This window comes from Canis lupus, chromosome 28, assembly GCF_048164855.1.
Source record: "Canis lupus baileyi chromosome 28, mCanLup2.hap1, whole genome shotgun sequence".
Taxonomy (NCBI): domain Eukaryota; kingdom Metazoa; phylum Chordata; class Mammalia; order Carnivora; family Canidae; genus Canis; species Canis lupus.
Genome location: NC_132865.1, coordinates 40,188,893 through 40,333,071, shown reverse-complemented (window position 1 = coordinate 40,333,071; position 144,179 = coordinate 40,188,893). Strand labels below are relative to the sequence as shown.

Below are 144,179 nucleotides of genomic sequence, written 5' to 3'. Positions count from 1 at the left end.
GCAGCTAAATCCTTATCCTATACTATACACAGAAATCAACTCAAAGTGGATTAATGTCTTGAACATAAGACTTAAAACCATAAAACTCTTAGAATAATACAGGTTTTGACAATGATTGCTTGGGTTTGACACCAAAAGCAAATTAAAATAAAATAAAATAAAATAAAATAAAATAAACATTTTGGACTACATTAAACTAAAAAAAACCTCTGCACAGCAAAGGTAATCATTCACAAAATGAAAAGGCAACCTACTAAAATAGGAGAAAATATTTTCACATCTTATATCTGATAAGGACTTAATATCCAAAATATATAAATGACTCATATAACTCAATAGAAAAATAAACAATCCAATTAAAAACTGAGTAAAAGAACAGAATAGACATTTTTCCTAAGGAGACATAAAATGGACCAAGATATATGAAAGGGTATTTATTATTATTAAGCATCAAGGAAATACAAATCAAAATCACAAGAGGATATCACCTTACACCCGGTAAAATGACTATCATTAAAAAGACAAGTAATAGGTGTTGACAAGGATATAATGAAAAGGGAACACTTGTGCACTGTTTTGGGGATTGTGAATGGCTACTATGAAACTAGTACGGAGTTTTCTTAAGAAATTAAAAGTAGAACTACCATATGATCCAGTAACCACTGCTGGGTATTTATCCAAGGAAAATGGAAACAGTCTTGAAGAGTTATCTGCACTGCCTTGTTTGTCATAGCATTCTTTGTAGTAGCTAGATATGCAGATGAATGCATAAAGAAGTGGTAGACATATATACGTGGAATATTAGCCATTAAAATCAGGTAATTATGCATTTGCGACAACATGGACAGACTGCAAGGACATTATGCTAAGTGTAATATGGTCAGATAAAGAAAGACAAATACAATATAATATCACTACTATGTGGAATGGAATCTAAAAAAAAAAAAAAAAAAAAAAACAAACTGCTAGAAACACGAGGTAGAATGGAAGTTACCAAGGTTTCGGGGGTGAAGGGAAATGGGAAGATGCTGGTTCAGAGTACAAATTTCCAATTATAAAATGAGTATGTGCTGGTATCTAAATGTATAACATTGTGATTATGGTTAATAATACTATAATATATACTTGAAAATTGCTAAGAGATTAGATCTTAAATACTTTCACCACAAAAAATGCTAATTGTGTCATAATGAAAGTTTTAGCTCATATATGGTGATAATATTTGCAGTATATAATTTTGTCAATACTTTGTACACCTTAAGCTTACACAATATTACATGTCAATTACATCTCACTAAAGCTGGAAAATAACTCTTTTAATTTTAAATGAAAGAAAAAATGTTTGTATAATGAAAATTTCGTAACCAGAAAAAATGTCTTAAAAGCAAATGTTAAAAATAAAACAATAAAATAAGTAAAAAGACAGACAAGCTTTGAGCTGGATTGCCTGGGTACAATTGTGTAATATTGTTCCAGTTACTGAATTTCTCTCTATCTCCACCGACTCACCAATTGAGATTATTAATAGTTCTCAACTCAGTGTTAATTAAATTAATGAATGTAAACTGTTTAGCATAATGCTTGGTAAGTAGTAGGTGTACAACAAAGTCTGACAAGTTATTATTGTCAGCCAAGGCTTCCCTGTGATCTGTGAAGCCAAGGATAGATCTTGATCATTGGAAGCAGAAACCTAGACATAGGGTAGAGCAGGGATGTGAGAATTTCTCAAGGAATCAGATCAAACTGCAAGCTGTCCCGCCTTGCTGCTCACTTTCCCACACCTTCCCAACACTATTCTTCCACAAACAGTGTCTCCAAGGAGGTAGATTTTTATCTTTCATGGAAAAAAGACAGTCATTTTTTTTTTTAAATCACATTTTGGAGGCAATTATACAAAACATTATATTGGGCTTTTTGTGTGCAAGCCTCATTTAAAACTCCTCGGAGCCACTTGGGTGGCTCAGTCTGTTAAGCATCCCACTCTTGATCGGGGCTCAGGTCATAATCTCAGGGTGGTGAGATTGAGCCCCATTTCAGGCTCCCGACTTGGTGTGAAGCCTGCTTAAAATTCTCTCTTTCTCTTCCTCTTGCCCCTTCTCCACCCATCACCTCTCTCATTTGTATGCACGCTCTCTCTAAAACAAACAAACAAACAAACAAACAAACAAAAACCAAAAAGAAAAACAAGGAAACTTCATCAGAGCACTGTGAGATAGGCATTAGTCTCATTTTATAAATGAAAAAAGATGGCCGAGGAAGTTTAAGCACCCAGTCCCCCTTCCTCAGGTCAAGCAGCTAGCAAATGTCAACCCAGTTCTGTCTGGTTCCAAAGTCTTCTCTCCTTTCACTATGCCATGATATCTCCATATAAAATATGCAGAGAAATATTATCTTTTTATATCCCGCAAGGGGTAATGCCTGTTTTTGAGTGTACGTTTAACTTTATTATTTTTAAATTTTTATTATTGAAGTATAGTTGACTACAATGTTGTTAGGAAAATGCCTTTTTTGATCATTGTATGTGCTCAATAAATGTTTGTTAAACAAAATGATAACTTCCAGTAAAACATAAGAGTAGTGAAATAGAGAAATTTTCTCTTGCCTGCTGTACTTTTAAAAAATAGGAAAAACTGGTCTACATTTTTCAAAATGCTTTCATATAAGTTATTTAAATTGACCTGTCAAAATGGGAAAGGCCTGACAGACATGGTTATAGAGTTTCAATGTTCTAGATCCTATATATTTTAAAAGAATCATAGTAAACTATTCAAGTTGCTAGTAATAATTTAATACAAATAAATATAAATATATGCACATTTAGAGTGCAATTGTTTTCAATAAAGGTATTTATTTGCATAAAAACTTACTTATATTTGTATTATATTTCTTATACTTTCCAGAATTTCCTTAGATTTCCAGAATATGTTATGACTTTCCAAAACATGTATATATAATTTTATGGGCTTAATATAGTATCCCCAAATATTCTACTATATAAAAGTTGGATAAATTGGCATCATCAAACCAAAACTCCTATGTTGATTTCAGAAAGGATGAGATTAAAATAAACAGTGGAAATATGATTCATAATGTTATGCATCACATAAAAATACTAGGCAGAAGACAAGCCCTTAGAAGAAATATACATTGAATGCCTCCTTTCTGTTTATTATGAAAAAAAAGGACTATTTTGAATCACAAATGCATGCATCAAAATAACTCCTAAAGTAAATCTTGAGGTATCAAGTGCATCTATATTATTGATTTTTTACTTTAGGAAGATTACAAATTGCTAAAACATTATATTCTGTATTTATGTATTTTCTGATTTAGCCTGATATTTTAAATGGTGCCCCTCATCAAGATGAAACATGTTGGGGGAACTAATTATTCATTGGGAGGGGTGGAATGCAACCGGAGATAATAAACTTAAATGATTTTCCAGAGAATAGGAGATATACCATAGGGATGGAAAAAAAGACCAAAATTATATCTAGGTTTTAATTTTCAACTTTCCAATTTTCAATATCTAAAAATCAGGTGCAGGAAGAATAATATACTTGCATATATTCTTTAAATGTCTATTTGCTTGTAAATAATAATAATGTGTTTTGTCAGAATAAGAAAAAAATTTAAATGAGGGGACAGATGAATTATAGTTTCTTTTATTGAAATAAAAAGACACGTGGTCACAAGACCATTAATTACTTAATAGCAAGATGTTAAATAAAAGTCATGGCTTCATTAAGTGGCTTGAGTAGGTTCAAAGACATTCAGGTTCTCTGTTCTACTATTCCACTATCCTGGGAAGGTTGCCTTTCATTCTCTAGTTTGTTGCTTTCTTGCATCACGTTAGCTGTTAAAGTTGCAGGCCTCATTTCTCTGTAACTGTTATCAAAAGCAGGAGACAGATAAATTCAAAAGAGACTGGTACTTTTTACACTTCTCCCTCCTTTAGCCCAGGGGAAAAGAAAAAGGCTACCTAGGAAGCTCTAGACATGCTTAATGTCTACAGTTAGTTGTTTATAGCTGCTTTGGAAACAGAATTCAGCTTATTTGTCTTGATGGAAGGCAGTTAAGAAATCAGAACTATGTGATGGGTTTCTGATTTCCATCATATAGTGAATGGCTGTTGAGTAAACCATTCAATGCATTCAGTTCTATGACAAAAACTGAGCTCCACATCAGGCTCCCTGCTGAGCGAGGAATCTGTTTCTCCCTCTTACTCTGCTCCTCCTCCCATTTGTGCTCTGTCTTGCTCACTCTCTCAAATAAATAGTCTTAAAAAATATTTTAAAAAGGAAGAGAAAGAAGATTTAATTATCTGGAAGGGAGATATATTTTATAATATAGAAGAGAGATATTTTATAATTCAGAAGTTACAAATATTTCTTATGCAATTTCCACAACAAACAATTGTGTTTGATGCATTTTATACTTAAGACCTGAGAAATATAGAAAAAAATATTTGAGAGCTCAAAAATTCCATATTCATAGTTGTATGTTCTATTAAAAATTGCTATTAAAAAGTGTAGCCATTGATCCAAACCCTAAGGGTTTTAGTCTTTTAAAATTATGCCTTGTTGTACTGCTCCTGTAGGCACATTAATCTCCTTTGCTTTCATTTTAATAATCCCTCTTCTGTTTCACAGATTATTGAGGGTAATTCATTCGTCCTTTCCAAGGCTAGAATTAGCTCGGATCTAAAATCAATCTAGGATATAAATCTAGAATTGAAATCCAAATCTATAGTCTGGAATCTAAATATAAAATTGAAATTTCAATCTAGGATTAAAATTGTCGGCTAGATTTGCACATTATCTCAGTCATAAGAGCTACTAGACAACAGTTTTACCAGTTGCTTTGCCATCACTTAAAATTATGTCCAACTCATAGCCAGGGGGAGGGAATTCTTACTGCCATCCATGACATTTCAGCTCAATTGAATCTCAATTTTAGTGTCAAGCTTGTAACCACAATTACAACTATCAATTCTATTAGAAAATTCTATTTCAGATGCAAGTGAAAGAAATTCATCTTCAAACTAGCTCTCACACACAAAAGGGCATTTATTAAATCATTAAATCAGGAGATTCAAGTTGTGAATTTTCATGAAGAGACAGATTTAGGGTTTCAAATGATAAAACCAGAAATCTGTGTCTCCATTGTATCTTCTCTCTTCACTACTTAGTCCTGGATTTATTATCAAAAAATCTATCATATGAGACAAAAAGAAGGCAATCACTCCTATAGGTTTATATTGCCTTCCAAACCCACAGAAGTCTTAGACATTCCCCTCAATTTCTTTCTTTTTTCTTTTTTTAAATTTTTTTAAATTATTTTTTCCCCTCAATTTCTAATTAGGTTTTCTAATGATTGTCAAAACAATTTTGGAATCTAGCACTATGGGATCATTTGGTTGGCAAGGGTTGGATCATACATATATACCTGAGATAATGTGGAAATTGGGTTCTTTTCATGTAAACCCAATGGAAGCAGTTTTCAACAGTAAATATGTATTCTCCTATCAAAAGAATGGAGGACTAAAACGGGATGAATTGATGATGATAACTGTTCTATTCATCTCACTTAAAAAGTGTTATGATAGATATATAGATTCTCAAGCAGTAATATATAAAAGTGTTGCAAAGATATTGATACGGTGTTGGGAATTCCTTGATTATTTGTTATTTTGCTATTTTGAGACACAAGGGCAAAGACACAAAGCAATAGTGTTTTTGAAAAATAGCTCCTGTCAGTTAGTGGCAGTTGTTTAAATTAATAAACAAACAAAATATTTCATAGAAATAGACTGGTCCATGCCACATAGAGTTATAGGCTTCACTTAAAGATACTGAATTCTAAAGACAGTAAAAGTGAAAGATTATCCATGAACTTTATATAAATGATAGAGCTTTCTGAAGGATGTCTGTGTGGGTATGCATGTGAAATGCTGATGCATCAGAGACTACAACAATATATCCCTGAATAATGCTTTTTCTATGTTAATTTCAAAATCAGATACAGCAAATGTTATATGGAAATCCATAGCATTCATTTAAAGTCATCTTAAGTTATAAGAACAAAAGTTGTACATATTATCTAGCAGGAGATTGATTTTCAGAAATACTTATAATCAAAGGTAAATCCATTTAAAGTTCTGAAATAACACCTTTACCTAATCTCTCTGAAATCTTTTCCGTATCATATTCAAGATAATTGAGAAGTTTTTTCAATAAAGCTCTTTTTTTACCATGTCAAATGTACTATCTTCCTACTCAAGATGGTTTATGATATACACATTTTTAGCACCTTTCTCTTTCAAAGTTCTATTGGAATAAATGACTACATATAAAAATAAAAAGTTAATTTATTTCACCATTTTAAAACTAGAAAGATCTGAGCAGTGAAGAATTAATGGACCCAATAAAGCAGGTGGAAAAAAAAGGACATAAAAATAAGTTCACATTAAGTAAAGTCTGGAAATAATACATGAAGTAGCAGAGAGCATGAGAATGAGTTAGCTAGGCACAGTTGGTCAGCTAATAAATGAAGGAACAAATTGGAAAGTTTGTCAAGTCTTGTGGTAGGCATAAGGATAAAGAGTTTATCCTGGATTTTCCATATGGCCCAGTATAATTATGGGTTCTTCTAGTGATTGAGAAAGGCAGGAGAGTCAGAAGAGAGGTGATGACAAAACCATAGGTTGTATCAATATGATCATAAATTCAAGTAGCCTCTGGAAACTGGAAAGGGCAAAGAATATATTTTCCCTCAGTCTGCAAAAAGAATTTAGTTGTGCCTACACCTTGAGTAGTTTTACTTTCATAAAATCTATTTCAGACTTCTGACCTCCAAAAATGTAAAATAGCAATATATATATATATGTATATAGTATATATATATATATATACTATATATATATAGTAGTGCTTTAGGCCACTTAATTTGCAGTATTTTTTACAGCAGCAATAAGAAACTAATACACATCTCAAAAAAAAAGGAATTTTTAATCTTTGAGTTTGAGTAACAAAAAACATTCTTGAAATTGAAGTTCTAATCACAAAGAGTTCTACATGTTTTAGTGTTGTTTGTTTTATTTTGGTTAAATAAGAGAAGCAGGATAGTGCCCTACTTATTTGAGGAGCATATCTGAGACATTCCTCTCTTGACACCCTGAGCCAGCTGCAAATCCAATCCTCTTACTCCACCACCAGAGTTTAACAAAAATACTAAGGCCCTGCATGTACCACAAGAAAAGAAGAATTTCTCCTTTGGATGCAGCAAATCAATCTTTTAAAAAAAGAGAAGCACCAAATCCAAAGAAGATTTCATCTCAAAGAAAATGAATTAGCAAAGGAGATAAATGAAAAAAGATTAAATAAAATTTTCTCAATACCCAATTAAATTCATTACATGTGAGGATTTTTATATGTTCAGTTCCTTTTCTTTGGAATAATCTACCATATCTTGATGTAGCATTTTCACTCCTTTCATCTGAGTTTCAAATTTTACTTCTCAGAGAAGATTTCCTAAAGACACTAGTTTTGTTTTTTGTTCGTTTTAATTTTTGTTAAAGTTTTCCCTCTTGCTTTACTTTTCTCCCTAAAATTTATCACTCAGGGCAGCCTGGGTGGCTCAGCGGTTTAGTGCCACCTTGGGCCCAGGGTGTGATCCTAGAGGCCCGGGATCGAGTCCCACGACGGGCTCCCTGCATGGAGCCTGCTTCTCCCTCTGCACCCCACCCCCCCTCATAAATAAAAAAAAAACAAAAACAAAAACAAAAAAACTTATCACTCAGCTCAACAGCTTTCCAACTAGGAAAGAGAGGAATCTAATTTCTCTATTTGACAGAAGAACCTCTATAAACAGCATACCTAATGGTTTTTAAAAAGTACATCATAAAAAAAAAAAGTACATCATGAGGGCGGGGCAAGATGGCAGAGGAGTAGGGGCCTCAGCTCACCTGGCCCCACCAACTTACCTAGATAACTTTCAAATCATCCTGAAAACCTACAAATTCAACCTGAGATTTAAAGAGAGAACAGCTGGGAAGCTACAGAGAGAAGAGTTTTCACTTCTAACAAGGTAGGAAGGCGGAAAAAAAAAATTAAAAAAGAATCAAGTAGGGGGAGGGGCCCCACAAGGAACCAGGCTAAGGCCGGGTGGCCTTGGGGACAGGACAGCCCAGCCCCAGAGAAGCGGGAACCATAGAAATCCACACCGGATTGTTCCCGGAGGGAAAGGTGCTCAGCAGGGCACTCAGGCAGAACGGCAGGAGGGGCGGTGGAGCCTCCAGTTTCCTGGAGTCACTAACAGAGGAGGTGCGGGGGGTGGGGGTGTGGGGGGGTGAGGGGGTGGGGATGTGGAGCACACCGCAGACAGTGGGCCCGTCTCCGCAAAGGGCTAGAGCAGCGCCCGGCAGTGCCTCTGGAGCAGCCCAGGGCCCCGGGGGACACAGCCCAGGATCCTGCGGTCCCCCCGGGACGGGCGAGGCAGGGAGGGCACAGGACAGGGAGGATGCTCCTGCCACCCGGCGCCCCCTACCGGGAGCATCCAGGCCAGTGCAGCCTGGGAGACTGCGGTAGTTACTGTAGGAGCTGACTCCAGGGCTGGGGACCTGGCCTCTGCCAGTGTTGTTTTTCCTCCGGGGGAAAATCTAATACTTTCTGTGCCTGAGACAGAGTGGGGCCACCAGGGAACAGGGGCCTCACAGGATAAACAGCTCCCACTAAGCCTAGTACCCGAGGGCGGGGGCAGCTCCCCCAGGTGCACACACCTGAGAATCAGCACAGCAGGCCCCTTCCCCAGGAGACCAGCTGGAAGGACAGGGAAGAGCAAGTTCTCCACCGAACAGCGACAGAAAGCTCCTTGGGAAGTCAAGGGATTTATAGTATATAGAATCAGAGGGTACCCCTCGTTTTTTTTTTTTTTCAGTACAATGCAGTTATATATCAGACTGTAAATTTCCTATTTTTTTCTCTTTTCCCACAGTAACTACAATATTATACCACCTCTTCACTTTTAAGATTCTTCCTTTTTGACTTTCATATTTCTACAATAACAGGTTCTAGATATATTTTCCACTTCTAGATTCCCTTCAACATACTCAACTTAATTTTGGGAGATATACAAGATATATTTGTTTTGTATTTTTTGTTTTCTCTGCCTCATTTTGTTCTACAATGGTGGAAGTTGATATCGCCTAAAACATGACCAGCATGCACACAGAACCAAGTGATATACCATGCTGGTTCATTCTGTGAGGTTCCTCATTCCCATTCTGTCCCCCTCTTTTATCTATGTTTTGGTGGTCAATGTTGGGGCCCTCTACAAGTATTTCTGGTTTATATAAATTTGAGACTGAGCATCTTTTAACATACAGAACTTAATATACTCAGAAACAAGAGGCTCACCCTCTACAACCCCTCAGGTAGACTACAACTTCACCAGCACTATCTCCCAGTCCCCCCACTTTTTTTCTTCTCCTTTTTCTTTTTCTTTTTTCTTTTTTTCTCTTCTTTAGGATTCCTGGCCTTTTATTTTTTACTACTTGGATTTAAAATTGTTTTTTTCAATTTAGTGGTCCTTTTGTTTTATTTTGTTCTGATCTTTGTTTTCAATTTCTGGTCTCTGACATTGGCAAAATCATCTAAAGTGAAATGTTCTTAGGTCGTGGTTGATATTCTTGACGCAGCCCACTCATACGGCCACTCTGCACTGAGCAAAATGACTAGAAGGAAGAACTCTTCACAAAAGAAAGAATAAGAAACAACACTCTCTCCCACAGAGTTACAGAATTTGGATTGCAATTTGATGTCAGAAAGCCAATTCAGAAGCACAGTTATAAAGCACAGTTTGTCTCTGGAAAAAAGCAAAAGGAATTGAGAGACTTCATGACTGCAGAATTTAGATCGAATCAGGCCAAAATTAAAAATCAATTAAATCAGATGCAATTCAAACTGAAGATCCTAATGACAAAGGTTAATTAGGTAGAAGAAAGAGTAAGTGACATAGAAGACAAGTTGATGGCAAGGAAGGAAGCTGAGGAAAAAAATAGAAAAAACAATTAAAAGACCATGAGGAAAGGTTAAGGGAAATAAATGACAGCCTCAGAAGGAAAAATCTACCTTTAATTGGGGTTCCAGAGGGTGACAAGAGGCACAGGGCCAGAAAACATATTTGAACAAAGCATAGCTGAGAACTTCCCTAATTTGGTGAGGCAAACAGGCATTCAGATCCAGGAGACAGAGAGGTATCCCCTAACATCAATGAAAAACATTCAGCACCTCAACATTTAATAGTGAAACTTGCACATTCCATATATAAAAAGAAAATCCTTAAAGCAGCACGAGACAAGAGACCCCTAACTTATATGGGGAAAAGTATTAGATTAACAGCAAACCTCTCCACAGAGACCTGGCAGGCCAGAAAGGGCTGGCAGGATATATTCAGGGTCCTAAATGAGAAGACCATGCAGCCAAGAATACTTTGTCCAGCAAGGCTCTCATTCAGAATAGGAAAGATAAAGAGCTTCCAAGATAGGCCACCAAACAAGCTCTGCAAGAAATATTAAGGAAGACTCTGTAAAAGAAAGAGGATGCCCAAAGAAACAATACACCAAAACAGGGACTGAGTAGATATTATGATGACACTACATTCATATCTTTCAATAGTAACTCTGAACATGAATGGGCTAAATGATCCCATCAAAAGACAGGGTTTCAGACTGGATAAAAAAGCAACACCCATCTATTTACTGTCTACAAGAGACTCATTTTATTTTATTTTTTTACAAATATTTTATTTATTTATTCATGAAAGACACACACACACACAGAGAAAGAGAGAGAGAGGCAGAGGGAGAAGCAGGCTCCATGCCAGGAGCCCCATGCGGGACTCGATCCTGGGTCTCCAGGATCGCACCCTGGGCCAAAGGCAGGCACTAAACCGCTGAGCCAACCAGGGATTCCTGAGACTCATTTTAGACCTAAGGACACCAACAGCCTGAAAATGAAAGGTTGGAGAACCATTTACCATTCAAATGGTCCTCAAAAGAAAGCAGGGGTAGCCATCCTCATATCAGATAAATTAAGGTGTATCCCAAAGAGATAAAGAAGGAAACTACATCATACTTAAAGGATCTATTATCCAACAAGAAGACCTAACAATCATGACTATTTATGCCCCTAATGTGGGAGCTGCCAAGTATATCAATCAATTAATAACCAAAGTTAAGACATACTTAGATGATAATACACTACTACTGGGAGACTTGACATGGCACTTTCGGCAAATGACAGGGCTTCTAAGCACAACATCTCCAAAGAAACAAGAGCTTTAAGTGATACACTGACCAGATGGAGTTCACAGATATTTACAGAACTTTACATCCAAACGCAATGAATACACATTCTTCTCAGGGGCACATGGAACTTTCTCCAGAATAGACTACATACTGGGTCACAAATCAGGTCTTAACTGTTACCAAAAGATTGGAATTTTCCCTGCATATTTTCAGACCATAATGCTTTGAAACTTGAACTCAATCACAAGAAGAAATTTGGAAGAAATTCGAACACGTGGAGGGTAAAGACCATCCTGCTAAAAGATGAAAGGGTCAACCAGGAAATTAGAGAAGAATTAAAAAAGATTCATGGAAACTATAAGAATGAAGATACAACCATTCAAAAGATTTGGGATACAGCAAAAGCAGTCCTGAGAGGGAAATACATCGCAATACAAGCATCCCTCAAAAAACTGGGAAAAACTCAAACTTACAAGCTAACCTTGCACCTAAAGGAACTTGAGAAAGAACAGCAAATAAAACCTACACCCAGCAGAAGAGAGTTAATAAAAATTCGAGCGGACTCAATGAAATCGAGACCAGAAGAACTGTAGAACAGAACAACAAAACCAGGAGTTGCTTCTTTGAAAATTAATAAGATAGATAAGCCATTAGCCAGCCTTATTAAAAACAAAAGAGAAAATACTCAAATTAATAAAATCATGAATGAAAAAGGAAAGATCACAACCAATACCAAGGAAATACAAATGATTTTAAAAACATATTAATAGCAGCTATATGCCAATAAATTAGACAATCTAGAATAAATGGACACATTTCTGGAAAACCACAAACTACCAAAACTGGAACAGGAAGAAATAAAAAACCTGAACAGGCCAATAACCAGGGAGGAAATTGAAGCATTCATTAAAATCTCCCAAGACACAAAACTCCAGGGCCAGATGGCTTCCCAGGGGAATTCTATCAAACGTTTAAAGAAGAAACAATACCTATTCTACTAAAGCTATCCTGAAATATAGAAAAGGACGGACTACGTCCAAACTTCTTTTATGAGGCCAGCATCACCTTAATTCCAAAACCAGACAAAGACCCCACCAAAAAGGAGAATTATAGGCCAATATCCCTGATGAACACAGATGCAAAAATTCTCAAGAAGTTACTAGCCAATAAGATCCAACACCATGATCAAGTGGGATTTATTCCCAGGATGCAAGGCTGGTTCAACACTCATAAAACAATCAACGTGATAGAGCATATCAACAAGAGAAAACACAAGAACCATATGATCCTCTCAATAGATGCAGAGAAAGCATTTGACAAAATACAGCATCCATTCCTGATCAAAACTCTTCAGAGTGTAGGGTTAGAGGGAACATTCCTCAGCATCTTAAAAGCCATCTATGAAAAGCCCACAGCAAATATCATTCCCAGTGGAGAAACACTGGGAGCCTTTCCCCTAAGCTCAGGAACATGACAGGGATGTCCACTCTCTCCGCTGCTATTCAACATAGTATTGGAAGTCCTAGCCTCAGCAATCAGGCAACAAAAAGAAATAAAAGGCATTATTCAAATTGGCAAAGAAGAAATCAAACTCTCCCTCTTCGTAGATGACATGATACTCTACATAGACAACGCAAAAGACTCCACCCCAATATTCCTAGAACTCATACAGCAATTTGGTAACATGGCAGGATACAAAATCAATGCCCAGAAATCAGTGGCATTTCTATACACTAACAAAGAGACTGAAGAAGGAGAAATTAGAAAGCCAATCTCATTTACAATTGCACCCCAAAGCATAAGATGCCTAGGGATAAACCTAACCAAAGAGGTAAAGGATCTATACCCTAAAAACTATAGAACACTTCTGAAAGAAATTGAGGAAGATACAAAGAGATGGAAAAATATTCCATGCTTATGGATTGGAAGAATTAATATTGTGAAAAAAACAAACTATATAAACTAGCCATGGCTACCCAGGGCAATTTACACTTTTAATGCAATCCCTATCAAAATACCATGGACTTTCTTCAGACAGAATAAGTCATCTTAAGATTTGTGTGGAATCAGAAAAGATCCCAGGGGAATATTGAAAAAGAAAACCAGAGCCGGGGGCATCACAATACCAGATTTCAAGGTGCACTACAAAGCTGTGGTCATCAAGACAGTGTGGTACTGGCACAGAAACGGACACATAGAACAATGGAACGAATAGAGAACCCAGAAATGGGCCTTCAGCTCTATGTTCAACTACTATTCAACAAAGCAGGAAAGACTATCCATTGGAAAAAGGACAGTCTTTTCAATAAATGGTGTGGGAAAATTGGACATCCACATGCAGAAGAATGAAACTACACCACTCTCTTTCACCATACACAAAGATAAACTCAAAATGGATGAAAGATCTAAATGTGAGACAAGATTCCATCCAAATCCTAGAGAAGAACACAGGCAACACCCTTTTTGAACTTGACCACAGCAACTTCTTGCAAGATACATCTATGAAGGCAAGAGAAACAAAAGCAAAAATGAACTATTGGGACTTCATCAAGATAAAAAGCTTCTGCACAGCAAAAGAAACAGTCAACAAAACTAAAAGACAACCTACAGAATGGGAAAAGATATTTGCAAATGACATATCAGATAAAGGGCTCTTATCCAAGATCTATAAAGAACTTATTAAACTTAACAGCAAAGAAACAAACAATCCAATCATGAAATGGGCAAAAGACATGAATAGAAATTTCACAAAGGAAGACATAGACATGGCCAACACGCACATGAGAAAATGCTCCACATCACTGGCCATCAGGGAAATACAAATCAAAACCACAATGAGATACCACCTCACACCAGTCAGAATGGTGAAAATTAACAAGACAAGAAGCAAATGTTGGAGAGGATGTGGAGAATGGGGGAACCTTCTTACACTGTTGGTGGGAATGTGAACTGGTACAGCCACTCTGGAAAACTGTGTGGAGGTTCCTCAAAGAGTCAAGAATAGATCTGCCCTATGACCCAGCAATTGCACTGCTGGGGATTTACTCCAAATATACAGATGCAGTGAAACAGCAGGACACCTGCATCCCAATGTTTATAGCAGCAATGTCCACAATAGCCAAACTGTGGAAGGAGCCTCAGTGTTCATCAGAAGATGGATGGATAAAGAAGATGTGGTCTATGTATACAATGGAATATTAGTCAGCCATTACAAACGACAAATACCCACCATTTGCTTCAATATGTATAGAACTGGAGGTTATTATGCCTGTGAAGTAAGCCAATCGGAGAAAGACAAACATTATATGGTCTCATTCATTTGGGGAATATAAAAAAATAGTGAAATAGAATAAAGGGGAAAGGAGAGAAAATGAGTGGGAAATATCAGTGTGTGTGACAGAACATGAGAGACTCCTAACTCTGGGAAACGAACAAGGGGTTGTGGAAAGGGAGGTGGGCTGTGGGGTGGTGTGACTGGGTGACGGGCACTGAGGGGCCACTTGATGGGATGAGCACTGGGTGTTATGCTATATGTTGGTAAATCATATAAAAATATACAAAAAATAAAATAAAAAATATAAAATATACAAATATACAAAAAATAATATATATATAAAATATACAAAATATACAATATATAATATACAATAAATAAAATATACAATAAAAATATACAAAAAATAAAATAAAAATATACAAAATATACAATAAAATAAAATATACAAGAAATAAAATAAAAAATAAAAAAGTACGGCTCACTGAACCAATGGTATAATAAAGCAAAATGTCAAGTGCCTGGAAGAAGCAGAGTTAGGGAACAAAAATATGAGTAGAAGATCATGATTAGCAATTATGTCATTATAATTGTACCTGATTATAAAATATAAAATATACAAAAAATAAAATATAAAATATACAAAATAAAATATACAAAATATACAAAAAATAAAAATATACAATAAATAATATACAATAATAAAAATAAAATAAAATATACAAAATCTATATATAAATATACAAAAAACAAAAATAAAAATAAAAATATACAAAAAATAAAATAAAAAATAAAAAAGTACGGCATACTTAATGGTGAAAATAAGATAATTCTGTGTGAGATAGGGAACCTGACAAGTATGTTCCCTCTTACCACTCCTATTCAACGTTGTACTGTAACTCCAAGATAATTCAATAAGACAAGAAAATGAAATAGGTTTGGAGATTGCGAAAAAAGATACACAATTTAGGGGATCCCTGGGTGGCGCAGTGGTTTGGCGCCTGCCTTTGGCCCAGGGCGCGATCCTGGAGACCCAGGATCGAATCCCACATCGGGCTCCCGGTGCATGGAGCCTGCTTCTCCCTCTACCTGTGTCTCTGCCTCCCTCTCTCTCTCTGTAACTATCATAAATAAATAAAAATTAAAAAAAAAAGATACACAATTTAATCTGTTCATATGATATCATGCCTATGTAGAAAATCCCAAAGATTTAAAAAACTCTTGAAATTACTAAGTGGGATTGCCAGATTCAAGGTTAATATACAAAGTTAATCAATCAATTTCATGTACACCAGCAAAGAGCAATTGGAATTTTAAAACTAAACCCATACACAATTTATATTAGTACCCCCCAAAAATGCTTATATGTAAATCTAACAAAATGTATTCAATATATATATGATAAAACTAAAAATTTGATGAAAGAAGTCCTGGATGATGTAATAAGAAAGATATTCTACTTTTTAAATCAGAAGTATCAATATTTTAAAGATACCAGTTATTCTCAACTTTAAAGATTCAATGCAATCCCAATTAAAATTTCACAAAATTACTCTGTGGATATCTACAAACTAATTCTAAAGTTTATATGGAAAGACAGAATGCCCAGACTAACCAATGTAATAATTTGAATAGAATTATAGCCACTACTTGGCAGGTGTTCAATATTTGTTAAAAAAAACATCTTTAGTGAAGAGAAATGAGTACAGCCATGTACAACTATTTTGTTTTGTAGTTTATATATTTTGGGTTGAAGTTGAAAAAATGAAATTAATATTTTAGGCCTACGTTGAGTGATAACATTCCTGTCATGCCCTGACCCCCTCTCTAACTGTGGTCTTAATAAGGGTTAAATGCATGAGCTTTGTTGCATGAAACAAAGAAATGCGAAGATGGAAAACAAAAGATGATATGAGAATTGAAGGTAAAAGACAAACTGTCAATTTATGATCTCAAATATGGAGAAGTTCTCCTTTTCTAGGGGAAACAACAAACTTTTCTGATTTTGCATTTTGTTGTAATTTATTAACTGCTTCTCTTACATGCTGCTCAAACCCTGTTAAATCTTCTCAATAATTTAATCATAGAAAAAACTACATAATTTTATAATTTGCTATACTATTTGGAAATACATATTTCTCTCAAAGACCAGTATTTCACATGAGCATTTTCATAAATCAGGTACAATTATAATGACATAATTGCTAATCATGATCTTGTACTCATATTTTTGTTCCCTAACTCTGCTTCTTCCGGGCACTTGACATTTTGCTTTATTATACCATTGGTTCAGTGAGAATTAACACAACAGCTTGGATAACATCAATTGACAGGCTATGTCTGTATTGAAAAAGATATATTGCCTACAGCATATACACAAGAGTATAATGTACAATAATGTATTTTTGTTTGAATTTAAGATTGTAGAAATCTGAAGAGACTTAGGAGTTCACAACAATATTTTAATCTATAGGTTTGAAGTTTTAGTGTACCATTTCTTAGTGATAATTTCACTAATCATACCAACTAAAGTTAAGACTATGTGACAGAAAAAGAACATATTTCAAGGAAAAGCAATGGAATAATGAGTGTAAGTAATATCTACAGAGAAATTATTTTGGACCAGGTACTATTCTACATGATTTGCAAACTAACATCCACAGCAAAACCATATTTTGCAAATTAGAAAACAAAACAAAATCACAAGGTCAAGAACATTTCAGAAAGTTCCTAAATGTTACAAAGCTAATAAACGGATAAACCAAGATTGAAATGAGGCAACCTGACTTTATGTTAATCACTCTTATTACACCATTCTTGTATGTTACTAAATACAATAAATGATGGCTGTGATGATTTGAAGTAAAAAAAAAAGAAGTAACATTAAAACCAAATATACAATAAGCATTGGAATATTATTATCTTTATATAAGAAAATATGGTCTAACATGCTAGTATTTGAATTTTGAGTTTATGCTGAAGTGGTTTCAAGCCCAGACAACAGAGAATACCTACAGGTTAACATTAACTGTGTCTTGATGGTAGTTTATTGTACTATATGGATGGAGCCCAAGGTATTTTAAGACTTGTAGTAAAATTCAATCTAACAAGACTTTGGCTAAGATGTCATCTACGATATCTTATAAATGTGAAAAATTATTTCCAGGGAAGGGTTATTTTAAAAGAAAATTAAAACAATAGAGCTCTTCAAGTAGATTATGTAGGCAATGCTAACCAAGAGTTGCATTTATGAAAATATTTTCCTGATTTCTGAAATGTGTAGAATGAAATGAAGTGAAGCAAAAAGATTAGCATCTTAATCAGGGCTTTCTGGAGAACAGACCATTATGAGACAGATGTACATATGTATGCAAGATTTATGGCAAGGAATTGGCTCACATGGGGCTTGCAAGTTGGAAATTCATAGGTCAGGTTGGAAACTCAGGCAGGATTAATAGTGCAGTCATGAAGTAGAATATCTTCTTCTCTGAGAAACTTCAGTGTTTGCTTTCAAGACCTTTCAACTGATTGGAGAAGGTGCACCACATTATGGAGGATGATCTCTTTTATTTAATGTCTATTGATTATGGATATTAGCAACATCTACAACATATCTCCAAGGCAGCAGCTGGATTAGTGTTTGATTAAACAACTGGATACCAGAGTCTAGCCAAGTTAACACATAAAACCAATCATAACAAGTTCTAAATTTACAACCACAGATTCTGGATTAGTGATTGATGTGTGGTAGAAATAAAATAATGAATGTCTATTATGATCTTAAAAGATGGTCTTAAAATGAATGTCTATGATGGTAGAGTAATAAAAAAAACAATTTACTAGAGAACAAAATGAGAATTAATCTGAGATTTGAGCAATGGATGGAGGGAGGAATAGAAAAGAATTAACTCCTGGGTGGTTCAGCCAGTTAAGTGTCTGACTCTTGATCTCAGCTCAGGTCTTGATGTCAAGGCCCTGAATTCAAGCACCATGTTGGGCTCCATGCTGGGCATGGAACCTATTAAAAAAAATTCCTGAAAAAAAAGACTGGAAACAGAAGACTTGAAACAGAAGACTGGAATAGAAATTATATGTAGTCATTTAGAAAGAAATTTTATGCTTAAGCATCTGAATAATGTGAGCTGCTCATAAGTAAAAGCATAGCTCGTCAAATATTTGGTGATGCAGATTTTTCTTACATCAGAAGTATTTTTTTGATATTTATTGCCTTTCTAATTTTGCATTCCCTCTGTTAGGATAACTACAATAAATTCATAACTATACACAAAATTATAAGTTTGATAGTTACGTATGAGATTGAAAAAATATAGATACTTTTGATGTAGAAAACAAAGAATTCAAGGATTTCATTTTTGTTAGGAAAAATCTACTCATTAATGATAGAATGTCTAGTGATTTTCATTTCCTTACGGATCTAGTGGAAAGAAGTTAGTATTAGCAGCATGTAAAAATTGTTTAGGATATAAGAATGAAATTAAACTCTCAAGAAATATATAAGGAAAGGATCCTAGAATGAAACTTCCTCATTATCAACCTCAATTTGTTATTTACTACCTTTGTGACCTTGGGAAACAGCCAACAATTTTGTACTCTTTCCTCATTTGCAGATTTGGGATAACAGTGTCTAATTCATACCGCAGTATGAAGATATAATGAATTCATGCTTAAAGTACTTTAAAAGTCTGTCATCATCTGTATTCTAATATTACTATTCCTATAAGAGGATCGGTAGTTATTACTCATAATTACTACGTAATTGATAGCTCACATGTTAAAACAAAGTAGAGAACAAGGAAACATGCCAACTAGGCAACAATTCATCTACTTTCAGTCTCTATTTTCTGGACTTTTCAAATATATGGACCACACCATCTTTGTGATTTGCTTTTTTTACTTATCATTATATCTTCAAGATGCATCCACTATATAGCATGTATCAGTATTTATCCTTTTTCAATGGCTGAAAAATATTTCAATATATGAATATATCATATTCTATTTACCTATTCATCTGCTTATGAACATTTGGGTTGTTTTTCCTTTTTGGCTATTATGAATGCTGCTGCTATAAATATTCATGTACAAGTTTTTAAATGAGCACGTGCATTCAATTCTCTTGGGTACATACATAGGAACAAAACTTCTAGGTCATAACTCTTATTTTTAACATTTTGAGGAAAAAAAATTGTTTTTCAAAGTAGCTGCATCATTTAAATAAATCTTACCATTAGGTAATTGCTTCCAATTATTCCACAGATTCATCAATATTTGTTACTGACCATATTTTGTATTTTATCTATTTTACTTGGTGCAAATTGTATCTCTTTTTGGTATGAAATACACTTCAGTTGCTCATCTGACATTTATATATCTTATTTCAAGAAGTGTCTATTCAAACCCATTGTTTTTATTTAGGATTGTTCTTTTTTAAAGATTTTTTAAATTTATTCATGAGAGACACATAGGGAGAGGCAGAAATATAGACAGAGAGAGAAGCAGGCTCCTTACAAGGAGCCCTATGTGGGACTCGATCCCAGGACCTGGGATCACACCCTGAGCCAAAAGCAGACAGACACTGAACCTCTGAGCCACTCAGATGCCCTAGGATTTTATTCTTTTATCATTAAGTTGTAAGAGATCTTTATACATCCTAGATCAAACTTGCTATTATATACGGTTTATAAATATTTTCTCCTATTCTTTAGCTTGTCTTTTCACTTTTTTGATGATGTACTTTAAAGTACAGACACACACAAATTTAATGCTGTCCAAATTATCTATTTGTTTTCTTTTTGCCTGTGCTTTTAGTATTATGCCTAAGATTCATCACCAAATTCAAGGTCAGAAAGATTTATCTGTACATTTTCTTCTAGGAGTTTAATAGTTTTAGCTCTTACATTTAGGTCCATGAAAAAATGGACCTAAATAAAGAATATAAAATCTGTAAATCAATTAAGTAAAACCTAAGTTAAGTTTTGTATTTGGTGAGAGAAAGGTATACAACTTCATTACTTGTGTGTCGATATCTAATTTTCTCAGTACATTTGTTGAGAAGACTCATATTTACCATTGACTTATTATGGCGTCTTTGTCAAGTCAATTGACCGTAAGTATAAGATTCATTTCTGGAATCTCAATTCTATTCCAATGAACTATTTGCCTATACTTACATTATTACAACACTGGCTCAATTACTGTATTATTGTAGTAATTTTTAAAATCATGAAGTATTAGTCCTCAAAATTTGTTCCTTTTCAAGACTGTATCGAGTATTCTGGTTCCCTTACATCTCCACACGAATGTCAGGATGAGCTTGTCAAATTTCTGAAAATGAAAAATTATCTGAGATTTCTATAGGGACTGAAATGAATCTCTAGATCAATGAGGGAATTACTGGAATTTTAAGTAATAAAGTTTTCTGATTCATGAACATGGAATTTCTTTTTATATACTTATCTCTTTGATTTCTTCCAGCAAAGTCCTATAGTTTTCAGTGTACAAGTATTGCAATTATCTGTTAAAAACATTTTAAGTGGGGATCCTCGGGTGGCTCAGTGGTTTGGCGCCTGCCTTTGGCCCAGGGCGCGATCCTGGAGTCCTGGGATCAAGTCCCACGTCAGGCTCCCGGCATGGAGCCTGCTTCTCCCTCTGCCTGTGTCTCTGCCTCTCTCTCTCTCTCTGTGACTATCATAAATAAATAAATAAATCTTAAAAAAAATTTTTTAAGTGCTTTTTTATTCTTCTTAATGCTCTTGTAAATAGTATGTTTTCATTTTTTCCATAATTGAGATACTTAATGCTAATGTGTAGAAATACAATTGATTTGTGTATATTAATCTTTTAGCTTGAAAAGTTAATGAACTCATTTCTTAATTGGTTCTCTGTGTGTGTGTGTGTGTGTGTGTGTGTGTGTGTGTGTGAATTCATTAGAATTTTCTTTATAGATGAGTGGTCACTGGCAAATAGAATTAATTCTTCCTCTAAAGTAGATATCTTTTACTACTTTTTCTTGAATAATTGCTACAAGGCATCTTTATCACCAGAGATAGAGTATTTAGGTCCAAGAAGGCAAATCTTATTTCTTCACTTTTTCAATACCCCAAGCTTAAACTTCTCTGCTTTGTCAATTTTTCATAAATATATTGTTTCCTTGTCTTAGAAGACATACAATCTTCCTACTTTGGTCACTTATTTATTTTTATGGGCCCCCTGCATGTACAAAATTAAAATTATTTCTTTCCTGTTTATCTGTCTCATGCCAGTTTAATTATTAGACTAGCTAAAGCACATAGAAGGCAAGAAGTGATCTATAGTGCTATGCCTTGGTTGCGGGAGACAGCTTTCCCCATGAGGCTTCCCACATACAGCCTTTGTAATTGCTTGTCATTAGGCCTGAGAGCTGCAGGATCATGTGTAGGTTTTTAACCAGGAGCCCAACTCTTCACCACTAATGTCCCCTCATTCTTTCCTGATTTTATTCATTTGGATTTTCTCTCTTCTCTTGTCCGGTCTATTGTCAATATTGCTGATTTTTCAACTAATCAACTTTTGATATTTTGAGTTTTTCATTGTTTTACTGTTCTCTGTTTCACTTATTTCAGATTTATTATTTACTATTTTCTTTCTTTAGCTAGCTTTGTGTTTAGCATACTCTTCTTTATGCACATTCCCAAGGTGGAAAGTAAGGTTATTGATTTGAAATTTCTCCTTTTTTATTACAGATATTTAAAGTTATAAAGGCAAACTTAATGTCACCCCACATTTCTGAAGCTTTGCTCATTTTTCTTCATTATTTTTCTTCTCTGTCCTTCAGGTTGCATAATCTCTATTGATCTCTTTAAACTTGCTGGTTCTTTCCAGCTCCAATCTATGAGCCCCTCTAGTGAACTTTTTATTTTATTTATTTTACTTCTCCAGAATTCTCTTTGGTTCCTCCCTACACACACGCACAATTTCTTTCTCTTTACCAATATTACCTTTTGATGAAATATTGTCACTATAACTCATCAAGAAGTTCTTTGAACATAATTATAGTAGCTACCTGATAAATCTGATATCTAGTCCCTCTAGAGCACAGGCAACTTCTGCTGTCTTTTTTTTTTTGTATAAGAATCACACTTTTCTTTTTTTTTCTTTTTGCATGACTAATAATTTTTATGTGTAACTGAGAATTTTAAATAATAATTCTCAGCTCTGAATGTTAACCCAGCCCCACAATAATAGCTACAACAATACCAACAATATGGCACTTGCCATTGTTGTTTTTGTCAGTGCTGGTTGTTTATTTAGTGACCTTATTGAAAAGTAAGTCTATATTCTATTGTGTGTGTCCACTGAGTCTTTGTTCAGTTATTTTCAAAGTCAGTGAATGATTGTTTAGGAATTTCTTGAATAGCTGAAATAAATCAGTCTCCAAGTACTTATGGAGGCAATCTGTATGCACAAGGGGTATGCCTCAATGCTCATGCAGGTGCTCTACAACACTAACATCACATCCTTCTTATACAGAGCCTCAAGCTCAGTTAGATGTGAGAGTTAAGAGCTTTCTTAGGTCTTTCTTGGATATATGCCCAATCCTGTACAGATATGTATCCTGTATGTGTGTAGTCTTCCTGATTCCAGGTAATACAGTTGATATTTTCAAAAGTCCTTATGAATATCTTATTTTCCATTTTTTCTTTTTAAGAATTTTGGTCAGCTTCCTGTTTGCCTAAACTGTAATTTCTGCTTCAAGCAATGCAATTAAATTTTTTTTTTTTTGACAAGTGTCCTCAGGAAAAAGACTGCACTGAGTGAGCTCTGAATCAGATCAAATAACACATGCCCTGCGAGCGGGGGCTTCCAGGAACTTGTGGGACAAGTTGAATAATAAAAAATCTCAAGAAGTGATACTTTGGGGAGTGCTATATTTATCTATCTGCTCAATTTACTCCTAGGCTATGGATTTTCACTATGATTGCAGGCCTGTTGGATTTCCAGACTACTGCGGAGCTGGGGAGAAAGGAACAACAATAAGGCAGGTTAAAATGCCACAAAGCTGGCTGTTCTTACTGAGTTACAATCATTTTTCTTGAATAAACACTCTTCAGATTGTTGTGACTTTTGTAAAATTTCTGAGTTCTAAAAAAGTTGACCTCAGCAGTTTTTACAGTATTATTTGCCTTCATGAAGGAGAGGATTGTTGGAGGTCCTTACTTTGCTCTTTCTGCTGAAGTTTCTTTGTACCTTATTTTTAAATTCTCTAAACAGTAGAAGAGATGTCTGAGTCAGCAATAAGTGCTAGTAATACACACCTACACTGGACTGAATATATGTCCATTACAAATACATTACAAATATTTTTGACTCAATGTGGATAAAGAATGAAGACAACAGTGTACATGCCCAGAGTCTTTATTGGTGGCACATGAAGACAACAGCAGCATCCATGGAAGCCACCTCAGGAAGTCTGTCATCTGTGATGCTACTGACAGCAGAGCTCTGGGGTGGGTTTGCTGCCTTTAGAAATAGCTGGAGATAAGTCCCTTTGAACTAATGTTTCAGTCAGATTATGAGTTTAAGATGAAAAAATGAAAAAAAAAGCTAAAACAGCAACCAATGGATGAGTTTGAAAATCATAGATTTATTTTCAAACATGCACAGTGCATAATGAAATGATCATCACACACTGGTCTTTCCACAAACACTCCACACATAAAATTATTGCAATCAACAATGTTATTGTTCAATTGGGAAGGATAACAATGTATTATTAGAACAAAGTCTCAAAGCAGAAAGAAAATGTCTATCATTATATTATCTGATTTCAACCTAAGTTATTTTGGTCCACTTGCCTTTTCAAAGAATTTTGCTTTACCAAAATACTTTTCAAATAAGGACAAATTCCTTTTCTTTGTAATAGTTTGTCAGTTCTCAGGGAATGGAGAGCATCTAGCTCAGGGTTGAAAAAAATTATCATGACATTCATTCTTAAAACTCCATTCATTTCAAACAGCAGAAAAAAAAATTGAACTCTCCTCAGGAAATAGTAGTTAAAGACTAGACCTATTTTCAAAATAATAAAGAAATTGATTATTCATAACATAGCAATTGTCTTGTCTATGCATATGGTTTCTAATACATTTTTCTTTTTAAAAATATTTTATTGAGGTCTAATTGATATATAACACTATATTGATTTCTTTTTTATAATAAATTTATTTTTTATTGGTGTTCAATTTACCAACATACAGAATAACACACAGTGCTCATCCCGTCAAGTGCCCCCCTCAGTGCCCGTCACCCATTCACCCCCACCCCCCAACCCTCCTCCCCTTCCACCACCCCTAGTTCATTTCCCAGAGTTAGGAGTCTTTATGTTCTGTCTCCCTTTCTGATATTTCCCACACATTTCTTCTCCCTTCCCTTATATTCCCTTTATTGGTTTCAAGTGTGCAACATAATGATTTGCTATTTGTATATATTGTGAGATAATCAACAAACTAAGTCTAGTTACATCCATCAGCATACAAAGTTAACTTTTAGGATTTACACTCTAGACAATTTCCAAATATGCTCTACAATATTATTGACAGTATTCACCATGTTATACATTATGTCTCTAGGATTTATTGTTTTCTGTAACTTTTTCCCATTCTCCAATCCTCCCCCCATTTAGCAACCACTATTTTGTTCTCTGTATGTATGATTGTGGTTTGGTTTACTCATTTGTTTTGTTTTTTAGATTTCACATTTAAATGAAATCATATTGTATTTGTCTTTGATTTATTTCACTTAACATAATAGCCTCCAGGTCCATCCATGTTGTTGCACATGGCAAGATTTTGTTCTTTTTTAGAGTGGGGCAAAAAACCATTTGCTTCGACGTGGATGGAACTGGAGGGTATTATGCTGAGTGAAATAAGTCAATCGGAGAAGGACAAACATTATATGGTCTCATTAATTTGGGGAATATAAAAAAATAGTGACAGGGAATAAAGGGGAAAGGAGAAAAAATGAGTGGGAAATATCAGAAAGGGAGACAGAACATGAGAGACTCCTAACTCTGGGAAATGAACTAGGGGTGGGGGAAGGGGAGGTGGGAAGGTGACTGGGTGACGGGCACTGAGGGGGACACTTGATGGAATGAGCACTGGGTGTTATTCTATATGTTGGCAAATTGAAAACCAATAAAAAATAAATTTACAAAAAACAAAAAAAAAAGAGTGGGGAAAAAAAAGTTCAGTCTGGGGTACTTACCTTTGGAGCGTAGCCAAAGGAACTCATGTTCTGAGAAAGCTCAGACTATAAGGAATAGCTAAATACAAGTGTCTGAGAATGCTCTAGAGAACAACTCAGCTGCCAATCAGAATAACCACCCAATATATAAGTGACTAAATATTCAACTGGTTCCAATCTCTTGACAGAGACTCTCAGCTGAGGACGCACATATTGGTGAAAGGAAACAAATAATCCCTGTTGTGCCAAATTCCTGACCCCAGAATCTGTAATAATAAGTGATTGTTTTACACCAATATTTTGGCAATTCATTTTGTAGCCATAGTATCTAGAACAATGATTAATGTAATTTACAAAGACTCACAAACACCAGAAAATGATGAATTTGAAAACCTAAATTATCTTTGTTAATATTAATATTGGTACACAGTCATAATAATACTATTATAAATATTTTGACATAAATATTTTGTGGAATTTTTAATTTTATTGATTGCTACAATCTATTTAGGTTTTAGTATTTTTATCTGTCATAATGTTTCACCTACATGTGTCTAGATGCTTATTTTTTTATTATTCTTATCTTTCTCAATTAAAAGCTCTCTGAGGGCTGGGAAGATATCCCTTATTTTGATCACCTTTGTATTTTCACAGTGCATGGAAAATCGTATAATTTCAGTAAATATTTATTGGGTGGAAAAAGGAATATCTTTTTAACATATCATTTCTATATGGCATTCAGTTATTTTTTTTCCTATCTAAAGCTGTAAACCTTAAATTCGGATAATTGTCTTCACCAAATTTTGTATTCCTTCATTCTACAACTAATATCAGTCATGAATCTTTCATTCTGAGAAAACTGGTTGGGTTTTTTTTTTTTTTTTGCAATATTTCTTATATTTCTGGTTTTGTTAGAATGAATTACTTGATTTGTTTAAGATTGAAGAAAACTATGCTCTACTCTTCAGTCAAGTATTCTCAGGTGAGAAACAACTTCTGCTTTATTCCTGGGCCTGATAGAGGCCAGATGCTTGAAGATGGGCACTTACAATGGTTGCATGCAACCTTAGCTGTCCATATAAATTGCATGTTTTCCAACTCACTAAGCAGTTCATCATTAAGTAAAGGTTATGACCAAGATTGAGCAGAAGTCATTTTCATAAATAAATGATTCATATTCCTCTGGACACCCATTCCAGGGACATGTTTCCTTCTTACAACCTGTATCAAATATTTTTGTGAGCCATGAACTAAGAAATACTACATTTTCTTGTGTTTTTTGGATTGTTTACCACAATATTCTGGCACCACTCAATAGCAGACAGCTGTAGGACTAGAGTCTCATTCAGGTATCATACTGAAGGACAGTGATGAGGAGAAATTGTACTCCCAACCTAATACAGTGTGTAGAATTTTGAACAGGGCAATGGATCATTCTTTTTACCTAAAGAGAGATAGCCATATGGATCCATACTAATTCACGAACAATGAATAAATGTCTGGCTCAGTGATCAGGGACTTTGAGGCCATATAATTAGAAAATTGGTGAAAAACAGATCTTGGGAAAAGGTACAAATGAACCTTTCCAAATGGGCACAGAGGGTGAAAATATTTGTGATTTATGTAAATGCTTATTAAAGAACACTGTCAGTATAAAATATCTTGATGGTCAGGTAGATAAGATGAAATGTTAACTGGATACCAGGCACCTACTTCTCTCCTCTCAGCTGCTCTTAAACTTGCCTAATGGTCTTATTAGAGAATATCGTACCCGGCAACAGAGATGGGAGTTACAAATAGGCACAGCAGTATAGACTTCCATTCACAAAGGCCAATCTGATCACCACTACTGATTATTGCTTAGCTTACCAAGAGCAAGACCGCAGCCCTTCAATGGCACTGTTATCTAAGGAGATAATCCAGTCATTTGGCAGGTTGATTACATTGGACACTTTTCATCATGAAAAGAACGGGGCTTTTGGCCGGGGGGCTAGATGGTGAATAGGCATTCACATACTAGATGTGACTGCTTTCTTTCCCTTATAAGTGTTTCTGCCAAAACCCTCTACTGTGAATTTACCTAATACCTTATTCAGTGTTATGATAATTCATACTAGATTTATTCTGAATATCGACTGATTTTATACCAAATGAAATGCAGCATGAACACATGCTGATGGAATTCACTGGTTTTACCATCTTCTTTATTACTGTGGCACAGCTAATCCAGTAGAATGGGGGGATGTCTTTTGTTTTATTCTTTAACATATATCGAGCTCTTTAATATATTTTTAGGTAAATTATTGTAAGTTTGCAGAAAAATTGAGAAGGTAGTACAGAGATTCCCATATATTCCACACTCAATTTCCCTCAGTATTAACATCTTCTATTAATATGGCACATTTGTTATAGTTAATAAACTGATATTAATATGTTATTATTAACTAAAATCCATACTTTATTAAGATTTCCTTATTTTTAATTCATTTAATTATTCATTAGACCTTTTGGAAAGGAAGTATTTTGAAGTATTAATGACACTTGTTGGGTGGTAACTCTGGGAGACTGAGTCAGTACTTCCCATAGCCAGGATTTACAGGGAGCTGACAACAGTACATTCATTTAATATGCAAAATTCAATTTGTGACCTTAGAAATTTCTATCCTGGTACTACAATAGCCACAAGAAATCAAGGATATGGTTCTTGACTTCAAGAAACTTGCCTTTTTATTTATACAGATGAAAAAAATATTGATGAAAATACTAGAAAAATTAATCAGTCATCTGTCAATGTGGTAAAATGTGGTAAAAAATCATAAACCAGTTAGGCTTACATTCAGTTACTTTTCTTTTATAAATAGATGTATATGCAATAAAATATAATGATTTTAATGAGCTCTGCTGCATACAACTGGGATATTAAGAATGGGAAAGAGACCAAGAAATGAAATGCAAGGCAGTAAGTGTTGTAATTCAATGACAAACTACATGACTTTAACTCCTTAATAACTGCTTTGAGGGTTTTGATATTAAAAACAGAAATGGTAATGCAAGGGTAGAAAAACTATGTGAAAATAAATGAAGACAGGCAATGAGTTCCCATGTAAATGGCATTATATAAATAAAAAGGTTCAGCTTGCCTAAGTTAACTTTTCTATGCTTGCTTCACTTCTGTCTTATTAAGGGACATAAAATATGTCATTATTTTCTCTCTACAATACAATTTCTCAGAATAGAGAACGTTAGTGGAAGTGACCTTCTTCCTCCAGCCTCCATTCTGCATCCTCTCAGCTGGCCTAACTCCCTCTGGAAACCAGAGACTGTAATTCCCAAGCTGTGTCCCAAGGGCATTCTCTTTTCATGGCTTGATTTACTGCATGAGATGGACAGATGAAACTTGTTACACTCTGACACTCTTGCTGTAGTAAAATGCGTAAGTTTTATACTCATGTTATTAAAGACAGAAGTGGTTTCACTGCAAATTTGATGATATTTTCCTTTGCTCTAAGAAATGTTTATCTCATATGTTTTGGGAGATAGTATATGTTTTAATTTAAAGGTACTTTTAAAAATGAAATAAAAATCACATGAGCAAATTCAATAATTTTTAACCAATTAAAATTACATTTTCCTTCATTAGACATAAATGTCATAAAACTTTTTACTTTGTATTATTAAAAAATACTAGAACAGAAATGTTATCTAAATGAAAGTAATGAACTATTATTTCAACAACTCTTCTGAAAATAGTGCTTTTAATATTTTAATGGATACCACCTTAATCTTTGTAGAGATGTAACACTATAATTTTATTCCATTACCTTTTATATTTGGGGCTGAGATCTTTTTAAAAGATTTATTTATTTATTCATGATAGACAGAGAGAGAGAGAGAGAGAGAGAGAGAGAGAGGCAGAGACACAGGCAGAGGGAGAAGCAGGCTCCCTGCCCGGAGCCCGATGCAGGACTCGATCCCGGGACTCCAGGATTGCACCCTGGGCCAAAGGCAGGCACCAAACCGCTGAGCCACCCAGGGATCCCCAAGGGCTGAGATTTTTAAGGAAAAAAAAAATTCATACGATTTCTCAATAGAAAATTTTAAGTGTGCTTGGAAAGATAACTAAAAGAAAATTTGCTCAGGTGTTTAATCTTAGAAATGATCTCTATGGCAAATAGATCATGGAGCAACTAACCTTAATGTTTTAACATTTATCTTGAGAAAAAGGAAAAAAAAATGAATTGAAAATAGTTTTAAAATCATTTTTTTAAAGATTTTATTTACTTATTCATGAGATACAGAGAAAGAAAGGCAGAGACACAGACAGAGGGTGAAGCAGGCTCCTCGCAGGGAGCCCAATGGGGGTGGGGCTCAACCACAGGACCCCGGGATCACACCCTGAGCAAAGGCAGGCTCTCAACCACTGAGTCGCTCAGGTGTCCCATTTTTAAATCATTTGAACTCAATGATAAGACCAAAGTGACTGAAAATAAAGATAGAACTACTAGGGTCAAAGGATAAGAAAAATCAATATCAATTTGGATATTTTGGAAATATGGGTTTATTTCCTGTGTGTAGTTATATCATTTATAATATGAACTTGATTGAAATAATCTCTATGTGTATACTTTTACCCCAAATGCTTTATAAATCAAATAAAATCTCACAAATTTGAGGGGTTTCAATACTTAAGCTCAAATATGCTGAGTGTAAATCACAGGATGGCTAAAATGTCTTCCTAAGAAGTTCCTAAGAGAATGAAATAAGCAAGCATGGTGAGATGTCATGGAATAAGTAAATTAATTTGATAAAACTAGAACTAGGATTTGAAGATCTGAGATATGTGCTCTGGATTAAAACAGAAGATCTTAAGGAAATGTTTAGGATGAATTCTCAGGTATAATTCAAATTCTAGACTAATGACTTTTTGAAATTAAATTGTATTTTTTTCAACTTTATTATGTTAGTTGTTTAAAATATAGCTTCTAGAATAATAATTCTACTATATAATTATGTAATTCTAAATAATTTTCTTTTTTCTTTTTATTTATGTATTTATTTATTTATTTTATAATAAATTTATTTTTTTATTGGTGTTCAATTTACCAACATACAGAATAACATCCAGTGCTCATCCCGTCAAGTGCCCCCCTCAGTGCCCGTCACCCATTCACCCCCACCCCCCCGCCCTCCTCCCCTTCCACCACCCCTAGTTCGTTTCCCAGAGTTAGGAGTCTTCATGTTCTGTCTCCCTTTCTGATATTTCCCACACATTTCTTCTCCCTTTCCTTATATTTCCCTTTCACTATTGTTTATATTCTCCAAATGAATGAGAACATACATTGTTTGTCCTTCTCCGATTGACTTACTTCACTCAGCATAATACCCTCCAGTTCAATCGACGTTGAAGTTAATGGTGGGTATTTGTCATTTCTAATGGCTGAGGAATATTCCATTGTATACATAGACCACATCTTCTTTATCCATTCATCTTCTGATGGACACCGAGGCTCCTTCCACAGTTTGGCAATTGGGGACATTGCTGCTATAAACATCGGGGTGCAGGTGTCCCGGCGTTTCATTGCATCTGTATCTTAGGGGTAAATCCCCTGCAGTACAATTGCTGGGTCATAGGGCAGGTCTATTTTTGACTCTTTGAGGAATCTCCACACAGTTTTCCAGAGTGGCTGTACCAATTCACATTCCCACCAACAGTGTAAGAGGGTTCCCTTTTCTCCGCATCCTCTCCAACATTTGTGGTTTCCTGCCTTGTTAATTTTCCCCATTCTCACTGGTATGAGGTGGTATCTCATTGTGGTTTTGATTTGTATTTCCCCGATGGCAAGTGATGTGGAGCATTTTCTCATGTGTATGTTGGCCATGTCTATGTCTTCCTCTGTGAGATTTCTCTTCATGTCTTTTGCCCATTTCATGATTGGATTGTTTGTTTCTTTGCTGTGGAGTTTAATAAGTTCTTTATAGATCTTGGAAACTAGCCCTTTATCTGATACGTCATTTGCAAATATCTTCTCCCATTCTGTAGGTTGTCTTTGAGTTTTGTTGACTGTATCCTTTGCTGTGCAAAAGCTTCTTATCTGGATGAAGTCCCAATAGTTCATTTTTGCTTTTGTTTCTTTTGCCTTCATGGATGTATCTTGCAAGAAGTTACTGTGGCCGAGTTCAAAAAGGGTGTTGTCTGTGTTCTCTTCTAGGATTTTGATGGAATCTTGTCTCACATTTAGATCTTTCATCCATTTTGAGTTTATCTTTGTGTATGGTGAAAGAGAGTGGTCTAGTTTCATTCTTCTGCATGTGGATGTCCAATTTTACCAGCACCATTTATTGAAGAGACTGTCTTTTTTCCAGTAGATAGTCTTTCCTGCTTTGTCGAATATTAGTTGACCATAAAGTTCAGGGTCCACTTCTGGGTTCTCTATTCTGTTCCACTGATCTATGTGTCTGTTTTTGTGCCAGTACCACACTGTCTTGATGACCACAGCTTTGTAGTACAACCTGAAATCTGGCATTGTGATGCCCCCAGTTATGGTTTTCTTTTTTAAAATTCCCCTGGCTATTTGGGGTCTTTTCTGATTCCACACAAATCTTAAAATAATTTGTTCTAACTCTCTGAAGAAAGTCCATGGTATCTTGATAGGAATTGCATTAAACATGTACATTGCCCTGGGTAACATTGACATTTTCACAATATTAATTCTGCCAATCCATGAGCATGGAATATTTTTCCATCTCTTTGTGTCTTCCTCAATTTCTTTCAGAAGTGTTCTATAGTTTTTAGGGTATAGATCCTTTACCTCTTTGGTGAGGTTTATTCCTAGGTATCTTATGCTTTTGGGTGCAATTGTAAATGGGATTGACTCCTTAATTTCTCTTTCTTCAGTCTCATTGTTAGTGTATAGAAATGCCATTGATTTCTGGGCATTGATTTTGTATCCTGCCACACTGCCAAATTGCTGTATGAGTTCTAGCAATCTTGGGGTGGAGTCTTTTGGGTTTCTATGTACAGTATCTTGTCATCTGCAAAGAGGGAGAGTTTGACTTCTTCTTTGCCAATTTGAATGCCTTTTATTTGTTTTTGTTGCCTGGTTGCTGAGGCTAGGACTTCCAGTACTATGTTGAATAGCAGTGGTGAGAGTGGACATCCCTGTCCTATTCCTGATCTTAGGGGAAAGGCTCCCAGTGTTTCCGCATTGAGAATGATATTTGCTGTGGGCTTTATGTAGATGGCTTTTAAGATGCTGAGGAATGTTCCCTCTATCCCTACACTCTGAAGAGTTTTCATCAGGAATGGATGCTGTATTTTGTCAAATGTTTTCTCTGCATCTAATGAGAGGATCATATGGTTCTTGGTTTTTCTCTTGCTGATATGATGAATCACATTGATTGTTTTACGAGTGTTGAACCAGCCTTGTGTCCCGGGGATAAATCCTACTTGGTCATGGTGAATAATTTTTTAATGTACTGTTGGATCCTATTGGCTAGTACCAAATAATTTTCTTATGGAGCACGAGTAAAACAAAAATGAAAAACATGAAAATCGAAAAATGACTGATTCTAGCATCAGGGCAGGAGATGTACAAGTAAGACTGGAGCAGTTTGTAGGGTCAGAAATTAGGGAAGTGATCAAAACCCAAAACTACAGGATATGCCAAAGGGACACAGGGGTCAACTGAAAGCACTTCCAATAGCCGAAGCTGGAATAATTAATTAAAGAATAAGAAAAGCAAATAATACAGTAATAGATTATAACCATACTGCTACAGACTGAACTGTGTTTCTGTAAAATGTATATATTGAAGTTCTAATGCCCAGTGTGATAGTTTTTGATGATGGGGCCCTTGGGAAATAATCAAGTTTAGATGGGGTCCCAAAGAAAGAATTAGTGCTCTCCTAGAAGAGTTTATTTTTCCTCCATCTCTCTCTGTCGGGTGAAGACACAGAGAGAAGTTGCACTGTATTAAGTCAGTAAGAGAGTCCTCACCAGGGAACTGAATCTTTCCAGACCATGATCTTGGACTTCCTAGTAGCTGTGACTGTAAGAAACATATTTTTGTTGTTAAACCACTCAGTGTATGGTATCTTGATAGAAATAACTGGTTAAATGAATGACAAAATAGGAGAGAAGGGACAAAACGCTCTGCAGAATTCCAAATAATTTATGTAGATTCTCCCCTCAAGAAGGGGCAGCGTAATTCCCATAAGCACAGGCTGCACTTGTGACTTCATCCAGAGTGTGAAAAGATAGTCTGAAAAGGAGATAAGAGTAACCAAGGCATGGAACCCTAGCAAATATCCATCAGCATATGGTCAAGAGTAACAACAACCATGATAAATCATTTTGAGAGATGTACTCTTGACATGATATGATGGAAATGACTGTTTACCTTTTAGTACTTAACATAAAAGGTATATCCCAGTTTGAATGTGAGAAAAACACCACAAACAGGAGTATTTCTACAAAATACATGACCAAGACTTCTCAAAATTCTTCGGTCATCAAAAACTAGGAAAGTCTGAGAAACTGTCACAGCCAAGAGGCACCTAAGGAGACATGATGACTATGAGTAGTGTAGGGCCCTGGATGCAATCCTGGAACAGAAACAGGATATTAGGTAGAAGCTAAGGAAGTGTGAAAAATTCTAGAGTTTAGGAAATGGTTGTGCACCCACATCAGTTTCTTAGTTTTGAAAAATTGGGGAAACTGAATAGGAGTAAAATGGAAATTCTACAGACTTTTTAACTTTTGCACAAATAGGAGCTAGTCTATATAATATAAATATAAAATATTCTAAGATAAAAATATTTTTTAACAAAAAGCAAGTTGGAGATAAAGCAAAATTCCTATTGTCAGCATTGCCAGTCCTCTTGTACATGAACATCGGGATTTAATAAACATGTATTAAATTTCAGTTATGAAAAAAATAAATTTCAGTTATGTAAGTATTTTATAATGATTTTGTTATTAGTTAAATATTTAGTGAGTATCCCAATTATTTTATAATAAAGATTTAGTCTTGATATTTTCATTTTCACCTTTTTTCTCTTCGTTATAATTTTTAGTGTTTTCCCCCTGAAACATTTTGTTCATAGAATGCTTTCCTGTTTATTCAGTAACTTAAAATATACTTCTGTGGTCATCACTCACTTGCTATCTCCCCAATAATAATAAGTTAATATCTGGACTTATTTTAGAAGTCCCTGTATTGCTATGGTTGGAATATGCAAAGGGGTGATAAATGGCAATTACCTATATCCTTCCTACCTGAATCTATTTCTTGTTTCATACCTATAATGGCATCTCTCTGTTTATATCTGTATTAACATTATTATTTTCAATCATTCTGTCTATATTTCACATCATAATGGGCAGTGTAAACTACAGAACATTAGTTAGCTACCAACACAATCTTTAATCACCTTTGTGTTGCTTCTACAATGTTTTCTTGTAGTCCTCTGTGGCATAGTGACAGAAAAACACACCTATTCCTCAGTTAGGTTCTTTCCCTCCACATGAATGAATCCTGTATTAGAAGAACACTCTGGCCTTTATCTAGTCTGTCAAGCATTCTTGTCCATAGAAATATTGGTGAATTATCTGACTGGTATGATAGAAGCATCAATATGCACAACACAATCCCTTTCTACTTTCTGTTTGAATACTTCTGTCTCTAGGAAGTAAATAAACAAAGGAAATAGGAAGGAGGAAAGGAAGGGGGATGGAAGAAAAGAGACAGAAAGAGAAAATATCTGTTCCTTCACATTATAGGCTTTCCTGGCAGACACTTCCTCTGAGGGACATGTATGCAACACTGTCTTTAATTAGGTAAGTAGATGTTTATCTATAGTTATTTCATTAATAAAGATGTTGCTTTAATTTCTGCTTGCTCAATTTCCTGTCTCACAATTGATTCTGTATCTGTCTATAGAATTATTTATTGGGTTTTCTGGAATCTACAATGTTCACTGTTATGGTCTTACTTGTCTTCTGTAATCTCCTTACCCTAATAGCAGCAAGTACTAAGAATCGGCATTTAAAAAATATATATTTTGGGGGATGCCTGGGTGGCTCAGTGGTTGATTGTCTGCCTTTGTTTCAGGGCATGATCCCGGGGTCCCAGGATCAAGTCCCACATCGGGCTTCCTGCATAGAGCCTACTTCTCTCTCTCTGCCTATGTCTCTGACTCTCTCTCTCTCTCTGTGTCTCTTATGAATAAATAAATAAAATCCTTAAAAAAATTTTATGGCAAGCCATTGAACATTAAACCACTAAGGACTCAGTAATTTAAATTAGCACATTGATCTAGTTCATCTTTATTATTCCCTTTTCACATATGAAAATTTAATGTGGAGGCCCAGGCTCCAGCAAGTCTAAGAAGCTTAGCCACTGAACAACATAGGCCTTAACACTAGCTCTTTCCTAATGATTTCCAAATCTGTTCTATCTCTGCTGCCCATGCTCCTGTCCTTATTTTTATTTTGTTTTAATCTCTTGTTTGGGCCATTAATTTCATTTGACCTCATTTTTTTTTTTTTTTATTCTATGGGCTTCTATAATTTTTTCTTTACAAACTTTCATTGTTTCACTCTGAAAACCAACACTAGTGTAATTTCCTGAACGAGGTACTCAGGTTGTTTATAATTGGACACCACCTATATGAATACCTTTCAATATTTATTAACTGAATGTCTGAAAATATATTAGCACATTGAGGTTTATAGCTTTTATTCAGTCATAATTCATGTTTTCTGGGACTACAATAGTATTGCCCAAAGTAAACGTTTGTTTTTTTGCAAGATTTTATTTATTTATGTTAAACAGCGAGAGCATGAGGGGAGGCAGGAGGAGGAGTAGAAGGAGAAGGACAAACCTGTTCTGCGCTGAGCATGGAGCCCAATCTGGGGCTTTATCTCATGATCCTGAGATCATGACCTGATCTAAAACCAAGAGTCAGGTGCTTAACTGAATGAACTACCCAGGCACCACTGCCCAAAGTAAATTTGAAAATAAAATTTACTTTTATGTTTTCTTTAAAAAAATAACTGTACCTTTAGTTGAAATAATTTTAAAATTGAATTAGATTAAAAATCAGTATTTTCTCAGCAATAGAAAAAGTTTATGGAAGGTGAACACTAAAAATAAATAAATACAAGTATAATATATTATCAGATACTTCAGGTGATTTGAAGACATGTAAACCAAGGAAAGGGGATGGGGACATGGGATGGTGCATTTTAGAGTAAGTGTCACAAAAAATGCTTCTGAGAAGGTGCAATGAGGGAGAGAAATGTGCAAATATCTGAGGAAACTGTTCAGTGCAGGTCAAATAGCAACGCAAAGGGCCTGAGATGGGATGATCCTGCTATTGGAAGAAGAGTAAAGAGGCCAGTATGCCTTGAGGGAGGAGTGAGGGGCAAAGGGGGATTTTTGAGGTCAGGGAAATGACTAAGGCTAAATCATTTAGAGTGATAACCTAAGCATGGAGTTTAACTTATACTCAAAATGAACTTACACTTGCAAAGGAAAGCAAGGAGAAACATATCACACATCTCTTCTCTTTACCTATTTTGTTCTTTGTCCATGTCTTCCTTCTTTTTGGATAAATCGCATAATCTTCAGGATTTCATTTTCATTATTTTTTTTTTTTAAGAAAGAGAGAGCATGTTGGAGGTGGGGGAAGGGCAGAGGCAGAGAAAGAGAGAGAATTGTAAACAGGCTCCATATCCAATGGCTCAATGTCAGCCTCAATCTCACAACCCTGACATCATGATCTGAGCCAAAATCAAGAGTCAGATGCTTAACTAAATGAGTTACACAGGTACTCCTCATTTTCAAGATTTTAATTTATTTCATTTCATTGACTTATTAGCTATAAATTTTTAATGGCTATAATTATTGCTTTAGGATTTATAATATATATCTAATTTATCACAGTCTGATTTTAAATGATATACCATTTGACATATAGTATAAGAACCTATAGCAGTATGCTACCACTTTTCTGGTTTTTTCTTTCCATTTTTTGCTCTGGTATTCATGTCTTTATGTTAATTATTTTACACCTAAGTATAGAATGAATTTCACAGGACATTGTTACGATTTGGCTTATTTTTAAAATAAATTTAAGGGACTCCTGGGTGGTGCCCTTAGTTGAGCATCCAATTCTTGGTTTCAGCTCAGGTCAAGATCTCAAGGTCTTGAGATCAAGCCCCACATCAGCTCTTCACTCAGCACAAAGTCTGCTTCAGATTCTCTCTCCCTCTCTCTCTACTCTTCCAGTTTATGCATGCATAGATGCTTGCTCTCTCTCTCAAATAATAGATGATAGATAGATAGATGATAGATAGATAGATAGATAGATAGATAGATAGATAGGTTAGATAGATAAAGTAAATCTCTTTTAAAAAGACATTTAAGTTTTAAGTGTCTATTATATTCTTTCCTTTCATGGCTGAATAATATTTCATTGTATGTGCTCACTACATTTTGTTTATCCGTCAGTTAATAGATATATGAGTTATTTCCACTTAACTATTATGAATAATTTTACTATAAACATTTGTGTGCAAGTTTTTGTGGACATATATTTTTATTTCTCCAGGGTATATTTATATGCCTGAGAATAGAATTGTTGAGTCATATGGGAGTCCTGTGTTTTGCTATTTGAGAAATTGGCAGATACAACATTTCACATTCCTACTCACAAAGTTTCTCCCTTGACCAGACTCTAGCCAGGCTCCTCTGAACCCTCTTCTGAACTAGACCTCAACCTTTGTCTATAGATATTTGAACAAACACTAATGTAGTTTCGAACCGCTCAAGATTGCCTTGCTTGTTGATCCCAGCCTCCATTAAAGTGCCTGAGAAAACTGTGGCTGCCAAAAGGATTTACTTTGCTCCAGGCAGCGCCTGAACTGTGGCTGCCAAAAGGATTTACTTTGCTCCAGCAGCTCCCTGCTTTCCACAGTGTGAGAGGGTAGGATCCTCAGTTTAAAAGAGCCGCTTAGCAAATCTGTATGGTTTTCGCATGAAACAACCTCCCCCACCTCTGTCATGCTTTTTGTAATTTTTTTACTTTCCCAAATTCTACTCAAACCATGCTATTCCCCCAACTTTCCTTCCATTCAGTCACTTCTATACAAATCAGTTGAATTGAGCTCATCCTGAATGAACCCTTTTCCCTATCACAATAGTATATTAATTAGTATTTAATTAATAATTAGTATTTAATATATTTTAACTAGTGTCTTAGACTATTTGGGTTGTCATACAAAATACCATGGAGTATGTGGCTTAAACAATAGACATTCACTTCTCATGGTTCTGGAAGCTAGAAAGTCCAAGATCCAGGTACCCACATATTCTGTGTCTGATAAAGACTTTAGTCTGCAGGTGGCCGTCTTCTTGTTGTATGCTCACATAGCAAATAGAGAGGGCTCTGATCTCTTCCTTTTATGGCAAGGGTATTAATTTTGTCATGGGGGCGCTATCCTATAAGGAGCTAAATCTGACTACCTCCGAAAGCCTCCATCTCCAAATACCATTACATTGGGTTAAGACTCACCAGAAGAGTCTGAGAACACTAGTGTCTCACTTTGCTCATCTTTAATACTCCCAGCAGTGCTAAAGTATATGAAGATTCTGATTTTTCTACCTTCTCACCAATACTTATTATTTGAATTCTTGACTCTAAATTTGTTTCTTTTTATTGCTGAGTGTAATATTGCAATGTAGGACATTATGGTTGTTTCTGGTTTGGGACTATTATAAATAAAGCTATGAAAATTCATAATAATATTTTTCTATGTACATGTATTTATTTTCCTGGGATAAATGCCCTAGAGTATAATTACTGGGTCATATAATAATTGCATGTGTAGTTTTTTAAAAGGCACTGCCCAACTATTTCTGAAGTGGCTGTACAATTTTATATTCCCATCACAAACATATAAGTGATTAATTTTGGCTACATGTTATACTTTTGTAAAAGATTGATTGATTGATTATTTATTTGAGAGAAAGAGAGATGGAGCAGGGGAAGGGCAGAGGGAGAGAGAGGGAGAGAAGCAGACTATCTGCTGATCACAGAGCCTGATGGGAGGCTTGATCTCACAACCCTCATCATGACCTGAGACTAAATCAAGAGTCAACTGACTGAGCCACCCAGATGCCCCTTCTCTGCATTTTAAAAAGCATTTTGTATTGTCACTATTTTTCATTTTATCTCTTCTAATAGTGTGAAAAGACATCTACTTTTTTCATAAATAGAACTGAAATTGAGAAAAGTTTATTGTATTTATCCATATATTCACTCTTTCCATTGTTCTTTCTTCCTTCTTAATATTTCAGGATTCTTTATTTTATAATTAATTTTCCCTTTGGAGAACTTCCTCTACGTCATTCTTACAACATAGTTTTTTTTTTTTAAGATTTTATTTATTTATTCATGAAAGACACACAGAGAGAGGCAGAGACATAGGCAGAGGGAGAAGCAGGCTCCCTGCAGAGAGCCCAACTTGGGACTCAATCCCAGAACTCCAGGATCATGACCTGAACCTAAGGCAGATGCTCAACCACTGAGCCACCCACCCAGCTGCCCCTACAGGATAGGTTTTATCATGACAAATTCTCTTAGTGTCAGTTCACCTCACACTATTATCTTGATTTCCCCATCATTCCTGGAGGGTATTCTCACGGGGTACAAATTCTGTGTTGACAGGTCTTTTCCTTTAGTACATGGATCATGTCAGACTCATTTTTGGCCTTTGTAATTGCTGATGAGAATCCACTAATATTTGAATTGTTTTTCCTATTAATGGAGTTGTGCTTTCAAGGTTTTCTGTATCCAGCATTAAGAAATGCATAATATTTCTTGGTATATGTTTCTTTGGGTATGTTTGTATTTTGTTTAGCTGCCTGAATTTATGGACTTTTGGCTTTTGCCAACTTGCAAATTGTTCAGCCATTATTTTCTGTAATGTTTGTTCAGTTCTACTCACTTTCTCACTTTCCTTTTTGGAATTTTGATGATGCGAATATTAGATCTTTTGTAATAGTTCAATAGGACCCCACAGTTGTGTTCTTTTTAAAAAAATTTTTTCAGTCTATTTTCTCTCTAATAATTCTAGAATTCTATCTTCAAATTCAGTGATACTCTTCTCTGTCCTTCCCATTTTGCTGTTGAGTCTATTCATTGAGGGTTTTTCTAAATTTATTATAATGTTTTTTTAGTTATAAAATTTTCATTTGGTTGTCTTTTTACCTTCCATTTCTTCACTGTGACTTCCTATTTCTTTGCTAGGATTATTTTCCCATTTGTTTCAAGCATGTTCATAATTGCTCATTGAAACTTTTTTTGATGGCTGATTTGAAGTCATGGACTAGAAATTTCATCATCAGTATATCATCTTTGTGTCAACATATGTTGATTATCTTTTCTTATTCAAACTGAAATTTTTTGCTTGTTTCTGATATGACAAGTGGTTTTTGATAAGTACCTGGGCATTTGGGGTACTATGTTATGAGACTTTAGAGCTTATTTAAACCCATTATATTTGACTTTGTCTGACACTTCTGTGATGGAGAAGGTGGTTGCCTTGTTGATTTCAGGAGAAGGTACAAGTCAGGCTCCCCCATAGGTTTTTGTTGATACTCATGGGTAAACTTTTATATGATGGTCTGAGATAAAAGTTCAAGTTTTCTGACACGCTTTCACTGATGTTATCCTTTGCTAAAAGTATCTCTTGATACTTGTAGTCATGTGGCCTCCACTGGCACTATGGTGGAGAGAGTGTGACTTCACACCTGGGTTGAGGTAAAAGTCCTGGCTCTCCACTGGGCCTTCTTTGACATTACCCTGCAGGGACAAGAAAGAGTTTCTCACACTATCAGATTGGAGTGAAAGTCCACTCACATGACCCATGCAGTCTCCGTTGAAGCTGTGAGGCTGGAATCTTATTATTACCCAGCAAGAATGAAAGTCCTGGGTTTTTCTAAAACCCAGGTTTTTCTAAAAAAGAATATATAACAACAGAAGTCTTTGTTACCTGAAAAGCTTAAAATATTTATGCCTCACCTTTTATAGGACAAATTTATAAGCCTCTGCTTTACAGCAAAAGAAAACATGCAAGAAAGTAAAACAAACATACTATAGCTTAGCTACACAAAGTATCATGAAAGTATGATTTCTGGTTTCTAGTCTTACTACATCTCAGTAGCATGTGAGAAATATAAGCCAAAGATACACCAAGTAATCTCATTTTATTGATTCTATTGGCCCGAGGGAAGTAGGCACACAAAAAATCTATATAAATGTCAAGTTCTTAGACTGGGAGTACTCTAAATTTCTATTTAGAGTAAATCCAATTTGTTTTTTTCAACCTTTCCCTCCTCATTAGCACAACTATTATTATAGGTACCCTACAATTTTACTCCTTGTCTCCATAACCACTCTAGGAAAACCCAGACCTATACACCAATTTTCCTTCATTCAGTCCTAGCAAGCCAAGAATAACTAAAGTCAGAGATTTGTAGTTTGTCAAAGGAATTAATACAAAATGTTGTTAATGAAGTACCTGGAAGAATAGGCAACTGTTGACACAGGTGCTCTGAAAATCCAACTGCTGAAGTGGCCATTACATTATACATTGTGCCTTAATTTATAGGAGAAAACAGAAAAATTATACTTTGATTTGTTATCTTCCCCTCCTTCTTTACCATTTTCTCATTGCTCTCCTCAAACCCTTTTGTTATTTTCAAATGTATTTGCCAATAAGCTACCTCAGGTCTACTATATGCAATTATATATTCTTATGATTAGTATTGCCTCCAGGAGAAAGGATTGTGGATGTGGAGATGTAGTCAGGAACCAGCAATCATAGAAGGCCATTGATACACTTGGCAGTTGAGAAGATAACTTGATGATAGGATCTGGAGTATATTTCAAAGTTAAAAAGGCCTGGATCTAAAATCTAATATCTAAAATCTAAAAAAATCTAAAATCTAAAATCTAAAATCCACCTCAACTTCCTAGTGGTATTATGTTGTATTGGTCAAGTGGCCTTGTCTCAGTTTCCAATGGTTCACAACTCCTATCTAAGTATACCAAATTGGCTGATGCTTCCACTTGAGGTCAAACAGACCTGGGTTTGAAACCAGCCATGTTAATTACTAGCTGGGTCTTTTAAGAAAGTTATAAGTAACTAAGGTCTCTTTGTCTTAGTTTATTATTTTGTAAAATAGTAAATCTTTAATCAGGCCTGACATATATAAACACTCAATATATTTTAATTAACAACACAATCACTGTTAATACACATCACTAGGCTTCTCTTAAGTATGACTTCAATGATTGCAAAAATAACATGATTTTATAAGTTGAAGGTTCAGAAAAGACAAGAAAAGTTTTAGAAGGAGTGCCTGGGAGGCTTAGTTCATTAAATGTCCAACTCTTGATTTCAGCTCAGGTCATGATCTCAAAGTCATAAGATCAAGCCCTGCTTTGGGTTTTGGGATGGCATGGAGCCTACTTAAGATTCTCTCTCCCTCTCCATCTCCCCATTCCCCGTGCCTGTCCATCCTTGCTTGTTCATGTGCACATGTGTGTACTCTCTCTCACTCTCTCTCTCTCTCTCAAAAACAAAAGTTTTAGAAAAGACAAAAGTAAGAAAATTCAATTTATACACAAAATTGTAACTGAACAACCGACTTTACAAAATTAATTGCCATAAAATAAATCTATTGCAGTTTAGTAAACTAAACTGAAAAGTAACCCAGATTATATCTGTATGAAGGGAATTGGCATGAACTCGATGTGAATATAATAAAAAAAATTACTGCCATGATTAGAATTATGCTATGCCTTTACTTTCATCTGAATTAATTTTTTATCTTTCTGAGAATAACTTATAATTTTGCTCAAGTATTAAGAAATTATGAGAATAAATTATAACAAATATCTTCCATATTGATGTAACTGCCATGAAGAGATTTTATGTCAGTGAATAAATAAGCCTATAATAGTTCACAAAAAAAATAGGAGTGATTGCTTTGCAAATATATTGTCACTTTTTTAATGTATCCAAATATTCCCTCTTCTAGTGATTGTTTGCTTATTTCACTTGACTAGAAAACTTGATGGAATAAAGAATACTTCAAACCTACAAGTCAATTGAAATAATGCAAAGAAAATACCATTATGCACAGTAATTGAAATAATGGGATTTCTGTAAATCCCTATTAACACACAATAGCTGTAATCAATATTAGTTCCTTAAATCTATTTGCCTTGAATTATGTGTTTATAGGTAAAATCATGTATGCTTCAAAGAAATCATTATACTATAAATTGCAATATACACATACACTTATACACATAAACTGCAGTGTGTGTATATATATATGTATAATATATATATACACACAATAAAACTTTACTGATACATAAATTTAAATTTTAAAATTTTTTGCTATAAGCTTTATTCATTTATGAGAAGCTGTAGAAGTCATTAATAAATCAGTGTAACATTTAAAATCTAAAGTGATGCTTTACCATACATAAGTTATTTCTACTTTATTATCTTAAGAATTTTTTAAATCAAGCAAAATGTATGAATTTTATTAACGTTTTTATTCTGAAAGATGACTAACTTTAAAAAAGCACTCAATAATCGTGTAAGATTATTCAAGTTATTCAACTGTATCTTTGAAATTATATATTAGAAGATCCTATTTTCAAATTTTTAATTGTGGTAAGCTATACTTAACATAAAATTTGACATAGTAGTAATTTTTAAGTGTATGGTTCAGTAGTGTTAAGTACACTCATGTTATAGACCCAATCTCTAGAACTTTTTATCTTTATGGCTTAAACTCTGTACCCATTAAACAACTTCCCTTTCCCCCCTCTTCTAGCCCCAACCACCATCTATGTCACAGCATGTGACAGAATTTACACCTGCCTTTAGGCTGAAAAATACTCCATTTTATGTTTATAACACATTTTATCTAATCATCTATCAATGTACAATGCCATGTTGCTTGTACCTTTGGTTGCTTCCACCTTTGGTTATTATGAATGATGCTGTGTAAACATGGAGTGCAAGTATGTGTTAGAGATCCAGATTGCAATATTTGTGGATATATACCCATGAGTCAAATGGCTGGGTCATATGGTGATTCTGTTTTTCATCTTTTGTGGAATGTCCCACTGTTTTCAATAACATCTGTACCATTTTTCTTTAGAAATAGCCATTCAAGTTCTTTTTTTTAATTTTTTTTTTATTTTTATTTTTAATTTTTATTTATTTACTTATGATAGTCACAGAGAGAGAGAGAGGCAGAGACACAGGCAGAGGGAGAAGCAGGCTCCATGCATCGGGAGCCTGATATGGGATTCGATCCCGGGTCTCCAGGATCGCGCCCTGGGCCAAAGGCAGGCGCCAAACCGCTGCGCCACCCAGGGATCCCAAGTTCTTTTTTTTTAAAGACATATTTATTCAGCATCATGATCAGACTATTACATTTAGCAATCAACAACATGGGTGCAAAACAAAAAATCTACATTAAAACCCTTTGTTGGAATGCTTTACACTTTCCACAGAACAGAAACTAAAATAACCTGTTATACAATTAGTCACAAATACAGTCCTCAAGGTTTTTTTGCCCATACACATGAGTATTGTCTAAAACATGTCTTGTTTTAAGATTTTATTTATTTATTCATGAGATACAGAGAGGGGGGTGGGCAGAGACACAGGCAGAGGGAGAAGCAGGCTCTATGCAGGGAGCCTGACGTGGGACTCGATCCCAGGTCTCCAGGATCAGGCCCTGGGCTGAAGGCAGCACTAAAGCGCTGAGCCACCCAGGCTGCCCTAAAACATGTCTTCTTTGTAGCAGCTACACCCTGCCACCATTGTGCTTGGCTGAGTTCACAAATCTGTTGTAACCTGTAACTTCCCTGTCACTTCTCTGGCTCTCTTCTCCTGCTAAGCTTTGTTTTCTGGCAGTAATTAATACCTTCTGCTACTGCCATAGCAGCTGCTGTTGCTGGAACCACCATAGCCACCTTGGTTTCGTGGTTTGGCAAAATATTGGCCTCCACCACCATAGGGGCCAGAGTTTCTGCCTCCAAAATTTCCTCCTTTCGTGGGTCCAAAATTTGAGGATTGATTGTTGTAATTGCCAAAATCGTTATAGCTTACGCCACCTCCAAAGTTGCTTCCATCATTGTCAAATCCATTATAGCCATCCGCATTGCCACCGTATCCACCACCACTTCGACTGCCACCAAAGCCACCTCAACCACTGAGGTGACCAGTGGTTGTCATGATCAAAGTTGTCATTCCCACCAAAACCACCTCCACGACCACCACCAAAGTTTCCAGAACCACTTTGGCCTCTTTGGCTGAACGAAGCACTAGCCATCTCTTGCTTCAGTAGGGCTTTCCTTACTTCACAGCTGTGGCCATTCACAGTATGGTATTTTTGAATGACAATCTGGTCTACAGAGTCATGGTTATCAAATGTCACAAAAGCAAAACCTCTCTTTTTGCCACTGCCTTGGTCAGTCATGACCTCAATCACTTCAAATTTCCCATACTGTTCAAAATAATCTCATAGATGATGTCCTTCATGTTCTTCAGTGTCTTCTTTAATGCCACCAACAAAAATCTTTTTCACAGTTAAGTAGGCAGCAGGTCTTTGAGAATCTTCTCTTGAGACAAACCTTTTTGGTTCCAGAACTCTTCCATTCACCTTGTTTGGCCTTGCATTCATGGCTGCATCTACTTCCTCCACGGTGGCATACATGACAAACCCAAAGCCTCTGGAGCGCTTGGTGTTGGGGTCTCTCATTACCACACAGCCCGTAAGCGTCCCCCATTGCTCAAAATGGCTCCTCAGACTCTCATCGGTTGTTTCAAAGCTCAAACCTCTAATGAAAAGCTTCCACAGCTGCTCAGGCTCTTTGGGAGACTCTGACTTAGACATGACAGTGGTGGGAGGGGAGACTTTAATGATGCTTACCCGGTGGCATCCAGGGGCAGAAAAGCGCCATTCAAGTACTTTGTTTTTAATTGGGTTACTTACTTTTGGTTGTTGTAGTTGAAATATGCTTCTTTTTATATTCTGTATATGAATGATTTACAAATTCTTACTCCAATTCCATTAACTGTTTTATCACTCTGTTGACTGTTCTTTGATGCACAGACATTTCTAATTTTAATATAGTCCAATTTATCTATTCTTTTGTTGCCTCTACTTTTGGTGTCAAATTCAAGAAATTCTGCAAGTCCAATGTAACAAAGATTTTTTACCTTCGTTTTCTGCTAAAAGTTTTATACTTTTAGCTTTTCTGTTGAGGTAGTTTACTCATCTTGAGTTAAATTTTGTATATGGGGCAAGGTGAAGGTCCACCCTCATTCCATTACATAAGAATATTCGGTTTTCACAATGTTTATTTGGTGAAAATACTATTCTCTCCTCATTGAATGGTTTTGCATCCTTGTAAAAAATTACTTAACGATGTATGTGAAACCTTATTTCTGGCTATGGATTCTATTCTAGTCTATGTGTTTCTCTTTTAAGCAAGTATCACACTGTTTTGATTATTGTAGTTTTGTAATAAATTTTGAAATAAGAAAATATGAGACCTTTAAATTTGCTTTTGGTTTTTCAAGATTGCTTTAGCTATTTAGAGGCACTTGAGATTTCATATGTTTTAGGAAGAAATTTTCTTGTCCTGCAAAAACAGCCTGAGATTTTGATAAGGATTGCATTGAATCTATAAGTCACTTTGCATAGTATTTATGTTTTAATGATATAAAGTCTACTTATTCATATACACAAGATGTCTTTGTGTCTTTTTAAATTTCTTTCAAAAACTTTTTGCAATTTTGCCTGTACAAGTCTTTTTGCCTCTTCGGTTAAGCTTATTCCTAATTATCTTATTCCTTTTTATGCTATTGTAAATTAAGTTTTTTCTTGGGGCACCTAGATGGCTCAGTGGTTGAGCATCTGCTCTTGTCTCAGGTCGTGATCCCAGGGTCCTGGGATTGAGTCCTGCATCAGGATCCCCACAGGGAGCCTGCTTCTCCCTCTGCCTGTGTCTCTGCCTCTATGTGTGTGTGTCTCTCATGAATAAATAAATAAAATCTTCTTGGTTAATTGAATGTTCTTATTATAAAAGGGTATTGAATGTTGCCAAATCTTTCTTTTGCATCAATTGAGATAATTATGTTGTTTTTCTTCTTTATTATGTTAATATGGTATATTATATTTATTAACTTTTATATGTTGAACTATTCATGAATTCCAGGAACAAACCCACTTGATCATGGTGTATAATTTTTTAATGTGTTGTTCAGTTCTACTTGCTAGTATTTTCTTGAAGATTTTTTCATCAGTATTCATATGGGACATTGAGCTTTAGTTTTCTTAAAATGTTTTGTCTTTAGTATCAGGAAAATGCTGGCCTCTTAGAATGAGTTTGTAAGTGCTTTTTTCTCTTAAATGTTATTGAAGGTTTTGAATATTGATGTTAATTTTTCTTTATATATTTGATAGCATTTGTCAGTGAAGCCATCTGGTTCTGGACTTTTCTTTCTTTTTTTTAATTTTTATTATTATACATTCAATTACTTTACCTTACCTGTTATAGATCTGTACAGATCATTTTTTTTAACACTTCAGTTTGGTGGGTTGTATGTTTCTAGGAATTTATTCATTTCATGTAGGTTTTCTAATTTGTTGGAATAGAATTTTTCCTGATACTCTCTTATAATTATTTTTAATTCTATAAAATTGGTTATACTATTTTCTCTTTCATTTATGCTTTAATTGAGTCTTCTCTTTTTTCTTAGTCAACCTAGCTAAATATTCGCTAATTTTATTAAGCTTTCAAAAAACAAATATTTGGTTTCATTTATGTTCTCTATCGTTTTTCACTGCTGTATTTTTATCTCTACTCTAATCTTTATTATTTCCTTCCATCTATTAGCTTTGAGTTTAGTTTGCTCTTTTTCTGATTTCTTGAGTTATAAAGATGGAATTCTGATTTTAAATCTTTTTGTTTGTTTTCATTTATCTTAAGATTTTTCTAATTTCCCATGTAATTTTTCTTTGACTCATTGGTTGCTTAAGTGTATGTGGTTTAATTTCCGCATCTTTGTGGATTTTTTAGTTTTCCTTCTGCTATTTATTTCTAGTTTCTTTCCATTGTGATCATAAAAGACACTTTGTATGATTTTAATCTTTTTAAATTTACCATGACTTACTTTGTAGGCTAATATTTGATCTGTCCTAAAGAATATTTTGTATATGCTTGAGAAAAATGAGTTATATATTGTTGCTTAGAATGTTCTGTGTATGTCTGTTAGTCCAATTGGTCTATAGTGTTTTTAAGTCTTCTGTTACTTTATTGACTTGTCTAGTTCCATTATTGAAAGTGAGATATTAAAGTTTCCTAGTATTATTTTAAATCTATTTTTCCCTTTGATACTGTTTATGTTTCACATATTTAGGAGCTCTGATGCTTATATATTTACATTTTTATATTTTGTTCATTTGAATTTTTATCATTATATAATATTCTTTCTCTTGTAACAATTTTTAAAATTTTTTTTTTTTTTTAATTCATGAGAGGTGCAAAGAGAGACAGGGAAAGAGAGGCAGAGACACAGGTAGAGGGAGAAGGAGGCTCCATGCAGGGAGTCCAATGCGGGACTCGATCCCGGGTCTCCAGGATCATGCCCTGGGCTGAAGGCGGTGCTAAATTGCTGGGCCACCGAGGCTGCCCTCTTGTAACAATTTTTAACTAAAACCTTATTTTGTATTATATTAGGATAGCGTTACTGTCCTCTTTTGCTTGTTATTTGCATGGAAATATATTTTTCTATCATTTCACTTTTACTTACATATGTCCTCAGGTCTAAAGTGAAACAATGTAGTTGAATCCTATTTTTTAATCCATTTTGTAATTTCTTTTGACTGAGGAGTTTAATCCTTTTCATTTAATATAATTACTAGTAGAGAAGAGCTTACTTTTGCCATTCTATTGTTTTCTGTAGGTATGTACCTTTTTGTCCCTTACTTCCTTGCTTGTTGACCTCTTTTCTGTTTAGTCGATATTTTTGTAGTGACACGTTTTGATTCTTTCTTCATTTCCTTTCTTTGTATATTTTATGGATGTTCCTTTGTGTTTACAGGGAGGACTCCATAAATCTTACCAATGTTGTAACACAATTTTGATCTGATAACAATTTAGCTTCAATCACTTATAAAACCTACTTCACATATCCCCCCCCCATTTTTTGTTATTAATGTCACAAAATATGTTTTTATATATTGCATACCACTTAAAATAAATGTACAGTTATTTTATATTTTTTATCTTTTAAATTTTATAAAAGAATTAAAAGAGAAAAAGTAAACCAAAAATAAGTAATCTTTTTTACATATAGCTACTTTTATCTGAGAGTTTCTTATTTTCTAATTGCTCCAAGTTACCCTTGGTTACCTTTTCATTTTAATTTTAAGAATTCCTTTAGCACTTCTGGTAGAGCAAGTATAGTAATAATGAACCTTGGGTTTTGTTTGAGAATGTCCTAAGTTCTTCCACATTTTTGAGGAACAGTTTTGCCAGATATAGAGTACTTGGTTGACGTTTTTTTTCCTTTTTTTTTCTTTTTTTTTTTTTAAGATTTTATTTTATTTTTTTATTTATTTATGATAGTCACACACAGAGAGAAAGAGAGAGAGAGGCAGAGACACAGGCAGAGAGAGAAGCAGGCTCCATGCACCGGGAGCCCGACGTGGGACTCGATTCCGGGTCTCCAGGATCGCGCCCTGGGCCAAAGGCAGGCGCCAAACCGCTGCACCACCCAGGGATCCCCGCGTTTTTGTTTTTTGTTTTTTCTTTCTTTCAGTACTTGAAGATCTCATCCTTTCTATACCTATCAATGGCTGACTTCTAAGGTTTATGCTAAGAAATCCACTAATCATGTTTATAAGGGTTTCCATATACATCACAAACTATATTTCTATTTCTGCTCAAGGTTTTCTCTTCATATTGACTCTTGACAGTTTAATTATAATGTGCCTCAGTGTAGGTCTCTTTTGGTTTCCCAGTTTAGAGATCATTAAGATTCTTATATTTCTATATCAATTTTTTTCCTCAAATGTGTAACTTTTGTATTCTTTAAATCTGTCATATTTCTTTAGATAAGCTTGGTGTAACTTTTTTCTATCTTTTCTCCTTCTGGTTCTCTCATAATATATACACTTGTCTGCTTGATTTCATACCATAATTCCCTTTGACTCTGTTCACTTTTCTTCATTTTCATTTTGTTCCCAGACTCAATAATTTCAAATGATCTGTCATTAAGGTCATTGGTTTTTAATTTTGTCTGTTCAAGTCTGCTGTCAGAACTCTCTAATGGATTTTTCAATTCATTTGTATTTTTTTAGCTCCAGAATTTTTATTTGGTTCATTTTTATAATTTCTACATCTTTTTATATTCTTACTTTGCTTATGAATTGTTTTCCTGATTTTGTTCATTATATGTCTCTCTGTACTCATTAAGCTATTCAAGACATATGTTTTAAAAGTCTTTGTCAAGTAATACATAGATCTGTAGTTTTTAGACTCTTTCTAGGGACTTACTTTGTTCTTTTATCCTTGTGTGCCGTTATCTTTGTTGAAAATTGGAAATTTAAAAATTAACCACTTCTCCCAGTCTCCCAAAGGGCTGCAGTCCTTCTGAAGCTTTTTTTAATCATGGGCTTCACCACTGCTTTCAGCAGCCTCTTACCTAATATCCTCCTACCCATGCTGTTCTCCTTAGCTTTCCAAGTCAAGCATAAACCAGTTCCTTGGCAGCCACTTGCCCCCCAGTTAAGCCAAAATATTGCAAGTTTCACTTTTTTCCTTCTATTTTAAAGAGGAACTAGAATAGCATATTCCCCACTGCACCATGGTCAACCGGGGATGGGATAGGGAAAGGTCAAGCAAAGATGCCATGAAATTTCCTGGCATTTTAATTGTGGCTCTTTATTGGTTGGGCATTTGCTTGATTGCTGAAGCATCTTAACTATACTCTGGAGTTCTTACAAAGCTATGTTGATCTGTATGTTGGTTTTTGTGTGATCTTTCTGTGGGAGTGAGGGCTTGTAACTTCCTGTCTGCCATCTGTTGACATTGTTTCAGAAGTATCCATGTTTATGCTCCACTAAACCTCCTGGGTGTGCTCAAACTTACAATCCCCTTTCTTCTATTGACTGTGTTTAGGGATGGCTCACTAGGCATAACTAATAATAACAGGACACACTACCCAGAGCTACAAGTATTTAGATACATTTTATTTAGATAAAATCATATTGGTATTCAAAAATGTAAGTTTAAACAGATAAGACCTTAAAATGTGAAAACTGAAAAAAATTGTAATGTCTCATCAAATGTACATTTATAATTTAGTGTTACTTTACTCATTATTACTTTTTTGTTCAACAAAATGCTGCTAAGTATAGACAGGCAACAAATATTTTCTCTTTCCCCTTCTTACTCAGCTGTCTTTCACCACAATTTACTCTTTTTTCACTTTCTTCCTCCCACATGTTAACCAAAATTTTACAGTCTCAATCATGCTCAAACTCACTGAATTCTGAAGGTCTTTTCTATTAATTATATTCAATAGGTGCTAACATAGCATAAATCTATTAAAATATTCTTGCATACCAAATATTGTGATATGTAGTCTTTGATGACTAAATTACAATAGATTGATGTAATGCTTTTGATTAAGTGTATGCCAGGTGTTCTGACCTTGAGATTATAATGAATAATGGTTAGCACAGTTTCCTACTGAACATAATCTAGAACAATGCAAAATATACTCTGATTATTTTTATTATACCTAGAAAAACTATATTAACTATATTTTTCTTGGTACTCACAAAAATCAATAAAGATCAACTCTACTATTTCTGATAAATTGTTCTCATCTTAGAATCACCACTGGGGCCAAATTGGGTCAAAGCCTTTTTCGACTTAGTCTGTGGGAGCTTGATTTCAAGAATCAATCCCAGCTTGATTGTACTAAAACAAGTACACTATTTGCATTAGACATAATGCAAATATATTTTGCAAACTATCTCAAAAGATTTTGAAGACATAAAAATTGGGGGATTAAACACTTTTATTACAAATGTGAAACTTATTTGTACCATCTGCATATTAATGAATCTTACTGCCTTTATATTACTGTTCTTTAGTTGCAGCCTGTCACAAAATGTAGAATCTTTAGGGCTCCTTCAGGAACAATATGAGATCTTTAAAAATCAGGACAATAAAGTTAGGCAGGACATCTGGGAACATGAAGAATGTGACAATGTGATCAGAATGCTTTGTCAAAATGAGAACAATGAGGAAGGATTTCTAATGACTCCCTAAACACACTTATTGGATGACATAGTTGTAATACCAAAGTTAAAATGAAAATAATTTTTTCCCTAGCACTACCATAGCATTTATCTTATTGCCTTTTGGTTTTACATTTTTTAAATCCTCCACAAGATATTGAACTTTTTATTTTAGAACAAGTTCTGCATTTTTTTTTATTTTTGTTATGTTTTGTTTTGCCATAGTCCATTGTGTGATGTCTGATACATAATGGATACTCAATAAGTATTTATTGAGTGAATAAAGGAAGTTAATGTTCTGCTAGACACATTTTCTACTAGAATAAAAGCTAATGGGCAATTAGAAACTAGAAGCCATTTATAAATATATGATAAGGGGAATCGGTAGATTTCAAAATATTCTTTTGAGTATTCTAGTCTACTAATTGAAGGAATGTTCCAAAATCATCTAATAGAAATTACTGAAATGAGCCCCAAGATATAGGAACCACCCTATGTAGCTGATGGGATTATAATTTGGATATTAGACTCAATTTAGAAATATCAGAATTTGATTCTTCCCAGAAATAATTTTAAAAATCTAAGTATTAATATGCTCAAATTAAACCTGAGTTATATATACAAATACTAATGAGCTATATTTAGGTTTTTCTTATTTACTGATTTCTATATTATTTGATTTGACCAATTATGATCACAATACTGTTGGTGATGATGATAGTGATGATAGTGGTAATGATGATGATGATGATATTTGTGGTGATTTACACATATGGGATTTACTTTGATAATGTGCAAATCACTATTTAGTGTATAATGCAGTGCAATTTAGGGTATGATACAGGCATAATTTCCCTTAATCTTACTGAACAGATAGATCATATTGAGTTTTCCATAAATGTAGCAGTTCACTCAACTAAAGTCTATAGAATAGAATGTAGATTGAAAGAATAATGTACTGTAGAAAATCAAAGAACAAAAAAAAAGGCTTATACAGAATCAAACAGGGTTAGAGAGTCCTTAGAACAGGGAATTCTCTCCAAGATACCCATAGAAATTTGTTACCCTTGTGAATGTATCATTGTTCAGGATATTGCCTTTCTTTTGTTTTGAGGCTCACAAATCTGACTTTATAGAAAATATTTTAGGTTTGGGCCAATGTTAAACCAATTTGTGAATTTCGTACAATAAACCCACATGTTTATTTATTGATTTCGCATCAGGGTGTGTTACTGTAGCATGAACTCAAATTCTCATGATGGTATAGTACATTTTTTTTCCATTAAAAGCGGGATGTGTTGGCTTGAGATCCTCAGAAATGAACTCTGAGATAAGAATCTGAGTATAAGTGGTTATGAAAGTTTCCTAGAAAAAATGAGCCAGGGAGGGAGAAATGGTACAGGGAAATGGGGAGACTATTGATAGTCTCTCAAAGAAATTTGGGGTGTGCCTAACCTCAGAATTGCCCCAGCTGGGAAAAAGGCTTCTGGAGCACCTGTCATTGCACACATCAATCACTCAGACTTGTAAAGATGCAAATTCCCAGGCAATTGTGTTCTCCATTCATACAACTAATAAGGGCTCCCATGATCCTTGGGCAGCCTTCCAGAAAGAACGAGCTGCAGCTACTGACTGTTGGAAGCAAAATCACACAGAAGATCTGGGAGTATACAAAATGATTAAAATGAATCCAAGTGGTCTGGGCAGAGCACCAGTATGGTTCTCGTGCACAGACGTGTTTAGGAAGCTAAACCATGATCGTAAAGTTTTGTGAAAGCAAACTAGAATTAAATTTTACTTACAGACTGGATGATTTCATGTTACCAGGTAAAATAATCTGGTACATCACTGTTTACAGGTAGTATGGTCTTTCCCACAGGAAAGAAGCAAGTTGGCAAGGTATTTCCTCTCCCGAAAAAAGTATGCAGAACTAATGGAAAAGTTTGTCTTTGTGATTAGATATACTTTTTCTTCTTCTTTTTCTTTTCTTCTCTTCTTCTTTTATTTTTTTATACAAATAATCAATCCCTGTCAGAATATCTTGTTCTTACTTTGGAAATTTCAATAATCTTAGAATACAGTCAAGATTATCAGGCCAGCAATTTATCCTATAGTTCTAACATATTACCCTCAGTTTGCAACACTCTCAGGAGCTTTTTGTTATAATCTCAGACCAACTGGCATAGGCACAAGTCAGGAAGAGACTGAAAAAAGAAGCAGCCACTCCGAGTTGGCAGGTGGAACTTATAATAAGCAGAGACTTTACACAGGTGGCTTGTCTTGGGTAGCAGCTAGATGAACAGATCCCCATATCTGCCCCCACATCTTAAAAGTTTATAAAGAAGCCTTCACTGGTTTTAGTCACCACACACAATGCAGATGTTTTCAACATCATATACCTTCTCAAGGTTCTGTCCCAGAGCAGCCTCTGAGAGTGGGAAAGGCAAAGCAGAATCACATCTCAAGGACAGGGGAAGGGCCTCAATATGCCCACCAGCAGCACACAGGTCAATCTGCAATCATCTCTCTTTAACGACCTCTCCCCAAAATTACTGTATTTCTTTTATGTTTAAAGTGTAAATTTCAGAGGGCAAAATTGTTTCCAAGTTATTAGTAGAGGCCTATAGTGTTCAAGTACTAAAAACATATACTGACACTACATGAATTTAATAAAACTAATTTAGTTATTTTACTTTGATCAGAACAAAATTAACCAAATAAGCAACAAATACAGATGATATGAGAATTTTAACCCATGTTGTCATAACATACCTAAAGTTACATTAATAAAGAACACTTCTAAAAAAAAAAAAAGCCAAATAGACACTTCCAGTTTCAATTTTCTCATCTTTAATGAGGTGGTTCTAGCTATGATGGCATTATCTTTCCTCCTGCTATAAACAACCAAAGCACTGGGCAAAATATATGATAAAACTTTTTCCATGTGTCAGACAAGGGGCACACAGGACTGAGATCCATAAAGAAGAAGAAGGAAGGGAGCCCACAACAGTGCTGGCTCACTCTCAGAGGCTGCTCTGGACCATAGGGCAGTATGGGAGAATGGGGGACCCCCAAGGGAAGTGCCATGCTTCTCTGAGCCCAAGAGGGTTAGGGGAGGAGTCAGGGGAGGAGGAGGTGGATGGGATTCAAGTGCTAGAGTAATGAGGAAGGAACTCTGCAAACCAAGAAGCCCAAAAATCTGCATAAAGAACCCTTAATACAGAGTCTCACATACACAGAGTGAAACATGTTGCAAGCAAAAAAGGGACAGGAAGTGTAATAATTGCATCAGCTCTCGCATCTTAGGGAAAGTTTGTGTTCTGATCAGCAAGGTTAAGACTCCTTGTTAAACCCCTGGGCATTCACTCCAGAACTGTAGTAGCAGGGTGAAATTTCCCTCCCAAAACTACACTGAGCAGCAAGAGTTGTACTTCACTAGTTTACTCTTGCTTTCTTAAGAAGCCCCATGATGTAAAGTCCATGTTACCAATCATTTGCAATTTGTACTAGCTTTTTTGTAATTATCATATCTTTTTATGATTTTACATTTTTGTATTTAATATTATCCTGCTATCTAGCCACATTGGCTTCTCTAAGTTATACTAGCGTAATCCTATTTTCATTTTGCCTTTCTACTGTTCTTTTAGTGAAAAAAAATCTGTATATTTGCCCCTGTTTTATTTAATCTACTTCTTGTTTGCCAAAAAATTAAGTCATTTTGTTTTCCTTAACAGAGCCACATTTTGTTTATAATAATAAATGATATATTGTTATCATGAGTACATATTGTAATAAAAGTCAATGAGTCAGTTTATTTTTAGAATAGTTTTGATCAAAATACTTCCTTTCTGTTATATTTCACATGCATGGACCTCACAATGATATATGAGTTCTTGCCTTAGTACTTAAAATTGCTGGTGTATTCATTACACACACAGTGTTTTTCCTTATCTCTTTGCCTAGAAAACAATGCAATTATGGAAAATATAGTGTTTGCTGTGCATAATATTTCCCAAATGAGAGATAAAAGTTTACATTTCTGCCATGATATGGTTATGTTTTCTCTGAAATATTTTCATATTCATTAAGTATTATGTGCAGAGTTGGGTACATATGAATATAAATGCTATATGCCTTTCTCTAAATTTAATTAGTCTACAAATAATATAGCTCTTTATTTAAAAAATATAAAAAGTGAAAAAAATTATAATTTCACCATTCTAAAAATCATTCAAAAAAATTTTTTTTCGGGCAGCCCGTGTGGCTCAGCGGTTTAGCGCCGCCTTCAGCCCAGGGCGTGATCCTGGAGACCCAGGATCTAGACCCACGTCGGGCTCCTGGATGGAGCCTGCTTCTCCCTCTGTCTGTGTCTCTGCCTCTCTCTCTCTGTGTCTCTCATGAATAAATAAATAAAATCTTTAAAAAAATTTTTTTTTCCTAAAATATATAACATGCACAAAAAAAAAGAGCACAAAATACAAACATAAAGTCTAAAGAATTATCATCTCAGGAAAACAGTATCCTGGCCAAAATATTGGATATGACAGTATCCAGAATTTATCATAAAAATCACTCTGTCTTTGTCTTCCCTGAAAGTACCTACTAATATAACTTCTAAACCTCTATTCTACTAGTTTTGTGCTTCATATAAATGGAACTATAAAACATATATTATTTTGTTTCTGGCTCCAGAGGTTGGATGCGGCCATGCACAGTGCCATCATACAAGTTTGTAAGCAGAAGATGAAAGCGTGGGAAGAGCCTCTGCGCCCCGACAGCCCAGGGTGGAGCAGAGGGCAAGGTCGAGCGAGGCCCCTCCGCCCCCCTCTGCCTCCCACTCTGCCGTGGCTCGCAGGGGTCTCCATGCTCTTCTGCGATGGGCTGGGGGCAGGAAGAGGGCCTTGTCGGGGGCAGTCCCCAGCTCCTGGGACAGGTGCTAGGACAGCACAGCGCAGCGGCCACCCCAGCCGTGTGCGGTTCAGGGTCTGGAAGATCCTGGAGATCTGCAGCGCGACCGCCGGCCTCCGGGTCGCTCGTCCACTGGGAGCTGCTCAGGGGGGTTCAAGCATGTGTCCAAATGCTGGTAACATTTCCGGGCTGGTCAGGCCCGGGATGGCTTGAAAGGGGGGCAGCTGGGGTCGACGCGCAGCTCCTCGGGGGAGGGTTCTGGTCTCCCAGCAGCCCCCACAGGCGGCAGTCTGCAGGTGGTGGTTCACTCTCAGGGCATCGCTCACCTCCCCATCGAAGCCCATTTCCATCAGGGAAATGACAGCCCGAGCGCCGGGTCGAAGCCCCCTTTTCCTGTGGACCTTCTCGGAGATCTCCGTGAGCTGGTCCCTGGGCTCCCGGGCTCGGTGCGCGTCCCTGCAGCCGCGGGCGCCGCCTCGGCCCGTCCCCTCCCGGCGCGGCCTGGCCCGGGGGAGGCGAGTCCGTGTCGGCTCCTCCGCGCGCTCCGTCACCCACCCCGTGGCCTGGGCACCCACACGGCATCAGCGGGGCCCCGGCGGCGCTGCTCCCCGGAAGCCGGTCTCCGCGGGCTGCCGCGGGCAGCCTCCTCCTCTCCCATCCTCCTCCTTGTCCAGCGTCCATCCGCCTCCTCAAACGGTCCCACGGCCTCTGGGCTCGGGGCTACCAACTTGATGAGAGCCGCCGGGATTTTCTGGAGCTCCGGAGCGGTCTGATGTCGGTCTGGACCTCGGCCGGGCCCCGTGGCAGGCCGGCACGCTGGCGGTCGCTCAGGAGACGGGACCTCCATCTGGGGCTTTCTGGTCTTGCGCTTTCTTCTCTTCTGCTGGGACGTCAGCCCTTTCGGGAAGCGGGGTCGCGGCGCACGGCTTTACCCACAACAAGACATCTGGGTCTTGGCTCTTCGCGTCCAAGATTGTTTCGGCATCGCTCTGCACCCGCTCTGGAGCAGCGTGTGTCAATTGTGACGGGTCACACTCCGGGGTCTTCTAAGCTCCCACGGGCACCGCGCTTGGGGCAGCGCGCCTTGAGCTCGGCCGACGTGGCCTCGGCTGCCTCCTCCTCCAGCCCCTCGGCCCCGGCGCCGTCGCACGCGGACCTGCAGCCGCAGCGCTTTGCCCGCGAAGCTCTTCTCCTGCCCGAGCCCCGCGCTCCCCGCCGGCCGCGCCCGCCCCGCCCCGCCCCGCCCCGCCCCGCCCCGCCCCGCCCGGCCCCGGCCCGGCCCCGCCCCGCCCGGCCCCGTCCCGCCCGGCCCCGGCCCCCCCCCCCGCCCCGCCCCGGCCTCGCCCCGCCCCGGCCTCGCCCCGCCCCGCCCCGCCCCGGCCCGCCCCGGCCCGCCCCGCCCGGCCCCGCCCGGCCCGGCCCGGCCCCGCCCGGCCCCGCCCCGCCCCGTCCCAGGCCCCGCCCCGTCCCGTCCAAGGCCCCGCCCCGGCCCGCCCCGCCCCATCCCGCCCCGGCCCGCCCCGCCCGGCCCGACTCCCCTCCGCCCCCCGCCTGCCGCCGGCGGCCCGACTTCAATACTTTAAGGCCGAAGAATCACACGAAATGCCACAATTCTGGTGATCATCCAAAAAGTCGGATGGGAAATGAAAGCACCACGAATGGCACCTTTTAAGAAGATGGACGTTGGTAAGGGAAATGGAGACGAGGAGGCAAATCTCCGGGGAAATCCAGGAAGCTAAGTGAGAGGAGAGGGCCTGGTCGCTAAGCTAACGTGCGAAGTATCGCGGATTCTAAGTTGAGCAATTGATACTTTTAATCATGACTAAAAGCGTAGTAGAGGAGAAGGGGCAAGGTGTAAGAAATAGGGCGTGTCATCCAGATTATATAAAACATAAAGTGCTTGTTCCACTTCTAGTTGAAGTAAGGTATAATAATAATAACCATAAAAATATGTCTGCAACCATCATAATAATCCCCTCAGGCAAGAAAAATGCCAGCATTCTAATTTTTCCAATAAAAAGGAGAATTAAGAATGTCTCCATGACTTATTTTCAGCCACATTTCTATAAAGACTTCCAATCCCAAACTAATTGTTCTGCCCGATAGCTTGCCAGTGGGCTTAGGGATTGCATAGCCTTTGGAAGCAGCAAAATGACTTTCACACACTGATCAGAGAAGTGCATTCTGCTCTTCCATGTCTGTGTGCATCTCGTGGTATTCTCTTTCAAGTCTGGGCTTCAATACTGCGGTCAGTTTACAGTGAGTAACTGTATCATCTTATACTTCTCCCTTCAGTGGTTCTAGGCTTCATAGATATATCTCCAATGGTCTACATCATATCTTCTTTTGTATACTACTTCAGTTAGGCTTTATTTTCTTATAATTTGCAGAACCATCAACTTCAGACGGCTTAGGCAATAAAGGACTACACATCAGAGTTAGAAACAGCTTCAGGGTTGGTTTGATTTAGCAGTTCAACAGTGACATAGAAACCTACTTTCTTTCCATATCTCACTCGGCTTATTTTAAGACTAGCTTCCTCTTAGGGTCACAAGGTGAATGCTAGCAATTACCTTGGCTTTCTACTTTGTCTTTGGGGAGAAAAATCTGCATTTATTCTCTCGGACAGCAGTGGAAAAGTGCTAAGGTCTTTGGAACTTGACTTTATCTTCTCCTATTTCAATTACTCTTGGACAGGCTCCCAGTCTGCCAGCAGTCATGGTTCTTGGACAAATGAGAGCTTTGTATTCCTGAGAGGAAGATGCTTCAGTAGACACTCACTTGCTGATATTGACTATCTACAGGTCATTTACATGACAAACATTAAGACTGCTCTTTAGTCTTTGCTAATATGTGATGACAAAGATTTAGTATAAACAATGTTCTCTGAAAAAATTTAACTAAATAACATGAGTAGTTCTGGTAACACTTTTCTTCATCTAGAGAGATGTAGAGTAGCTTTGGAAGCTTTCTCAGACAGGAAAGGAAGTATCGTTCCCTATAAACCCTCACTAAAAGTTTTCTCCAGAGGGGCACCTGGGTGGGCTCAGTCAGTTAAGCATTGGACTTTTCCTTTCAGCTCAGGTCATGATCTCATGGGTTATGAGATGAAGTCCCACATACGGGCTTCACACTCAGAAGTGAGTCTGCTTAGAGATTCTTTCCCTCTGCTCCTTCCACCCCTCATGTGCTCATGCACACACACACACACTCTCTCTCTCTAAAATATATAAATAACATCTTTTAAAACAAAGTTTTCTCTATGCTCATTGGTTAAAAATGGGCTCCTATCCAACAATGAAAGAATAAATGGTAGCAAGAAATGGGAGTTTCTGACTAGAGTGTGTCTGGGCTACATCTTGGAGCCAGAAGTAAGGATAACTTCTTGGAACCATTTGAGCTGTTGTTAGGGAAGAAGGGACCTGATCAACAATTTAGGATCCTTATGAAAGAAAGGGATTTTTGTGTTGAGAAAATAACACCCAAACAGTAAAAAAAGACAATTCTTACTTTATAAATCTAAAACAGGATGTTGCATTTTTTCCCACAATTAGTCTTTCTCATCTCAGTTAATGGTAACATAACCTAGTGCCAATTACAAAAAAAGAAACAAAGAAGAGAAAAGAAAAGACAAATAAAAATGAAAATCCTAAGAGACACTTTTTTACTTTTGTATCATTAATACCCCAATGTGGTTTAAGCACATCCATAGGGCTCTAGATGCAATCTAGTGTTCTCTCTCCATGCTCACTACAGAGCTTCTTTGACAAGATCTTTCACAGGCTGCCCTAGTATGCCTCCACATCTGCTGCTTTGTAGTCCACTCCACAAGTGAACATAGATTCTTTTCCTACCTCGGGCTCACGCACAACAGTAGGATCAAGATGTGGAAATATAAGATGTATAGAAGTACACTCGAGATATGAATTACAAATTTACCTGCTATTCCATCATTTCTACATGCAATAAATAAAAACGGCATGGTCTTCTGTCCTCATGACTGACTTCTCACTCAAATGAGAATCTGTCAGTAAATATATTCCACCTGATGGGAGCTGTACAAGTTATCAATCAATATATCTAGGTGATTTATTTGCAAACTTTATCAATGATGAAAGAAGGTTTCTTTCTTAAAAACAGCTTAGCCATTACCTAACTGTGAAGCCATTCGGAAATATTTATTGGGTTTTAGTTGTAAATAGAAAAATAATTAACTGTAGACCTCAACAATAATTACACAAGATAACAACTGTTATCAAGGTAGATAATAAAAGGACATCAATACTGACTAAATCAGGGATCCCTGAGTGGCGCAGCGGTTTGGCGCCTGCCTTTGGCCCAGGGCGCGATCCTGGAGACCCAGGATCAAATCCCACATCAGGCTCCCGGTGCATGGAGCCTGCTTCTCCCTCTGCCTGTGTCTCTGCCTCTCTTTCTCTCTGTAACTATCATAAATAAATAAAAATTAAAAAAAAAATACTGACTAAATCAGTAAGGTAAGTTTCAAACTAATATTACAGTAAATGAAACTGACTCTGTTTAGGAGGTGAATGTGTATTTCAATGATTTTATATCTCTATATATTTAACAGTGCTGTAATGATTGTTTATGCATCTATATTTTAATGATTATGTTGTTATTCATCACTATTTTTTATGTCACTTAGAATTCTAGCCCTGGCTTTGTAAATACCAAGTGGGTAATTTAGAGCAATTTGTTAAGCTTTTCTGAAATTCAGCATCTATAAATGCTTAGTTTCCAATGTTGTTGGGAGACAATTTAAAATTTAAATCTAAGCAAATACTAAAATTACTTTGAAATTAAAGTTTTCATATTATACCAAAATTAGCATTTTTGATAATTTATATCATTTTTTACTCTTCAGGTTTTTTTTTCTTCTGGTTTTTCATCCCTAATCTACTGAGCACATTTTTGTTAGATTATTCCCCTTACTAGCCATAAACAATTGGATGAGGAAGGGGAGGCAGAACTAGGTGGGGTCCCTTTACCTTATGGTCTTTTAATATGCAACTAAGAGAACTTTTTTTAGAGATAATTCCAGTGTGTATCTTCAAGCAACTTTTTTTTTTCACTTCTATTGCAGCTGTCATATTTATGTTATTATGTAAACAATGACTTTCATTTTTTTGTGATTAAAAAAAAGAATGAGGAAAAAACCTGTTTGTGGGTTTACTAATATGTTAGATGTTTCAAAATATTTTCTCATACAAAATAATTGAAATGTTCTAGAAAACTTAACAAATCACTGTTTTTTTTCTCCAAACTTTTTCCATAACTCTGAACTAGTGTTTTTTTGTTTTATGTTTTTTTTTTTTAGTTTTTGACTTGAATGCAAGAATGCGTTCTCATTTTTTATGATTCAGAGAATTTCAAAAATTATAATTGGCACAGGCCTTCAAAAACACAAATATTCATTATTATTTATTAAGTGCTTATAATATGTCAAGTATCATTTGATATGACTTAAATGTTTTATCTCGTTTCATTTTCAAAATCAACACATTAAGGGGGTATTGCTTTTCTCCTTATTATTTTGCAAATGGTAATGATTTAAAAAGTAAATAAAAGAAAGAAGTCCCAGGGTGATTGGGTGGCTCAGTTGGTTAAGCATCTGCCTTCAGCTCAGGTCATGAGGGTCCTGGAATCGAGCCTCACATTGGACTCCCTGCTCAACAGGGACTCTGCTTCTCCCTCTTCCTCTGCCCCTCCCTTCTGCTCAGGTTCTCACTGGTTCTCTCCTTCTTCCTCAAATGAATAGATTAAAAAATAAAGAATGAAGAAATGAGTCATGGAAATAATATAATCTATTCAGACTCATATATGAGCATGTGCCATGCTGCCAACAGTAAATGACTGTATTTTCTTATTTTCAGATTTTTTTAGTAACTAGAAATTCTATTTTATTTATTTACAGTCCTACAGATAACTATTAAAATCCATAAAATACGCTATCCTATCAAAGACAACAACAAAGTAAAAACAAATAAAAAAAGAAACAATACTACCCTGCAATTAAGAAAATTTCATAATCATCCTACTTAGGCAGTAAAAAATAATGGGAAATAATTGCTTTTGTTTCATTAAAATAAAGAAGCTGGCCAGATTATGTCTAAAGTCCTCTATTGCTCTAAAATTTAGGATTCTCTCTTTGAGCCATGAAAAATATGTAGCTTTATAGAAATCCAGTATTGCTAAAAAAAAGTTATCCATGTAACCAAATAGGCATTTCATCATCCCAGAAATTTCCCCTTTATTGTCAATCACCAGCCCTCACCATTCTCAATCATGCTCTACATACTCTTTTATGTTTGGTTTATTTTACTCAACATTATTTTAGTGACATTAGTCTATGTTGATGCATGCATTACCAATAGATGCATTGAAATATATTCTGGCCTATTTATGACAGTTTATTTTTCTTTTTACATCTTGTATTAGCTCAGGATGCTGTAACAAAACACCATAGACTGGGTAACTTACACAGCAGAAATTTATTTTCTCAGAATTCTGGGGGCTCAAAGTCTGAGATCAGAGTGCTAGCATAGTCAGTTCCTGGTAGGATTTCTTTCTGGCTTACAGATGGTTGCTTCCTCTCATTGTTTGCACACAAAGCAGAGAGAGAATGAGATCTCTGGTGTCTCTTCTTAATGGACATCAAGGACATTGGAAAAGGTCCCCCTCATATAAAACCCTCATTTCCTTAATTATCTTCTTGTTTGCCCTACCTCCAGATACAGGCACATGGGGGATTAGGGATTCAACAAAACTTGGGGGACTCAATCCAGTCCGTAACACATATTGACCAACAGGTGGTTTCTAGTTTGGAGTGATTCTGAACAAAATACTATGAACAATCCTGTCCAAAGCTTTTTTAAGGACACATGCTTTCATTGCTTTTAGATCCATTGAGGAAGCAGAATGCCTAAGTTACTAGTTCCTAAGATAGTGTATGCTTATGATTCCCCAAAAAAAACTGCCACATTTTTCCAAAGGTAGCATTTTGCATTCCAATCAACTATTTCAATAAGGTCAGTTCAAAGTCCTCAAAAAGTTTTTCATTATCCAGACCTTTAATGTTAGTTTTCTAGTGAAAGTGATGTGATATTAAATTGGGGGTTTACTTTTCATTTATCTGATCTGTGAGGAAGGTGAGCATATTTTCAAGTGTATTTTATTTGGTTGCTCATATATCTTCTTTTGTGAGATTTCTCTTCACATCTTTGCACATTTTGATTGGGAATTTTTATTTTACTATTCTAATTTAATTTGTTTTCTAAATATTTTGAACATTTTTATTTAGGATATAAATTGTATGTCACATATTTTTATATGAATATCTCCCACAAATTTTGATTTACACACAATTTCTTTTTCAAGTTTTTATTAAATTCTAGGAAGTTAACAGATAGTGTAATATTGGTTTTAGCTATAGAATTTAGTGATTCATCCCTTACATATAAAACCCAGTGCTTAGCACAAGTGCCCTCCTTAATGCCTATCACTCATTTAATCCATTCCCCCCATCAACCTTTCCTCCATCAACCCTCAATTTGTTCACTATAGTTAGGAGTTTCTTTTATGATTTGCCTCTCTCTTTTTCTCCCCTTATGTTGAACTGCTTTTCTTAAATTCCACATGTGGGTGAAATCATATGGTCTTTGTCTTTCTCTGACTGATTTATTTTGCTTAGCATAATAGTATCTGGCTCTATTGATGTCATTGCAAGTGGCAAGATTTCATTCTTTTTGATGGCTTAGTAATAGCCATATATATGCTATATACTATATATATATATATATATGTTACATATACTATATATATTCTCCTTTTATATATATACATATTTCATATATATGTGTGTATATTATATTATATTATATTATATTATATTATAATTATATTATATTCCTCATCCATTCATCAGTCAGACTTTTGGGCTCTTTCCATAATTTGGCTATTGTTGATAATGCTGCTATAAATATAAACATCAGGGTGCATGTATCCCTTTGAATCTGTATTTTTTTATCTTTTGGGTCAATACCTAGCAGTGTAATTGCTGGGTCATAGGGTAGTTCCAATTTTAACTTTTACAGGAAACCACAGATGGTGAGGTTTTGAAGAAAGGGGAATCCTTGTGCACTGCTGGTGGGAAAGCAAACTGGTGCAGCTACTCTGGAAAACAGTATGAAGATTCCTCACAGTTTAAAATGATCTCATTGAAGCTTGGTTTTAGAATTTCTTAGGGCCTTCAATAGCTGTTATCTTAATATAGCTTCTTATTCTTAAGTGTGGTCATTCTATTGTCTTATTTGAATACTTTACATATGTAGTAAGATCTTCCCATTCTGGCTGGTCTGAAACTCCAATGTTTTCCATGTGCAGTGCCTCTAGCATTTTCATTCTGCCATCAATCCAAGAAGCTGCACCTATATAACCAAATGACTTAGCCAAGGATCCTTGAGGAATGCTCATAGAGGTTTCTATCTTTCCTTTCCCCAGTTCTAGTTCTTCTCTAAGGATCAGATCCAAGTAATTCAGAGCCTCTATTATGCTTTCTCTCTCCTCAGTACAGTTGGATTATCACATTCTTCTTGTGTTCCATGTCTACGCATTGTTTCAATTCCAGGAAATGTTATCTGTGCAGAGAGCCAAAGAATATATAGCTCTTACCTCATGAATTTCCCTTCTCTGAGAAATAGTCCTGTGCTTATAATTTTTAAGGCCTAAAAATAGATGTTTTGGGGCACCTGGGTAACTCAATTGGTTAAGCATTTGCCCTCAGCTCAGGTCATGATAACAGGGTCCTGAAATTGAGTCCTGCACTGGGCTCCATGCTCAGTGGAGAGCCTGTTTCTTCCTTTGTCTGGCCCCCTGCTCAGGCTTTCTCTCTCAATCTCTCTCAAATAAATAAAACATTTTTTAAATTAATAAATAAATAAAAATAGGTGTTTTGTATATTTTGTGAATTCATTTATAATTGCCAGGAAATTCTAAGTTATTTTATCATGGAAAGAAGTGTAAGTAACCATTTAAAAAATATATAACTGAATATTTATCCAAAGAAAATGAAACTAATTTGGAAAGATATAGGAACTCTTATGTTTATTGCAGAATTATTTACAATAACCAAGATATGGAAAAAAACTAAAAAACCATTAATAGACAAATAGATAAGGAAGATGTGCTGTATGCAGTGGAATAATATTATGCAGCCATAAAAAGTGATTATGCCTTTTGAGACAACATAGATGGACCTAGAAGGTATTATGCTAAGTGAAATAAGTCAGACTGAGAAGGACAAATACCATATGATTTCACTCATGTGTGAAGTCTAAAAAATGAATAAATAAAAAGAAGAATCAGTCCCATAAATGCAGAGAACAAATTGATGGTTGTCAGAGGATAAAGGGGTGGAGACCAGGAAAAATGGATGAAGGGGAGGGGATATATAGTCTCCTAATTATAGAGTGAGTAAGCCATGGACTAAAATGCACAGCTTATAGTCAATGACATTGTAATAACAATTTTAAAAGACAGATGGTAGTTACACTTGTGAAGAATAAACTTGTTAAGCAGCGCCTGGGTCACTCAGTTGGTTGAGCATCAGCCTTCACCTCTGGTCATGATCCCAGGGTCTTGGGATCAAGCCCAAATTGGGCTCCCTTTTCAGAAGGGAGTTTGCTTCTCCCTCTGACCCTCTCCCTGCTCCCGCTCTCTCTCTTTCTCTCAAATAGTCTTGTCGAATCATTATGTTGTATACTTGAAACTAATGTAATGTTTTGTGTCAACTATACACAAATAAATAATTTAAAATTTAAAAATAAAAAAAGGAAAATAATTTACAAGAGAGCTTGATACTCTTCCCAGTCATGTGATTCAGGATCATCAGTTTATCTTCACAAACATGCGTGTCCTTCCAAACTATCCTAGTTACTTGGATGGGAAGCTCAACATAGTCAAATGTTAAAATAAAATCATCTGAAATAAATATGAAAAAATATACCTGTGGATGTGTATGAATACATACTTATGTTTAAATTTCTCATTTCTTAGATATTCCAGATAATAATATTCATATTATGTGGTTATTTTTAATCCATTTTTTAATTTAATAATGCTTCATGGAGATTTTGCCATAATAGTCCAAAAGATATTTTTACACTTTTTACAGCATTGTGTACTACATTGTATGGCTATATAATAATTTATTAAACTAGTATTATATTGATAGACATTTGAATTATTTCTGGTCTTTGTCATTTAAAGGTACTGTTTAGAATAGTATTATGCATATATTTGTTTATTCATTTTTTTGGGCAGAGTATCCTTGGTTAATTTCTTAGAAGTGGGAATGCTGGGCCAATGGGTATGAAAGTTTATATAAAGTTAAAACTTTATGAAAGTTACATATATTACATATTATATAATGTATATACAGCTTTATTAAATATGACAAATTATCTTTCATTGATGGCACAGTTTCATTTTGCATTCCACCAGTAATAAGGAAGAGTGAAACACACTTTGTGGAAAGCCCATTTATATTATAAAAGTTATAGTAAAAAGACAAATTATAGAATAAGAGGGAAATGTCTTGCTAAAACTCTTTTATTAATTATAGACAATGATATCCATAAGTGTCCATTACCTTGTTGAAATAAAGTGTGTTCAATCCTTTGTGTTTAAATTAAACAAATGAATAATCCAGAAGAATAAAATTTTTTGAAATTTTTTTTCTTGGAGACCATACATCTTTAGTTAAACCATTAACTCCAGCCTAACTTCTAAATTAGAGAATGGTTACTGGAGCTTTCCTTTAGAAAGTTACTTATTTTTGCCTTTAAGAAAGGTAAGATATACAGGGAAGAGAATCTCAGGGACAGATATATGGTGGTTCTGATCATTACAAAAGCTTCCATTGTGTATTTGATTTCAAATCATATATAAATTATTTAATTAACACTGAGTTTAAAGTATGAGATATGTGAACTCAATTGAAACAATGATCTGAAAGTGCCGATTCCTTCCAAGTTACATAATTGAATTATTCTTTTTCTGAAGGAGTATGGATGGTTTATTGCACATGAAAACAAAAGATAAAATAAAATAGGGAACATTCAACTTAGAGATATGATGGGAGAAGTAATATCTAATCTGTTCAAATTAAATCCCTGATTTTATTCTTTATCATTATATAAATTAGTGATGTTAAAAATAAATTGGGTTGAAAAACAATCTCTTTAAAAATCAGAGGACAGTAACACCATATCTAAAAATACAATTACACACAATAAATTTCAGTTACCTTGAATGTAGAAACAACAATGGAGAAGTTATGTAAGGTTTTTTTTGTTTGTTTGTTTTCTTTTACTAGATCAATTTAACAATAAAATATCTACAGGTAAAGAGCAATAGCAGTGCTGTTATAGTTAAGAGTATCTAAAAATAGTTGGAATATTATTAACTCAAGGGGAAAATGCACTAAAAATTTATACTGGGTTTATTTTATCTTCATTTTCTTTGCTTTGTTTTATGTTTTTTGCTTTTGCACTAAATCAGACAGTTCTTGGAATAATATAATTGTGATGAGAAATCCTACAATAAAAAGAAATTATCTACTTCATTTAAATATTTCATCAGAGGGAGGGAGGGGCAAGATGGTGGAAGAGTAGGGTCCCTAAGTCACCTGTCCCCACCAGATTGCCTAGATAACCTTCAAATCATCCTGAAAATCTATGAATTCGGCCTGAGATTTAAAGAGAGACCAGCTGGAATGCTACAGTGAGAAGAGTTGCGCTTCTGTCAAGGTAGGAAGACGGGGAAAAAGAAATAAAGAAACAAAAGGCCTCCAAGGGGAGGGGCCCCGCGAGGAGCCGGGCTGAGGCCGGGGCGAGTGTCCCCAGGACAGGAGAGCCCCGTCCCGGAGGAGCAGGAGCTGCACCAACCTTCCCGGGGGAAAGGGGCTCGCGGGGAGGTGGAGCAGGACCCAGGAGGGCGGGGATGCCCTCGGGCTCCCGGGGACACTAACAGACACCTGCGCCCCGGGAGATGCGCGGAGCTCCCTAAGGGCTGCAGCGCGCACGGCGGGACCCGGAGCAGCTCGGGGGGCTCGGGGGCGGCTCCGCGGAGGGGGCTGCGGGGCGGGAGCAGGGAAGGGAAGGGAATCTGGGAAGGGAAACAGGCATTCAGATCCAGGAAATAGAGAGATCCCCCCCTAAAATCAATAAAAACCGTTCAACACCTCGACATCTAATAGTTAAGCTTGCAAATTCCAAAGATAAAGAGAAGATCTTTAAAGCAGCAAGAGACAAGAAATCCCTGACTTTTATGGGGAGGAGTATTAGGGTAACAGCAGACCTCTCCACAGAGACCTGGCAGGCCAGAAAGGGCTGGCAGGATATATTCAGGGTCCTAAATGAGAAGAACATGCAACCAAGAATACTTTATCCAGCAAGGCTCTCATTCAGAATGGAAGGAGAGATAAAGAGCATCCAAGACAGGCAGGAACTGAAAGAATATGTGACCTCCAAACCAGCTCTGCAAGAAATTTTAAGGGGGACTCTTAAAATTCCCCTTTAAGAAGAAGTTCAGTGGGACAATCCACAAAAACAAGGACTGAATAGATATCATGATGACACTAAACTCATAGCTGTCAATAGTAACTCTGAACGTGAACGGGCTTAATGACCCCATCAAAAGGCGCAGGGTTTCAGACTGGATAAAAAAGCAGGACCCATCTATTTGCTGTCTACAAGAGACTCATTTTAGACAGAAGGACACCTACAGCCTGAAAATAAAAGGTTGGAGAACCATTTACCATTCAAATGGTCCTCAAAAGAAAGCAGGGGTAGCCATCCTTATACAAGATAAACTGAAATTTACCCCGAAGACTGTAGTGAGAGATGAAGACGGACACTCTCTCATACTTAAAGGATCTACCAACAAGAGGACTTAATAATCCTCAATATATATGCCCCGAATGTGGGAGCTGCCAAATATTTAAACCAATTAATAACCAAAGTGAAGAAATACTTAGATAATAATACACTTATACTTGGTGACTTCAATCTAGCTCTTTCTACCCTCGGTAGGTCTCTAAGCACAACATCTCCAAAGAAACGAGAGATTTAAATGATACACTGGACCAGATGGATTTCACAGATATCTACAGAACTTTACATCCAAACTCAACTGAATACACATTCTTCTCAAGTGCGCATGGAACTTTCTCCAGAATAGACCACATACTGGGTCACAAATCGGGTCTGAACCGATACCAAAAGATTGGGATCGTCCCCTGCATATTCTCAGACCATAATGCCTTGACATTAGAACTAAATCACAACAAGAAGTTTGGAAGGACCTCAAACACGTGGAGGTTAAGGACCATCCTGCTAAATGATGAAAGGGTCAACCAGGAACTTAAGGAAGAATTAAAAAGATTCATGGAAACTAATGAGAATGAAGTTACAACCGTTCAAAATCTTTGGGATGCAGCAAAATCAGTCCTGAGGGGGAAATACATCGCAATACAAGCATCCGTTCAAAAACTGGAAAGAACTCAAATACAAAAGCTAACCTTACACATAAAGGAGCTAGAGAAAAAACAGCAGATGGACCCCAAGCCCAGCAGAAGAAAAGAATTAATTAAAATTCGTGCAGAATTCAATGAAATCGAGACCAGAAGAACTGCAAAACGGATCAACAGAACCAGGAGTTGCTTCTTTGAAAGAATTAATAAGATAGATAAACCATTAGCCAACCTTATTAAAAAGAAGAGAGAGGAGACTCAAATTAATAAAATCATGAATGAGAAAGGAGAGATCACTACCAACACCAAGGAAATACAAACGATTTTAAAAACATATTATGAACAGCTATACGCCAATAAATTAGGCAATCTAGAAGAAATGGACGCATTCCTGGAAAGCCAGAAACTACCAAAACTGGAACTGGAAGAAATAGAAAACCTGAACAGGCCAATAACCAGGGAGGAAATTGAAGCAGTCATCAAAAACCTCCCAAGACACAAGAGTCCAGGGCCAGATGGCTCCCCAGGGGAATTCTATCAAATGTCTAAAGAATAAATCATACCTTTTCTACTAAAGCTGTTTGGAAAGATAGAAAGAGATGGAGTACTCCCAAATTCGTTCTATGATGCCAGCATCACCTTAATTCCAAAACCAGACAAAGACCCCACCAAAAAGGAGAATTACAGACCAATATCCCTGATGAACATGGATGCAAAAATTCTCACCAAGATACTAGCCAATAGGATCCAACCGCCCATTAAGAAAATTATTCACCACGACCAGGTAGGATTTAGCCCTGGAACACAAGGCTGGTTCAACACTTATAAAACAATCAATGTGATTCATCATATCAGCAAGAGAAAAACCAAGAACCATATGATCCTCTCATTAGATGCAGAGAAAGCATTTGACAAAATACAGCATCCATTCCTGATCAAAACTCTTCAGAGTGTAGGGATAGAGGGAACATTCCTCAGCATCTTAAAAGCCATCTATGAAAAGCCCACAGCAAATATCATTCTCAAAGGGGAAGCACTGGGAGCCTTCCCCTAAGATCAGGAACAAGACAGGGATGTCCACTCTCACCACTGCTGTTCAACATAGTACTGGAAGTCCTAGCCTCAGCAATCAGACAACAAAAAGACATTAAAGACATTCAAATTGGCAAAGAAGAAGTCAAACTCTCCCTCTTCACCGATGACATGATACTCTACATAGAAAACCCAAAAGCCTCCACCCCAAGATTGCTAGAACTCATACAGCAATTTGGTAGCGTGGCAGGATACAAAATCAATGCCCAGTAGTCAGTGGCATTTCTATACACTAACAATGAGGCTGAAGAAAGAGAAATTAAGGAGTCAATCCCATTTACAATTGCACCCAAAAGCATAAGATCCCTAGGAATAAACCTAACCAAAGAGGTAAAGAATCTATACCTTAAAAACTATAGAACACTTCTGAAAGAAATTGAGGAAGACACAAAGAGATGGAAAAATATTCCATGCTCATGGATTGGCAGAATTAATATTGTGAAAATGTCAATGTTACCCAGGGCAATGTACACGTTTAATGCAATCCCTATCAAGATACCATGGACTTTCTTCAGAGAGTTAGAACAAATTATTTTAAGATTTGTGTGGATTCAGAAAAGACCCCACATTTTAAAAAAGAAAACCATAACTGGGGGCATCACAATGCCAGATTTCAGGTTGTACTACAAAGCTGTGGTCATCAAGACAGTGTGGTACTGGCACAACAACAGACACATAGATCAATGGAACAGAACAGAGAACCCAGAAGTGGACCCTCAACTTTATGGTCAACTAATATTCGATAAAGGAGGAAAGACACTCCACTGGAAGAAAGACAGTCTCTTCAATAAATGGTGCTGGGAAAATTGGACATCCACATGCAGAAGAATGAAACTAGACCACTCTCTTTCACCATACACAAAGATAAACTCAAAATGGATGAAAGATCTAAATGTGAGACAAGATTCCATCAAAATCCTAGAGAGGAACACAGGCAACACCCTTTTTGAACTCGGCCACAGTAACTTCTTGCAAGATACATCCACGAAGGCAAAAGAAACAAAAGCAAAAATGAACTATTGGGAATTCATCCAGATAAGAAGCTTTTGCACAGCAAAGGATACAGTCAACAAAACTAAAAGACAACCTACAGAATGGGAGAAGAGATTTGCCAATGGCATATCAGATAAAGGGCTAGTTTCCAAGATCTATAAAGAACTTATTAAACTCAACACCAAAGAAACAAACAATCCAATCATGAAATGGGCAAAAGACAGGAAGAGAAATCTCACAGAGGAAGACATAGACATGGCCAACACGCACATGAGAAAATGCTCTGCATCACTGGCCATCAGGGAAATACAAATCAAAACCACCATGAGATACCACCTCACACCAGTGAGAATGGGGAAAATTAACAAGGCAGGAAACCACAAATGTTGGAGAGGATGCGGAGAAAAGGGAACCCTCTTGCACTGTTGGTGGGAATGTGAACTGGTGCAGCCACTCTGGAAAACCATGTGGAGGTTCCTCAAAGAGTTAAAAATAGACCTGCCCTATGACCCAGCAATTGCACTGCTGGGGATTTACCCCAAAGATTCAGATGCAATGAAACGCCGGGACACCTGCACCCCGATGTTTCTAGCAGCAATGTCCACAATAGCCAAACTGTGGAAGGAGCCTCAGTGTCCATCAGAAGATGAATGGATAAAGAAGATGTGGTCTATGTATACAATGGAATATTCCTCAGCCATTAGAAATGACAAATACCCACCATTTGCTTCAACGTCGATGGAACTGGAGGGTATTATGCTGAGGGAAGTAAGTCAATCGGAGAAGGACAAACATTGTATGTTCTCATTCATTTGGGGAATATAAATAATAGTGAAAGGGAATATAAGGGAAGGGAGAAGAAATGTGTGGGAAATATCAGAAAGGGGGACAGAACATGAAGACTCCTAACTCTGGGAAACCAACTAGGGGTGATGGAAGTGGAGGAGGGCGGGCGGTGGGGGTGAATGTGTGACGTGCACTGAGGGGGGCTCTTGACAGGGTGAGCACTGGGTGTTATTCTATTTGTTCGTAAATTGAACACCAATAAAAAATAAATTTATTTTGTCTACAAAATTCCTTATAGGAATTGTCTACAATTCCTTATAGGAGTTTCATTGTTTTAGGTCTTACATTCAAGTCTGTTATTTATTTCAAGTTAATTTCTGCATATGTTCAATGAAAGTGCTCTGGTTTCATTCTTTTTCATTTGGCTTTTCATTTTTTCCTGCACCATTTACTGAAGACTCTGTTTTTTTCTCCATTGTATATCATTGTCTCCTTTGTCATAAGCTAATAGTTTCTATATGTGTGGATTTATTCGGGGGCTCTTAATTATGTTTTATTGGGCAGTGTTTAATGCCAATCCCATACTGTTTTGATTATTGCAGTTTTGTTGTATAGTTTGAAATCAGGGAGCATGATTCCTCCATCTTTGTTCTTTCTCAAGATTACTTTGGCCATTTGAGGTCTTTTGTCATTCCATACAAATTTTACAATTATTATCTTTTTTATTTCTGTGAAAAATGCCATTGGGGTTTTGATAGATATTGCATTAAAATTTTAGATTGTTTTGGGTACTATGGGTATTCTAACAATATTAATTTTTCTGATCTATGGGCACAAAATATCTTTTTGTTTATGTTTATCTTCTGTAATTACTTTTATCACTGTTTTATGGTTAAGTGTTGATGTTTAAAACACAAAACAACTAGGGACACCTGGGCAGCTCAGTAGGTTGTGTCTGACTCTTGATTTTGGCTCAGGTCATGATCTTAGGGTTATGAGATTGAATCCCATGTCAGGCTTCATGGTGAGTGTGGAACCTGCTTAAAATTCTCTCTCCCCCTCTTCCTCTGCTTCTTCTCCTCCTCTAAAACAAAGCAGCAGCAGCAGAAACAACAACAAGCCCTGAAAGTGACATTAGTAAGATGATAATATAGAAGCCCAGTTCCTTGTACCTCCATGGAGAAGCCGACTTAATATCAATATATGGAATGAATTATCTTTATGATATTTCCAAAAATAAGTTTAGAATGTGCAGCACCTCAGGCAAACACAAAACCAAAATCCACATCAAAACAGATAAGAAAGTTTATTGCATTTGCCAGCTACAGCCCATTCCTCTTCCCTGGAACAGCATGGCATGACTGAGAGAAAACCACCAACCCCACGAGGGAACAGAAAAGTGAAATGTGCATCCAACTTTCTGGCTTTTAAGGGGGCTGCCTGAAGGACTTGTTTCTGCCTTGCCTGACTCAAGCACTAAGGGAATAGTGGTATTAGTTGGTCACCCGGGTGGGGGCCCACTGAGAACAGAGATAAATGTGACAGCTTAGTATAGCACCAAAAAGTCTGCAGTACTCCAGAGAGACACCAGAGGGAATAAGAAATTATGGGCACTTGGAAACAGAGGCAAAACTCCCTAAGTAGGAAGTTAACTGCATAAGCCCAGAGAATGTAGGCCCATAGAAAAGGTTTGAAAGGACTTCAGAATCTCTAGTTAGTCTTAGTGACAAAAGTAATTACGTGTGAAGCCAATCCGTAAAGACTGAGAAGAGCAACTATCGTTCAAACAATAAGATCTCAACAACAACAACAACAACAACAACAACAACAACAGAATATCAACATAGAGAAACCATTTTTAAAAAGTGTCAAAAAGGGGATCCCTGGGCAGGTTTAGTACCTGCCTTCAGCCCAGGGTGTGATCCTGGGGTCCCAGGATCGAGTGCCATGTCAGGCTCCTTTCATGGAGCCTGCTTCTCCCTCTGCCTGTGTCTCTGCCCCCCACCCCCATATATCTCTATCTCTATCTATCTCTATCTCTATCTCTATCTATCTATCTCTATCTATCTCTCATGAATAAATAAAATCTTTAAAAAAGTAAAAATAAAATAAAAAGAGTCAAATGAAAATTAAAAAAAATACAGTGACTTAATTGAAAAATTTACTAGAAGCATTTAACAGCTGACTTGATTAAGCAGAAGAATTGGCAAACTTAAAAACAAGTCATTTGAAATTATTGATCAAGAAGACTACAAAGGAAAAGAATGAAGAAAATTGAAGAGCCTGAGGGACTTACAGGTAATTAGCAAATAAATCACTTATGTATTATAGAAGTTGCAGATGGAGAAAAGAAAGAGAAAGGGAAGAGAGCCTAATTGAGAAAATAATGGCTGAAAACCTCCTAACTTTAAGGAAGGAAAGGGACATGCAAATTCAAAAAGTTCAATTAGCTCTGATGAGGATAAGTCAAAGGGGCTCACACTGAAACATATTTTCTTTTCCAAATAAGAACATAATTTCCTAAAGTAATCTTTAAAATGTGAGAGATTTTTATGAATAGTTGCTAACATCAACCAAATCTTTACTGATTACCTTAGTTAGAATGTTAATATCACTATCTGCTACAATTTAATATTTATGGTTTCTGTGCTTAGAAAAATATTCCAAAAGGATAATACATATTTTTAAAAAATAAATAATAGCTTTATATAGTCTATTTTTAATCTAATCATACAAAGTTACAAATTATTCAGAAATAGAGTATTATCATTCTAAATTCCCTTTGAAGATAGCCACCTTTGCTTCACTTCCTCTAGGTTATTATTAAATTAAGATAAATATTTAAATAAATTTATGTTATTTACTAAGTTTTGTAATAAGGAAAGTATTGAAATTTCTATAGATCTGTATGACTAATTATATGAGAATAACAGCCAATTGAGTAACATCTTTTGCTTTTGACAAGTTATCCTGTCCCACAATTACTAATAAGAAAATTATCTACATATTCTTAAATTAGATTGTAAAATATTTAGTCAACTCCTTGATGAACTCCATAGCAGGCAATTTTATAGATTGATGAGTATGAAACTTAATTACCACATTTTAAACTTTATATTTAAAATATCTCTCATTGTTAAATGAAGAAAAATGTGCCTTCTTTTACTGTGTTATCCTTTTTTATTATTCTTTATAGTATGTTACAGATACTTTGCACAATGTTCTGATAAAGAAAACAAAAATACACTTGCCTTTACTTAACTAGCAGTCCAATGATAGCTAGCATTTATAGACTGGCTGCCTGGCAAGAAATCTAAAAAGATTTTACATATATATATATATTTTTTTTTTTCAGTTCATTCTCACAAAAATATCAGTAAGTCCTATCTTTTTAAGCGCTTCACAGATAGTAAAATGAGATATTAAGTTATTTCTAAGGCCACACAGTAAAAGACAAAGTCAGGCCCGTTCAAGCATGTCCTCTAGAATTCCCTTCTCTCTTACTTTACTGCCAGGGGCACTGACGCTTAAGGTATCAGCTCATTTATTGGTCACATTTTGTAGTAAGTATTCAAATTCCCACTTTATAGATCAGTAACAAAATTTCTGAATGATTATATAATTTTCCAATCACAAAATTTGAAAAGGAGCTATTGAAATATAAAGCCAAGTCTTCTGAGTCCAAAGTCAAAACTCTTAACCTGAAAGTAAAATTGGTAAAAGTAGAAAAATGCCTTATTCCTAATCTTGTGTTGTATAATGTCAGTGCTATCACTAAGTGGAATAATGTAGACTGAAATATATTCCTCCTGGAATGGCTAAGAATTATAATATATTTACAGTACTAGTTACCAGTGAAAGTTAAAATCTCTACATTAAAGATTTTCAAAAGTGCTGTACCTGTTTAAAGTGGGAAAGAGTAATATTAACTAACAAATGTTACAAATTTTAAATGATAAAATTCAATTAAAAACTTTTAAAACAGACGTTTAGATTCAGGACATTATATTTAGGTACTATGAACATTTAGTTGACTTATCCCTACTTGAAAAACATTTAAGAACACACGTGTAGGGATGCCTGAGTGGCTCAGTGGTTGAGCATCTGCCTTTGGCTCAGAATATGATTCCAGGATCCTGGGATCCAGTCCCACATCAGGTTCCCCACATGGAGTCTGCTTCTCCCTCTGCCTGTGTCTCTGATTCTCTCTCTGTCTCTCTCTCTCTCTGTGTGTATCTCTCATGAATAAATAAATAAAATCTTTAAAAAAATAAATAAATAAATAAATAAAATCTTAAAAAAGAGAGACATGTGTAACTTGTGCATTTTCATTCTCACATATGATAGAGAAGTTTCAGTGTTGGACACATAAAAGCACAAGTTTGGTTCCACGTAGCCTATAGGAACAGTCTAATGCCATCAGTTTAGCAAATTTCTACACAGGCTGATCAAGAGGCTGGCAGCTGGACAAAATGGTAGCAGCAAGCAGTGGCGCGCTGTCACAGAGTATCCACTGGCATTGTCCTCTTTATGAATGATTCCCCATTCCTTAAACCAAAGGATGCTAGCTTTGACATTGGTGTATTTTTACCATTTTAGCCAGAAGTTGGCACAGATGCTACTGTATTAAGGTTGTCACTAATTTTCTTAAGGTATATTCTGAGTTCCATAACACTTTACTTGTTTTCTTTATCCCTGAAGAATAGAGTGATTCAATGGAGTCCATTTTGTTAACCTCAGCAATTAGTTGTTTTATACCCTTTGTGGAATCCATAAGAGCATGCTCACAGATCAGCCTGTTCCTGGGGAGGCTATCTTCAAATTGATCAACATCAGTTGTAATCTTTTTCCTGGTGAAGGGTCTTGCCTCCATGTTGATAGCTGCTGACTGATCCAGTGGTGGTTGCTGAAGGTTAAGGTAACTATAACAATTTCTCAAAATATGAAAATAGTGAAGTTTTCCACATTGAATAGCTCTTTTTTTCATGAATGATTTCCTGTAGCATGTGATGCTGTTTGCCAGCATTTCACCCATAGTAGAACTTATTTCAACACCGGAGTCAATTCTTTCAAATTCTGCTGCTGCCTTATCAACTAAGTTTATGTAATATTATAAATCCTTTGTTGTCATTTCAGTAATCTTGACAGAATCTTCACCAGGAAAAGTCAGAGTAGAAGTAGATTCTATTTCAAGAAACTACTTTCTTTCATCATCCATAAATAGCTTGATCTCCACTAAAGGTTTACCATGAGATTGAAGAAATTCAAATATAATAATAATGAAAAAGTTTGAAATATTGTGAGAATCACCTAAATATGACACAGAGACATATAAGTAAGCAAATATTGTTAGAAAAAAATGGTACTGATAGACTTTCAATGCAGGTCTGCCACAAACCTTCAATTTCTAAAAAACACAGTTATCTGTGAAGTGCTAGAAAGTAAAATGCAATAAAATGAGGTATGCCTGTACTTCTGCATATATTATAACTAGAGCACACAATGCTCTTGTTTTATGGTTTCAGTAATCAGGTATCTTTTAGGAAAACTAGACAAAGTGGGAACATCTTTTCTCATTTCCAGCATTTTTTTTCTTCCTATAAATTCCTTTCTTCAACCCTAAAAACATCTTTTAGTTTTTGTTTTGTTTTTGTAATGTAGGTTCATTGAGAAGATATCTCCATTTGGTTACCAGAAAGTGTATTTATTTAACCTGCATTTTGAAGTGCACTTTCCCTGGATATGGAATTCAGAGTTTCTTTCCTTCAGTGCTTTGAAGATGTTACTCCATTGTCTGGCCTTTACAGTTTCTATTGACAAGTCAACTAAAATGTATCATTATTTCTTTGTGTATAATGTATTTTTTTTTCTCTACTGATGTTAACATTTTATCTTTTTCTTTGTTTTTAATCATTCTATGTGTTTATTGTTACTCTTTGTTTTAATTCCTTAATTATATTTTTTCTGTTCATTCTATTAGTTATTATGAAAGGATCCACTATGTAGGTTTATTCTTCTTAGAAAGAAAGTTCTGGTAGGTTCTGTATGTAATTAAATCCATCTGTTAGCAAAATCAATTTCAAATATATTTTTTCACTTCTAGATTTTTCTACAGATTAAGATTCTATGGTTAAGTTCTCCATTCTTTTATCTATATTCTGTATCTTTTATTTTCGTGAACATATGAATTATATAATTATAGTTAAAGTTTTTATTTGTTAACTTAGATACCCAGATTGGTGGTGACTCCTCCTATTTTCTGTTTTATTCTCTTACTATTGATCACATGGTCTTTCTTCTTTTAACATCTATTACTTGTTTTTTCTTATATGCTAGACTGTGTATCTGTAGGTGCTTCAGGTGGCTAATGCCTGTCTCCTTCTTCTTCCTTTGGGGCTAGTCACCTCAATCCAGTTATTGATTTGGTTGGATGGGGATGCTAGTAGCTTTGCTAAAACTCTGTCTTCAATAATTCTGGATTCTATAATGCAGCTTTCCAGGTCTTTTAGTTGAGAGTCTGTCAAGTTTCATCTAGTGAGCCTTAAATGTCTATAGAGGAAACTTCTTCCTTTCAGAGAAATTCAATTTAGCTCTTTAAGCTTCTATTTCACATATCCTTTAGTTTTTCAATTGTCCTGAGTGGGAAAGTGGCTTCATGTGTGCCTCCTTAAGTGTCTGAGCTTCCCACTCTGGCCCAGATGGATATCAGTATCGTTGTTCTTTTTCTGTCCTACAGGGATGCCTTTTACTCAGAGCTGAAAGCCATCTTGCCTCTTCTAGCTATACCCAGAATTCTTATGTTCCTCTTGGTAAAAGTTACTATAGGTCCTCAGTATAATTCACCACTCCTTAATGGTTTGCCTTATTTTGTTTCAGGATCATGCTTGTGTTAAGTCTTTGTTTTCTGACAAGAGAATATAAGAGGCTTCTCTCTGATTCCTGGAAGTTTTCAGGCCAGCAGTGGAGATCTCTGTATAGTTTCACAGTGCCGTAATGTTTTATGGTGAAATGCATTGCTTGGTAGAGGTCCCTCAAAATTTCACAACCAGCCAGATAACCTCAAAAAGTTGGATGGCTTGTCTTCTCTATAGTAATGGTCCTTTCCCTGAGCCAACTCTTGATCCTTGCACATTAGCTAAGATTCTAGCTGTCTCCTCAGCTTATCTTGGAACTGTTCCTGTTTTTCTATAATCTAGTCTATCTTGTCTTCATAACTTTTAAACTTTTTCAAACCTTCAAATAAATTATTTTAAATTTATCTGGCTTTTCTCTTTGGTGTTTATGGAAACATTGCCCTTATTACTTCTTACCCAGAAGCAAAAATTCCTGATCTGGAATGTATTTCATTTGAAATTAGCATTGATACTGACATTTTCATGACCATCTGCATTTAGAGGGAAAAATTTGTAGAAATGTATTTTTTGCCCATGATTGCAGCACTCTTCCTTTCTGCTCCCTGAAGAGGAATTACAAGAAGGTACTACTAATTCCCCTTAATTTGCAAAAGGTTACAAGGCTCATTTCAATAAGTTTATTTGGGAGATTGAAACTCAAAAGTGAGTCATAGTTATTTATTTTGAAGACATTAAAAGAATCCCCTCACTTTTGGAAAGAGAGCAGAAAAGATCCAGTTATACTTTTTTGGCCAAGGAAACTGAATATCTTTCTATTTGGTACAATATAATGGTTTTCACCAGTGATTGGCAAAAATTTTAAGATAGATGTAGATTAAAAAAATAGATGTAGATTTTTTCCAAATGGAATATTCCAAAACAGATTATTCAATAGAAGGAAAAAATGTGGTGGCCTGAGCCGGCACTGTTCTTTCCTATTTGCACTGCATCTGGTTCTTTCCTACTTGCTTCCCCACATTAACCATAAAGGAGTTCCAAGCAATAACTTTGAAAAAGGCTGCCTAAAACTATTTTGATTTTATGTTTCATTTATTTTTCTTTTCCTTTTACTGGAAACAAAGAAAATATTGGTTGCATTATGTTATATGTCAAGTTCAATCAATGTTCAGAGGAAGTAGATGAGAACTTCTGATTCTTGAGATTACTTTCTTCTCTCCTCCCCAACAGTTGTTTTGGTGCTAAAGCAATTTAGAGCCAACTTTAATTTATATGTTAATAAGATTAGATTATGGGTAATAAAGCCACAGGCAACCATGATTAACCTAACAGTTTCAAAAGAATTTTACATGCTTATTTAAACTGTCTTACTACTTCAGGTAATAGATGTTAAGATGACAAGAAATGGCTATTACTTTTTTTTTTTTACTATTGATTAAGAAAACATTCAAGTCAAATACTAGCGAAAATTTACTTGATTCATGATATTTTTTAAATCTTAAGTTAGGTTTGAACAGAGTATTTTTCTAATAAGGCACTTTAGCTAATGCTGAAGGCAGTATTGAAATGCAATTTGCCTTGTCTCTGAGGATCCTGAATATCTGACTTCTATTATGCCTTCTATGCTGCTGGAGGAATTCTGGGAGGAGAGAAATCACTGGCAAACACACTCTATTAGACTTTTATCCTGGATCATCACATCCTCCTTACAAGTCACAGTGGGAAAGGGCTACATTTTGCAGGAAATCCCAAAGATATTAATAAACTATTTTCCCTGTTCTTTTCTCTTATGCCCAAATTCTTTTATCTATCTAATAGCATGGAAGTTAACCTATCAGAATAAAAAATTATGCCACATGAGAGCAACCTAGGGAATCCAAGTGTCTGTGCTTGAGGCTCAGGAACAGCTAGCCTACTTTTCTGTTTTCTTGTCATTTGTAGAATGAAGTCCTAAATTCTCAACCCCACCGAAGCTTTAGAGTATGAGCCTCTAAAATTATTATTTTTCATCATGCCTATCCCAATAGGGATTGGACTTCTTTTCTTAAACTTGAACCAGTTAGATTCGGAGGCCCAGATAGTTCCTCCCCAGTTGTGGTATGGAGTGATATAGTCTGAACTCTCTGTCCTTGGTTACTGACTGATTCTGAGGATTATACTATCAATGATAACCCAGAATCATGCTGTTGTACCCCCTGCTCAAACAGGATCAAATGTGTTTGTACTATCATGCTGCTAACAAAACCCACACTCCCTGTGTCCCTTTGAACACTGTATTTTACTGGTAGGTACTGGGAGTAAAAAGCTTCACAATTTCAAATGTTTAAATGAAATCTTGGAAACTGCAAAAACATTTGGATTGTTATAAGAAAAAAAAAATGTTCTAACAACAATATTGACCTCAAAATATGCAAAATCTCTCAAGCCACTACAGTGTTCACAGCTCACTAAAAGCAGAAGTCCTCCAGTTCCCTGTCTTCCCACCTATTGACTTCTGTTATTTTTCTCATTAATAACCTAATGTAGAATACACACTTTTTTTGCAAACAAGTCTCCTAGTAGAAGCTAAACAGTTATTTCTTATTAAATTGCAAAAAAAAAAAAAAACCCACATAGACTTATAAAGACATCAATTTCATATTTATACAAATAGTCATGTACTCTTTAGAATCTTTGAAATATGTAAGAAAATAAAAAAAAATAAATTCAATATATAATTATGCTAATACTATTTAATTCTCAGCTAAAATGTTGTATCTATTATATCTTCCATTATGTCATCCAAAAATATAGTTAAGCATGTCAGGTTTGATCCGGTTGGTGGTGAAATGAAATAGAGAGGCCAGGCATAGGTGGGTGGAAGCAAGCTTTTAATGGAAGCGCTCTCGGATGAGGTCCACGGCCTGCAAGGGAGTGAGATGGGGAAGTCACAGGCTGGGGAAGTTGCACTCGGCATAACACTGGCAGCTCCTATAGGGAAGGGTAGGGTGGTGCCAGTCTAGGTGAGAGCTGCGTATGTCTATACAGGGTAGGGCTTAGGCAAGGTTCGGTTTCTGTTTCCTGCATAGGTCCTGTTTTCCCTTGACGACGCGTCCTTGGGCGGTCCGCTAGTGGCGGGAAAGTCCCCAGGCGAGGGTGACAAGGCGGAGGGTCCACTACCATTTTGTTGGTGCCTCCCGATCCCCTTGATCCTGCCGGCCCAACAAAGAGATTATTCTTCTATTTACATATTTACTCTGACGTATTTAATGTATATTTGATTACTTATCTAATATAGACTTTGATATAAGTAACTCAGTGCTTCTGACAAAGCAGTTGTCTAAAACATAATTAATTAATTAATTGTAAAAAGATTTATGGAAAGAAAGAGGAAATTAATTCTGTTAAATGATTTAAATGAGACTTATGGATTTTTTTTAAATAATATACTTAAGTACATTTCTATGAAGGCTCTTTTCTTTCCTGATGGCTATATTCAGGCAGAATATCAATAGGACACCTCTCCATAAGGACAGCCTATTCTAAAAACAGAATCACAAGAGATCAATTCTTTAAAACTTCTAAGGATTTCTGCCTGAAGTCATTAAAACACAAAGAAGTTTTATCTTTATTCATTCAGTTTACATTACATGAAGAATTACATTATTTTAAGAAACAAGTATCAGTGGTTTTCTTATAACCTAAACATTGAGTGGGGCCAAGAAAATGTTAATAAAATCTGTTCTTCATTAGGCTTTATATCCTTCCTAATTTTTCCATAAAATTGTTCTCTGATAATCATTTTTAATATGTTTAATTATTCTAGCAAATATTTCCTCCTATAGCTAGAAATTAATAGAAACAGAATTAATAGAAATCAATTGGATTGCAATCCAAAGTATAAAATTTTTTAAATATTTAATTGTATTAAATAATGAAAGTTTCATAGGATAAACTGTACCATATACAACTACAACACTCAAGAAAAGGATATTCTAAAAACAGAGAAGAATATACCATCAAAGAGGAGCAGAATGTGCCACCCCAAAATTTGTCTGTTTGGCATAAGAATTATTTTGAGATGATTATTTTTCTAAGAAACTACAGACTCAAGAGAAGCTCTGAAAACAGAAGTACCTTTTTGTAAGAGAAATCTACAGTTATAAACAATTTGCATTAGAAAAGGAGAGAGCGGGCAGCCCTGGTAGTGCAGCGGTTTAGCGCCTGCAGCCCAGGGCGTGATCCTGGAGACTCAGCATCGAATCTCATGTCAGACTCTCTGCATGGTGCCTGCTTCTCCCTCTGCCTGTGTCTCTGCCTCTCTCTCTCACTCTCTCTCTCTCTCTCTCTGTGTGTCTATGAACAAATAAATAAATAAATCTTAAAGAAATAAAAAAGTAAAAAAAAAGATACTCCAAAAAAAAAAAAAAGGGAGAGAGCTATTAACAGAGATAACTTTTTCATTCATCTGTAAGACCTGCAACCTTTGTTTAGCACTCTTCTCACCTTTGTGAATTGCCTTCCGCACTTTGAAATCCAGACCCTTATCTCTTTCCTTAGCTCAATCATCCACTGCATTTTGAGTCTCATAACTTTGTGAGGCTTTTATAAATACGTATTTTTTTCTCCTGTGAATGTGTCTTTTATTACAGAAGATTTCAACTGAGAACTTTCTAGAGTAGAGGAAAAATTATTTTTCTTCCCATACTCTGTGCATGTCCTAAATCAGTTGTTAATATGTTTAACTAAATGAGCCTTTCGTTTGCCTTCCATGTATACAGATACTTTGTGTATCATGTCAGCATTTCACCAGCAATTACTGCTCTAAGGGAAAGCCAGTAATAATATTCTGAAAACAAGAAAAATAAAAATGCTTTTCGATCTTATGGAACAATATAAAATACTTTATGTGAATTATAGTATAAACTGATATTTGACTTTTACTAAATTATGAAAATATCTATAAATAAAAATGATGTTAGACTTTTAAAGGTATAGCAAATAAAAATGTGCTGAATATTATTATTAGCAAAACAGTGCTACAAATGTATAATATAAGGACTTACATGTAGATTTCATCCCATTTCAGATTTTTGAAAATGTACAGAACTATGATTTTTATCTATAGTTACAAAATTTCTGGCTAAAAAATCTTTTTTAAAAAGAATTTATTCATCAGACAGAGCCCAAGAGAGAAAAGCACAAGCAGGCTGAGCAGCAGGCAGAGGGAGAGGGAGGGGGAGAAGCAGACTCCCCACGGAGCAGAGAGCCCATAAGGCTAGATCCCAAGACCATGGGATCAAGACCAGAGTGGAAGGCAGACACTTAACAGACCGAGCCACCCAGATGCCACCTGTCTAAAAATTCAAACAATTGTCAATTCTGTCATAGAAGACAAAGTACTTCAAACTAAGAGATGCATTTCTCACAAGTCCAGCAGGCTCTGTACCAATAGCACTCATTAAGCAGGTTTTGGGAAAACTCTACATCCTACTTCTTCCATGTTGCTGGTTAATTTCTCCACCAAGAAGCTTCATGAAGAATTTCAGAGATTTACTCTCTTTCACTAAGAAATTCACTATTTCTTCACTTTAATTTTTTATACCTGTGGTGATAATGTTGTTTTAGAAAAAAAATTTTATGAAAAAAACAAGACTCTTTTGGTAGGATAAATTGAAAAATAGAGTAGAAAATTAAAGCCAGAGTTTTGTATCCATAGTTCAATCTAATTCTGGCAAATAAACACTGCTGATGCATTCAAAGGCCTGCAGCTATGTGTGGATGCCAAGTACCTGCTGTCCATGTTGAGGTCACTTTTTAGGAGGGGGACATAGCATTGTCACATATCTCTTTTCTCTCCTGTATATATGACTGCTCCCTGTACTCTGTTCTGATGAGAAAATGCCTTTCCTGAAGATTTTTTTTTCTTTCAATGTATATATTCAAGGACTCCTGATTCCTTTATCTTCAGTATAAACCTCTCTCTAAATTCCATACCAGAATGGCTACATATCTACTGGAAATATATTCTTGCATGTTCTACAAAAACATAAAATTTCCAAAATAGACATGAGTTAAGATTTCTCATCCCACCCAAAGTTATTCTTGCTACTGTAGACAACATGCATCCAATGAATGGACCAGTTGAGGTCTATCAGATGATACTGCAGAAAAACAACCTCAGAATTTCGGTGACTGAATGCAACAGTTTGTTGGTTGTTTATATGAATAGTCCCACACACAAGACATTCATAAAACCTTCAGTATAAGTTTATTGAAGTCCAACTTCTCTTTTCTTTTACAAGTTCCAATCATCACTTGCAAAAAGATTCACATGAGGTGGACAGGACAGAATTCCATAAGGCAGGATTCTATGACTTGTAATAGTTGACATTGGACAATAAAAGTCAGAACTATGGTAAAACTTAGCATGGGAAAGTTCAGAGATCAAATTCCAGGCACAATATTGAAGGATGTACTGTAAAGGCATTTAAAAGAGCTTTTTATTTGTTTTTTTTTTTTAAAGATTTTTTTATTTATGATAGACACACACACACACACACAGAGGGGAGGGAGGGAGAAGCAGGCCCCATGCCGGGAGCCGAATGAGGGACTCGATCCCGGGACTCCAGGATCGCGCCCTGGGCCAAAGGCAGGCACCAAACCGCTGAGCCATCCAGGGATCCCCAAGAGCTTTTTATTTGAAAATAGTTTTGCGTTTACAAAGAAGTTGTGGAAATAGTGCAGAGAGTTTTCACACACCCCAATCTGGTTTCTTGTGTTTCTACCATCAAAATATACATTGTGGCACAGTTGCCACAATCAATGAAAAAAGATAAGCAAACAGCTAAGGAAATGAGAATGAAGTATGGAATGTCACTGGCATATTCCAGGATCCCATCCAGGATTTCACAGTACATTTAGTCATCATGTCTCCTTAGGCTCCTCAAGGCTGTCACTTTCTCAGACTTTCCATATTCTTGTTGAGCTTAACAGTATTGAGGGTTACTGGTCAAGTATTTTGCAGAATGTTCCCCAAACGGGATTTGTCTGATGATTTCCTCCTAATTATACTGGAACTATAATGTTTTAAGATGATTACAGAGATAAGGGCATTTTCATCACATCATATCAAGGGCACACTCTATTGACATGACTTATCACTGTTGATACTGACCTTGAACAGCTGTCTGGGGCAGTGTTTGTCAGGCTTCTCCACTGGTAAATTACTCTTATCTTTTCTCTGTCCATGCTGTATTCTTTGAAAGGAGTGTCTATGTGCAGCCCGCCTTCAGGAGTGGAGAATTATGATCCCCTTAATGATCAAGGAGAAAATTACTTGGCAATCTTCTGTATAAGAGATTTGTCTTTTTGTCCCTATTTATTTATTCAATTACTTATTTACATCAGTAGGAACCAACAAATATTTATTTTATACATTTTGTTATAATTCATAGTTTTCAATTCTTTTCTTTTTCTTTCTCTTTCTTTCTTTCTTTCTTTCTTTCTTTCTTTCTTTCTTTCTTTCTTTCTTTCTTTTTCTTTCTCCTTCCTTCCTTCCTTCCTTCCTTCCTTCCTTCCTTCCTTCCTTCCTTCCTTTCTTTCTTTCTTTCTTTCTTTCTTTCTTTCTTTCTTTCTTTCTTCTTTCTTTTCTTTCTTTCTTTCTTTCTTTCTTTCTTTCTTTCTTTCTTTCTTTCTTTTCTTTCTTTCTTTTCTTTCTTTCTTTCTTTCTTTCTTTCTTTCTTTCTTTCTTTCTTTCTTTCTTTCTTTTTCTTTCTTTCTTTCTTCTTTCTTTCTTTTTCAGATGTTCCAGTTTCATCATTGGGAGCTCTTTCATTGGCTCTTATATTCCTTTGACATATCCATCTTTTTTTCTTTGTTTGTTTACTGCCTTACCTTCTGGCACTACAACACTCCACAATTACCTTGTTCTCTGTCCCAGACCTCAAGTCAACCATTTCTTCAAAGGGCCCTGGCTTCCTTTATTGGTGAGTGATATGAAAAACCAAGATATATAAAGTAGATGGACTTATCTACTGTGGTATCATTGCTTGCTAGTCTTTCCAGCTGAAAGAGCAAGAAAATATATGTGTATTTCCAGACTTGTGTTTCTTTCTTTCTTTCTTTCTTTCTTTCTTTCTTTCTTTCTTTTCTGAATGTGTATTCATCTATATTTATGTTGGATACACAGGTGTTCATTATGTCATACACAGCTCTAATCTTAGATACATGGACCAATCCAGACTCCCTTTTGCATATCTAGGATTTCCCATTTCAATAATGAAAATCTTGACTTCCACCATCTGCCATCCAATTACCTAATTACTTTACATTATAACACTATAACACTATACTATAACACTATAACAATTCATCAGAAGCAACTTTATCAACTATACTAAAGTGGTTATAGGTAGTTTATCTTGCCTATAATTGTATAGACTACACTCATTTCCTATGCTACTTAGGTCAGCCCCATCCCCCACTCCCCTTACCTTGGGTGAGGTAGTTTCATATATTTGTATTATAGTTAGATTATTTTCACATCTGCATTCCATCCTGGAATTCCTCAACATCTTAAATGTCTTTTTAAAAATTGTGGACATTAAGGTTCCTACTTTGTGCTTTCTATGGCTTCTGAAAAAGGCAGTGTTATGTATCCATAATTTTCTCTGCTGGATTTTCATCCTTTTTCATGCAGAAGTAGAGGGTGCTTTTTGATAATCCGTGGTACCTTGAGTTCCTGCCATGTACTTCAGCAGTGAAAGTTCATACTAACACTCATCATGTTAGTGAATGAACTGCTGAATTTATCAATGAAAATCTACCTAGCAAAGCATCTAGTGGTGATTGAAATATAGACAAGTGTAAATTATCTGCCAGTATAATCTATAATGTGAGCTTTCTGATATAATACTAGCTAACCATCTCTATACTATGAATTTTTTATTAGTAAAATGGACTTAGGTTGAGGCCAATTAAATAATAAATTCATAATATCACACACTATAATGCAGAAGTATTCTAAATGAGAATTAGAGACTACATAACATATTCTCTAACATTTATACAGACTTTCTTCCAAACTAGACATTTCATAATAATTGAAAATATTTAATATCTGACAAAAGTAAACAATGAGCTTTATAGTCCATAAGAAATTTTAAAGCAAATGAATTAATTTAAATGGATAGCCTGAACAAAATTTTTTTTTAATTTTAATTTTTTATTTTTAATAATAAATTTATTTTTTATTGGTGTTCAATTTGCCAACATACAGAATAACACCCAGTGCTCATCCTGTCAAGTGCCCCCCTAGGTGCCCGTCACCCATTCACCCTCACTCCCCGCCTCCTCCCCTTCCACCACCCCTAGATCGTTTCCCAGAGTCAGGAGTCTTTATGTTCTGTCTCCCTTTCTGATATTTCCCACACATTTCTTCTCCCTTCCCTTCTATTCCCTTTCACTATTATTTATATTCCCCAAATGAATGAGAACATACACTGTTTGTCCTTCTCCGATTGACTTATTTCACTCAGCATAGTGCCCCCAGGACAAAATTTTTCATCATAATTGTTCACCAAGGGCTGGTGCTAATTCAGTAGAGACTGGTGTTCGGTAACTATAACATATTAGCTGTCATAGAAACCTGAAGTGGTATTTAAAAAAATAATAAATATATCCAACAATTCACTCTACAGTAAAAATTACTATCTTATAAATATAGTGCTTTTTCCTTTCTGAGTTTCATGAGAGACAAGCGATTAGGCACATTGTTATGTTTCATGACATATGAGTGAAGGAAAATTTTTCATGATTTTCTACTTTAATTATGATAGATAGCATTGCAGGGGTTTAGATAAGATATTGAAACCTGGGCATATTGGAGATAATTTAACTTTTAATTGAAATTTTAAAAAAAATATAGAAATGTAAGTGAGTTAGGTTTGAGGCATCTACTGCATGTAGAAACTACTTGATGTATTTTGAGTCCCTAAAATAAAGGCTATAATTCTTTAAATCAATCTTCTTTAAAATTTACGTTAAATTTTCTATCTAACATTAAAAAATTACCACCCTTTTTACATTCTGATAACCTAAGGGTGGTAAGAAAGTTAAGAATATTAATTAGGTGTGATTTCTCATTTTCTTTTCCCTTACTAGGTACCTTCTATTGCCCAGAAACCATAGGAATCCATAAAAAAAAAACCATCAGGAGAGTCCTTCACTTGGGCAAAAAATTATTATCAGGTGTATTTTAGAAGGTATGTGGAATGTGGGCCAGAAGACAGAGGAGTTAACTTTTTGTTTCATTTGTTTTTTGATACATCTTAATATCCAACTTTTCATTAAATATTGATGAAATCAGTGTTTGTTGCTTTGGGAATCAGTAAAGACATGAAACCATTACAACCTGGAAAAGCTTATGGTATATTCTATTCAAGGACTTTCTGTAAGGTTGATATTGATCTGCAGCTTGTTCTGTCTATAATGAACACATGATCACAATTCAATTTGCAAATAACTATACTCTGCATTTTTTAAGTATAGAAATACATTACACAGTGCTGTTAAGAGAAAAAGAGAAAAATCAACATGTGCTGAAATTAAAATGACTTTTGAATGTCAGTGTAGAATTAGAATAGCAAAATTATGCAAATTTAAATAATCAGAAACAAACCACCCTAGGAACAGTTTTTGAATTGTTTTATTGCTAACAATACATTCTGCATTTATACTGTAATTACTAACTTGCAAGTCTGCATTACTAAAATGAAACTAGATATGTGAATGTCTTTTAGGAGGCATTTTAACCCTTGGATTCAGGAAGATATACAATAGTTAATTACATGAAAGGTCAGATTATAAATTATACAGGCTGAAAACCAAGAGGCATAATATGAATACTTTAAAAGATGTCTCATTTCAAGGTACCTGAGAATCAAAAGTATAAATTATAAGAGCATTCCCTCCTACACTTTAATCAAAATATTGCTGCAAAGGAAGAATTTGTAGCACAGAAAAAGGGCTTAGAATGGAACAGAGAGTTACTGAATTATCTACTACTTTAAAATCAATATAAAGTAAGGTGGGAATCAGTATGAAAAATGTGGGTGGCATGGTTTCAAGGTAGTGAAGTAGTTCACACAGCTGTGATGATCCCAGAAGGATGGAAAAAGTTCCAGAAATAAGGCATAGATTCTGTGTTCAAAGAAGAAGAAAACAGAGAACAGATGGTTCTCTAGTCAGCTGGTGCATTTTGAACATCATGCTTCCTGTTGTGTGATCTTGTCGCTGTGTTGAATTAACTGAAAGCCAGTGATTTAAATACAGGACATTTTGCAACCTTGGTGCGGGCCCACCAGTGGTCAGTAGGTCTCCCAATCATAGTGACAAAGTGGTCCCTAAACATGAGCACAGGAGTGGGTAGGAGCCTCTTTAGATTAGGGCTGCAATGGAAAGAAAGCAAACCAAAATGTCATACTTAGAATGAATATATTTGCTTTTGCATTTTTAACTTTTTAGTTTTAAACAATTTTTGATCATAGGAAACTGCCTGACAAAGTCCAGAGGGGTCTCATATGCCCTTTACCTAGTTTCCCAATATGGTTACGTTATACATGATTATCCCCAAACCAGGAAAGTGAAATCCACATGATGTCTGTGCTTAGTTCTATGTCATTCTTTCACTTGTAGAGATGTGTGGAAGTACCCCTGAAATCAAGATACGTATCTCCTTTGTCACCACAAGATTCCCTGGTGCTAGCCCCTCAGTTACACATGACTCTTTCCCCCAAATACCTACTCATTGGCAATCACTGTTTAATTTTCCATCTTATAATTTTGCCATTTCAAGGTATGCTATAAATAGAATCATACATATGTGACATTTTCATGTAGGCTCCTATTATTCAGTGTAAATGCCTTTGAACTCCATCCAGGTTAGCATGTACAAACATCTAGGTACTTTCCATTGCTAGTAGATTCTGTGGTACAGATGTGCCACAGCTTGCTTATCTACTCACCTTTACACAAATTTTGGATGTTTCCACTTTGGGTTATTACAAACAGTTGATATGAGTAGTCATGTGAAAGTTTAGTACAGAAATAAGTTTCCATTTATCATCCAGTACTATGATTGCTGGATCATGATAAGTATAGTTTCTTAAGAAATTGCCAAACTATCTTCCAATTTGGCTTTTCCACTTTACATTACCATCATTTATTGTCAGCACTATTTTTTTTAGTATTAACTAAACTGTTCTAATAGGTGATATTTCATTGTACTTTGCCAGGTACTTTGGAAATATTTTTCCTCAATGTTATTCTGATTTTTTTATCCTGTTAACAGCTATTTTCATAATAAGAGTTTTAAATTTTGTGCAGTTCAATTGAAAGATGGAAAGGAAAAAGTAAAATACTATTAATACATGATGTAATTGTCTATGTAGAAAATCTTAGGGAATTGACAAAAAATACCTATAAAAATAAACAAATTTAGTAAATTAAGAGATTGAAATGTTAAAATACAAAATTCAATGCAAAATATTGGAAAACTGAATTTTAAAAATGCCATTTACAATTTCATGAAAAACAGAATAATTAGGAATTAATTTGATAAAATTTTGTAATATGTCTGTAATATTTTTATAGATAAAAATAGTATCTAATAAAAAGATGTATATTTTGTTGATAGATTGAAAGATTCAATATTGTTATTTTGTCTGCTGTCCCAAAATTGATTTAAAAAAATCAATGCAATCTTGATCAAAATCCCTACAGATTTCTATCTTAGAGGTTCACAATGTGGTTTCATAAAAATAAAATTTTTTAAATGGGTCTCTAAAAATTTTTGTTCTCTGTTTAGTTTGTTCTGTTTCCTTTTTTTTTTTTTTTTTTTAGTTTTCTGATTTTTTTTGGATTATTTTTTATAAATTCCTTTATGTCCTTTTTATTTTGCTCTTATTTGCTACAACCCTTTGTGTATTATTTTAGAGCACTCTTAGTACTTACCTTCTACACATTTAACTTATTAAGCTCTACAATCAAAGATATTATGTCACTTCACATATAATATAACTTACAAAATACATTTTCATTTGTCTCCTCTTGGCCTTCGTGTTTTTATCATCATAGACTTTACAGTTATCTCCATCATAAACCTGACACTGCACTGTTGCCACATTTTGCTTTAAACAGATAATTATCTCTTTTTTAAAGATTTTATTTATTTATTCATGAGAGACACAGAGAGAGGCAGAGACACAGGAAGAGGGAGAAGCAGGCTCCATGCAGAAGCCCAATATGGGACTCGATCCCAGATCTCGGGATTATGTCCTGAGCTGAAGGCAGACACCCAGCTGCTAAGCCACCCAGGCATCCCAATAATTATCTTTTAAACAAGTCTAAATACTCATTTTTATCCAAGTAATCACCATTTCAGTTGCTCATCATTCCTTTGTGTAAAACCAGATTTCCATAAGGTATCATTTTCTTCTGCATAAATGGCTTATTTTATTACCTACTAAAATGCAATTCTGTGATGAATTCTTTTAGGTTTTGCTTGCCTGAAAAAGTCTTTAATTAATTCAAATTCTTTTTTCAAGGATATTTTGTTGGGTGTAAATTTTCAATTGTCTGTCATTGCTTTAAAGATGCTCCAATGCCTTCTGTCTTATACTCTTTTTTAATGATACTCTACTGTCATTCTTATCCTTGTTCTTTTGTATATAGTATGTCTTTTTCCTCTGGCTACCTTTTATTTATTGCTAATTTTGAGCAATGTATTATAGTTAGCTATGCTGTATAGTTTTTCTCCATGTTTCATCTGCTTATATTGCACTTAGCTTCTTGAATCTATACGTTTTATACCCTTCATCAATTTGGAAAATTTTTACCCATTATTTTTTCAGATATCTTTTCTGTCTCTTCCTCTTTCTATCCTTCTTTTGAAACTCTATGCGCACAAATTCTAATTTTCTTGATCTTTCCACAACATATTGCTGCTCTTTATTTTTCCAGAATTTTTCTTTTATTTTGGATTAATTCTATTACTCTGCTTTCATGTTCACTACTCTTTCCTTGTACAATGATCTAATCTAGTGTTAATTTTGTTGACACAAATGAACAAATCCTTTTTTTTTTATTAAAAAAATGGAGAGTTTTATATGAGCCCAAGTTAGGACAGCTGTCTAGGATATACACTCTTTATCAAAAAAAAAGAGTGCTTTGGGGAAGGAATATTTAGAAAAGGGTTATATAAATTTTTTCATTAAGAGTTGCAAATCATGACAAAAAGCATTCTAGAAATTACAGATCTTATCATAAGCTTTTAGTACATGAAGGAATGCCTGGCTCCAATCTTATGGGGACTAGGAAGGTTTTACTCTTCATGTTTGAAATGTTTCTTTTTAGATTATTTGTTAATGAAGCATATATATAATACGTGCTCAGGGCAGAAGTAGAGGCTATGCTTTGAGGTTTTCCTGACTCTAGTAATGACTGAAGTATGGCTTCTGTGAGGGTCCGTGAGCAGGATCTACAAATATTAGAAGTCAAAAATTTTCTTTATCAATTCCATTCATCTTTTTTATTTTTAATTATCTTACACTTGTTAATACCTCAAGAAGTTAGTATCTCAAGAAGTTAGTTCAACTTTGTCTTTTTATAAGTTCCATGTGTGTAAATAACATTATTTCCTCTAACTTCTTCAATATGTGAGGCAACATGTGAACATATGAAGAATAGACACACATGGTAGAAAAAAGTGAAAGATTAATTATAATGATATTCTTTAACTTTTCAATTATTTCTACCATGTGTATCTATTCTTCATCATTTTGTAGTAACTGATTTTCCTTCCTATTATTTATTGTGGTTTCTAGCTTCTTTGTACGCTTAATAGTTTTTGCTTAGATCCCAGATATTGTCAATTTAAATTTTTGGTAGTTTATGGTATTTTTGTATTTCTATAAATACTCTTGATGATTTGGCTTGTCCTATTTGTATATTCCATGAGTTAAAAATAGTTTTTTTAATATATTTTTAAGGGTAGGTATAAAAGAAAAGACTACAGATAGCCCTCAAAATATAAAAATATTTACTGGATTGTCATTTAGAGAACAGGTTTTCTGAGTCCTGCTCTACCCGATGCATTACAAATTTGAGGTTTTCCATTATGGCTGGTAGAAACATAGTTTTGTTTTGTTTTTAAAACATATATTCCTCATTCTATCAAAATTGAAAAAAAAAACAGCTCTAAGTAATTCAGAATCACTTTTGTGGCACAAAGACAGTATTGCATGGATTGTTATTGATGCACAATATTTTTTCCTTCTAATTCTCTAAACTGTGTTTGCAAATTTCTATAACATTGGAAAAAACACTCAGATCATGATAAACGGGCATATTTTTCTTATGGCTGATCTTAAGGGGGTGCTTCTATAGTTTCTTCCTCAGCTGAAATTCTCAATAAAGGATTTTGGTATATAATCTTTATAATACTAGGATATTCCCTCTCTGCTCCTCATTTGGTCAGAAAGTTTATTATAAGTATTTATTGAATTTTATCAACTACTTTCTCAGTCTATTTGACATTGTCTCCTTTGATACATCAGTGTAGTGGAAACAGTGATTCATTTTTTTTCTGTTCTTGTTCTTGAAAACATGCCTTTAAAGTGGAGACTTTATTAGGACTGGGTACAGATCATGGTACAGTAGTCCAGGATTGGTGGCAATAACAATACCAGGACTTAGAGATGAGGAATTCTGGAAGTCTTATAGAAGAAATTGTCTACTGATGGTTACCATTAAAGAGTTTATGAGTCTTTCCTGAAATAGCTGGTATAAGCAATCAAATCATTTGCTGAAGCTACACTGAAAAGAAGTGCAATTGAAGACGTTTAATAGCAAGATCAAGTTAATGTAATCAGTAAGGTGTGGTTTTGGTATTTAGTGTCCAGACTGAGTGAGAGTGATAGTTTTGGTCCTCAAATTTATTCCATTATTGTTACTCCATATCAATGTTTCCTCATGTCGATATACCTTTTATTTCAGAGTATAGCAAACTCACTAGTCCTTAAGTTTGATTATTTCATTATACAGAGGATGTTAATTCACTCAGTAATTTTCTCTTTTATCTTGTGCCTGCAGACCTAGAATTTTTATGTGCTTTGCCACACAGGAAGAAGGCCCTAGACTAAGACACATATCAGGCTACATTTTTTTTTTCAAGCTACATTTTTGATGTGAGTCACCTAACGCACATGTAGATGATCTCCACACACTTGTTCCTTCACTGGTTCCTGAATACATTGATCACATGTGAGTTCCCTGTGGTGACTTAGTTTCTGAACTCCTGGCCCATGCCACAGGAGTCACCAGATGACTCCGGATCTTTCACTTTAATTTCATACTAATTCCTTGATTTGCTCTGTTGGATTCCAGTGTTTCATCCACAATTTGTTCTCTTCTATTATAATACATATATATCTGCTATAGCCATTAAATTCCATTAGGATTATACATGTTTGTCTTTTGCCCTAATTTTCTGGATTCTGAGAGTTATTGCACACTCTGAACAATACTCTACTACTGTTTCAAGGAAGACATTATCAGCTAACTCTGAGAAATATTTTCTTTTCAGGGAGGGGAGAAACTCTTAAATGAATGGAAAGTTTTTGTGATCTTAGATGCTGTTTAAATTATTATTTGGTTTAGTAAGTTTTTCAACTTTTAAATGAGTCACAATAGTTTGTCAATATCAGATATAAATAAGACTGTTTACTTGTTTAGTCTTCACATCTTCTACTTAACAAAATGCAAAAACACTTTGGGTTTTTTCCTTAAGATTCATTTATTTTTGAGAGACAGAGAAAGGGAGAGCACATGAGCAGGGGGGAGAGATTGTGGGAGGGGGAGAGAGAAAATCTCAAGCAGACTCCGCACTAAATGCAAGGTCTAATGCAGGGCTGAATTTCATGATCCTGAGATCATGACCTGAGCTGAAATCAAGAGTCAGACACTAAAGTGACTGAGCCACCCTGGCAGCACAATGTTGTTGAGTTTTCTTAATCCATCATTCTGGGATGCTCAGAAATGTATTTAAATGCTTTATTTTTATAAAAAAGACAGAAAAAGATGTCTCCTTGTACTCTGTATCAAAGAAGTACTTGTTCATAGAAGTTCTCAGAGTTTATTGGAGCTCACACAGTTTAGCTCATTTGTTCCCCATCACAGCCTTTTGAAGCCAAGAGGGTATCATGACCCTCTTCATGTGGCAATTCTACATACAAACAAATAAACCTCTACAAGTAAGAGATTATGTGTTTTGTCTTAACTCCCACAATAAATGATTTCCAAAGCTAGGACTGTGTGTTAGACACTAATTTTAAAACTTAAACACTGTACAAGATCAGGACCATAGACTCTTCCCATTGGAAAATAATGTTTTCCAAATTTCAAAAATTTCCTTTCACAGGTAAAAAAATAAAAATGAGCAATAAAATCTACTTACTAAGATTTAGATTATTCTAATTTGAGAGGCTTAGACAGTGTTTAGAGAAGAACATAATTTCCCTTTGTTAGATTAATGGCTCCATTTAAAATCCTAAATTTTGAGCAAATGCCTTCAATTCTGCAAAATTGCAAAGAATTAAAACAATTAAACTCTTTAATCCACTGCCAAGCCAGAATTTAACATAGCCAGGCATTTTAAATTCTACCATTGTTTACTGTTGCTCAGATATTTTAGTATCTTCACTTCTAATTGCTATTGCTTTACTCAGAGCACATCATTCACTTTACGTCCTAACATAATCAGCATGGCATTTTCCCTAGAATGTGCTAGGTTACATTAAAAAGCAATGATAACAACTATGTGATATAAATATTTGATACTTTAATATCATGTATTCATAGCATTTATCTAAAAAGCTGTTATAAAAATATATGCCTCTCAAAGTATATCACTTACAATTTAAAAAGAGTATCAATTTATCCTGCTGCCCATACATTATTCATAATAGTTATGCACACCACTCTGTAACTATGACTGGAAGGTAAGTGCAACTATAAATGACTCTGGGTGCTTAAAAATATTTCTGTAGAAGTTAAAACACTTAACTTTTTTTTTCCCTGAAAACTTGTAAATGTGTTATTAGAGTAGGATTGATTATCTGTAGTTTGAAAGTGTGGATTATTATAGATAAGAGGTATCCACTATCAACACTAAAATTTAGAAGTGGTATTATGACTGCTAGCATTGATTGTGAAGATGTGCATCTTACAGGAGACAGATCACTGGTATCTCTTCATATTTCCAGCAAGAAAGATTTGGGGACAGCCTTCCATGTTATTTGAGAGAGAGGAAGTAATCACCATGTAGTGAACTTGCCCCATCCCTACTGCACTGTCCTCCTCAAGGCTAACTCTGTTGGTCCTGGGACATAGAAAACCAACTGTTCAGAATATGAAGAAGATGCCCAGGAATACGCCTCATGTAGTTTGATAATTTGGGGCGTAGTTAAAAGTTGAACTTGTAAAAAAAAAAAAGTTGAACTTGTGGTTCAAAGGGGAAAAAGGGGACCAAAATTGTTTTCAGTTCACCAAGTACTTTCACGTTTTTCCTCCCACTCATCTGTCTCATTGGTGATGCTGTGGAGAGGCTGAGAGGGAAGTTGAAGGGAGCAGACTACATTTGACAGGCAGAGAAAGTATGGAGTCCTGGGTGCCCCAGAGGAGTTTGCATCTATTCTGAAGCAAAGGTGGACTTAAAGCATTATTCCTCCCTCATCTGCCACCTGATTGAACTAATATGCTTCCCTAAATGTCTACTCAATTTCAGAGTTGTGACTCAGCCACCAAAGGTAATGGACTCAAGGACACTTTAAATCAAGTTTATTGCTTCAACCTTTAATTTTACACTCTAATAACATTATCTTTTACTTGCAGAGGTAAATATCTTATTGATTCTCTTCAACAACTTTACACCTTTAGTTTACTTCACCTGTATCTACAGATGAGCACAGAACATAAAGTGATTAAAAGTCAGGACATATGACTGGACGAAATAATCTGATGTTCAATTGTGTTTCACATGAAATAAGTTAAAGCCATCGATTTTCCCATGAGTTCTTATAAAATCTTCATTAACAAAGTTCCAGATATGAAGTATGCCATTGTCAAAAAAAAAAAAAAAAGTTTAGAGAGTGTAAATTCTGTTCTAACTAGTTACTAAGAACATCTTTGGGGTATCTTGTTTGTCTGAAATCACAGGGCTATCTATGCTTTCCATGCTGACAGGATAAGGCTGTGACCCCTGATTTTGGCTCAGATCATGACCTCAAGGTTGTGACATCAAGCACCATCTCACGCTCCACACCGAATGTGGAGCCTGCTTAAGATTCGCTCCCTCCATCTCCCTCATCCTCTTCCCCCCCCCAAAACAAACAAACAAATAGGAGAATATTTGCTTTATTCATTAGATTTTCATAGTGACTAGGTTCATATCTGGAACAATGCAATAAGATTTTGTATGATGCAGTCATATGTTGAGAAATACAGCTGTAGAATGGAAAATTGAAATTAAGTTTGTAAAATGATGTTTTCAATGATTCTGAAACAGGAAGAAGAAAATAATAAGCAATAATCCTACTTACAGTTTTTTCAAATGAACATTCTTCTCTAGATATGAAAAGGAAAAGACACAAATAGGTAAGGACAAATCTAGAAAATATTTTTTACTAAAATCTTGAGAATCAATGTTTGTCTATTTACATCCTTTCATTATTATCTTTTAGAAAGTGTCTGGGGATTTTATTTATCATGTCACACATGCTATATTTTATACTTCTAGGAATATTTTTCCTCAATAGTGCTCAGTGGAGACAGTAAAATGAGATTCAATATTTTGGAGGTAGTTCCAGGAGATTTGGATGTAAGGGGATGAGATTTGGAAGAAAGGCAGGCAGAGACAGGAGAACCCTGTCCTGAGAGGAAACCACCCTTAAAAGGATTTTACACCATCTTGGAAGGAGTCCTCCACCCTTTCCCATATGTAGGTAGATGACAAAAACCTGAGTGGCTGACAGGCTTATGGAGGGTTAATCAGATTAAATAGCCCACCAACAAGCCCATAAAAACCCTTAGACTTAGAAACTCCCATACAGCCCTTTCAGGTCCCCTCCCTCTTTGGGAGTTTTATACTATCACTCAATAAACTTTGCTGGCCATCAGTCTTCTTCTGGTCTACCTCTTTGTTCTTTGAAGCCACAGGACCAAGAACCTTGGGCACCAAAGGAAAAGAAATCCTGCAACAGTTACACAGAAGAAAGACAAGTGGAGGCTTTCATAGAATTCATGAATTTCATGAATTTCATACAATTTCATTGTAATTAAAAATGTGATTTGTCATGGCAATATGTAGTCCAATAAATAGAAGTTATTTAAGAAATACAAAACTAAAGTGAAAAAAGGGAAGGAACGAATCACTAAGATCTGAGAACATGTTAAACAATTGCAGAGTCCCCAGCATCAGTGTGAATTACCAGCTGTGGTGGTTGTTGTTAAAGGCCTCTCTTCCAGTCACTAACGCAATATGATTGACGTCTCTTCTGTTGACAGTTTGCTTACCACCATCACACATTTGGTTCATCCGAATATATATTCTCTTATAGTAAAGATTTGATATCTACTATTCTTCAAAAAAACCATGATTCCTGGCAAAGAAGGCAGACAGAAAAGTAGGCTATTTTTGGCCAAAAGCAAAAACATAATTTTCAAAATGGAAAACGTTGATTACAAATGAGTGGAACACATGTAACAGTGGCAAGATGTGTGAGCAAGATTGATTCAGGATATGATGGGTTGGTTGTGAAATAAATATGTGTTTCTAATTTGGAGGCATATTAAAAAAAATATAAACTATGCAAAATATCTAGTGTACTATTTATTGAGTAGCTATTAGTATATAAAAGGCCAAAATCAAATAGGCTGTTCCTATAAAAAGAATGTATAATATTCATGTAACTGGTATATTAGCATATCATATTTTATTGCATTTAACCATGAATACCAACTATTTTTCAATAACTACACCCCTAAAATGATGTATGGAAAATATTGCCTTTCTCCTATTGAGTAGTAGCTCACTGAAAAGTTAGTTGCTGGAATCCATCAGCTCTTAATCAGTTTTGATTATTATAATTTACCATGTAATTAGTAACTACACCATTTCAAGATTTTAACTCCAAATTTGCTTCAAACCTTGCCTCTTCCTCTTTACCTTCTCTCTTTTTTTTTCATTATTTATTTATTTATTTTAGAGCGTGAGATCATGAGCAGGAGGCACAGAGATAGGGAGAAGGAATCTCAAGCAGGCTCTGAGTTGAGCATGGAATCCAACCTAAGGCTCAGTCTCACAACCCTGAGATCATGACCCTAAATTACAACCTAGCTAAAACCAAAAGCTGGACACTCAACTGCCTGTGTCAATCAAGTGCCCCTTCACCTCCTCCTTTTTAAACAAAGCTTCTAGGCATTAGGCATAGGAGGAGAAGCTTGACCATATAAAAGAATATATGTTACCTTCACATATGATATAGTCTCATCATTAAAAGGGGATGAGTTTAAAGACAAATCCAAACAAGAAATTTTTATTCTTTAGGGAATTATTGTTATCTTATATAAATGTTCCTTTAAATTGAGCATAGATGATGAAATTAATGAAAGGACAATATTTTTATTTATATTTTTAATACCCAAATCACATATTTAAGTAGCATTGTATTTCTAAGTATATACAGCCAAATACCTTTCTGTTTAATTGAAAGATGCAAAAATGGACTCTAACAAACCAAATAAGTCAATAATAATCAACCAATCAATTGTACCTATATTAACTTAGGTATTTTTATTCTATATTTTTGCCTATTTAAAAACCTTAGAAAACAATATACACATATTTTTTCTTTTTTTCTGTACATTTAATGCCCTACCATATCAACATACCACATTTTATTTATTCTTTGCCTACTAGCTAATTTTTTTTTTTATTTTTTTTATTTACTTATGATAGTCACACACAGAGAGAGAGAGGCAGAGGGAGAAGCAGGCTCCATGCACCGGGAGCCCGACGTGGGATTCGATCCCGGGTCTCCAGGATCGCGCCCTGGGCCAAAGGCAGGCGCCAAACCGCTGCGCCACCCAGGGATCCCCGCTAATTTTTTACTATATATGCTCCTTATCTCATGTGCCCTTAGTGCTTCTCTAGGGTAGACACAAGAATTATAAATATGTAGATACAGGGTATGCCCAGTTTCAGTGTTACTACATTCTTCTAAATTATCCTTCAAAGTGATATACCAATTTATATCAAAGGCAAAAGTACCCATTTTCTCATCACCAGCACTTAATATTGTTAAAGCATTCATTTATGTTGACAATAGAAGGAAAAAGTTAGCTCATTACAATTTTATTTTTAAAGACTTTTAAAAAATTTATTCATTCATGAGAGACACAGAGAGAGAGGAAGAGACGTAGGCAGAAGGAGAAGCAGGCTCCCCACAAGGAGCACGATGTGGGACTCGATCCCGAGACTGGAATCACGCCCTGAGCCAAAGGCAGACACTCAACTGCTGAGCCACCCAGGCATCCCTACAATTTTAATGCCTAATATTCTTGTGTATAATGAAATCAAGCAAAAAATAAAAATAAAAAATAAAAAAATGAAATCAAGCAACTTTTAATTATAGCATCAGCTATTTAAGAGCCATTTTGTTCTGACTTGCTTCATCATAACATTTGCCCACTTTTCAACTTATTTTAATTTGATTGCTTCTAATTAACTTGAAATGCTATAAGACAAGTTTATGAGTATTTTGAAGTATTTATGCTCTTGTTTTGCTTTATTAATTTGTCTCTAATGCATAAGTCTGTGTGTCTTCTGTATTCGTGTGTGTAGTTTACTCAGTATATTTAGTGTGTGTATGTGTAGTCTATTTAACCTTTTTCAACATAGTTTTATGAATAAGGCATTCAATTATTTCAAAATGATTTATTGGGGGATATCATTCTATTTCTTTAAATAGATTCAAATTCCTGCTGCAATAGATAGGATTATTAAATCACTCACCCTATCTGTCTTTATTTAACTTTGAATTCAGCTTATCCAAAATGAGACGAAGTATTTGACTGCATAATCCTTGTGGAATCAATGCTAAGAACAAATAGAACTGCAAAATAATAATAATAATAATAATAATAATAATAATAATAATAATAATAAATATTTACAGTAATCAAATTGTTAGTGGTAGCATTGGTATGTTTGTTTTCATTCTTTGATTTATGATTTTTTGGGATAAAGCAAATTTAGTAATTATCCTATCATCATTGAGAATGATAATTTTCTGCAGAGGAGATGAGAAAGGTGTCAACTGAAGGTGAGTGAGATTATGTGAAAATACTCTAGTCCTAAATTTGACCTACAAGTGTCATTATGAACTCATGATGTAGAATATCACAAATATACATACACAGAAGACTTTCACTGATAGGAGGGAGAAGTCTTTGGCAAACCAACCATTATAACAAGGATAACTCAAAAAGTAGAATAAAACACAAACATGTTTGCAAATGTACAAGATTTGCTGAATCAATAAATGCTAAAGGGCCAAGAATCTACAGGGAGACCAAGCTGGAAAGGTGAGATCACAGTCTTCCCTGCTTTTCCCTGAGGACATTTGCTGACATTGATCACAACTAAGCAGTTGAGCATCCAGATTTTCACTAATTTGTCCAGGAACAGTCACTGCTGGAAATAAGAAATCAAAAAAGATTTTGACCATCTCTCAAAGAAGAAAGACAAAGATGAAGACCTGGACATTTCCTATGAGACATTTGCCAAATTCTTTATTCTCTAGAAAAAAGGTCAGGGCAGCCCTGGTGGCTCAGTGGTTTAGCGCAGCCTTCAGCCCAGGGTGTGATCCTGGAGACCCAGGATCAAGTCCCACATCGGGCTCCCTGCATGGAGCCTGCTGCTCCCTCTGCCTGTGTCTCTGCCTCTATCTCTGTGTGTCCCTCATGAATAAATAAATAAAATCTTAAAAAAAAAAAAAAGAAAAGAAAAGAGGTCAAAGCTTTGTGGGTTTGGGTTAGGGTTCAAGGCTTCCAAGGGAAGGGGCTGATGTGAGTGGCAGGAGGAGTAAATCAGCCTAGACTGAAATTAGCTAAGTCATGAAAACATTTCTAAGACTAACTTGACTGGACCTAGAATGGAGAATTATGTGCCTACCAATCATGGTCTTCAACCAGACGCACACTTTTGATTCCTAGTCATGGGGCCAGTGCAGTATGAATCAGGCAATGTTTCCATGATGTGGATGCCTTAGGAACTTGTCTCACAGTTACTTGGGCTTTCATTGTCCCCAAGGCCTATTTTAAAGTATTCAGTCATTGGGCCAGTATCCTAGCCAAATTAATGACAGAACAACTGAAGTTTTCCACAGAGTTTTACCATTTCTCAGTCTTGTTATAAGCCATGAACAGAGTAATCCAAAGTCTGTTCTGACATTTCTTCCATAGAAGAGGGTTTCCTCTCTCAGAAACACTCTTGCGTCTAGTGGTTCACCAGTCTAGTCTGAGCACAGACTCTAAAGTTTGGGTCTTGTGATCCTAGAAACCAGAAACACTAAGCAGTGGAGGGCCAGCCCTATTCAGGGAGAAAGCATGGTTTTCCATTGTTGTTAAAAATGTTAGCATCTGGGCTGCCCACGTGGCTCAGCGCTTTAGCACCACCTTCAGCCCGGCCTGATCCTGGAGACCCGGGATCTAGTCCCACATCAGGCTCCCTTCATGGATCCTGCTTCTCCCTCTGCCTGTGTCTCTGCCTCTTCTCTCTCTCTCTCTCTCTCTCTCTCTCTCCCTGTATCTCATGAATAAATAAAAAAAAATGTTAGCATCTGTCTTTGTCATCTTGGACTGCTATAATAGAATACTATACACTGAGTAGCTAATAAAAAATAGAAATTTATTTCTCACAGTTTCTGGAGTCTGGGAAGTTGAAGAGCAAGGCATGAACCACCTCACAGATTGGGTGTCTGGTGAGAATTTACTTCCTGATTTATAGTTTGGCTGTGTCCTTACAAGGCAGAAGAAACAAGGGAGCCCTCTGGAGTCTCTTATAAGGCACTAATTCCATTCATGAAGGTGGAGCCATAGATTACCTTTCATACAGTTCATATTGGACTTTATCACATGAAAATGTTATATATAAGCTGTGTGTTGATCTGGAATTATTCTGGTATTGGAAGTATTTTAAAGGAATTAAAATGTTTTAAGGAACTAAAGATAGCTGTTCATCTAAAACTCTGAATTTTAAAGCTGAAAGAATATTAAAATTTCAACTAATACCTGCATAGTAGCCAGCACCAAACCAGGATGTGTTCTGGAGAGTGTCAGTGAAGGCCATGTGTCTCTTGCTCTGTTGGAATAGCTTGATGCAAAATGCTCCCACTAAAAAAGAATAAGAAAAATGAGATAAAATGCAAAGTAAATAATAAAAATGTCCTAGCTATCAAAGATATTGAGAACAAACTTATAAAGAGATGTGATTAACATGTTATAAAAGACAGATTACAACATGAAGAATGTAATAATAAGGGACTCAAAGGATGGATTTCATAGCAGAATGAATACAGCAGGGGAGAAAATTAATGAATTGGAAGATAGGTACTGAACATGTTTCCAATAAAATCTATTAAATTTCTTTAGCTATTACCAACACAGTGAATGTAATTTAAGAAAAATTAACTGAGATTGTGCATTTGTATATTTTACTTGTTTCTAAAGGATTCATATTTATCCTTCTATTGTACTAAATCACCCCGGATTTTTTCAGAAAGTAAAAGCCATACATAATCCTAAAAATAATCATTTGGATGTATATCTATATACAGTATACATCTTTACTATTTTAAATAATAATTTAATACCAAAATATCATAAAATATGTATGACCATATCTTCTACTTAATAAAACAAATTCAAATTTGACTACAGGTCCATATAAAAAAGTCAAATTTTTCACTTGGCCACTCCATTTAGTGATTTAGTACATGATTTTTCTGGCTTGTTGTTGTTTGTTTGTTGTTTTTTGAGACATCTTTTTTTTTTAAGAATTTATTTATTTATTCATGAAAGACACAGAGAGAGAGAGAGGCAGAGACATAGGCAGAGGGAGAAGCAGGTTCCCTATGGGGAGCCCAATGTGGGACTCTTTCCCAGGACCCCGAGATCATGCCCTGAGCCAAAGGCAGCGTTCAACTGCTGAGCCACCCAGGTGCCCCTTGAGACATCTTTGAATCCAGTCAAATTATTTACTTTATCTTAACTTTAACTACTCAGCCACTTCAAGGTCTATTTGAATAAGTTGTTTCATTTATTTCTCAGAATTATACTTGTTCTTTTTGTATCTTATTTCCATTTACTTTCAGTTTCTGTTCAACTTATGATCCAAGTGTTTCTCTATTTTAAATCAAAGTTAGCACTCTGAGCTTTCACTTTTATCTTTGTGTCTGAGTTCAGGTTGTGTCTTTGTCAGTTTGGCCTGCTACAACAGAGTACCATAGACTGGGTGGCTTAAACAACAAACATTTATTTCTCATAGTTCTGGAGGCGGGAAGACCAACATCAAGGTGACGACAAGGTAGAGTTTACTCAGATGCCTCTTTATCTGGAATGTAAGTGGCCACCATCTCTCTGAGGGCTCATATGACCTCTTTTTTTTCTGCTTGTTTAGGGAGAGAGAGAGAGTGAATTCTGACTCTTGTCTTCTTATAAGAATACTAGCATCATCAAAGAAGTTCTACCTTCAGGACCTTACAATCTCATGACTTCCCAATGGCTCAATTTCCAACTACTATTGATGTAGGACCGAGTTAGGGGCAGATGGGGCTAGACAGGGAAAGATAGAGTAAAGGCCCCAGAGTTAGGTTTCTGCCCATCTCAAGAAAACACAGATCAGAAAGTAAAAACAAACAGAATAAACCGGTCTCCCTAGCTCCAAAATATTAAGTAGCATCATCCCCCCTTTTAATGGCTACTAAGAGATCATAGAAATATGTCATTAAGGTATTATGAATAGTCCCTACTCAAACCAAGATGGCACAAGAATCTCAAGGCCTACCTGACTAGTCTCACAGAAATCCCAGATACAGTAAAATGTTATGGGGGAAATTTTTTTTTTAAAGATTTTATTTATTTATTCATGAGAGATAAAGAGAGAGAGAGAGAGAGAGAGGCAGAGACACAGGCAGAGGGAGAAGCAGGCTCTTCACAGGGAGCCCGATGTGGGACTTGATTCCCAGACTCCAGGATCACACCCTGGGCAGAAGGCAGGCGCTAAACCGCTGCGCCACGCAGGGATCCCTGGAGGAGATAGTAACCAGAGAGAAGGGAATACCTTGTATGGGCCATTATATTTACAAAAACACCTTGTTTGTTATTATGATAGTTACATGTCCACAATGTTTGTTCTAAACATCCACCCTGATATTGACAAGAAATTTACCAAGTGCTCTGGTCAGGTTCCTATAAAAGAGACCATAAAAGCCTTCAGTGGCAACTCTGTCAGGACCCCTCTCACTTTTGAGAGCTTTCTCTGTATCTTTGTTTAATAAACTTCTGTTGCTTTGCTCACTCTCTGTTGTCTGCAAGATTCATTCTTCAACTCCATAAGATAAAAGCCAAGCTCTCCCATATCATTATCATATTGGGGATTAGAGCTTCAAGATATGAAGAGAGGTGGGGCAAGTCACAAACATTCAGAAACTAGCACACTTTCTCAGTAATTTGACCTATCCTTCTGAATTTTCTAGATTTTAAATAACTGTCAGTTAATTCAAGCTGTTGTTTCAGCTATTATCAACAATGGACTAAATTTTCTTTAATCCTTCTACGCTTGTAAAGCAAGAAAGAAAATAAGTAGTTTGACAGTTTAATGTGCCTAGTAAAGATAAGTTGGATAAATTCATAAGATATTACTTTGTTAGGAGGCACATTATTAAGTGTTCAATTTAGGTCAAAATTAACTGGGCTTCAAACATTGATCTAGGTAACACTTCGTGTCATTATTAAAGTCTTTGATTCTGTGATTCCCTGAGCACTTATGATGACCACAATACTATGACCCTGGAAGAATAATAGAAAAACAACAAATATTACTAGAATTAAATAGAAGTGTTGAAATGGATGCACACTGGTGAAGTATAAGCATACCTCATTTTATTGTGCTTTACCTTATTGTATTTTGCAGATACTAGTTTTTTTTTTGATACTGATTTTTTTTTATTACAGACTTAAGTTTCAAGACTTCAGTAATTGCAGATGTGATGGAAAGAGCAAGAGAACTAGCATTAGAAGTGAATCTGAAGGTGTGACTGAATTGATGCAATCTCATGATAAAACTTTAATGGATGAGGAGTTACTTCTTATGGATGATCAAACAAAGTTTCTTGAGGTGGAATCTACTCCTGGTGAACATGCTGTGAATATTGTTTAATTGACAAGAAAGAATTTGTAATAAACTTAATTGATGAAGTAGCATCAGAGTTTGAGAGGATTGAGTCCAATTTGAAAGAAGTTCTACTGTGGATAAAATGCTATCAAACAGCATCACATGCTACAGAGAAATCATTTGTGAAAGGAAGAGTCAATTAGTGTGGCAAACTTCTTTATCTTCTTCTTAAAATAAATTGCAGCTTATCTCATGGGACCTTGGGAAAATGTGGAGGAGGAGTACCCTAACTTACCTGGACTCATGTTTACAACTAGATATCACCTATATCAAAGTCAATACACTGAAGAGCAATCCAAAGACTGGAAGAACAATCTCCACATCTAAATACAGAGAAGAAATTTCATCTGAATTATTAAAAGGGAAGGTCAGAAAGGCATAAGGAGGCTTCCCATAAAAGGGAGGGACTTGCATGCACATAGTGGCAGAAAAATGGGCCCTCACATCAGGATGCTCACAGGGAAGCCTAATACCCCTAATATTCAGCTTTAAAAACCAGAGGGGCTGAATTCTGTGAGTTTGTAAAAGCAGTGAGACTTGGAGCCTGGAACTTTAAAAGTCAGTTGACTCAGCACTGGGTGAGCCCAGACGGTGAGTGGTAGCTGGGTATCTACCATTAAAGAGACAGAAGCCTGTGCTGGGAGGCAACATAAAGACTGTAATTTACACACCAGGAACAAATGGAAGACAAATCTCTTCATACAGATTTCACAGCATCACAGCATCTTGGGCAGGAGAGACTTTCCTCCCTTGCTCCCAGCATAAACACAGAACCACCTGCAGGAAGTAGTGCTGTGCAGACACTTGCTACCTAACATGCCAGCAATGAGTAAAGCCTACAGATTCTCCCGAGGACTCACCCACTCCGAAAATTGCTGTTAGACTGGCCCTGAACTATAGCAAATCTGTTAGTGCTTGCAGCATGCTCTCCCTCTCAGTCTACAGCTGCCTCCATGCAACCTATGCAGTTGCCAATCAGCAAGCACCCTGCCGCTGCATCACACCCAGCCTTGCACCCCTAGTTACTCCAGTGCATAGCCCCAGGAGCTGCACAATTTCAGGAAATCTGGCATAGGACTAGTGGCCCAATGCAAATTTTGCTAATACCACCAGTCTGCTCCCAAGTTCCCTGGTGGGCATGTTCCCTTAGAGCTAGCCTGTCTGGATCCCACTAACACCACAGCACAGTCCATAACAGGCAAAGAGTCACTGCAGACAACTGCACTGAAAGGAAAAGTGACTCAGACACAATAGCAGGGAATAAGCAACAAATGTAGGATATTCTCCTGAAGTGTCAGGGTCTGAAGAACAGGGTTATACTGCATTGCAGGGCCTAGGATCTCTTCTTCATCAAGACACCACTTTCAAGAGCAAAAGATAAGCTGACTTTCTTACCAGAGATAAACAGACACAGAGAAGCAGACAAAATGAAGAGACAGAAAAAATTATCTCAGATGAAAGATTAGGATATAGTCAATATCTAAGCAAAACAGATATAAGTCATGCTTGATAGAGTATTTAAAGCAATATACATAGTTAATGTATATTACATTATCAAAATGTCAGCAGCATTTTTTACAGACCTGGAGGACACAATCCTAAAATTAGTATAGAACCACAAAAGACCACTAGCCAAAGCAATCTTGAAAAAGAAAATCAAAGATGGAAACATCACAATTCCAAACTTGAGGGTATATTACAATGCTGTAGTCATCGAAACAGTATAGTACTGGAACAAAAATAGACACATGGATCAGTGAAACAGAATAGAAAACCCAAAAATGGACCCACAACTCTATGGTCAACTAATCTTCAACAAAGCAGGAAAGAATATCCATTGGAAAAACAGGACAGTCTCTTCTACAAATGGTGTTGGGAAAACTAGACACCTACATGCAAAAGAGGAAAACTCAACCACTTTCTTATACCATACCCAAAAATAAATTCAAAATGGATGAAAGACCTAAATATGAAACCCGAAACCATAAAAATCCTAGAAAAGAGCTCTGGTAGTAATTTCTCTGACATCAACAGTCTTTTCTCTTTTCATTCTGGGGAGTCTGGCAAGGCGGGTTATCAATGTTCTTCTTTCAAAGAACCAGCTCCTAGTTCCACTGAATCTGTTCTATTGTTGTTTTGCTTGCTTCTATATCATTTATTTCTGCTCTGATCTTTATAATTTCCCTTCTGCTGGCTTTAGGCTTCAGGCTTTAGGCTTTATTTGCTGTTCCGTTTCTAGCTCCTTTAGGTGTAAGGTTAGGTTGTATAAATTTGAGACTTCTCTTGCTTTTTGAGGTGATCACTTTTGTTTAATCCCAAAAATTTGCTGCCTCCCCAAAATTTTGGGCCATCATGGTTTCATTTCCATTTGTTTCCATGTATTTCTTTATTTCTTCTTTAATTTACTAGTTAATCCATTCATTCTTTAGTAAGATATTCTTTAACCCTCATGTATTTGTGGTCTGTCCAAATTTTTTCTTGTAGATGACTTCAAGTTACATAGTGTTGTGGGCTGAAAATATGCATGGTGTATTTTCAAAATTTTTGTACTTTTGAGTATTTGTTACCCAGCTTATGATATATTTTGGAGAATGTCCTGTGTGCTCTTGAAAAGAATGTGTATTCTCTGCCTTAGGATGGAATGTTCTGAATATATCTGTGAAGTTCATCTGGTCTAGTGTGTCATTCAAAGCCATTATTTCTTTGTTGATTTTCTGCTTAGATATTCTGTCCATTGCTGTGGGTGGGATGTTAAAGTCCCCTACTGTTATTGTATTATTATCAGTGTGTTCCTTTATGTTTGTTTTTAATTGATTTGTATATCTGGGGGCTCCCGAGTTGGGAACATAAATATTTACAATTGTTAGACTTCGTTATCCAACCCCTTCATTATGATATAGTTCCCTTCATCATCTCTTGTTATGGTTTGGTTTAAAATATGTTTTGTCTGATATAAGAATTACTACTCAACCTTTATTCTGATGAATAGCCAAAGTAATATTGAAAAAGAAAAGCAAACCTGGCAACATCACAATTCCAGACTTCAAGCTATATTACAAAGCTGTAGTCATCAGGACACAGTATGGTACTGGCACGAAAACAGACACATGAATCAATGAAACAGAATAGAAAACACAGAAATGGCCCCACAACTATATGGTCCTTGACAAAGCAGGGAAGAATATCTGATGGGGAAAAAAAAGTCTCTTCAACAAATGTTGTTGGGTAAACTGGACAGCCACATGCAGAAGAATGAGACTAGCCCACTTTCTTACACCATACACTAAAATAAATTCAAAATGGGGACCCTGTGTGGCTAAATGGTTGAGCATCTGCCTTCGGCTCAGGGCATGACCCCCACGGTCCTGGATCCAGTCCCACATTGGCCTCTCTGCAGGGAAACTGCTTCTCCCTCTGCTTATATCTCTGCTTCCCTATGTGTGAATCTCTTATGAATCAATAAATAAAATCTTTAAAAAAGTAAGATAAATTAAAAATGGATTCATCCATTTTGGGTGTTTCAACACCTAAATATGAAATAGGAAACTATTGAAATCCTAGAGGAGAACACAGACAGAAACCTCTTTGACATTGGCCATAGTAACTTTTTACTAGACACGTCACCAGAGGCAAGAAAAATAAAACCAAAAATGAACTATTAGGACTTAATCAATATTAAAAATTTCTGCACAGCAAAGAAAATAATCAACAAACCTAAATGGTAACCTATGGAATGGGAGAAGATATTTGCAAATGACATATCTGATAAAGGGTTGGTATTCTGATATGCCTGAGTGGCTCAGTGGTTGAACTTCTGCCTTTGGCTGAGGGCATGATCCCAGAGTCCTGGGATAAGTGCTGCATCAGGCTCCCTGCATGAAGCCTGCTTCTCCCTCTGCCTGTGTATCTACCTCTCTGTGTGTGTGTGTCTCTCATGAATAAATAAATAAAATATTTTACAGAAAAAAGGGTTGGTATCCAAAATCTGTAAATAACTTATCAAATACAACACCCGCTAAACAAAAAATACAGTTAAGATGTGGGCAGAAGACAAAAACTGACTTTTTTTCCAAGGAAGATGTACAAAAGGCTACAGACATATGAATAGATGCTCAACATCACTCATGACCAGCAAAATACAAATCAAAGGATGCCTAAGTGGCTAGGCTGTTGGGCGTCTGCCTTTCGCTCAGGGTGTGATCCCAGGGTCCTGGGATTGAGTGCCACATCAGGCTCCCTGCATGGAGCCTGCTTCTCCCTCTGCCTATGTCTCTGCTTTTATCTTTCTGTGTCTGTCATGACTAAATAAATGAAATCTTTAAAGAAATGTTTTTCAAATCAAAACTACGATGAGATACCACCTCAGTCAGGATGGCTAAAATCAACACAGGAAGCAACAGCTGTTCATGAGGATGCAGAGGAAGGGGAATCTTCTTACACAGTTGGTGGGAATGCAAACTGGTGCAGCCACCCTGGAGAACAGAATGGAGGTTCCTCAAAAAGTTAAAAATAGAACTATTCTATGATCCAACAAGTGCACTACTAGGAATTTATCCAAAGGAAACAAATATGCTGATTCAAAAGGACACATGCACCCCAATGTTTGTAGCAGCATTCTCAGCAATAGTCAAATTATGGGAAGAGTCCAAATGTCAATTAAATGATGAATGGATAAAGAATAAGTGATGTATACACACACACACACACACACACACATATATAATGGAATATGAAACAGCCATCAAAAAGAATATCTTGCCATTTGCAATGACATGGATGGAGTTAGAGTGTATTATGCTAAGGGAAATTAGTTAGTCAGAGAAGGACAAATACCTTATGATTTCACTCATATGTGGAATTTAAAACCAGATGAATAGGGAAAGGAAGAAAAAGAGAGAGAGATGGAGGCTAACTATAAGAGACTATTAACTATAGAGAACAAACTGAGGGTTTACTGGAGGGGAGGAGTGTATGATGGGCTAAATGAGTGATGGTATCAACAAGAGCATTTGTGAGGAGTACTGGGTTCTATATGTAAGTGATGAATCACTAAATTCTACTCCTGAAACCAATATTACACTGTATGTTACCTAACTAGAATTTAAATAAAAATTTGAAACAATGAGACATGGGTGGTTCAGTGGTTGAGTGTCTGCCTTTGGCTCAGGTCATGATCCCTGAGTCCTGAGATCAAGTCCCACATAAGGTTACTACAGGAAGCCTGCTTCTCCCTCTGCCTGTGTCTCTGCCTCTTTCTGTCTCTCATGAATAAATAAATAAAATCTTTAAAAAAACTTGAAACAAAAATAAAAATAAAAAATAAGAATGAAAAGTAGGCAGAAGACATGCACAGACATTTCTCCAAAGATATTCAGATGGCCAACAGACACATGAAAAAATATTCAACACTTACCAACAAGGGAAGTACAGATCAAAAGTACACCTGTCAGAATGTCTAAAACCAACAGCACAAAAACCAACAAGTCTTGCAAGATATGGAGAAAAAGGAACACTCATGCCATTGGTGGCAATGCAAAGTGGTGCAACCACTATGGAAAACAGGTGATTCCTCAAAAAGTTAAAAATAGAACTACCCTGCAGATCTATTAATCATACTACTGCATATTTTCCCAAAGAATACAAAAATATTAATTCAAAGAGATACATGCACCCCTATGTTTATGACAGCATTATTTAAAATAGCCAAGACAGAGAAGCAGCCCATGGCAATTGATTGATAAATGAATAAAGAAGAAGTATATATACATACACACATATATATATATGTGTGTGTATAGACACACACACACACACACACATATGTAAAAAGAATGAAATCTTTCCATTTGTGTTGACATGGATGGAGGTAAAGATTATACTACTAAGTGAAATAAGTTAGTCATAAACAAATGCCATATGATTTCACTTATATGTGCAATTTAAGAAACTAAACAAATGAGCAAAAGGAAAAGTGTGAGAGAAACCAAGAAACAGATTCTAAATTATACAAAACAAACTAATGGTTACTAATGGAGAGGAGGTAGGGGGATGGGTAAAATAGGTGTTGGGGACTAAGGTTGGGTTGAGCATTGACATATAGAAGTACTGAATCACTATATTGTATACCTGCACTAATATAACACTGTATGTTAGCTAATTAGAATTAAAATTAAAACTTCAAAAAGAGTTTTTCTCTCTTTTTTAAAATTTATTTTAGAGAGAGAGAGAGAGACAGAGCATGAGTAGGAGGGGTAGAGGGAGATGGAGAGACAGAATCTAAAGCAGACTCAGTGCTGAGTGCAGAGCCCTATGCAGGGCCTGATCTCATGATGGTGGGATCACAACCTGAGCCAAAACCAAGAGTCAGGTGCTTAACCAACTGCATAACTCAGTTGTCCTCTCTTCCCCCAGAAAACACTTATCTCTTAATGAAAGAAAATAAATAAACAAACAAATAAATAAATAATAAAAGTGAAAAAAAGAAATCATCATAGCCTCCTCAATCTTTAGCCACTACCATCCTGATCAGTCAGCAGCCCTAGATATCAAGGCAAGTCCCTCCACCAGAGGAAAGGTCACAATTCCTTGAGCTCAGAAGACAGTTAGGATTTTTTAGCAATAAAGTATTTTTAAATTAAGGAATATATATTGTTTTTTAGACATAATAGTATTGCACACACACCAGACTGCGGTATAGTATAAACATAACTTTTATATACACAGGTAAAGTAAAAAATTCATTGACTTTGTTGTGATATTTGCTTTCTTGTGGTGGTTTGGAACTGAGTCCACAATTTTTCAGAGGTGTGCCTTATAGTTTATTAATATAGTTCTAAGAAAACAAGAAATGTTGTTTCTTCAATTTAAAAAGTCTAAGAATAAATTGCTATGTTCCAATGGGGGAGTTTTATAGCTTACACAAATATCAGTATCATTTAATAAAGTTCTAATTTTATTTGATATATTTGAAACACCACATTTGATTAAAAGGTAGCTAGAAGCTAGAACGGTAGCCTTAAATATTAATAAGCTATATAGATGTTTATATGCAGATCTATTGCATACACTGTGTACTAGAAATAAGCATTCTGGGCCATTTTGTAAGCTTTCCTTGGTGTTAAACATTTAATTAAAATTTATCAAAGCCTAATTAAATAGTTGGATTTAGATGATAAATGGAAATTCAAGCATTATCTCATCAATGCAATTCTGCAAAATTTAATATCTGCCCACACAATACATTTTTAAAACTACACACAAGAAAAGATCTGATTTACTTGTTTTAGTCTGTGAAAACTTTAACACACTGTACCTTGAGAGAAGAGACTGGATAAGTAGTAAATATTTTTGTCCACAGATGTCCCCACATGTCTCAGTCATTGGTAGTGTCTTCCTTCATTATAAATGTGATGACCCACGTTTCCTATCTGCATCCAACGTCAGCAAACTCAAGGTCAGTTTATTCTGAAATAATTTTGAGTTTTCCTCTAGAGCAGACCAGGGAAGGGTATTCTCCTGTCAGATGTGACCTGCCACAGAGGCTGCTCTATTTTCATGGTGGTCTTGGGCTTCTCTTTGATCAAGTCTTTCTCTCCATACTTGCTCTCCATTTCACACTGCTGAGAATTTATCCTGAGCCCTCAACTGTCTATGCATACTCCCCTCATGTCACAATTAACACATGTCTGACAACAAAGAAGTATTTTTAAGGCTTTTTCTAAGTACTAGGGTAAGGAAGAAGCAGAGATAACAGAAATTATCTATCCAGAAAAGGGAAAACAAATTTAATGGTTCTTCATTCATTCAATTCATTCTATTCATTCTGCCTCCTATGGGTCAACACTGTGGCAATAATCTGCCTAATGATGATCATTATCAACATCTATAAGGAAGAAATTGTTAGTACCACTTACAGTGTTAGGTGTTAGAGTTGTAAGACTTGTGTCAAAAGTTGGGTCTCCCACTGTCAGCGCTTTGACCTTGAGTAGCTTATTTAAAATTCCCAAACCTAAATAATATTTCCTGTATTGGTTAGTGATACCAGTAAAAGCAATCTTGTAAGAGTGTTAGGAAAAGTAAAGGATATAATGTATAATGTATTCTTAGCAGTGTCTGCAACAAATTACCATTTCATAAATGTTAGCTGTTACTGTTATTTTATTTTATTATTCTAATAAAAAATACAGTCATCATTATATAATAGATGCTGGTGAATTCCTTTTGGTCACTGGGTTTTCCACTGTTAGTTGCATGCATGAGTAAATTGAGCAATATTGCTGGCTATGTCACCACAGAGCTCTAAGAATAGGGTGTCCTAGACAACTAAAAAGCCTTAGGACCTAGCCAAGAATCTTGACTTAACCAGAAGAACTTTCTAAGTTGATCCAGAAAATAAACTGTGCCACAACAGTCCATCCCATCTACACAGGTGAGCTGTAGACATATATGTATCAATAGCAACAGTCACTTCCAACAACCTCCTCCTTTGTTCATGTTCCATTTGGGTCTTTTATTTATCTCTTTTTAGTCTTGATTCTCCCTTCTGATTACCTACCACACCAAGTTTCTCCACCTTATCTCTGAAAACTGTCTCTAACTCAAGCTTTGGCTCTTTCAAAGGCAACTTAGTTGCTGTGAGTGGGATGTTTTGCCCTGTTTGAGGTACTTGTTATTCAAATCTTGGTCCTAACTCTTATGAATACAGCTTAGCTCCCTTAGCCATGAATGAAGAGGTAACAATGGTCAGGCCATAGCCACTGCTTCCAGTGAGATTCCTTTCCAACATAGCTCTGTTTTTATTCAAGAACTAAACCTTTTATTTTTTTGAACTCACCAATAATTATCTCTTCACAAATTATCCATAACAATACTGTATATTCTGTGAAGCAGAGACTAGTAAAAATACCCCTTTATAAACTCACCTATGTAATATTTGTCCTTTTGGTAAATGACATACTGTAATATTTGACCAACCATTAAGAAAGTTTGTGATGAATAATAAAATATATACAATTTCTCATGTAAACATCACAATTGAAATACAAAAAAATAATTTAACTTAAAAAAACATTCATATCTTAAAAATTACCAAAACTTGAAGAAAATGTTTATTGTACACTGTTGGCAATAACCAATTTTGCAATAGACACCCTCTTTGTTTTTTTTTTTTTTTTCTTACCTTATTTCGATATGTTAGCCATTATAGGAAGCACAACTCTAGATTCAAAGTGCTGCTGATTATTATGCTCTACTCTATCAGTTTACATATTCATCAACCTTTCCCTCTTTGTCTTTCATTCCACAGTTCAGGAGGGGAAGCATCCATATACAATGCCCTCAGAGTGCTGGTTTAAAGTTAACCACAATATCCTTCTTTATTATGGTTACTTAATAAAATTAACATTAAGTTTAGCATGGCAACACTGAGTAAATGACCTGGAGACCCACCTCCTTTGCTCCTGTCCCTGCCCCTCCTGGCACTATTTGTCACACTGTGGTGTGCCTTTTTTTCCACATCTGTGCAGAGTAAAGATAGCAGTGTCTGCTCACAGATCCAAATATAAACACTGAGAAGTGTTTGTAGACAGTGCTAGGTTTTCTGGTTGGTGGTGTTATTATAGAAGTGGAATAGAATACAGTTTTAAGATAACCAGCATGATGTCCTCGATTTCTTCAAAGAAACTTGCTATCCAGAAAACTTCAATGATCTGAGTGTCAGAGGGAAATAAGTAAACTTATGAGTAATGAAAACAAATTATAGTGGTGTTCTCATCTCATATGTTACATTTATTTGTGAATCTCTTTTCATCAAGAAGCTTTAAAATATCATGAAACATTTCAAGTATATTTTATTGACTTCTTACATTTTGCATTAGACAGATTGACTTGAGGGCCAATTCCTACATGTAAGGAACTAAGGGACTAGCTTCTCACCTAAGGCCATTAGTAGAAGCATTGGGAGCATTTTGGACCAAATGGAAACAATACAACTATGATATGTTTTGAATAAATGAAAAACGACTGGGAAAATTAAGAAAACTAACTAGCACAAAGAGCTAGAGCTTATGAGAAGTGAATTTGAATGTGCATTCTGACACTAGCTGATCAGGTCAGAGTTGATATTACACCTGAATACATTCTCAAGATAGAAAAGGAAACTGCCACAGGAGAAATACTCCCATTTCTTGAAGGCTGCTAAATGTTCTGTACCCTTAAAACAGTATTCTGCAAAGAAAAGCGTGTGTGTGGTAAGGAGAGCAGATGTTGTTGTCAGAAAACACTTCCAATTATATTTCATATGCTCCTGTGTTGTAGAAAATTTGAGACTGTTTTGTAGGTTATGTGGGAAAAAGGAAATAGAAATTTGCTTAACTTACCCTCTGGTCTAATGATTCGAGGTCTACAAGCCTAAACTCATAAGAAAGAAAATTAAGTAAACTATGTATGATAATGATAAATGACCATAATGCTAATTTTCACCGTTTAACCAATGTGAATAGTTAAAGGCAGATATAATATTTGACGGTTTAGCAGTGACAGAGTCATTACTTTTCAGCAGATAATTTATGTATACCAGTTAAGTAGGGGAAAAAAGTCATTATTTTCTTTGATGAAAAATCTCATAAAGTCAATATTATACCTTTTACAAAATTAAATAAAAATATTTGAATGTGGCCAGTTTGAAAGTGGAATGGCATATTGCCATTCACATAAAGCACAGTTGTAACTGGCTTTTTAACCAATTGAATGACACACACAAATATTTTTATCTGACCTGTGGTTCCTGTGTACCATCACTGACCCTGAATCTTTGATTGTCTGATAGCCACTGAAGACGCAGGGCTCTATTAACACAGGCATGATTATCTCAAGATATAGATTGTGTCTGTGAATAAAAATAAATAAAATGAACCCCCTTAATTCAAATTAAGATATAGCAAACAAACCACATTAAACTGTCTGAAATAGTTATGAGTGATATAGTAAATTTTGGTTTGGCATGGCAGTCTGTTATGTTATCAATTATAATTTGTGTTTTCAATTAATGAGACAAAAATGCTTTATATAACTGCTACAGATTGAATGCTGTATTAGGTACAAATGGGCAGTATTTACAATACACACTCACGTGTGCACATATCCATACAAGTATTAAACTACAAGGAACTTAAAATCCTTTTGAAAAGACAAAATAGGGATCCCTGGGTGGCGCAGCGGTTTGGCGCCTGCCTTTGGCCCAGGGCGCGATCTTGGAGACTCGGGATGGAATCCCACGTCGGGCTCCCGGTGCATGGAGCCTGCTTCTCCCTCTGCCTATGTCTCTGCCTCTCTCTCTCTCTCTCTGTGACTATCATAAATAAATAAAAATTAAAAAAAAAAGAAAAGACAAAATATACACATATTTCAAGTGTTAAAATGATCAAATCACCATATTAATATTGTTATGTCTATATGATTTCACATAGGTTTGATCTTCAAGCAAGTAAAGGATCTAACACGAATGCTGTATATAATTAAGTAGACATGTAAAATAAATGCATTCTCTTATTTAACTCAGTTATCTTTCCATGTTAATCTCTGTAATTACTTCCTAGCTCTGAGGAATATCAAGAAACTCAATTTCAGTCATAATTAATTTTATTTTTTCTTTTAAAGGTTATTAGTTTAAAAAAAAATGTGTCCCTGCACTGGCCATTAAAAAAATCAACATTTCACTTTTTAATGTAATATTTTTGGGTTTTAAGCATGTCAGGACCACAAAACTTGAGTCTCCTACATCTGTTCCAGATTGTCATGGGCCCCTGAATCCACGGATTGAGACATATAGCCTGCAAAGCTAGGAAGCATGCCTCTGCAGGAATTGTACTGCTCCTTGGCATAAAAGAAATAGCAACAACAGCACTGTGGCATCCAGTACTGATTTCTGTTTTGCTTTGGATGCTACACTTGCTACCCCATGTCTTTGCATAATTTTCTTAGCCTCTATAAACTTTACCTGTTTCATCTGTAAATGTGAAATGACCTCACCTGCTCATTTTTCAGGGTTTCATGGGTGTGACTGTCAAAGCATGAAAATCTATCTTAAGGTGATTAGTTTGTCCTCAATAGAATGTAAGCCTCACACATGCACAATATGTGGAATATAAATGTTAAATCATCTAATTTATTAAAATTCGAGTCACATGGGAGAGTGGCCTAAACCATTTGTGGATGAGGTAAGTTTATTAATTTAGTTTAGGATAGGAATGCTAATCATATATCTAAGTGAAACAGTAGAATTTTCTCAGTAGGCAATTGGATGTGTGTGTGTCTGAGATAGAAAGAGACAGAATAGGGAGAAAGAGAGAGAGAGAGAAAATGTATACCTGTGTTGTTTGTTCTAAGACTAGAGGCAGACACTGGAGAGTCATTTGCTTTTAAATGATCATTGAAGCTGTTGAATGATATGAGAAAGATTTGGCATAGAACCTTAAGAAACATCAAGACTTATGAGATAGATTAAAAGAAAAATATATGAGAAGATAAAAAAATAGCATGTATATCAGAAACAATGCAAAATTCAAATTTTTCTTAACAAGAACTGGTCTGTAATGTTGAAGTTGCTGACAAGTTCTGTCAGTGAGGATAGGCCAGGTTGTGCTGTGGTAACAAGGAGCATCCAAATCTTTGTGGCACAAACAACGAAGGAGATACATCCATCCCACACACTTACTTGCTGGTAACACAGGCCTGTGAAACATCACCACTTCAATGTTAACTTGTCACCATACCAGAGAGATGCAAATGCTCTTAGGTTTGTGCACAAGAGAAGCTGTTTAACCCAGAAACACAAAATCTCTTTAGCACACAAATCACAAAATCCCACCTGACCACAAAGAGCCCTCAGACAATCCTGACCATGTTCCAGGAAGCAGATGATGTTGAAAGACAAATTTTTAGCAAAAAACACAAGAACTGTCATGGTCATAGAATAAGATGTGCCCTTAAAAACGTACATTGGATTGAGTGACACGGAAATCACTAAAGACAATGGGGACACGAGTGTCCTTAGAAAACTGTCCCTGACAAGGCTGATGAAGTTGGGAATACATTCCAGGTCACTGGCTAGACTGAGGGGAAATAACCTTGTCTACTGAAACCAGAAGGAAGAAAGAACAGATCTGGTGGCAGAAAATCAAGAAAAGTTTTGCTTATGAATTACATTGTTCTGTGAGGTAGATGGTTCCTTGAAAATAAGCAAAAAAGATCACAAATCTGAGTATTTTATGGAATTTTGAGTCACATGGAGGATAGAAGAAAGAGAATAGTAGGAATTGCAATTTGTAAGAATTCCATCAGTCACATACTGTGAAATATTGAACAGTCTGGACATAGTGTTCTCTCCTGTTTGGTTTCTCTCAGTTACTTTTTAAAGTTGTTTTCATATCTGCTTCCACAATACTTAGAAAAGTTATTGCATATAGGTTTATCAGCTTTTTTGCTATGGGTGATAAGATTGTTTTATGATTACATTTTCTTCTCAGAAATTTTTGTATATGATAAAGTTTTATTTGAATTTCATGTAATATACATATATAAGGTCATATATTAAATCTAATGTTTTTAAACAATTTTATAACCTCTTTTCTTTTTAATGTAAGCTCTACACCCAACGTGAGGATTGAACTCACAAGTCCAAGATCAAGAGTTTCATGCTTTACTGACTTACTGACTGAGCCCTCCAGGTGCATTTTAACAAGCCCTAAATTACCTGACGCAATAGTAATCATCTGAAAATTATAATTGTGCCTCCTTTCTGATGAATATATCTTTTATTTCTATGTCATATTCTTTTCTACTGCCTGAAATTCTAGGCCAGTATTAAGTAATTATTTGGATAGAATATATATTCTTGTTCCTGATAATTATTTGAATGTTTTCATTAGTTCAGTTTATTTTTAAGTAGCAGGTTGAGGATGTATCATTGTATTCTTAGTAATTCTTAGTAATAGTCATTGACAATGCAGATTAGATTTTATTGCTTTCATCTCATCTCTGATAGTTTATGTGTTAGATACTTCTTATAATTCTAAATTCTAGTATTTAGTAAATATTTATTACCCAGATGTATACATATATACCCATTTTTTTAGTATCTTAGAATTATCCAACTATGAGCCAAAAATATCTTCCCCTTTGAGATACAAGAAATAATTTGGGGTCACTTTCAATACCTAGATTCCATCAATTTCACCTTTTATTAAACAGAGATTTTTATTTCTCTTTCTCATCCCCTCCCTTTTCTCTTCCCCTCCCTCTCTGCCTCTCTCTCTCCTTTCTCATTCTAAAGATGCGGTTTTCAGGTTTAACTTTGAATTTTACACCCAAGTTTTCCCTGATATTGCTAAAATTGTGTCTTCCCAGTGAATTATCAGGAGCAAATTTTGTCAATGTACCACTGCAATTGTTAAAATGTGTGATAATAAAAAATAAATGTATCATATTCCAATTTTATAAAATTACTTACATAATAAATGATGTTCATCATTACTATGTTATTTTGTGTTGCTTGGTTCACCATAGGGAGTATCATTTTTGCACAATTGAGTAGAAATGAAATTTATAAGCTGTAAAATAGAGAAGGAGATATCATGTGAAAACTAAAAATGGATTCTTTGGTCAAATATTTTGGGAAACACGGGATGAAACAAAATTGAACAGGATTCTTCATCCCAGAATTTCTTAAACCCTTCAAGTATCAAGGTGACTTTTCAACAAGAGAAACAGATTAGTAGGGCCTCTTAGTAGGAGTAGTGATGCTCCATTTTTTTTTTTTTCTTTTTCTTTTAAGACCATCTCTAAAAACCAATGTTCTGGAAAATCCACTTAAAAATAATTAGAACGAAACATTTTATCTTATTTAGGTATTTTTGCTATTGACTGTGTTTTTCTAACCAGGAGTTGCCATTATTAAATTCAATTATAATTGTTTCAATTATTGGAAAGTCTTTATTTTTATTTTCAAAATGTTACATTTGGATATCATATTTCATCAAGACTGGTGAATTCCGGGAAGCCCTGGTGGCTCAGTGGTTTAGTACCTCCTTCAGCCCAGGGCATGATCCTGGAGACCAGGGATTGAGTCCCACTTCAGGCACCCTGCATGGATCCTGCTTCTCCCGCTGCCTGTCTCTCCCTCTCCCTCTCCCCATCTCTCTCTCTCTCTCTCTGTGTCTTTCATAAATAAATAAAATCTTTAAAAAAAATATAAAAAAAAGACGGGTGAATTCCTTTTTGTAGCAGCAACTTATTACTGCACTAAATTCTCTTTGTGATTATTATTATTATTGTTGTTGTTGTTTTGTCATACGTTGTTGGGAGAAAGTACTTTTTCTTCTTCCCACCTGGGTCTACCAATTATGGGCCTGCAAATTAATGAGAATGAACAGATTAACAGGCGAAAGGACAAAGTCTATTTAGGTATGCCCATGGGATTTGACTAATGAGTATCTGGCTTGCTGAATAGGGAGAGTTAAAGATTTATATGTCAGCTGAACAAGGAGAGCTGGAATTTCAAGTGGATAGCACAGGAGGTTCTAGTGGGCTTTTTTGAGACCAATGGTCAGCTGACTTCCTGCTTTTTGATGCTAGGGCTCAGGATTTTCCCAAATTAGGAAACAACCCCTCTGGGGACAGAGAGATGGCATCAATGGCAGTTATATTTCCAGGAGGCTCTGCTTAAGTATAGATATTTCTTTCTATGATTGCTGATTGTTCAGATATTTTCAATTTAATTTTCATGTCACTTTGATAGCCTTTTATTAATTTGTTTAGCTTACAGATTTTTTCTTTGATGATGTTTTTTTCTTTCAAAAAGTCATCTGTCATAAAATTAACCAATAAGCAAACTCAATAAAAACACATTCCAAGAGAACAAATGTAAAATTGAGTAAGTCACTAAAAAATTCACAATTGATTTTGGTACCTTTACCTTCTCAAATTGACATCTGAATGGAGATTATCTGCTCATCGGTGCGTCGGTGTAGCCTATCTGCTACAGATAGGCTTTTATCTGTAGCACATTAACGGACTGAAGACAAAGGTTTTGTCCTCACCATCAGGTTCTATGACATAAAGAAGATGATATCCATCCTAGAAAGTCCAGGACAGGTTGTTGTTGTCACTTCCTCCCCAAATTATGGTATTCGTGCCTCTGCATGCCCATTCCTAGAGTTCCAGAATTCCTTCATCCCTGCTATGATAGGCAGAATTCTAAGGCATTCCCATAACTGTGTCAAAGTGTACAAACCCTGTTAATTTCCTGTCATGGTGTGTAAGGGAAACTTGTAAATAATATGGAATAGTATTTTTATGGTTATGTGATATTATTTGGCAGAAGGGATTTTGCAGATGTAATTAAGGTCCCTGATCAGTTGGCTCTGAGTTAATATAAAAGGAGATTATCTTGGGTGGGTCTAACCTAATTCAATAAGGCTTTAAAAGGGGTTGGAGAGATTTGGGAAGTGAAAGAGACTCTCCCTCTGGCCTAGAAGACAGAACTGAACCTTGTCATGAGGGGAGGATGTGGCAGGGATCTGGGCAGTCTCTGGGACTTGGTGAGGTTCCTGGATGGTCATAGCATGAAAATAAGGGTGTCACTTATAAACCTGCAAGGAAATGAATTCTTCCAACCACCAGTGAGCTTTGAAGAAGACCTCAAGCTTCAAATGAGATCACAGCCCCAGCTAACAATTTGATTTCAGTGAAGACCCTCAAAAGAGCCTTAGCTAAGCCATGTCCAGACCATTGGCCTATGGGAACTGCAAAATAATGCATTTGTGCTGTTCTAAAATACTAAGTTTGTGATGATTTGTTATGCAGCAATAGAAAATGAATATACTTCGTCTCTCACCTATTTTTTCTATATCCCTCAGTCTCTGACTATATTCACGTATATTTGAATACTCAAATGGAATGGGAAATTGGTGGTAACAGATTCATATTGCCTCAACATGTATTGTCATGCTTGAAGATGAGGGAGCCAACTGGCAAAATTTTGTTACTTAGAATTGTCAGCTACTAACACCAATGCAGTTGAGCTTTACGTTTTATTTCCCAACTTCTGCCTTCTTAGTACCAATTATATTCCTGAACTTAGACAACAAAGTTAGAGAACATTTTCCAATATTATGAAATATAGTTAATCTATTTTTCTATTTTCAGTAGTGATGCATGTGCATACCCATGCGTGTGTCTATATGTGTATTTCTCATTTTTAATCAATAGTCTAATATAAGATTTACTTATTTTTATTTTTTTCCTTTAAGATGAATATAGAAACAGAAGCATCCAAAAGAAATGTTCACATCCAAAATTGTTGAAAAACAGCTTCAACCTACCCAGATACTAGGTATAATAATTATGGAAGTGAGAGGCCATGCTGCCTGTTATTTACATTATACCTCGTTTTTCCACCACAGCAAGCTGTACAAACTTAAAGAGCTTCTTTTCCTTCTGATGCTAGTTCACGCCATCATCATTGGTTTTTGTAGGTGGAAGCACCTCACACATACCAGTTGTCACACTGAACCCATGGGCAAGTAGCTAAGGAGATTTGTCAGTTTTGGTGTGTCACATAGCCCAAGTGTTATTTACCTTAATCCTAGTTCACTCTTTAAGCTTACATTTCACATACAATTTCTGGTAGCTGAATTCATGTTGTGATGATTAATTATATAATTATTATATGGCCAAACTTCATTCTAAATTTTTCTATGATGCTATTATTTATTGTTATTTTTTTGAATGAGATTAACATTTCAATCACCAGACTTTGAGTTAAACAGATTACCCTCCATGGTGTAGGTGAACCTCATCTAATCAGTTGAAGACCTGAAAAGATCAAATACTGACCTTCCCCAAGCAAGAAGGAATTGTGCCCGCAGACTGCTTCAGGACTCAGACTGCAACTCTGCTCGTTGACCAGTAGGTTGGACAAATTTTGGACTTGCCATTCTCCACAATTCCATGAGCCAATCCCTTAAATTTGGCAGCTCAACTTATCTAGTATTTAGCTTCTATGTTAATTATAGTGAAACAGAAAATTACTTAGAAGAATATATTGATGAATATTTTGTCTAATAAAATTTCAACATATATAATATGTAGGTACATATATGCATATATTTGTATGTGAGTATATAATTTGTGTGAAAATATATACTCACGGTAACTGCATAGAGCCTTGTGTTCATAATAAATACTGTAATTAAGTTTCTGGATTTGAGGAATGTTAGACACTTTATTTTATTTAAAATTTATATGTGGTAAGTTTTACCTTTATAAATTGTACAGTTTGATGCCTTTTTAAACAAATATTAGAATATCTGCACCACCATCTGAAGTGTGTCTCCCGCCTTTTTCAGTCAAAGCCTCTTACCTAGCCTTGGCCCTCATCTAATACAATATGGATTAGATTTTCTTGTTCTACAATTTATTTAAAGTGAAATCTTACAGTCTGTATAGAGTGTGCTTTTCTTCTTTGTTAAGTAAAATATTTGAGTCATCCATTTTGCTGTGTCCATGGAGTTCTTTCCTTTCTTATTCTTGAGCAGTTTCCATCATGTGAACACAGGACAGTTCATTTATTCCTTGCCTGTTAAACAGTTGGGTTTTATTTTCCAGGTTTGGGCTATTACAAATAGAATTCTTATAAACATTTTGTAGAAGACTTGTGTGGATATACATTTTCATCTCTTTTAGGTAAACAGTTATAAGAATTGTTGGCAGCCCGGGTGGCTCAGCAGTTTAGCGCCACCTTCAGCCCAGGGCCTGATCCTGGAGACCCAGGAGACCAAGAATCGAGTCCCACCTCAAGCTCCCTGCATGGAGCCTGCTCCTGCCTCCTGCCTGTGTCTCTGCCTCTCTCTATCTCTCTCTGTGTCTCTCATGAATAAATAAATATCTTTAAAAAAAAAAAGAATTTTTGGGTCAAATGGTAAGTTGTAGGATTTTTATAAGAAATTGCTAAACTATTTTGTGAAGTTGATGTTCCATATCATGCTCCCATCAGCAATATATGAAAGTTATAACAGCTCCACATTTACCCTAATATTTGGTGTTTTCACTCATTTTATTTTTAATAGTTTTAGACGTTGGGCATTTCTGTAATGACTGATCATGTTTAGCACTTTTCATGTGCTGATTAGCATTCAGATATCTTATTTTATGAAACATCTTTTCAAATTTTTGCCTTTTAAAATATAAGTGTTTCCATTATCACTGAATTGCAGGTGTATTTATATATTGTGTACAAAGTCTTTGTTAGCTATATGCTTTGCAAATAGATTCTTTTGTCAGTTGTTCACTTTCATTTTCTTAGTGGTGTATTTTGAAGAGGACAAGCTTTGAATTTAGAATAACCCCAATTTATCAATTCATATCTTGATGGTTCGCTTATTTTTGCTTTATGTAAGGAACTTTGCATATACTACAGTGATAAAAAAATAAACATATAAGCAAACAGAGAAACTAGCAAATTACTATGCCTTCTACCTGAAGTTTATCATTTGAACTATTACATTTAGGTCCATGATACAATTATACGTGGAGTGAGGTAAATTTCAGGTTTTGTTTTTATTATTTTTAAATGGATATCTAGTGGTTCCTATACCATTTTTAAAAAAAAAACTATTCTTTCTATATGGAATTTTGTTGGCACTAGAAGAAAAAACTAATTGACAAGTATGCATATATCTAAACATCAATTCTTTTGTCAATAGTACTATGTTTTGATTATAGTTGGTTTTGTTGTAAATCTTAAAATTAAGTAATATCTTTTCATTTTGACCTTTTCAGAATCACTTTGGATATTCTGGGTCCATTGCCTTTCCAAACAAATTTTGAATAAACTTATCCATTTTGAAAACAAAAACAAACAAACAAAAAAACTCCCTCAATTTCTTTATATTGGAATTGCATTCAATCATAGATTGCATTAGGAAAAAAATGACAACTTAACAATATTGAGCCTTTTAGTCATGAACAAAGTATATCTCTCTATTTATTTAGGTATTTTTACTTTAGTTGTGTTTTATAATTTGTAGACTGCTGGGTGGGTTTGGGTTTCATGACTTTTTTTACTTTTCCATTTTATTAATTTCTATTTTTGTTTTATTATTATCTCACTATTGATTTAATGTGTTATTTTTTATCCAGTACTTAGAAGATTAGATCACTTATTTTAGCACTTTGCTTTGTACAAGTCTTTAAAACTGTCTCCTTCAATGCACAGCTTTAGCTGCCTCTTGTAAGTTTTGATACAGCAATGTATTATTTTCATTCAATTCACAATATTTTCTAATCTTTCTTGTGATTTGCTTTTCCAGAATTAAATTATTTAAAAAATGAAAATTTTAATTTCCAAATATTTGAAAGCTTTCCAGATGCTTTTCAGATATTGATTTATATCTACATTCCATTGAGATCAGAGAATATACTTTCTGTAATTTAGACCGTATTAAAATGACACATCTATTTTGTGTCTTAGTATATCAATTATGATAGTGTTTTTAAATAATTTTTTTTATTGGTGTTCAATTTACCAACATACAGAATAACACCCAGTGCTCATCCCGTCAAGTGCCCCCCTCAGTGCCCGTCACCCATTCACCCCCACCCCCCGCCCTCCTCCCCTTCCACCACCCCTAGTTCGTTTCCCAGAGTTAGGAGTCTTCATGTTCTGTCTCCCTTTCTGATATTTCCTACCCATTTCTTCTCCCTTCCCTTATATTCCCTTTCACTATTATTTATATTCCCCAAATGAATGAGAACATACAATGTTTGTCCTTCTCCGATTGACTTACTTCACTCAGCATAATACCCTCCAGTTCCATCCACGTTGAAGCAAATGGTGGCTATTTGTCATTTCTAATGGCTGAGGAATATTCCACTGTATACATAGACCACATCTTCTTTATCCATCATCTTTCGATGGACACCGAGGCTCCTTCCACAGTTTGGCTATTGTGGACATTGGTGCTAGAAACATCGGGGTGCAGGTGTCCCGGTGTTTCATTGCATCTGAATCTTTGGGGTAAATCCCCAGCAGTGCAATTGCTGGGTCATAGGGCAGGTCTATTGTTAACTCTTTGAGGAACCTCCACACAGTTTTCCAGAGTGGCTGCAACAGTTCACATTCCCACCAAAAGTGTAAGAGGGTTCCCTTTTCTCCGCATCCTCTCCAACATTTGTGGTTTCCTACCTTGTTAATTTTCCCTATTCTCACTGGTGTGAGGTGGTATCTCATTGTGGTTTTGATTTGTATTTCCCTGATGGCAAGTGATGCAGAGCATTTTCTCATGTGCATGTTGGCCATGTCTATGTCTTCCTCTGTGAGATTTCTGTTCATGTCTTTTGCCCATTTCATGATTGGATTGTTTGTTTCTTTGGTGTTGAGTTTAAGAAGTTCTTTATAGATCTTGGAAACTAGCCCTTTATCTGATATGTCATTTGCAAATATCTTCTCCCATTCTGTAGGTTGTCTTTTAGTTTTGTTGACTGTATCCTTTGCTGTGCAAAAGCTTCTTATCCTGATGAAGTCCCAATAGTTCATTTTTGCTTTTGTTTCTTTTGCCTTCGTGGATGTATCTTGCAAGAAGTTACTATGGCCAAGTTCAAAAAGGGTGTTGCCTGTGTTCTCATTTAGGACCCTGAATATATCCTGCCAGTCCTTTCAGGCCTGCCAGGTCTCTGTGCAGAGGTCTGCTGTTACCCTAATACTCCTCCCCATAAAAGTCAGGAATTTCTTGTCTCTTGCTGCTTTAAGGATCTTCTCTTTATCTTTGGAATTTGCAAGCTTAACTATTCAATGTCGAGGTGTTGAATGGTTTTTATTGAATTTAGGGGGGAATCTCTCTATCTCTTGGATCTGAATGCCTGTTTCCCTTCCCAGATTAGGAAAGTTTTCAGCTATGACTTGTTCAAATACATATTCTGGCCCTTTGGCCCTTTTGGCGCCCTCGGGAACCCCAATTAAACATAGGTTTTTCTTCCTCAGGCTGTCGTTTATTTCCCTTAATCTAACCTCATGGTCTTTTAATTGTTTGTCTCTTTTTTCCTCAGTTTCCCTCTTTGCCATCAACTTGTCTTCTATGTCACTCACTCGTTCTTCCACCTCATTAATCCTCATGTTAGGACTTCTAGTTTGGATTGCATCTCATTCAATTGATTTTTAATTTCTGCCTGATTAGATCAAAATTCTGCAGTCATGAAGTCTCTTGAGTCCTTTATGCTTTTTTCTAGAGCCACCAGTACCTGTATAATAGTGCTTCTGAATTGGCTTTCTGACATTCAATTGTAATCCAGATTTGGTAACTCTGTGGGAGAGAGGACTGTTTCTGATTCTTTCTTTTGAGGTGAGGTTTTCCTTCTAGTCATTTTGCTCAGTGCAGAGTGGCCAAAAACAAGTTGTATTGGGAAAAGGAGAAAAACAGAGGACAGAAAGAAGGAAAGAAAAGAGAAAAAGAAAAAAGAAAGAAAAAAGGAAGAAAAGAAGAAGAAAAAGAGAAAGAAAAAGAAAGAAAGGTTAAAAAAGGGTGGGGGAAGCAAACAAAAATCAAAAAACAAACAAAAAAATCCACAGGGAGTATCTTCTGATTCTGTATACTTTAAGTCCCTTGACTTTCCCTGGAACTTGTCCATCTAGCTGGTCTTCTGGGGGAGGGGCCTGTTGTGCTGATTCTCAGGTGTTAGCACTTGGGGGAGCTGCTCTGCCCCTGCCTGGTGCAGGGCTCAGTGGGGGGGTTGTTTACCCCGTGAGGCCCCAGGAGGAACAACCGCAGTGGCGGGGCCAGCTCTGCAGCCCTGGAGTCAGCTCCCGCAGTCACCACGGAGCTCTCCGTCTGCAGGGCCTGGAGGCTCCGGGGCGGGGCCGCTGATCTGCTCAGCTGGGGCAGGAGCGTCCTCGCTGTCCTGGGCCCTCCCGGCCTCTGCCTGTCCCGGGGGAGGCCGGATCCTGGCTGTGTCCTGGCTCCCTGTGCTCCGGAGCCTGCGCTGTTGGATTCGCGCTCCCGCCCCGCAGCCCCCTCCGCGGAGCCGCCCCCGAGCCCCCCGAGCTGCTCCGGGTCCCCCGTGCGCGCTGCAGCCCTTAGGGAGCTCGGCGCACTCTCCCGGGCGCAGGTGCCTGTTAGTGTCCCCGGGAACCCGAGGGCATCCCCGCCCTCCTGGGTCCTGCTCCACCTCCCCGCGAGCCCCTTTCCCCCGGGAAGGTCGGTGCAGCTCCTGCTCCTCCGGGACGGGGCTCTCCTGTCCTGGGGACACTCGCCCCGGCCTCAGCCCGGCTCCTCGCGGGGCCCCTCCCCCTTGGAGGCCTTTGTTTCTTTACTTCTTTTTCCCCGTCTTCCTACCTTGATAGAAGCGCGAACTCTTCTCCCTGTAGCATTCCAGCTGGTCTCTTTAGATCTCAGGCCGAATTCGTATATTTTCAGGATGGTTTGAAGGTTATCTAGGTAATTTGGTGGGGACAGGTGACTTGGGGACCCTACTCTTCTGCCGTCTTGCCCCTCCCCCTCTGGCCCAATTATGATAGTTTTAAAATAATCTTTATCATACTGTTGTTGAGTAGAGCTTTCTATAAATGTCAATTATGTTTGGTTTTGTTGTTTGTCTTTTTTTGATTAGTGTAGATCAAATTTTCTATATCTTAATGGATTTTTCTTTCCACTTGTCCTATTTTATACAGAAAGGATTACTTGAAGCTCTACCCACAATATTTGGGTTTTTTTTTTCTTTTGAGTTAAATCAGTTTTTCTTAATGTAATTTGAAACTCTTTTATTAGTCACATGCATATCTATCATTACAAAATGTTCACTTTATCCAAGAAAATGTACCTGCCCTAATGTCTACTTTGTCTGATAGCAGTAAGACAGTGGATTTAGCCTTATTATTTGTTTTTACATAGATGCCTTTTTCTAATCTTTTATTTTTTAGCTTATTTATGTCCTTATATGTAAAATGAAGGTTTTTGCACAACACTTTTATCCATTCTGACAACCTTGCCTTTTCCCTGTGCATTTAGACTATCTACACTCAAAGTAATAATTGCTATTATTGGCTTCATTTCAACCATTTTGACATTTGTGTTTTATTTGCCATGTGTGTACTTTGCTGCTTCGTCTTCTTTGTAATAAGAAGTTTCATCTTCTCAACTAGATTTTTAACTGTACTTTTTTTTGGTATGTTTTCTATGGTAACTCTAGTTTTTACAACAGGCATTTTATTCTTACAGTGTCATCTAATATTTTAGGACATTATGATGCAATTTGTGACATAAGAAACTTTTAACCCTGTATTTCAATTTCCTACCCTTATTCTCTGTGTTTCTGTGATTATAAATTTTACTTTTCATATTATATAAAATCCACATTATAATTCATTTATTTTCTTTTATACATTTAAAAATCATTTAAAATTTAAAAATAAGAAAAAAAATCTTATATTTCCTCATAAATTTAACATCTCCACCTTTTCCAGTAGTGCTGATCTCCTACAGACTAATTCTCTCAGCTTTTGCTTCTCTGAAATTGTTTTTCTTTATGTTTTACATGGTATAAATCTAAATGGATAGTTTTCCTTTCCTTCCAGCATTTTAAAGGTGTCATTCCATTGTCACTTGGCTTCTGTTATTTTTGATGAGATCTTTATAAAAATTCTTACATTTGTCCTTTATATTATGGATATTTCTCTTCTCCTTTTATTCCTTTTTTTCTCCATATTACTGGTTTTCAAAACATTAATTATGGGGATCTCTGGGTGGCTGAGTGCTTTAGTGCTTGCCTTCAGCCCAGGGCATGATTCTGGAATCCCAGGATCAAGTCCCATGTTGGGCTCCCTGCATGGAGCCTGCTTCTCCCTCTGCCTGTGTCTCTGCTTCTCTCTCTCTCTCTCTCTCTCTCTTTGTCTCTCATGATAAATAAAATCTTTAAAAAAATTAATTATGATGTGTTTTAATATGTTTTCCTTTGTGTTTTATTGTTTGTTGCTTTTTGAGTTGTTATTTAATAATTTTCCTAATATTTGGAAAATATTCAATCATATTATCTTCACGCGTTTTTCACCACTCTTCCCCCTTCCTGAAACTCCAGTTTCATACCTTAGTCCTCTCCATCTTGTCCTCATGTCACTGAGTCCCTGCCCATTTTAAATTCACTAATCTATTTTTTTTCTTTTGCAGTATATAATTTGTTAGTAATTCTTTAAAGGAAAAATTTTTACTTCAAATATAATATTTTTACTTCCAGAACTTTCATTTACTTCTTTCCGAGATCTTTAATTTTGTCTTATTATGTTTGTTTCCGTTTAAAGCTTTGAGCATTTAAAAATATTTATAAATATAATACTATAAAAGTCTTATCTTCTAGTTGCAGTGTGTTTGCCCTTTATTTAATTACTTTTTATTTCTATTAACTGATTTTCCTCCTATTTCTGGTTTATACTTCCTGCTTCTTGGAATGTCTAGTAATTTTTTAGTGCTTGTGGGACACTTTTTTTGTTTGAGTCCTCTTTGTTGAGTTCTATCTGTAAACATGTTTTACAAAGTGTTAAATTAATTTTGGCTAACAGTTTATCATTTGTATACCAGCTACATGCTCTTTAGAATAGCTATTAAGTTTTCTTTGGGGGAAATCTAAAATAGTCTTTAGGCTTGGCAAAGCATTACTACTACGTGAACCTTCTGATACATCTACTAAATATTTATGTATTCAGTGAGGTTTCTCTATTGTGTCTCATGAGGATTAAAACATTTTCAGCCATTTATGAACTCTGAAAATTGTTCATCTGTTAGATCCTTGGTAATTGTTCTCTTCTTGATAGGTTTCATCTCCCAAGATTTGTAGTTTCACCTACACATTTGCAGATTTATGTTCAGCTAGAGACTTATGGTGATCCCATGAAGATTCTAGAGTTTTCTCTGTAGAGCTTCCTTTTCTCCAGTATTTTATCCCACAAAATCTGGACACTTTGGAATCCCCAAAAAGTCATTATACCTTAACTCAGAAAGAATAATGGGATTTGTTCAGATTTCCCCTTCTTAAATCTAGAAAGGGAAAATTATAAATTGCATCTAGATTTAAATCTGTCTTTGCAATGATCAATTCATTTCTCTTTTGAAGCACAGTTGTATACTGCATGTGGTCCCAATTATCCAAAAACAGTAATTTCATATAATTTTTCTAGTTTTCTACTTTTGTGAGATGGAAAATCAAAACATATACTCCTTCATAGACAGAATTGAACTAATCTATTTTTATTTATTTTCTTCCTGATGTCAAAATAATAAAAGAATATTTATTTGGCATTTACTCTCAACCAGGCAGTTTTCTATGTATTTTAAAGTCATTTAATATTATTTTCTCCATTTTCCAACCAAATTTCAAAACTTAGCCATATAAAGTTTATGTGAATTTTCTTGAGATCATATAACAAGAAAAGTGATAAACTCTTTGATGCAAGGCATTCTGACTCCAGAGCCTCCACTCTTTATCACTCAATTTACATCCATCTATAAGCATATCATATTTACTTAAATCATGGGGCTATGAGACATGTTATTTGAATGAATTACTTGATTTCCAAGAGATGGAACTTTGTGATCTCTCTCACTACAACTTTTTCGTTCAATACCAATCAATTCTTCAATCTTCATTGAAATTGCTCTTCACTAATGTCAAGACCTCTGGGTCCTTATCCTCTTCCCATTCTTAAAGTCGAATCAGGATCCTCCCTTTACCTATACACCCCTATAGCTTTTACAAACACATTCCTTATTTTCCCCTCTGCTTTCATATTGTGTTCTCCTAACATATCATTTCTTCAGGGATCTCCAGTTTGAAGAAATTTGCTATAGAGGACCACAGGACCATATCTATTGTTTGTATTCCATTCTCCAATTAATTACCAGAACAGGATAAGCAAGATAGACAAAAGGGATACAATGCTTAGAATCAAACTCAATCCCTTCAATGTGGAAAGTTCAAAGAAAATTTGACCTACTTTTAATGTTGACTGTATTAAAACCGGTGACTTACAAGGTTATGCAACAGTAATTTCTAGGTATGAGATTATTTTCCATTAGCCTTATCATCATATATTTTGTCTAACTTTCATTCCTTCTGTACCCTGGAGACATGATTATGACATACTGCATCACACATCTCCATGATCCTCTTAGTTCTAGCAAGAAGAAAAAGAAGGAGAAGAGCAAAGTATTTTGTTTCTAATCCATCAGGTCGTGTTACTCCTCTTTCAAGTTGCTCTACTCACACAGCTCCAGCTCTCATAAGGCATCAATAATGCCATTTCCTTTCGTTGCCCTTCAAGTACAGGGAAATAATAAATTCATGCTGTAGTTAGTCCACAGATAAGATATTAATTCAATAAACTTTTCCTACACTCTTATAGTAAAAACTTCATTAAATTATCTTTTAATCCCAGCCTAGAGTGTCTTTTGGGTCCTGCTGGGACTCTGCCAGATAAATCATGCCAGACAAAAATTCATCAATTAGCATGTATAATAATCTTCAACAATTTTCTAGAACACTACAGAAGATTATGATCATGAGTGCAATCTATGTGAGAGATGATTTCATAAATAGCAAGATATCAGTCATAAGCTTTGAGATGCCTGGGTGGCTCAGGGGTTGAAGTGTCTGCCTTTGGCTCAGAACGTGATCCTAGAATCCAGGATCAAGTCTGGCATCAGGCTCCCTGTGGGAAACCTGCGTCTCCCTCTGCCTATGTCTCTGCCTTCTCTCTGTGTCTCTCATGAATAAACAAATAAAATCTTTAAAAATGAAACAGAACAAAACAAAACAAACAAACAAACAAACAAAAAGAAAATGAGCTTTGGTACAGGAAAATCTCCAATCTTTGTAGGGAGGGACTAGTAATGCTAAGGCTTATTTCCAGATCTAACAGAGGACCATGGTACCTTCATATTAGCAAAACAAGAACCTCAAACATGGAATAAAACTGAATGATTTGGCTAGTTGAAGAAAAAACAGGAAGAAACATAGAAACAAAAATTAAACTTAACAAAATTGAAAGCTCAGTTGGGTAGCCCAGAAAACTGCAGAGGAAGTGAACATGGAAACATTCCAAAGGACAGGGTAATGATAGCATGGATTTGTGGGCCTCTCTCCAACTACACTGGTATTAGAGTAAGATTGGCCTGAGACTGTCTCAATTTGGTTAGTTTATAATTTCATCCTAAAGTAATAATAGTATTCCCTTTTATTCTGACAAAGTGTCATTCTATATTAAGATGATATAATTCCCAGAACTTCACCCTTTCTCTATCAGTATTTCTTGATCTCATTAGGAAGACTGTTACTGGTCCAGGAAGGTCAGATATCTGGATCATCAACCATCAGAAGGAAAAGATCAGAGGGCACAGATTTAGTCCATTGATGAGTCTCTGCTAAGAAGCCACTCTCATTAGTGTCAACTATGGCTTTGTGTTCTGTGTTGGAAACATAAGAGGTAATAATTAGGTTTAAAAACAAGCATGAATGTAGTATAACCAAAATTTGATTTTGAAAAGCTTCATTAGCAGCTTGATGGACAATGGGTAGTTGTGTGGAGACACCACTGGAAGGAATAGTGGACCCTACAAAAATTTGGGAAAGACATCATATAAACACAACTTTAAACACTGGAAATAGAAAGTAGAAATATATTTTCTATAAATGAATTATCAAGTATTAGCAATATTTTGAATGTAGGGATGAAAGATACAGACAGAAAGTAGTCAAATGCAACTTTGGTTTCCAGGCTAAATGACTGAATGCATATCAGTATCATTGACTAAGATCAATAAAATTAAAGGAGACAGACACATCTTTAGGCAAAAGAAAGCATGTGCAGTATTCGACATAATAAAAATAGTTGTCTTAGTGGACCTCAAGTTTTATCTCAGTGATATAAAACTCTGGTAAGAATATAGTTCCCACTCTTACAATAAGAAAAAAACTACATTAACATGCAAACTTAGTGATTTGTCCAAAGATTAGGTTGCAGAGCAAACAAATAACAGGTAATATGGAGAGATGTTGGTGCCTGCAGGGGGAAATACAACTCAACATACTTGGTGGATATGTTGCTGAATGCCATGTAAGCCAGTTAGAAGATTGGTCTAGAAATTTTAAATAAATTTTAAAAGACACAGGCTTAATTCCCCACCACTACACTAATAAGTACAAGAAAAAGCATAGCAGCTGAGAAGATTGTATTGTCTGCTAAGGGTATATTTTCCCTGGGGAGCAGTGTGAAAGAAAGATCCACAACCTAGTGAAGAGTCCCAAAGACAAGCAGGGAGCAAACACTGAGTAAAATCCTTTAGCAAATTAACTCACTCCATAAACAAAAGATATCAAAAGAGCAACTTGAAGGCTCTAGTACTCTGAGGGTTACTAAAACAATAATAAACCTCAAACACCGTCCAACTACTGACAATATCAACACAAATCCCCACTTTAAAGTCTTAACAGAAGGAAAGTCATAAACAAACATACTTCTGTATTTACTGTTATGTATACATATGATTTTCAACCAAAAATAATGAGGCATAACAAAAAGCAAAACATTTTTTTCTGAAGACAAACTAATCTTCAGAATCAAAATTAAGTAACATACAGATAGTGAAACTAACATAAAAGGGATTTTAAATATTATTAATATGCCAAATTCTCCAGTGGAGAAAGTAGAAAGTATATAAGATCAAATGTAAATCATTTCAGCAGATATATGGAAACTCTAAGAATTATATAAATGGAAATTTAGATTTTTTTAAACCACAGAAATACCGAAGAATGCCTTTGATAAGCTTATCAGAAGACTAACTAGTTGAGGAAATTATCAGTGAACTTAGAAACAGGTTAATAGAAATTTTACAAAATGAAATGGAAAGGAAAAAAGAAGTTAAAAAATTCAACAAAGAACTCAAGAACTGTGGGAAAATATCAATAGTTTAACAAATTAGATTCCTAGCTGGAAAAAAAGGGAGAAAATAAAGTATAAGAAATAGATAACAGTAAAAGAAATGGCTCAGAAAAAATGCAAATCAGTGGCAGGCACCAAACCACAGAAGTTCAGAAAACAACAAGTAGGATAATAAATACAAAATAAACAAACCTGCCCATATAGCATGTTATATTTAAACTTCCCCAAATTAAAGACCAAAAGAAAACCTTGAAGGAAAGCTGAGGGGCGAACATTACCAGCATAATTATTATTTACAGAGGAAGAAAGATCAGAATTACAAGAGACAGTTTTCCAGAAAACCATCTCTCAAGCAAAATTTGAGAGCATTGATTGTCAACAGAGATATTCTATAAGAAGGTATTTCTTCTGGAATAAGAAATATGAAATAAGGATGTAAGAGATTCAGGAACATTGGAGTGCTTGGTGACAATGATATGCAAGGGACTTTTTAGGGAACTGAGTGGTACTGAGGTGATGCATATACAGTCATTCATGTCAAGTCCCATACGATTGTACATCACAAACAGAACATTACTCTCTGAAACTTTTTGAAAATCAACCAGAATGTTGGTATTTTTTTACTAGATATGTAAGACTGAAGACAAAAATTTGTGCATAAAGAGTGTACTCTACTTGATAAATTCTGACGCTACTTTACAGTATTGAACAAATAAGTAAATAGTATACATACTTGTATTTCTAGCTTCCTTACTGAGTAGGCCTAGAAAAAGTAACACCCTAGTAACAATGAAAACTCCTAGAACCCAGCTATTATTATTCCAATGCCACTCCTGGATTAAACTAAAGAGAGATCCTTGGAGAAATGCTGATTGTAAACCTAGGAAGGGACAAAATACAAGATGTGCCTGGAGCATGTTGTAGTGCAAGAAAGTAAGGCGATGCTTTAAAAAAAAAAAGGCAAGCGAAGAATCCAGTTCGAAAGGACACAGCAGCCAATGTGAAAGAGCTCCCGGGGCCAAAGTTGTAAGAATTTGAGCAACAAAATAAATAATGATAGTATTAAATTATAACCTAAATGTGTAAAATAAATATGCAAGACTCCATACTGATATAAGGAAATGATTGAATAAATTAATGAGGGAGAAAGGACAACTTTTCCTTACAGGAGAGTTTTAAATATTAACTTTGGAAGGACCAGGAGAAGCAGAAAATCACTACTGGAAAACCATCATGCTGCTGCCAAGTTCCACTAAGAAATACTAAAATTGGTGGGAAAAACTTTAAGTAGAAAAACAATAGCTGGGTAGCATAAAAATATCTCCCACAAATAATGTAATACATTATTTGTTCTGATGTTCTAATATAATCCCATAAATTCTCTGATATTTCCCTCTTCAGAATGTGGGCCTTAATCCACCTGCCTTGAGTGTGGCTGGAAATAGGGGCTCACTTCCAAGAAATAGGGTTTTGAAAAGGAGAAAATATACTAACTTTACAATGGAGAAACCAGGAAGACACCATGTCAAACAAGGGTTTACGTTTAACATAACTAAAATAAGTTATGTTGATGTCACGCACCTGTAAGTACTAAAAGAAAAAGATGCTTCACCTTTGTGGCATGCCTTCCCAGTTTTTATAGCCCCTGCCTAATCATGAAAAAACATGAGGCAAATTCAAATTGAAAAATTCTTGAAATTATTTACCAATACTTTTCAAAAATATCTTCATGAAAACGTGAAAACTTTTTGGTTCTCTTTCCAGACCTGGCTGACAAGGAGGTTCCATCATGGGAGTCAGCATCCACCACAAGGAGGAGCCCAAGAGCCAGGACATCTACCTGAGACTGTTGGTCAATTTGCACAGGTTTCTTTCCCCATTAGCCTACTCTACCTTTAGCCAACTTGTGTTGAAGTGGTTGTTCATGAGTTGCACCAACCCACTTCCTCAGCCCCAATCCTGGATGATCCAGAAGATGAAGCTGCCTGACTGGGAAAACAAAATAGCTGTTGCTGTAGGTACTATAACTTATGATGTGTATGCACAGGAGGTGCCAAACTGAAGGTGTGTACACTGCGCCTGAATAGCCATGCCTGGAGTTACATCCTCAATGTTGGGGCAAGAGCCTCACCTTCAACCAGGTGGCCCTAGACTCTCTCAAGAACTGTGGTACTATCTTGGTCTCTGGTCCAGACAGGCCCTGAGAAGTATACAGGAATTTCAGTAAGGCCACAAGAACCCCATATAGCCACAACAAACTCCACTTGCAATCCAAGGGCTAGAAGTTCCAGTGCCACAGAGGCTCCAGAGCCAGCCAGTACAAAAACTAACCACAGATCCTGCCTTATTTTTAAAAAGATTTTGGATATTGGGGAATTTTTTTTTAAATTTATATTGATAGAGCAAAAATGTGCACGCCAATAGGGGAAATAGGAGGGGGAAAGGGAAAAACCGACTTCATGCTGAGTAAGGAGCCTGAGGCTAGCTCCATCCCAGGACCCTAATATCATGACCTGAATTCAGATGAATTGTCCTTTGACTGAAGTTAGATGCTTAATGGACTGAGCCACCCAGGTGACCAAAAGGAAACATTTTTGAAAAAAGAAATAGTGTTTTGCTGAGGTTGCTAGAATATCATTACATACTTCCCATAGACAGCAAGTTCTTGTAACAAAGCCAACTTCTTTGGTATCTGTAATTTAAAATGTGAGGGCCAACACAGCTGGCATGCATAAGGAGCACAGTACAAAGTCCAGTTAATCAATTCACAGTCTGAATGTGTGAAAATAGGGAGAGTAGGCCAATATTTTTTCCTTACACAGGTATTTCTTTTGTAATAATTAAAAATTAAATTAAGTAGCTAAATTTTCTATTCTTCACCAATGCATTAAATTTGTATTTAGAGTAACAGAATATGAAAGAAATTGCTATTGATTTTTTTTTATAGTACAGTTTCCTGCTTTCAGATTATTCCTATTGGAGTTTATTTAAAAAGTCATAAAATTGAACCTCAAGGAGCAAATTTGAACATAATATTTCAAATAGTCATAAGAAATTAGTCCCATAATTATGAAAATTCATGATAATGGAATAAAATGTTAACATATAAGCCAGTAATTCTATATACAAAATAAATCTACAAAATTAACCCTGTTATTGGCCTTGATTGAAATCTAAAAACCTTTTTATAAAATAAACAATGATTTTTTTTTAAAGATTTTATTTATTTATTCACGATAGTCACACAGAGAGAGACAGAGAGGCAGAGACACAGGCAGAGGGAGAAGCAGGCTCCATGCACCGGGAGCCCGACGTGGGATTCGATCCCGGGTCTCCAGGATCGCGCCCTGGGCCAAAGGCAGGCGCCAAACCGCTGCGCCACCCAGGGATCCCAATAAACAATGATTTTGAGAATTGTGGTGTTTATAAAGAAAATTTTGTAAACAAATTTTAAAAGCTACATGGTTGGTCATCATTAAAAATAAAGTTAGTAATGTATGTTGGATAAAATAAAACAGTTCTGAAATAAAAGCACTAATAAAATCATTTAAATTAACAATTCATTAAATATGCTGTTTTTAAAAACTATTTCGGAAAGTAAATATTGGATGATTGAGTAGAAATACTTTCCTTATTTCTCCTATTAAATATAGCTGAAACACCTGGACATTCTATATAAAACACATATAAACAGAAACTGAAAAGTATAGAAAATACAGGACTTGAAAATGACATGACAAAGAGTTCCCTGTTTTTTTTCTGCTCTTTCATACTTCTCAGACTGAGTTCTGAGAAGCCATCAATGTGAAAACACTAACAGGCACAGATAAAAATGTCCTTTACTCTCTCTAGTCAAAGGACAAGGAATGGGGCAACCTCAAAAGGCATAAAACTTAGACAATAACCAAACTGGTCTGGACAAACACCAGAGAAAAGCTGCAGCTCCAGCCATACCAACAAAGGCCAAGTGGGGAGCTTAGATTCCACCCTTTGCTGAACTGCAATGAGATACCCTATTTGTGCTGTGGTGGAAAATTATACAAAGCTTAGCTTAAATTTTAAAGATCTCAAATCAACAACGTAACTTAATACCTTATGAGACTATATGAATAAGAAAAAGCTAAACAGAAAGCCAACTGAATGAAGGAAATAATAAAGATGAGATCAGAGCTAAATGAAGCAAAAACAGAAAAACAAAACAAAACAAAAAACAACAACAA

General features: G+C 35.9%; 1 long non-coding RNA gene and 1 pseudogene across 1 annotated transcript; both read left to right on the top strand.

The window, feature by feature from the left end:
* The first annotated feature begins 59,714 nt into the window (after positions 1-59,714).
* Positions 59,715-121,514, top strand: LOC140620026 (uncharacterized). The gene is made up of 5 exons (XR_012019773.1): positions 59,715-59,842; positions 101,034-101,122; positions 109,763-109,839; positions 117,340-117,435; positions 121,448-121,514. It is a non-coding gene; the product is annotated as an uncharacterized lncRNA (long non-coding RNA).
* A 20,234-nt stretch (positions 121,515-141,748) lies between these two features.
* On the top strand, positions 141,749-142,289 carry LOC140620051 (large ribosomal subunit protein eL18-like; annotated as a pseudogene).
* The last annotated feature ends 1,890 nt before the right edge of the window (positions 142,290-144,179 follow it).